Source organism: Micromys minutus, assembly GCF_963924665.1.
Source record: "Micromys minutus genome assembly, chromosome: 15".
NCBI lineage: Eukaryota > Metazoa > Chordata > Mammalia > Rodentia > Muridae > Micromys > Micromys minutus.
In genome coordinates, this window is record NC_137984.1 from 4,303,892 (window position 1) to 4,425,787 (window position 121,896).

Below are 121,896 nucleotides of genomic sequence, written 5' to 3' on the forward strand. Positions count from 1 at the left end.
AGTTCTTCAACTCCTAAGTTCAGCTCCAGGAAGATCAACCCAAATGCAAAAACTGCGGGAAGGCCCCAGCTAAGGAAGATCATCAGGAAAACAGCGGAGAGACTGATCTTGGCTTTGTATCTCAAAGGATCGCACACAGCATAGTAGCGGTCAATGGAAATGAAGGCTAGGTGGAAAATGGATGCCGAGCTCAGCATGATATCGGTGCTGGAGTGAACTTTACAAAAGGTTTCCCCAAAATACCAACAGTGCTCAACGGTTCTCACCATGCTATAGGGCATTACCAGACAGCCCAGCAGAAAGTCGACAAAGGCCATGGAATGAAGGAGCCAATTTGTGGGTGTGTGAAGTTGCTTGAAGTGGGTTATAGAAATCATTACTATGAAGTTGCCAACCAGAGTGGCCAGAATTATGAGAGACATTAAGCTGTACAGGGAAGCTCGGACATCCCTTGACAAGTTGCTGTTTGTGTGGGAAGTATTTGTGTTACCGTGGCAAAGGTGCATCACTGCAGAGGACTGTAACGGGCTGCTCTCTCCCTTTGGCTGCTGAGCAATACGTCTCCAGAACACAGTCAGGTTGGAATTCCACTTCCTTTCATTTTTATGGACACGTGTACCTGACCCTGAAACCTGAGAGGAGAGAAAAGAAGAGAAACAAGGAAGAAAGAAGTCAGCAACCAACTCAGTTGTTGGTACCATATTTCCACGTTCTTGGTGAAGAGTATCTGCTTTGGCAATTTTATTACGAGGTCAATGTTATGCTTCAGTTTAAAGCACGTTTAATACCTAGTTGGAGCTGGACATTGTGCTGCAATATAAAGCTCGGAATAAAATAAAGTCATCACATAAAACCTCCACGTTCATAAGCCAAAGAAACTCAAGTGACGATTATCCTGTATTTCCATCAAGGGGAACAGACTTTGTCTGAAGGAAGACAGAATCTAGTTGGAAGGCTGACATTTTACATGTCAGATTTACTTGGCAGAAGATAGATTTAAAGTAGCCTTTAGTATGTCCTGGGAGACATTCTGTATCAATACTCCATCAAAGTCATTCTTAGCTAACTTGCTACTAGATTACCAAACTCAGGGCTAAGCTTTCTGCCCACATTTTGTCTGGAATCTTGTTTTCTTTTCCTCTTCAGATAGACTCTTCCTCTGGCTCCTGAGTTAGGAGCCCTTACAAGTGTGGCATCTTGACAAGACGATGCTCTCCGTCACTGCTGCCTGCTGTCCTCCCCTCCTACAGGCTCTAGTTCTCTTCTTTCCTTCTTTTCAGGCAGTTTCTCATGAGCTTGTCTAAGCTACAAGCCAACAAGTCTCAATACGAGCATCTTCCCTCATCTTTCTCTCAACCCCAGAGTAGTTTCATGCTTGCTGAAAGACTGCATTCCTAATGCCTAGGGCTGGCGCTCTGCCTCTTTATCATTTGCCCAAGTCTTATTCTTTCTCTGTCCTGTGTGTCTTAGAATATGCGCTCCAGATTAAGAGTACTTGATCTCGACCCCAGATGAACGGATAAAAATGTTTATGCTGGCTGATGGTGCAATGAAGTAAAAGGAGAGAAAGACTCTCAAAGTTATCTTAACTGGACATGTTTTCCATCACACACACACACACACACACACACACACACACAGAGAGAGAGAGAGAGAGAGACACTGGGGGGGGGGGCTGAGACACAGAGACACATTTATGCCCGCACTAACAACAGCAACATCAATAATAATACAATAATAACATTCCTCAATCCAAAATCTTGATGAATTTCTTTTTTTTTTCCTCATGCTAAACATATTAGCTGATTTAAAAAAAAAAAAAAAAGATCTTGGCTTTTCACAGAAAATGCTTCTGAGACTAGACCATTTTTTTATTTCTATTGGTGGCCATTCTGGCCCAAGTCATTTGTCAGATGCTAATGACAATTTCCGCAGCTGGTTTCCATGCTATTTTCATTTTATCCTTACAAGAATACCAAGAAAGCAACATTATTATGAAAGAACTTGTGTGTTAATGTATATTTTCCCAGAATATTGATGTAATATATAAAGAATAATAACACAAAATATGTTCTCAGAACCAATGCTGTGACCCAAGTGGCCATGGACCCCACTCAGGGATTCAAGGCTGAGGAGAGCTGGACAGTGATGTCCGGTACCCGTTTTCTATTAAGACCATATTGATGGTGAACCGGGCCCCAGGAGTTGCTCTCATTCATGTGTGTGTGTGATGCATCCTATTGGTCAACTTCTTACTGAGTCATAGAACCGCTCCTTTCAGTTCCGAGTCCTAGTTTCATGTGGCTGGGCTACGCCTGACTTCCTGTGCTCAGAGGGAGAGCAACCAAGAGAACTACAAACAGGAACGTCTGTGGTTTATGCAACCCAGGTGCCTTTTTTTCATTACCATTCAAGAAATTTCACAGTCTTACAAGTGAAAGCTATGATAGATTTGTGGAATTTTTCACTAATCAGAGTACAAATAAAACTCCCCAAATCCAGGTGTGATGATTTGGGGGAGGATAATTCTGCTCATCCTTGGGATATCAGAGGCTGAAGGGAAAGCTTTCTTACCAAAGTGAACTTGCTTTTGGTTTATTCCTGATTCTTGATGTGAGCTTCTAAGCTAAGAAAGAGTGGGCTGGTTCCCTGTGCATCATCTTCTAATCATAGAAGGTGATGATTATAAAGCAACTATACAGAAGGCAGAGGTATGGTTAACAGAAGATATACAAAGGAGGATGTTGTCATCTTTGAAATCAAGTAGGAAAATTCATTATAAACGGTGCCTGGGAGAAAGCTCAGTGGTTAAAGCACAGCCTGGCATTCAAATCCCATAATACACTTTTGAGAGGTGATGAGACTTATTTTAAAATAATGTGGACCTAAAATTGCAGCTAAACTTTGCTTTAATGCAAATGCTATGGTGTTGTGATGATTTGTTAGTCTTAGATGAATTGTAAAGTTTTGTGGAACTACGAATAATAGACTAACTAGACAGATGTGGGGACCCTCATTAGCAGCTCATACAACCCAGAACTGGAGTTTTCAGTAGAGTAGATGCTGTTTGACATTTCTCCACAAATTTGCAGTCCGTAATTAATGTGTTTTCCCAGAGTCACATAACCTCAGGAATACTGAACCTTTTAGTTTATAAGAAACTACATAGAGAGGGCTGCCAGGAGCCAGTTTATAATAAGAGAATGTTGAATGTAAGAACATTGAACAAGGAAATGTCTTTGAGTGTGAGAGAGGTCTCTCAGATTCGAGGATTCACACCATACAACACCTGTGCATCCATTATGGCATAAAAATTAAGATGTCAAGAACTGGGTTCTAAAAAGACAAATATTTTAATTCTATGCAAAATCAAACAGAATCGAGTTCCAATGGCTGCAACAAATCCTGTTTTAAAACAGAAGTGCAATTAGTGGAGAGCTGTGTGTTTGAACAACCCAGTGTGCAGTGAGTCACAGTGAGCTTTGTCGGTGAAGGAAAGCTACTGACGAGACCCCGAAAGTGGAATCTTAAAGGATGCTCCAATTCCCACGCTCCTGAGATGTGCCACCAAGAAACATTAAGACACCATCAACAATGTGGAGTGACAGTGGACAGAAGCCAAGTCAACTAAGAGATGTGGATGGTCTAAGGAATGGTATGGAGCATTTTAACTTCTCCAGAAAAGTACAAAAGCGAACAATGAAATTGTGGCTAAACAGCACCCTAATCTGACGGATAGTGGGGGAAAATCTCACAAATGTACTAAGCATTGCAGGAGTGGAAATGTCATACCTATTTACAAACCAGCAACAATGAAGGCTGCTAAATGTCTGTAAGTGACAGGCATCCTAGAGAACCTGGTTCTCATACAGGTATCTGCCATGGAGTAAAATGGAGACAACCATGAGTCAGCACAAAATGATTGACACCAGCTATCTAGAGAACCCAAGGTAAACTGTGAGATACCCGTTGTGTCTCTTTTAGAATGACACACTTGAGTAGGTTTTACACGAATGTGGCCTTATAACAGGCCCCCAGACCTTACTAGAACCTGAGACTAGGAATCAACTCCATCAGTACCATTCAGGCTGTCAATCTCGGCACGTGACAGTGACACCTGCCAAGACCGAAACAAAGGCCACCAAAGTCTGGGGAAGTTTCCAAATAGATCGACCTTAATATTTGGCTTTTATAGTTCCACCTCTGGCTGACTGTTCTTGTTAACTGAAGGATGTCAACCCTGAGCCTGGTTTTTTGTGTGTAAAGGCTCAAAGAAAAGTCACAGGACTACACTGGGATCCCACACACCCCGTGCAGACGTGGACCTGCTCATAAAGACTTGGCCCCAGCTGTCTTCTATAGTGGCTACCCCACAACAGTCTTTGGGTCGGAGTCCTTTAGCCTTTGTCTTCACCAGCCTGTCCAGGAGCCTTTGTGCCTATAAATAAAATGTCTTATCTCCCTCCAACTACTGGCACTGTCTTCAACTTCCGGTCTCCTGAACTGTCTTCAACTTCCGGTCTTCTGTGTCCTCTCTTCCCAAATCTTAGGCCTCTCCTGAGTGAGCATCTGTGAGGCTCCGGGAGGCAGGGAGACTGAATTGAGAGAAAGAATGTCAGGTTGTGGCTAACAGAGCTACTCCCTCTATAGTTTGAGAAGCCAAAGAGCAGGAGGATAATTTTAAAAATCTAAGATAGATAATGCTCATCCAGCAAACCCACACTCAGCCAAAACAGTTTCTATGTGAAAGAAAAAGAAAATGCCTCCTCAAAGACTCCAGGGGGAAAAAATCAATATTAAAAACAAAACATTCCAATAAAAAATTAATTTTACAGAAGCATTTTAATGTCTAGGCAAGAAGAATAAAACCGATGATAGAGAGTAATATTTTCTGAACTAAGTTTGATTTTAAATAAACGAGGATTGCCAGGAACGGTGGTGCATGCCTCACCTCAGGAGGCAGAGGCAGGTGGATCTCTGTGAGTTGAAGGCCAGCCTGGAAAAGAATCCGAAGGCTGAAGGGAAGGCTCAGTGGGGCCAAGCTCCTGCCATGCTGACCTGAATTCAATCCCTGGAACCCAAGTTAAGGTGGAAGGAGAAAATAACTCTGCAAAGTGGCTTGCTGCTTTTCACACTAGCATCACAGCAAGTGCACAAACCAGAGACAACAGTATTTTAACTTAGAAAGCATTGTGTTTGCACAGCATGAGGATTTTTAACTGAAAAATAATTTTTTTGAAGCTTTGAAGCTATTGATGAAGCTTATTATTAAAAGCACTTACCTAACGTGTGACTTCAATTCTGAGCATCAAAAACTTTTAAATGTAGCTATTTCTTTTAGTCTAGTGATGCCTAAAATTGCAGTACTTAGGAAATGAAAGCCAAAGGATTTGACAAAAATCTTATTTTTATAGGAGGAAAGAAACACGAAGAAGAGGATGCAGCCTTTCCAGAGGCTGGAGTTATTATGCCTGAGAAGGAACATGACCAGAAGCAAGCTGCACATAACAGAACAGATGGCAAAACCCACTGGAGTCCTCACCATCACAGACCAACAGAAAAAGATGAAGAGCAATCCCCCTTACATTATATTGAACGAGTTTCTGCTAGTCTAACGCACATGAGGTACATAAATGGGAGTCAGCTGATACTTCTGTGGGGAAAAGATTTTTGAGTTAGTACACACACACACTTGAGGTAATTTGAAAATATGCCAACATTTTCTCTCAATATAATATTAGCATTATAAATACCTCAATTAGTGCTTCAATAATTCAGTTCCCTAGTTTAATATAGGGTGACAATAAGATACTAGACCTTAAATCATTAATAATCCAAGAGCTAAGATTATAGCCTTGTGGCAATTTTTGGTATTTAAAAATCTTTGTGTCTAATCTATACACACCAAGAAAACTGACTATTTCCATGTTACGTTTTGTTTTACATGTACTTTATGCTTATGGTAACTAGTTATATTTCAGTGCATACTATCAAACCTTAAAAAAAAATCAAGTACTGACAAAAATATATTCATATAGTTTTATGCCAAAATGCTTTTTAAAAATCTGTACATGTATCTCTGTCAGTTTTAAATAAAGTTGTGAGAAAAAATTGTTATGCTAAAAGAAAAAAAGATAATTTCAAAATGTCTAAAATAATCTGTGAACTCATCCAAATAAGTTCAAACTGGCAAAGCTATACTATGGAATGCACTTATTTACATGAGCTGCAAAAGTGGTTCAGTTCTAAGTTTCCCTGGCTTTCTGCACATGCAAAGTCCTGCATGAAGCACATTGTGGAACAATAAATTTTAAGCATTCTTCTTCTACCATTACATAACTAAATTATAAAAATCTTGTTTATCCATGCACTAGATAATGCCAAATCTTAGTTTCGGAGTAAGCACCAAGTCACTGATGCATCCCGTTACCTCTGTCACGCTCTCCACAAAGTATCTTCAGAACTCAAGAGGGTCCAGAACTGCTGCGTGTCTGCAGACCTTACCTCCTATGGAAAAGATGAGCCAACGGCAGAAACTCCGCCTTTGGGGCCAGGTTGCCTTTCTCTGCCTCTTGCCCTTGTGCTGCTGCAGAGAGCCACTACTGGTTTATGACACTGGATAACCAGCACACACTGAATGCCACAAATATTAACGCCGGAAGCAGATAAGCTGATAATAAATCTCTCTGAAACAAGGTACCTGTGAGCTATCAATAAAGCAGGAAGGCGCTTGAATTCTAAGCCACCATCCGGAAGTGTGCTGTGAGCAAGCCAAATGGCCAGGGTAAATATTACCACAACTTTAAAAATAATAAACCCCAGGGATGGGCCACCCACAATCACAGCCATCGGTGCTAACGGAATACAAATGAAAACACATATCCATTTTACCTGCCTTGGGTGTTGATTGATCTGAAAGCAAAGGACTTCTCTCTTTTACACACTGGTAAACAGGAAACAGCCAGTACTCAGAAGCCTATTCATTATTGGAGCAGGTGTTAGGCACATAAAATTAACTGAAACCTAAAATTTCCTATTGTTTAAAAATGCCACAATGATACAGTTCTTATGTAGCAGTAGTTGTAGTGTAGTAATAATTTTAAGCATTGACTTTAAAGCTAGAAAGAACATTTTTTTATATCCTCACTCAGGACAGATAAAGGGAAAAGTGAGGGAACATGGGGTTTTAGGAAAATGTCCCTGTTCTCTTTAACACTCTTTGGTGTTTGATGTTTTACTCACTTTGGGGTTTTGTTTGTTTCTTGGCTTGTTGGGGGGTGTCTTAGTTAAGGTTTCTATTGCTGCACAAACATCATGACCAAGAAGCAAGTTGGGGAGGAAAGGGTTAATTCAGCTTACACTTCCACATTGCTGTTTATCACCAAAGGAAGTCAGAACTGGAACTCAAGCAGGTCAGGAAGCAGGAGCTGATGCAGAGGCCATGGAGGGATGTGACTTACTGGCTTCCTTCCCCTGGCTTGCTCAGCCTGCTTTCTTATAGAACCCAGGTCTACCAGCCCAGGGATGGCACCACACACAATGGGCTGGGCCCTCCCCCCTTGATCACTAGTTGAGAAAATGCCTTACAGCTGGATCTCATGGAGGCATTTTTTCAACTGAGGCTCCTTTCTCTGTGATAACCACAGCTTGTGTCAAGTTGACACAAAACCAGCCGATTCCGGATACAGGGGAGGGTAGATGTTTGTTTGTTTGTTTTGAAACAGGGTTTCTCTGTATAGCTCTGGCTGTCATGGACTTTAGAGCAGGTTGGCCTCGAATTCATAGAGATTCACCTGCCTCCGCCTCCCCAGTACATGAACCACATGCCCTGCATTTTTTTTACGTAGTAGTAGTATCATAAGCCATATTTAGAGAGCAATCTTGTCCTTGTGGTATATGATCTCAAATATTTACCTATTTACCTATTTTCATCCTATATACACAATTCCCAAATGGATTGCTTTGTCTCTCATGGAGCTCCTGACTTGGCTGAAGCTAAATGGAGCAGCTACAAGCAGGGCTTCTCATCCATTCGAGGCTGTTACGTGGGAAGCATATGGCGCTAGAATCCACTGATTTGTATGCCCAGCTCTTTGAGCTCTTAAAATTCACACCTTACCTGTGCTTCATTGTGGGTGAAAGGTACCCCCTGTCCTTTGAGTTTGATGTTACCATATGTCTATGGGCATTTTGCCTACATGTATGTTTGTGTACCATATGTATGCAGCTCCTGAGCAAGCCAGAAGAGGGCGCTAGATCTCCAGAGACAAGGCTTATGTATAGGTGTGAGCCGCCTTGTTGGTGCTGGGAATCAAACTGGTCATCTGGAAGAGCCCAGTGCTTTAACCACTGACTCCAGTGCTCTTAACCACTGAGCCATCTCTCTATTCCTTACAACAGCCTTTGATTTTTTTTTTTTTTTTTTTTTTTTTTTTTTTTTGATCTTCACTATTTTATTTCTAGAATGTAGACAGAAATTGGGTTTGTTTTTTTTTTTTTTTTTTTTTTTTTTTTTGAAACCTAGCCCACAGGAATGCTTGTGTTTCTGGGTGTCTTCTATGTAATCACCCCAGCTTATCTACTGTCCAAAGAGGATCAGAGACATGTGGAAAAGATGGAGCCGAGAAGAGATACGGTTCATGGCAGAACCTCCCTACCAACCTCCAGACAAATATAAGTGTAAGTCGCTGCTTCTGATGGTTTGAATGAGAACAGTTTCCACAGTCACATGTTTGAATACTTGGTCCCCAGTTAATAGAACTATTTGGAAAGGATTGAGGTTGTGGCTTCATTAGAGGAGGAATATCATTGGGGAAGGGCTTTGAGGCTTCAAATGTTCATACCATTTCTGTTGCTTAAGATAAGACTAAAAGTTGCTGATTTGTCAGAGAAGTATTTAGTACACTTAGTGATGTCAGGAAACAGGTTTAGCTGTCACCCAAAGGGAGAGTGATGACCGCGTACGGGACGGGCTGAAGGTTACAGCTTCTCATGACCTGCTTCAAACGGGACCGAAGAAAGTGGTAGTCGGGCGAATAAATGTTTTGAACACGTGGCAAGGAAAGAAAGTGAGAACTGAAGTAGGAATAGGCAGGAGAAGGGGTTCAGAATATACAACGAACAGAAACAACTCAAGCATGGGAAGGTCTTAGGGGAAATGTGAATTCAGACTACTTTATGGTCCTATCTCACTCCAGGCAGGATAGAAATCACTAACAGAACAAGTGACAGCACTCACTGATGTCATCGAGCAGGGAGCCACTGAGATGATGCCCATCTAGAGACTTTAGACCCACTGACTAGTGTTCAGAGTGTTAGAAGGTTCTCCATATCAGGCGAGAAAGGCACTGATCAAAACCTGAGATCTACAACAGCAACCAGCCTGCAGGATACACTTCTACAAAATTGGCACAAAGGATATGGGAACCTACCCTGACCCAAACTCAACCCTAACCCAGGCTCTTTTAAAATAGGATGTAAGGCCAGTCCCACTGCATAGAACTCACACCTGACATTGTGAAAATAACCAAGAAACAGAGTAGACATCAAGGCCTGATCTATATGTGAAAATGCTAACTCCACACAAGAATATACAAATTCTATAAACTCTCAAAAAGATGGCGAGACATTTTCTCTGAATTTTTACACACTTCTCTTTGTGTATGAGCTCTTATTTTCAAAAAAGGACAATGATTGTCCAAGGCTCTGACTTTTCAGCAGATTAATGGAGATGATTGCGCCCAGGGTTATCTGCCATTAAAGAACATAAGAAAATCATAAAGTGTTCAATACTTGAGAAAATTCCCAGTCAGTATGGTCTTGGGCTGGTCAGAGAAAGGTTTTGGTTAACGGATTTCAATTCTGTGATACCACAGAGTTGAACCTGCACTGTCCACAGACAAACAGCTCCCTCAAATCCGACATGCACGTGTGGTCATTTCCAAACGAAACTGTGAAGAAACCCACCATGGTCTTCTGAAAAGTATCCCAGAGAAAGACAGAATCTCTTTGCTTTGATTTTAAAAGTAGCTTACCAAGTGGTAGATAGATACATTTTATTGGGTTTTTTCAAGTAACTTTATATCATGAAGCTATTGCTGTTTGGAAATACTATTCGTTTTTATCTTATGATGAGCCTATAAGGTAAAAAAACAAACAAACAAAAATATTCAAATTAATATTCAAAAATATCATTGAGTTTACCATTTGGATGTGGGGCCTGTCCTTAAGGGTGATTTGTATATACAGTGAGACTCCCATGGAGAAACTGTTTTCCTTTGCAAGCATTTTCAAGTGGAACTAGCTTCTGGGTTAGTGCTGAGGGGCTGTGTTCAAGTCTCCTCTCTGTGTCACTTCAGACCTGTGCAGTCCTGTCATGGTTTGAATATGCTTGGCCTAGGGAGTAGCACTATTTGGAGGTGTGGCCTTGTTGGAGTAGGTGTGTGACTGTGGGCAAGGATTTAAGACCCTTGTCCTGGCTGCCTGAAAGCGAGTCTTCTGCTATCAGACTTCAGATGAAGATGTAGCACTCTCAGCATCTCCTGTACCATGCCTGCCTGGATGCTGTCATATCCTTGCCTTGATGATACTGAATCAAACCTATAATCCAGACCCAATTAAATGTTGTCCTTTATAAGACTTGCCTTGGTCATGGTATCTGTTCATAGCAGTAAAACCCTAAGACAAGGACCTTCCACATGCTAGTACAGTCTCTGTGAGTTCATATGTTCATTGGTTCCACTGTGCTTAGAAGGCTTTGTTTCCTTGGTGTACTCCATCCCTTCTGGCTCTTACAATCTCCCTGCCTCATCTTCCACAGAGCTCCCTGACCACTGAGAGGGAGAGATTTGAGGGAGACCTCCCACTTAGGACTAAGTGTTCCAAGTCTTATCCTCTCTGAACAGTGCCCAGCTGTGGGTCTCCATATTTGATCAAATTGGAGATTCTTATGAACTAGATATTAACAGAAGATGAGATAAAATAATACAGTTTTCATTTCAAAATGGTACTCAAAAGTGTCCTAATCACTACATGTTGTAATATGTTTCCAGATCAATCTTTGAAGGCAATGTCACATTGTTCTGCTGTTACATGTTTTCTTGAACGCTAATTCCAGGCTATCAGGTTATTTTCTCATTTTAGTGAGTTTATAATTAATGTTTATAACCCTCCTTCCTAGTACTAAGTGCACAAACCAGCAGGAATTTTTATTCACTTCCACTTATGTTGTAACAGCAAATGAACCCTCAATTGATTGTTTTGGTTAAGAAAAAAAAGATAAAATTTTGCCATAGATGGGAAGAAAGACGTCATCTGGTTTACCACACATTTCATTAAATCAACACTTAATCTGTGATACTGATATTTCCATAGCTCAAGTCAAAGTTTAGCCAACTAACATGTCTACATGTACTTTGCCCAGACATTAACTAGGTATTAGATAATTTAGCACCACAGTGACAGGCAGGACCTCTTTGCTTTGGCATGGTATCAAAGTTTATAGAAAGTATTGATGTCTAAATAGCAGTTCAAGGTGCTACCCGTGTTTGCTATCCATGTGACTCTTCCACCAGAAAGAGCAGTTTCAGAACAGAAGATTAGAAGAGCGTGCTCTCACAGTGGGGACGGCTCTGCCCGCAATCTGCTACTCAAGCATGAGAGCCAATACACGCGAAGATCTGATGAGGACGCTATGTTCATGTGAAAAGCAAGGTGTGGTGGGGTATGCCTACAATCTCAGGGTAAAGGATTCAGCAAGCTGCTTGTTAGAGGAGATGCCTGTCTCACGAACAAGATGGAGAAGGATGGAGGAAGACAACTAACACTGATCTATGATCTGCTAGTAAGCAGGAACATTGAATATGCACACACATATGCACACGCACATGCACACGTGCACACACACATATACATGCATTCGTGTGCAAACACACAGATAGACACACGCACAGACACACACACACATACACGAGCACACACATGCAGGAGCACACACATGCACATGCTTGCACACACACATGCACACAGAGAGAGGCAGACAGACAGACACACACACACACACACACACACACACACAGAAACACACAGACACATGCTGTTTACTGACTGTCCATTGATCATTGTAAAATTACCTTTCAGACCTAAAATCTTTCCATTCTTCATGCTAACTTTTTTTCTCTGTATCTCAATTTCATTCTCTGTGACAAATCAACAGATATAATCAACTACTTTGATATTTACTCTAGGACATGTGTATGATGATATTGTGTACTTTTCTTTTATGCCGATGATGAGGAATGTAACTCATCCCTCTTACAAAGGCAAAGATGTAACTGTGCCATAGCATTAATATAGAATCTATAGTCTCCGGGTTATCCCCACTCGAGGTTATAGTTAACTAAAGCTTTAAGTTAGCCTGGGTGTGATGGCACTGTGATCAAGCTCAGGACTTCCAGTGACTCCTGAGTTGTCAGAGGCCATCTCTGCCCTTCCCAGGGTGTCCTATCACTTAAAGATAGAAGGTACTGATGTAATAGGAAGGCTCAAGGGAAAACCCCAAATGGTTACATCCAGGAAAACGCTGCCTATAATAAATCTAAGTAGCTGAGATTGCTTCAAACTTAGTGAAACTCTGTGAGGGGATCAACACTACAAACTTGGGGTTTGAAGTGCAGGATGACAGTCTGATGCCTCATATAAAGGTTATTTCCCTGGATTCATAGGGACAGCATATGTTTTAGGACTTCAGATACACAGTTGTGCTCGGCATGAAGACCACATTCCTTATGCACAATGAACTGAAAGAAAAAAGTACAGCTAAATACAGATGCTCACTGTTTACATGTATGAAATTGGACAAGAAATCAGTATCCTTTGGGTGGGGATGGTCCAGAGGATAAAGCACTGCTGTGTAAGCCTGATGGTCTATATTTAGAATTCTAGAACCCACATAAAAGCTGGAAACTGGATAGTGTGTTCCGTCACACCAATTCTCCGGTAGCTAGGTGGGGATAGAGACAGAATTCTCTAGAAGCTTAGTGGCTGCTCAGTCTTGTAATTTCCCAACAGTGGTTTACAAAGACTGACCCTCTTTCACACTAGGTGATAGGTAAGAATGAAACCCAAGTTTGCCCTCTGACCTTCACATATGCACATCCATTCCAAACAACAATGGGCAGGCACAAGCATTCCCTTGTGGCTTTCTTGTTTCCCAAGTCTAGGCAATTTTCAGTTACCTGGGGCTGTACCATCAATTCAGGAGCCATCTTCTCCCACAAGTCTGTTGGGGTTGGGGACAAGGCCTGGCTGGATACTCTACTTTAGATTTGAAAATGGGGACCAGGAGAGAACTGTGCCTCGGGATGTTGGAGGCCCAGAAGTTCGACGTGTTGGCAGGTTTGCTTTCTTCTGAGGCCCCTTTCCTTGTTGTAGATGGCAGTCTTTTTCTGTGTTCACATGGCCTTACTTGATTCCTGTCTTTGTCCTGGTTTCTTCTGAGGATATCAGTTGGATTAATGTACATCTAATGACACCACTTATGTCTTTATCTCCCAAGACATCAAGGTCACATTCTGAGGATGTGGGAAATAGGACTCGAACTTAAGAATTAAAGCTACAGGATTTGCCCCATAAAAGAATGTACATGTGTTGTTGAGATAAATGTTAACAGCCCAAATGAACAAGCACATTGGAAATTGTAAGCGTAACTAAGTAAGATGTGTAATAGTTTCAAGCCACTTGTAGATATATATTATGATATTTTGAAGTGCCTTTTAACTGTGATTTCTTCTGAAATCACATGTGACCTTCATTGGCCCTACATCTCAGTTCCAGGACAGACCAATGTTCCAAGTCTTACTAATCTTCCTGAAATGTATCTAGTGTGCATGTTTCTCTGAAGAAGCACTTTATTTGCTTACACCAAAGTCCACTGTTAGCAAACTTTTTTTTTCTGCAACCACCAATTTTAAATTTTCTAAAATAAAATAGAAAGTGTAAAAATTCTTCTATTAACACAAGTAATGTATAATGAGTGTCACAATCAGCATTATTATCAGTGAGTGTGCCATGAGGTCCGAGGAAGCGTTTGATGTCCGGTCCTTCCCATACAACCTCCCAAAGAGACTGACTGTTAACACAGGTCCAGATGTTGGCTTCAGACTAACCAGGCGCCCATCACTTAACACCTGATTGAAACACAGAAAGGTAACATAAGGTCAATGTAAGTTACAAAAACCCCACAATGCTTTTAATGAACAAAAGAAATGGCTTAACGTAATGGCCCAACTTTGTTCTTTGGATACTTAGAATGTCACAGGGTATAAGAAAATGTGACACAGATTCGTCTATTATTTAATGCATGTAATCCATGCCCGAGGATACACTTGTCTGAGGAAGCATTCCCATGAACTAAGAAGTAGGGAAAATCAGATGTGGGAGTTTGTTATTCAGTCCGTTCAGACCCTTGAAGACCACCACAAATAGTCAGTAGCAGAGGACCAAGTGGGGTTCAGACCACATCTATTACTCTGTCACTTGTTCCCCACTACCTCTAGTCTCCCATGGTGCACCCTCACCCCTGCAATCACTTGTATTAGGAACCTCCCATGGTGCACCCTCACCCCTGCAATCACTTGTATTAGGAACCTCCCATGGTGCACCCTCACCTCTGCAATAACTTCTATCAGAAACCTCCCATGGTGCACCCTCACCCCTGCAATCACTTCTATCAGAAACCTCCCATGGTGCACCCTCACCCCTGCAATCACTTCTATCAGAAACCTCCCATGGTGCACCCTCACCCCTGCAATCACTTCTATCAGAAACCTCCCATGGTGCAACCTCACCTCTGCAATAACTTCTATCAGAAACCTCCCATGGTATACCCTCACTCCTGCAATCACTTCTGTCAGGAACCTCCCATGGTGCAACCTCACCCCTGCAATTTCTTCTGTCAGGAACCTACCAAGGTATACCCTCACCTCTGCAACTACTTCTGTCAAGAACCTCCCATGGTGCACCCTCACCCCTGTAATCACTTCTGTCAGGAACCTCCCATGGTATACCCTCACCCCTGCAATCACTTCTGTCAGGAACCTCCCATGGTGCACCCTCATCCCCGAAATCACTTCTGTCAGAAAAGGAGACAGAGAGTGAGATTTTCACAGTCAAGGAAGAATGCTGCTGGGAAGACATATTGGGTTATGGTGCAAGCCATTATTTCTGGGATTTGGAGGTTTTCCTTCCTGTAAACAATAGTCACCAATGAATTCTCCCCTTCAGCTTTTCTTCCCTCCTTCTTTCCTGTAATCTTACTGGGCATTAAACCCAATGTTTGTAAGGGAATTCGCTGTTGAGTCTGGTCCTGAACCACCCAACTACCATTGAATCCTCTTCCTACTCAGTACACCTTGAGCAACCCAGACTCCATCATGGAGCGGTCCAATTAGCTTGCTTCATCGTTAAGAGCAAAAAAGGACATGCCGATCTTACTCATTTTCAGGTAAGAAATTCAGTCAGCTCAGTGTCTTTTATGATCTTCAGAGACAATGTTACCCTTTGGAAACGGGGATGCATATTTTTATTTGGGTTGACGTCAAAATGCCTCCTATACTACATGAATTGTCTATACCAAGCAAAGATTGTTACCTGAAACTCCCCAGGTGCAAGCTTGACCTCACTCAGCAATACCTCAGGGAAGACATACTGGGTTCCAAACGTGCCACTGAGGGAGAACATTTCAAACCTGGTAGAAGCTGTGTCCACTGAACTACCACAGGAGTGCAAATATGTAGTCTTACATTTCAGCAGGATGCAAATCTGGACAAGGAATGCAAGTGGAGACATTAGAGTAAAGACGAGTGTAGAACTCGCTTCACTGAATCACTCTGTAGGGTGGCCGTGCATCAAAATGCGATGCTGTGTGGTATACGCTAGACCTTAAAGGTGTGACAAGATGTTTTAATTCACTCATTCATTTGATGCTCTCTAAAGAAACCAGCCCTGAAGTCATCAGATAAGACCTGGTGATGTGTGTCTGTTTGTCTCAGTATCCAGAGACTGGCTGAAGAACCAAGAGTTCAAGACAAATCTGAACTCTAATCAGGGCCACATAAAATAACATTTTCACAACAACAAAGATAAAAGAAAAAGGAGGGAGGGAGGGAGGGAGGGCGGGAGGAAGGGAGAAAGTCAGTTGACATTCTCTGTTCTAGAAAACACCCTCTGCATCTTAGCTGGTAAAATGTTTCTTCCTTATTATAGTCGCCTGGTTTACTGCTACATTAACTGATACACTTAATTATAGATTACCACATTCCTCCTTGCTTCCTGGCATGAACAGAACAAAGAGCTGTAGACATTTAGACCTATGAAGGATACCGTCATACTCCCATTCTTCTCACCCGTATCAGTTCCAGAAATTTCCCTAGACGGGTACTAGATACTCTCCCAGCAAAACAGACACACAGGAAGACATTCTGTCACGTGTCACCCCTGCATAGCTACCCTCTGACGTCTCCCTATCCCACTAGGCACTGTGTTTCCAAAGACAGTGATGCACTCGCCTTCACATCATTAACACTGCTGTTCCCCATACTTAGTGCTCAGATGCTTGTGAAAAGGAGCAAGTATGGCTGCCACGTTCGCACAGTGCGCACAATGTTGCACAAGCAAGCACAGTTGTAGCACTGCAGAGCTCTGTGACTCGGGTGTGTGACTGTAATTGATTCTGCAATAGTATAAGGGATAGGACGCATATGGCAGACTGACAGCGGATAGCCCTGTCAGAACACTGTCACCGTTTGAGTGACATGGGCTGAAAGGCAGACTAAGGAGCCAAAACACAGGCCCTGTCTACACCTCCTTCTTAATGCTGATTGGGCGATGCCTGTACCTCAGCAGTAACTCATTCTGCTGAACAGTCTCGGGTGCAACTCCACCTATAAGCACTGAGTACATGCTTGGTGCTAAGGAAGCTCTTTGTAAAGGAAGAAAGGCATTGATGAGCGCACAGAAAATCCCTAGACCTCTCCACGTGGCATATGTCCGAGGTACTACACTGTCCTGTCTCTGAAATTTGAATAATTTTAATATTGGTGCTGCCTCTGCTCCAGCTCCTCTCTCCGGTTCCAGCCTGAACTCCTTGAGATGGGGTGTGCACCAATGTGGATGTGTAAGCAAAAAACCAAAACAAACAAAAGCAAAAATCAAAAGAAAACAAACCTTTCCTCCCTTGCTGTCTGAATAAGAATGCCCACACAAGCTCATGGATTTGAATACTTGGTCACCAGATAGCAACACTATTTGAAAGGATAAAAGGTGTGGCCTTTTTAGTTGTGTCACTGGGGGTGAGCTTTGAGGTTTCAACAGCCCAAGCCAGGCCCAGTGACTCTTTTCCTGCTGCCTGCAGATCCAGATGTAGAACTCTCGGTTACCTCTCCGACACCATGTCTGTCTGTGTGCCAACGGACCGAACCTCTGAAACTACAAAGGCCCAGGTAACACTTACTTATTGTCATCGTCACACTCTTCACAGCAAACGTGACCAAGGCATGTCCCAACTTGCTTTAGATCACAGCGTTTCATCTCAGCAATAGAACCCCTAACTAAAAGCGAGATGTATATATTCTATACTGAAAGTGATCTCCACTGATTATGACTGGCCTCCAGATGGGTTCAGCTCAGAGCGTTGGCTCCTCTTACGTTGACATTACCTGCAGATAATACTGCCCTTCCACGGTGTGCAACCCGTCGAACGCCCCAAGAGCATAAACCTCATCAGCTCGCTTCTCAGACATCTGGTAGCTTAGGTGGCAGCAGAGGTCGTTCTGGCAAACAGTGTAATTTCCTGTGATCCCTTTGAGCTCCACAAAGGTAAACTCGTCAAAAAAGATATCGCTCTGAAATTGCTGGGTTTCCGTTGGGGGTGCTTCTACCCTGCTGGCGTAGGACGTCCAGTTTACCCGCGAGTGACTTGGGTGGGAGTCCAGCTGCGCAAGAAGGAGCTTTCCTTCCTGTGTCTTCCGGTCGTAATGAAAAGCCCTTGGAGAATCGGGTGCGTAGATACCGCTTCCTGGAAATACAGTAGAAAACAGGAAAATAAAAAGATTTCATTAAAACCACTGGTATCTAAAACCCATTGTCCTTTTTTAAAAAGATGTATTTATTTGTATGAGTACACTGTTGCTATCTTCAGACACACCAGAAGAGGGAATTGGATCCTATTACAGAGGGTTGTGAGCCACCATGTGATTGCTGGGATTTGAACTCATGACCTCTGGAAGAGCAGTCAGAGCTCTTAACCACTGAGACATCTCTCCAGCCCCTAAAACTTATTGTCTTATTCCCACTGAGCAGAATATTTTACTAATTCCCTTCTGACCAAGAACAAAGACAAGGTGAAATCCAATAGGACATGACAATAAAGATATTTTTAATAAAGAACATTACATATATTGGAAAAGAATAGGTGTGCTTCTGAGTTGAGTAATATTAAAATAATTCTACCAAATGGGGACAATGTTTATTATTTTATTTCCTTTGGAGTTTTGTTTTGTTTTTTTTTTTTTTTTTCTTTTGAGACAGGGTCACTCTATGTGGTCCAGACTGGCCTCCAATTCACTATTTAGCCCAGGCTGGCTAAGAGACCTCCTTCTTTAGTCTTCTGAGTCCTGGGACTACAGCTGTGCACCTTCCCACACAGCTACAAGAATATCTTACCTGGAGATTGAGTGAACAGCATATCACCAACAAAATATTCAGAACTAGGAGTTGGGCCACAGAGATGGCTAAGTGTTGAAGAGCGCTGGCTGCTCCTCCACAGGGCCTAAGTTTGATTCCCAGCACTTTATTGTCTCTCAACTGTTGGTAACTCCAGTTCCAAGGAATCTGATGTGCTCAAAAGGTACTGCACACATGCACACACACATATATACACATATATGGGTATATTGGATTAATATATATATGTCTTTACTACATGATATATATATATATATATATATATATATATATATATATATATATATATATATATATTCATACATAGTTTAACCAATACTTTCTATTAAAAGATTACATAAGCTTTAAAAATTTAGGACTTGGCAAATAAAAGATGCACATACTAATTTTTTTAGATGCCCTTTCTGAGTGACGTTTACCTACCTGTCATTCTCCTCAAGGGATTATGTAGATTAGCTGCTAGGAAGTTGACCCCCATGCCCATGGCCCACGCTGAGTGGAATTCAATGGCTGCCAAATGAGGAAGAACATCCATCCAGGCTGTTGGAAACAGTATGGTGTCCACCTGAAACTCTGTCACCAGGGTGACAGCAGGGTCATGGAAGAGAATATCAAAACAGGTGAAGATGCCAAACTTTCCAAACGGCGTGTCAAAAGTCACGAACTCGGGCTCCATGGGGGCATTGAACTGACTTTCTCCCATGAAAAGGTTTTGCTGTAAATGAACAAACATTCAGGGAAATAAAAGTCTAGGAGGCTTCCAGAGACATTTCTGTACATGTAAAACATGCTCAGTCAACACCTCATGTATGACTACGTCTTTATGAAGAGCAACCCCTTAGGGACTCAGAGCTGCTTCAGTAGAACAGAGCCAGCGACTCCCTTCTCAGTATAGCCGGTGTGAGCCGGTGCACTGTCCTATACAGACCGGCTCAGATCTTAAAGTAACGGTGAAACAGACAACTGTTGACAAAACACCTCACCCTCATGGTGTGCAAAGAATTTCCTTCCCTCCTTTCTCGGGACAAAATGTGCTCCCTAAGGTCTTTTCAATTCACCTTTGACCCATTACCTCGGCAGAGTTTTAGAAGTCAAAGAAAGATGACAGAGTAGTTCAGTGAAGGTGGCTTCAAGTGACTGTCACCCACCTGCTGTGACCTGCTCCTGGCTTGCTGAACACACTGGGAATGCCTTGAGTCTCCTTATAGGAACTCATCACACCTAATTACTGCCCTCTTTGCTGTTCTCCCCTCTAAAGTACATTCATTATTGTAAACAATAGCTGTGCCCCTGCTCGCTTTTACTTGACTAATTAGCCAATATTAATTAACATTAATGGATATTGACTAATAAATATTAATTAATGTCAACTGGTATTAATATATTGACTAATATTTTATTAATCTCGATGAAAAGCAAATAAGATCAACATTGATAAATGTTAATTAATATTGACAAGTGCTAATTAATTGATTGATTAATTAACTTTACCTTATGGTATCGTGCAACCAGTTGACCGTGGGAATCAAACACCACATCAGTGTTGTACTGGAACCGGCCATCAGGCGGGCAGTGAGGATCGCTGGTGTTGCACGTCTTTTTGTCCCCCATGTTTGCCACGACATAGATTGAGTTGTTCTTGGCCAAGCAGCTGAGTCTCTCCTGCACCGGGGTAGAGCCAAATCTGGTATATATTTTCATTGGGAGAGAATTATTTTAAAATCTGGATTAGTTTTTAACAGAAGCCCATGGTTGGTGGGTATGATTAAAATAATAAAGACTCCAGACATCAACAGTGAGAATTTGGCCGTAGAAATTTATTCTGGGGTTAAGAATCCATCTGTACCTATTTTTGAATCATAATACGCATCAAATCAGTAATTACACATGCAGTTGCATGTTTGTTTTAGAATGTCCACAGCATACTCTGGATGTTGTAAGCAAATCCTTCTGTGGTCTGTTCATGAAACAAGACCTTACCCAAAAAAGAAAGAAAGGAAGAGGGGCTGGCAGGAAGAAAGAAAGAAAGAAAGAAAGAAAGAAAGAAAGAAAGAAAGAAAGAAAGAAAGAAAGAAAGACCTGGTGGAAGGCACACTAGGAAACACTAGGAAATAAATTCATGACTCAAAACTTCAGAACTGGAAGGAGGCTCGAAGAACTCAGAATATAGGACACCCCAGAATCTGCCTCCAGGACACAGCTGCACTGCAGAACCTGTCCTGACTAGTCAACAGTTCTGTAGTCCACTCAAAGGCCCATAAGGGAGTTAAATTCATCAGCTCTGCCGTTAGCAGTGGCTACCCACCTCCCAGCCCCAGCCCTACCAGGCTACCCTGTAGTGAGGCTGCTCCGCTCCCCATCGTGAAGTATGATGTTTTCCTAAGCCTAAGGCTTACGAAACCTCTGAGACTCTGAGTCTTTTTTGAAGTTGGTTATCTCCGCTATCCAGTGATAGAAGCGGAAATCTGGCTAACACAGGACCTGTTCAGTAACTTCAACTCTTGTCCCACGTGAAACAAGAAAAGGTTCCTAACTGAACTAGTCACAAGTTTGTTTGATTTTGTATCTTGGAGACTATCTTATATGTCTACAGTGAAATGTGATCATATCTGTCTGCTCTCCCCCACTTGCTACCCTCTGTATACTGTTATTTTACCTTTTTGGGTTATCACAGGGTATCCAGTTTGCTTGAGGGTCTGGGATATCCTCCAGGTATGGGTAGATAGTATCCCTGGTAAAATGTACACCATATATACCATCTTCCGGAGTCACAATAATGCGCGCACCCTGTTAGGAACAGAGTCAAGACCTTTCTCAGGCAGACAATCAGAGGTGGGTTGCAAGAGCTGAGAAACTTAGTGTCAGGATAGGCATGGTAGAGGACTTCAGCGAATCGAGGCTGGCCTAGAATACACAGACACTCCAGGACAGCCAAGATAAAGGCAGGGTGGGGGGAGATGGGTACTTTTTAATCTTAGTCTTCAGTTTTCTCTAACTTCCTTTTCCCAAACTGTATGCTTGTATTTTGTTTTGTTTTGTGGTGAAACAGGATCTCAAGTAGCCCAGCCTGGCCTCAAACTCACGAAATGGCACAGTCCTGATCCTCCTGCCTCTGCCTCTGCCTCCCACGTGCTGAGATTGCCTGTGTACATCTGCTTTTCCGAAACACTTTCATTTTTTAATCTGGTCATTAGCACACCAGAGAGTTTTTAATGCACACCAACAACTGTTTGTGCCATTTGGGCTCTTCAGTCCCCTGCTCCCCTTAACTATAAGCCTATTTCTTCCCCCCAAATCAACCCTCTTTGAACTTTTGGTCAGTTTTGCCTGGCTCAGTCTGGATTGAGTCACTCCTCCATTCCAGTTTAGTATCTCAGAATTCTTCTGCTCCTCAGGAGGAAGGAGACCAAATCCTGGTCACCTAGCCTATTCCTCAGTGGGCTTTTTGGAACTGAAGAGCCACCTTGAAGGTTGCTGTGGCCTTTAAAAAACCAGTTGAAATATCAACACGTAATATTTCAAATTTCAGTAGATATATTTTAGTTGCAGACTGGCTCTCATTGTGTATGTAACCCTGGTTAGGGGCTCACAGGTATCTACCTGCTTTGGGGGTCCTGGGGTGAGAAGGATGTACTACTGTACCCACCACACTGGTGTGTTTGCATTTGTTACTGCCTCCATACTCTACATGTCCCTGGTGTATAACCGACCTGTGAGTTCTTACTTAAACCTGCCCTGACCATGCTCACAATTGCAAAGTTTGCTCTAAACTTCACACTGCAGACATACTTCACACTAGGACTCAGGGGTGTTAGCAGTCATACTTCGAAAGTGCAATTAAAACGAATGCATACTTAGGGCATGAACCATGATACTTGGGGTAAGGAGTTGTAACCAGTTTAATTGTTTTGAGCCGTAAGCTGAATGTCTGTGGTCATACACTCTGAACTCCACAGATCTTGTCAAATTGCAAACTCACCCAAAAAAGTTATTGCAGTCGTTTTTTTAAAAAGCAACTGAAGGGGGCATGGCTGGAGAGATGGGTTAGTGATAGAGATCACTGGCTACCCTTCCAGAGGACCCAGATTCAAATCCCAGCACTCACATGGCTACTCACAACTGCCTGGAACAGTTCCAGGAGATCCAACACCTTCTTCTGACCTCAGTGGGTAGCAGGCACACATATGGTGTGTGCTCGCTGGCAAAATTCTCATACACATAAAATAACTTTTTTTTTTTTCAAAAAGAGACTAGCAAATGGTCCCTGCCATGTTTATGACGTTCCTTTTCTGTAGAGCAGAAAGAAAAAACCAAAATGCTGTCTATTTAGTTCCTGGGAGTCCTGCTTAAACAATGAGCTGAATTATCTCAAACTGTTCCCTCCCTTTGTTAGGGTTCTGTAACAGCCTGTTTAATAATTTTGAGGTGAAAGAATTCTAATTGTGAAACAAAGCACTTTGGCTGTGCTAGTGTAGTGGGCTGAACTGACCCTGACAGGAACTGGTTTCCTGAGAACCGTCCCGCAGCTACCTTAACACATCCCCTCCCCCATCCTCAGGAGTTAGTACTCTGGAGAGAAGAGACAGGATACCTGCTTCGCTGCTGATATGATCGCTCCTTCCAGAAGGTCCAGATTCTGGTTCATTAATGCCAGTGCCTCACTGCGAGACACAGGCACCGGGGTGTCTTTAGGTAGGATCACAGCATGCTCGTAAACAGCCGCGAGGAAAGTGTCCGGAGAGCTGGCTTTTAAGACACGGAAGACAGAAATCACCGCAGCACACGCCAGCCACTGAGACAGGTCCATACTGAAGTCGAAAGACTGCCGAAAGCCAAAAGGTGGCTTGCTATTTTTATAAACTCGGGCTCGAGTCACGTGGCTCCCAGACCTTGGTGTCTTCAAAAAAAAAAAAAAACTTAAAAGGTTAATTTTAAGAAAACTCTGTCCCTGAAAACAGCCCTTTCAGAAATGTCCTTGGTTCTCCTGTCAGGAATGTTGTACAGAAGAGGTTACTTATCTCTTCCTAAATGAGCCCACACCCATTGCCTGGAGGTCACTCGTGGGGGTGGGACAGGAGTCTAGTCACTGGAGAAAAGCTTTGGAACCTTATCTCTAGATGCACAGTTTCCCAGTGTCAGCTGCATGTCCAAACAGATTTTATGATTCTGCCCATCAGAGGGGAATATTTCAGGAGCTTTGATTAGGGCTCTGTAGAAGCTCAAAGTAGAAAGCGATTCCTTTCGCTGGATGGATACCTAACATGCCAAACTATCCAAGAGATAAGAGTTAATAATTCATCTGCGTGGGGAATGTCAATCACCTAGCCAAAGTGACGTCCCTCAGAGAGGTGGATTTACTTTTAGCCAAGCTCAAGACACTGGAAGAACAACCATCCCTTTAAAAAATATGCTGAGTGCATCCCCACCCCTGTTCCTGAGGGCAGTTACTCCAAAGCCATCTTAAGGTTCTGTTGACTCAGGTGTCCTTCCTCCCCTTTCCCCCGTCCCAGCCCCTCCCCCTCTCTTCTTTCCCTTTCCCCTTCCCCTCCCCCACTCTCCTCCTTTCCCTCTCCCCCCAACTCGCTTGTTTTGTTTTTTTTTCTTTCTTTTTCTTTTTCTTTTTTCATCTCTTGTTTCAGATGCCAGCCAAAGCCAATGTATGACCACCAAGCCTAAGTCAAACAGCACAGCTCTGTTGCTTTGTCTCTTCCTCCTCTGAGCCGCTTCTGACAGTTACAGTTTGCCTGCCTTGGAGTTTTCTTTAAACTCAAATAAAACTGTCTTCAAACGTTTGTTGTTGTTGTTGCTGCTGTTTGTTAATTAGTTTATTTGTTTGTTTTAGAAAGGCGAGAAACGTCGTAAAACTGAGTATGCTGATGCTGACCTTTAATCCCAGCACTCAGCTGTCACCCGCTGGCTGGCAGATGTCTGTGAGTTCAAGGCCAGCCCTGGCTACATAGCCAGTTTCTGGACAGCCAGAGCTACATGAGATCCTGTCTGCAAAACCAAAGGAGAAAGAAAGAAAACCTTGTGCCCTCACCTTATTCTAAGAGAACGATAGAGCGATAGAGCGTCTCTCTCAGATGAGGAACCCAGGAAGGACTGCTACCTGTCTACACTCCACAAGCAATATGAAGATGGTGGGTGTATTGTATTCTGGTAGCAAAGTGGACCTGTAGCCAAGGCTGTGAGAGGGGACATGCTCCTGTCTCTCTCTTTGGCATGTACCTGACAGCCTTCTTCCTGTGTTTCCAAGTGATAAGCATATGTGTGTTCAGAGTTCTTCTTTTCATAAACTCACTATGTAGTAGATGTGGTTCCCTCTCCACTCCTCTTAGCTAATCATATCCTCAATCCTATTTCTTTCTTTCTTTTTTTAGGCATTATAAAAGGGAGGCATGGAAATTATTTACATGATGAGATAGCTCAGAACATCAGTGGAATGGGCAGCTTCATGTGACACCATTTCAACGGTGATATCAGCCGACATGCTTTCCAAGAATGTCACAATCTCTAAATAAGAAATAATCCTTTTCGTCTAGAACTACTTTGGGGCCTCCATATTCTGGAAGAAAACTTTTAACTCCAACTTTCACATTGACAGGCTGAATCTCTCCAGCCTTTCCTTTCCTGCCTGATCCCAGAACCACCAGTGTTCCACTAAATACTTTTCCCCAGCCAAGACTTGCGCTGCCGCAGCTCCGGACTCTGCTCTCGGGCTGCTTGCTGCAAGGAGAGTCCAGCGGGCTGGCTGAATTCGATTTCTTAATAGAGCACATGGTCACATCTTGAGGAACTGGATTTCAACACAGAATTTTTTTGCAGCTCCTTTGTTTTGGAGTTTCAACATGTCGAACTAGTGTAACTAGCTTTATGATTTCAAAGTTATTAAAGTATCTCCATGGGAATACTTGAATGAATTTTGGTCACAGTTATTACAAGTAGTTGTTACATAAAAGTTTATGAATGGGCTCTCTGGAGTAATATTTGAAGCCAAGATGAGTCCTAGAACTACTAACCTTTTTAAACAAATGTACATTTTTTGAGGCACGATGTCACTATGTAGTGAGGGACCCTAAGGCCTTTTACAGTCTCACAGGCTCCTTACTGCTTCCCCTCCCACTGAGGATCTTAGAGCTCCCCTCTCCCACTAAGGGCTTTTGTAGTTCCGAACTCTCCAGGAAGGAGTGCTTCAACCTTATCTGGGCAGCCCCTAGAATGAAGAGGAGGAACCTTGATATATGTATGACTCAGGCAGGCTTCATAACAGTACTTCCCAGGGAGGAGTGTCTTCTCTGGGCGGCCCTGGAATGTAGGGCACAGGTCCTGAGATGCAACCTACATTGGCAGCAGCCAATCAATTTAAAAGTCAACTAAACCCACCAATGCTTGCCTGCCTGGTCACCATTGCTGTAGCCCACCCGTTACTAAGTGTATAAAAACCTGTACAAATGGATAGTGGCCACCCCAGTGCACTGGACTAATAAACTTCTTGCTTTTTCATCATTCCCCGATCTCTTGTCTCATTTATGGGAGCCTCAAACAGATAAAACTAAATTTGGATCTGTATTAGTCAAGGTTCTCTAGAGTCAGAGAACTTATGAATAGTCTCTATACAGCAAGGTATTTATTGGGGACTTGTGGTCTGTAGTCCAATTCCTTAACAATGACCGGCAGTAGCTGTGGAGTCCAAGGATCTAGCAGATGCTCAGTCCCACAGGGCAAGCAGGCAAAGTCCCAGAAAGAAGGCAGGCAGAGAGAGAGGGAGAGGGAGAGAGAGAGAACGAGAGAGAGAGAGAGAGAGAGAGAGAGAGAGAGAGAGAGAGAGAGCCTTTCTTGTTCCAATGTCCTTACGTAGGTCTCAAAATGCTTGTCCCAGATGACTTTGAGTTCAGTGATCTCCTTGCCTTAGTTTCCTAAGATTCTTAGCCTCTGTGCCTCAAGATCAAGATCAAAGGTGAGTCTCCCAATTCTGGATTGTGGTTCATTCCAGATATTGTCAAGTTGACAACCAGAAATAGCCACTACCGGATCTTACAGTAACAAGCCTTGGGTGGCCTGAAATTCACAGAAATCTACCTGCCTCTGCCTCCCTAGCATTATGATCAAAGGTTCGAGCCACACCACACCTAGCTTTAAAAAGACTCTCACATTGAACTTCTCGTCTAGAATGTACGATGTTTATACCAAAGAACTCACCACAAGAAAGAACTCCCTACATGTCTTGAGAATCCAAACATAGGACAGTCTGTAACCTTCTGAACTGGAGAGAAAGGCAAAGGAGACAAAAACTTAGCGGAGCAGAGCCAGACACTGGAGCTGGCCCTCCGAGAACAACACTGTCCAAGTCTGGTGAACAAGCAAAAGGGTTCTGTGGACCCTCTCATGAGTGAAAATTCTACAGGGACTGAAGGACTCTCATCCCTTCGTCAGTGTGAATCTTATCTTGAGGATCTCTACCAGGCTTTCATGACAAACAAATTTTTTAAACACCCTAAAGCTTCCTGCCCTAGGGTGCTGAGAAGTGAGAGTGTAATGACCTCATCTTCTAAAAGGCCCAGAACCTTCCATGTTTATTCTCCTTAGCTAAAACTTCAAGGCCTGGTGCGGTGGCATGCTCCGATAGGTTATTTCTCCACCAGTTAAAAAAAAAAAAAAAAAAAAAAAAAAACAATTCAAGCCAGAATAGAATATATTAAAGGCAGGTTTATTGGGAAGCTGCTCTTGGTCAACTTTACTGGCCTCAAGGAAGTCTCCATGAAGAGAATGAAACGAGGAGTGGGGAGGGAAGAAGGGAGGGAGAGGAGAAGAGGAGAAGGGAAATATCTAGATTATATAGAAAAGTGCCTCTGGGGGAAGGATAGCCCAGCCCATGGACTGGAAAGTTCAGGCTTGGGACTAGTGTATGACAGGTAGGGACTGAGGCATGCATGCTGGGAGAACTTGTGGGCCAGGTCTCCTCTGATATTTACCTCAGTTCCTTGTCCTGGGGTCCACAACCAAACCTTTAATCAAAGCACTTGGGAGCGGAGACAAACAGATCTCTGGGTCAGACCAGCCTTACAGACATCATAAGTTCTAGGACAGTCAGGGCTACCTAGTGTTTCACAAAAGCCTAAGCCATGTGGGAGAGAGGAAACAACTCCAGCTTCTCTGAACTTGACAAGGGGGAAACTGGCTCTCTTGGTTTTTGTCTTAGCAAGCAACAGAAGGAGAAATGGAGGCTCTATAGAGCATAGCAGACTGAGGAGAAACTTGGTGAAAGGCTGAGGCCCCACCACGGGACTAGAGAATGCTTCCCACAGCCATGTATGCCTCCAGCATATCACTCTGACATTCCTGGACAAGACCAAGATGTCAAAGGCTGCAGCTCTTGGATGTCATGAGCTGGGCTTGGCTATCAGAGGTGCCTGTAGCTTCTTTTGAACCTGTCTGCTGGGTCTGGTGGGTCTTCATATCTGCGATGCCTGGGATATCTCCTGGAATCTGTTTTCCTGTAGCCTGCTAAGCTATGTGGAGCAACATATAGGCACTCTGCTCTTGGAGACTATTCCAGGGGTGGTATCATAGTAAAGGGGCTCGAGATGTTGAGAAATGTTCATAGAAACCTTCAGACTTCACCAGACTGACCTGCAAGGATGGAGCACATTACTTTTTGAAGAGAAAATGGACATAACCCTCCCTAGAAAAGGGACAGGATCGCATTGGTCTGGGAGTGGCAGCTCACTGCAATCATCCAGGCATCTAGGCAGGAGGTGCAAAAGTTTGAGAAGTATGTGGTCAAACTCCACCCTGGAAAGGGGGGGAGGAAATGCACCTAACCTGGCAGAGAGCTGATGTTCACAAGTTGAAGAATGATGTAAAGTACATGGTCAAACTCCAGGCAGGGGGGTATGTGCCTACCCTGGCAGAGACTTGATGAATCAGGGTAGAGGAATACCCAGGGGGACTCCACCCTCTCAAAGGAGAAGGGAAGGAAAGATGGGGGGGAAGGATCTGATATAAGTAAATTAATTTTAAGAGAGGCAGAGAGATAGGGGGAGAGAGGGAGAGAGGGGTGAGGGAGAGAGAGAGAGAGAGAGAGAGAGAGAGAGAGAGAGAGAGAGAGAGAGACTTTGCAAACAAAACCATATACTAGGAGAAAGAAGTTGAGAACAAGAACCGAGTAAGTTAACACTGTCACTTGCAGTCTGAACTGAAAGCAATGTGTACAGGTTTGTGATGAAAGATTAGACATTAGTCTCCGTGTTACACACACACACACACACACACACACACACACACACACACATGTTAGTCATATTTTTTGAGCAATTCTGAGTAACTTTACTGTGGTCCATAAGTTGTCTGTCATGTAAGGATATATTTTTACCTTTGTAATGATGCTGTGCACCAAACCAGAGACTTGTGGATCTCCACAAGTCTTCTACCATTGAAGTGCTTCTCTGGCTACCCTTATAATTTTCAATATGTTTTTGTCACAGGACAAAATGACAATTTGGTTTAATGATCTTCCTTGGTTTTATTTTCAGCTCTAGGGCTAGTCAAAGCCTCATCGCATGAAACAACTTAGCTTCCTATGGGCTGAGCACACACACACACACGAGGTTGGGAGACTAATAAAAATGTCTTTTCTGTTTTGTTGTTTGTTGATTCACTTATTTATTTGATTATTTAGAGATACAGTTTCCTGTGTGGTTCTGGATACTCTGAAATTCCCTCTGTAAACCAGGCTGGCCTCAAACTCACAGAGATCCCCCTGTATCTGCCTCCTGAGTGCTGGGATTAGAGGTGTGTACCACCAGGCCTGGCTTTAATAAAAATTTTTCACATAGATTTAAGCATGAGGGTTAAGAGAGAAAGGGACATAGCCAAAAGCATGGGTAAAAGAGTCTTAGCCAAAATCCTGCGTTTTTTATTTATTATATATAAGTACACTATAGCTGTCTTCAGACACACAGACAGATCTCATTACAGATGGTTGTGAGCCGCCATGTGGTTGCTGGGAATTGAACTCAGTACCTCTGGAAGAGCAGTCAGTGCTCTTAACCACTCAGCCATCTCTCCAGCCCCAAAAATCTGCTCTTCTAAACAGAGAGAGGCTGATGGATGCGGGACCAGGACAAAAGTGACTCAATCCTTCTGAGTCACTTTTCCTCGTAAGGTGGGGGCAGGCACACATCAGCTTGGGAGAGAGAGGGCGTGGCTACATGGGATTGCTCCAGTTGACTTCTAGGACAAAGGGCGAAAGCCGAGGGCTGGTCACTGCTCAGTTGAAGGAGAAGCTGGCCCTCAGGGTCTCTGTGGTTGAATGAAAAGAGAAATTAAAAAGGGAAGCACACAACCGGCCCTAGGTAGGGTGGAGGAGAAGGTTTATTGTAGAAAATGTGGCAGATCACAGTCAGAGGATCCTCTAGAGTCCAGAGTGAGCATGCGTAGATTGGGCTGTGCTGTGAGCGGAGAGAAGAGCCGCCAACCAACGTGGGCAGCCTGGACCAAGAGATTGACCAAGAGAGTAGACCAAAAGACCAAGTAACCAAAATGGCTGGATTATAAAGGAGCACAGATAAGAGAAGGAGGCCCCGGAGCCTGGGCTGGAGACGTTTAGGGTAGAGGGCGGGGTGTACCAGCCATACCCTGTAACAGGTAGGGACTGTGGGGTGCAGGGAGATCCTGAAGGCCACTGTGAGAGTCAATGGGCACCTCGGCTGCTTTTCCTGGGTTTGACACGAAGCAGTGGTGTCTTCGTTAACTCTGATTTCTCAACGGGTCTGTAGGATGAGCTGCGGAGTTTGGGATTGGTGGCTTGAGTCTTGTTTCACTGGAGCCCAGAACAGAGAACCTGAGTCCAAAACAATCATTCCCTATGTTTTTTTATTCCCCATCTTGAACTGACTCGCATGAGGGAAAAATAAAAACTACCAACTAGCAACTTATGTTATGCAATATTGGAAATTATTAGATGGTGCCACAGATTCTGTTCTTCATGGAGTCTGGAAGAGAGAGAGGAAGGACTGTGTGAACAGAAGTTCTCAAAGCTCACCATTTGCACATAAACTGAGGACTGATGCTCCCTGGTACAGTTAATGGTACAGTTAAGAGTGTCTTAGTCAGGGTTTTATTACTTTGAAGAGACAGCATGACCACAGCAATTCTTATAAAGGAAGATATGCAACTGGGGCTGGCCTGTAGTTCAGAGGTTTATTCCTTTATCTTCTTGGCAGGAAACATGGAAGCGTGGCAGTGTGTAGACATGATGCTAGTGAGCTGGAAGTTCTACTTCTTAATCTACGTGCAGCAGAAGGACACTGTGCCACACTGGGCGTAGCTTGATCATATGATACCTCAAAGCCCCACCCACACCCCTGTGATACATTTCCTCTAACAAGGCCACAGCTACTCTAAGAAGGCTACCAAGGCCACACACACCCTATGGGCCATGCATTAAAACACAAGAGTCTATGGGGACCATTCCTACTCAAACCAGCACAAAGGGGAAGATTTCATTGTAGACATGAGAAAGGCAACAACCAGAGCATCTGGAAGAGTCCAGAGGAAAGAAAGATTGAATATGACCAGGGAGATCTGTGAGAGAAGGGAAAACAATATGAGATAGAGAACATGATGAGAGAGAGAGAGAGAGAGAGAGAGAGAGAGAGAGAGAGAGAGAGAGAGAGAGAGAGGAGGGGGGGGAGAGGGAGAGGGAGAGAGAGAGAGAGAGAGAGAGAGAGTAGCAGAACAAGATTATATGAAGAACGGGGAGGTGGGGGGAGGGAAGCTTCTGAGCTGGAGGGAGTGTAGAGTAAGGGAGGAGGTGAGAAACAGCAGGGAGTTTGAGATGAGTAACAGGTAGTTGAGATACTGAGGAAGCCTGGAGACCTGCATTATGTTCCGTATGCTAATAGGCACCAAAGGGAGCCATATGTCCCTTCTGCCAGAAATGAGGGTAGAGTGGAACCAGCTTCACAAGTTCCTGGGGGAATTCTGGCTTCTATCTCACCTCCAGGAATCCTCTGTACTCTCAGCTGAGCCCATTTCTGGATATTTGGACTGCCTTTCGGAGTTTGGGAAATTGGGGTTTTGTCTGGACAATTTGCTTTTCATTTGTTTTGTGGGCACAAGAGTGTGTGTGCATGTGCGTGAGTGCGTGTGTGCATGAGTGCGTGTGTGCGTGTATGTGTGTGTGGGTGTGTGTGAGTATATGTGTGGGGGTGTGTGTGCATGTGTGTGTGTGTGTGTGTGTGCATGCATGTGTGTGCGCGTATGTGGATAGGTGGGTAGAAATTCGGAAGTTAAAGATAATTAAAAGCGTGGGTTGTGCTTTTAGAAAAAGCATAAAAGGTCAAGGTAGTTTCCATACCTCAGTTGTTCTGTCATGATGAGCGAGAGCTGAGAAACAGGCAGGACACGGTGGTGCACACGTTTAATCCAGTGTTTGGGAGGCAGAGGTAGGCTGGTTTCTGTGAGTTCAAGGACGGGGTGGTCTACATAATGAGTTCCAAGCAATTTAGAGCTATGCAGGGAGACTTTGTTCCTAAAATAATCAATTGTCTTAGGCTTTCTATCATTGTGAAAAGACATCAGGACTATACAACTCTTACTTTTTATTAATTGATTTTTTATTAGTCATTCCATTCATTTACATCTCATGTGATACCCCACTTCCCAGTTACTTCCTCCAGCCACCCCCATCCACCCTCCACCCTCCCTTTTGCCTGTATGAGTGTGCCCCCCCATCCACCCACACTCTTATAGCTCCTGCAGAAAGAACAAAGAACCCTAGGCCTAGATATACAAAAAGCATTTTCCATTTCCCAGACTGTTGCTAACTTCCGGGTACTGCAGTAAGTTATAGTGGGTGAAAACAAACACTGAGAAAGTGGAGAAATCTCTGTCCCCTTCTGTAGGGATCAGAGGTGTCTCTGAGTTCAGTGAACCTCAGCTGTCATAGTATGTACAGCCCAGAGAGCTCACCTGATCTCAGTTGAGGGAAAAAAAAAAATCCAAAGTTAATCAATGATCAACCTGGAAAAGAATTCTCAGGACCAAGCAAACCAAGGTCACTAGGGGAAAGGTGAAGTGACCCTGAGGGAACTCTGGGCAATCGAAAGCCAATAAATGGACTGCTGCGGAGTAGCTACTGAGGATTCAGTAAATTTGGTCTACAGTAGCTTCAGAAAACAACAAAAGGGTTCCACAGGGGATAATTTGTTTCCTTATTACAAACTTATAGACTACAATAACAAGACACTGGAGCTATTTGCATAACCATAAAGTATTAGTAGTTACCTGATACACACCCTTGTTCTTTAAGGTCAATCAATGATTCTTCCTGTATATAAAACTCACCTTGAATATTTACCCATGATGTATATTAGTATTCTTGGAAGAAAGGAAGGAAGAGTAATTGTGGTGGTTTAAATTAAAATGGCTGGGGCTGGAGAGATGGCTCAGTGGTTAGAGCTCTGACTGCTCTTCCAGAGGTCCTGAGTTTAATGCCAGCAACCACATGGTGGCTCACAACCATCTGTAATGAGATCTGATGCCCTCTTCTGGTGCGTCTGAAGACAGCTATAGTGTGTTTACATATAAAATAAATAAATCTTTAAAAGAAAGAGAGAAAGAAAGAAGAAAAGAAAGAAACAAAGGAAATGGCTCACAGAGAGTGTCATTATTTCAGGTGTGGCCTTGTTGGAGGAAATGTGTCACTGGGGGCTTTGAGGTTTCAGAAGCTTAAGCCAGGTCCAGTGGTTCAGTCTCTCTTCCTGCTGCCCGTGACTAAAGATGTAGAACTCTCAGCAACTTCTCCAGCACTATTTATGCCTGGATGCTGCCATGCTTCCCACCATGGTGATAACAGACTGAACCTCTAAACTATAAGCCAGCCCTGGTTAAATGTTATTCTTTGTAAGAGTTGCCTTGGTCATGGTGTCTGTTCAGAGCAGTGGAAACCCTAATAAAGACAATAATTAGCCAAAAGGAGGGAAGAAAAGAGAATTGGAGTTAGTTATAAAATAGTAGCCCATACAATGATGACTACTGTGAAAGATCATGGTTACTGTCTACCAGCTGGAGACTATGAAGGACAAAGACATAGCCCGAAGACCTAACAACTGGAATGTCCATGGTGTTGACTTCAATCCAGATATAAAGGCCTGAGCACCAGCTTACACAGGCAGGAAAAGCTGTTTTCAACTCTTCTGCCTTCTGGGGCTGGGTGCCGGCTATTGATATGTGGTTTGCTGTCCCTTTGATCAATTTTACTTGTGCTCACTGTTTAGAGGCTGTCACAGCTGGGCAGACAAGGTTATCTGTCAGGAGGCAGGACTCTGAGGCCATTTCCTCACATTTCATCAGACAGGAAAGCTCAGGCTGTTCAGGCTAGAAATAGAGTGGGACTGTACTCCTCAGGTTCACCCATTTCCAACGTCCTATCTTAGAACCCAGTTATTTATGTCCTGTCTCCTAATGATGCCACAGCCACCCAAACACTGCCTCCTGCTGAGAACTGAGCTAAAACACACATGGTGGGGTGGGGTGCATTTTACACCCAAAACACAGCATCTACCTAAGGTCGACCCTTGCTTAACTCAGCCTGTCGGTTCTTCTTTGTTACTGTGTTTGAGACAAAGTTCCATAAGGGTATCTTCCTTGGAATGTGGCATTATACTTAGTTCCCAATCATTCCTGTCTTGACTCCCTCTTACCCAGTTCACTTGCTTTTCCTAGTTGGCCCCTCCTTCTGCCTTCTTTTTACAAGTCTCCAGTTTTCATCTCTCTCTCTCTCTCTCTCTCTCTCTCTCTCTCTCTCTCTCTCTCTCTCTCTCTCTTTCTCTCTCTCTCTCTCTCTCTCTCTCTCACACACACACACACACACACACACACACACGCACACGTTTTAAAGGTCTCTCTCCCCTTCCACAATCCCCTTTACAATTTTGTGACTGTACATGAACCCACAGACACTTTAATTTAGGACATGGGAATGTGTAGGTATAATGTTATTGTGCTCTGCGTAAGGATTACCCTTCTGTTATTCAAATGCTTATCTCTGCTCTATGTCTGGTTGCAATCCAGACATGGCGTTGTAATGCTTATTTTAGGAACGGCCACTTCTCACTGTTGTGTAAACCTTGTTCCCCATTTATTCCCCGATTCGTCAATAGAAGCTGATCAGCCAATGGCTGAGCAGAGAAGAGAATAGGACTGGACTTCCGATTCCAATCAGGAAGGAGAGGAAGAGAGGATCCGCCTTGAGGAGAGGATCCAGGAGAGCAGAGAAAGCCAGATCTACATTAACACTCAAGTATCTTGGGAACTGTGGCTGGGAGGTAGCCAGATTTGTTCAGATGATTGGGATAGATTAATAACTGTGTCTAAAGATATTGTGCCAAAAAGCTTGAGTAAATAAGTCTTATAGTCTCTGTCTCATTTATTTGGGAGCTAGCTGCAATAGAGAAAAAAGATCACTTTTAAAAGTGCACCAACACATGTGAAAGGAAATGTGGTGTTTGTCTTTCTGAGTTTGCCTAATTTTGCTCAAGATATGTGTCCAGAGATCCATCTGTTTCCCTGAAAATGCCGTGATCTTATTTTTCTTTATGACTGCATAAGACTCCTTTGACGTCCCAGCAAGCATGTGTCACCATTCTTACCTTTCAAGAAAGTTTTCATTTGTACTGAGGGCTAACCATGTACAGTACAGTGTCAGTGTATTGGCTGTCTGTGTTTCTCCTTCCGAGAGCTGTTTCTTCAGTTCATGAGCCTGTTTGTTGAATGGATAATCTGGGGGTTTGGGTATTTGACCTTTGTCATTCTTTATATATCCCTGATATTTACTTCCTGTCACATGCAGAGATTCTCTCTCCATTTTTGTATTATTTGCCCTTGTGACTTTGACTTTTGCTTTAGAGAATTCTTATAACTTTGTATGGCCCATTTTTTTTTCCACTATGAGGATAATTTCTTGTGCTATTATTGAATTCTCATAGAGAATGTTCTTATTTATTCTTACACCAATTCAAATAGGTTTGCTGCCTGTGAGCCTCTGGGATCTACCTTCACCCCACCCCCACTGTCATTAAAGTCACAGGCACACAGTGCCATGTGGGGCTTTCACTTGGGTGTTGGAGATGTGAAACCAGATTCTCACATTTTCTCTCCAGACCCAATCACTTATTTTTGAATATTGATTCTGTATCTACTACTTTGCAGGAAGTATTGATCAGGTTCGTGAGTTTTCTGGTGGAGTCCCTGCTTAGGTAGAGGAACATTCCATCTGTAAACAGGGATAATTCAATGTCTTCCTTGGCTATTTGTATCCCTTTTATTTATTTCTCTGTCATTATTGATGCAGTTAAGGCTGGAGTGCCACATGAAAGAACCGAGACAAGAGGAATATGTCTCGCTCCAGATTTTAGATCTACATGCCTCCGCCTCGCTAATGCTAGATTCAAAGGCATATAGCCATGCTAGGCTATGATAGTCAATTTTAAGAAGCCAATAAAGTAAACCAAGATACTAAGAAACGTAGAACAAGGAAATTTTTTTTTTTAAAAAAAGCTAAATCTAAGGCAAGGAAAAATACTGCCCAATAATGAGAAAATATATTAACACGATGATGTGACTGTTTGAAGGAAACATAACAAAAACAGAAAACATTTTAAAAACCACAATACAGTAAAAATCTTGGTGACCCAACCAAACCCTCCACAATTCCCGAGGACTAAAACACCAACTATTGAGCACACATGGAGAGACCCATGGCTCCAGGTGCACATGTAGCTGAAGATAGCGGTGTCTGGCATCAATGGGAAAAGAAGCCTTTGGTCCAGGGAGAGCACATTGTAGGGGAAGCCAAGGCAATGGGGTGGAGAGGGTGATTCGGAGGGAGTGCGCCTTCGTGAAGACAAGTGGAGGGGGAGGGGAGATAGAGGCAGGGAATGGAGGGGGATAACATTTCAGATGCAAATACAGAGAGCATCTAATAAAAAATTAAAACATAAAAACCCTGGTGACCTTGTAGAGAGCAGAAATGATAGTCACCGGGTTCTTTCCGGCTCCCTGAAAGCTGCACAGTGCCAGTCACTGGCAGAGGCAGGCAGGCTCAGCTGATACGTGCACTCTTGTTTTTCCTTTGGTTTATGCTGCTGCAGAGCAAATGTCTAAACCTTTCCGACACTGCGACCCCTTTAATACAGTTGACCCCACACACACCGTAAAGTTATTCTCGTTGCTACTTCAAAACTGTAACTTTACTACTGTTATGAATAGTAATGTAAATATCTGCTGTGCAGAATATCTAGAATAAGAAACCTCCAAAAAGGTTGAGACCCACAGGTTGGGAACTGCTGGTCTAACTTGGGCTATGGTCCTGTTTACGTCTTTGAATATTGGCGCCCTCTGCTGGCTCCATGTGGTTTTGCATTCTACAGTGTAGAAGATTGTCCAGGATCGGAGGCACCCACCCCCACGCTCTGCCCCTGAAACAATTGTTTTATAGTTAGGGGTGTCTTCCCAAGGGTGCCAGGAGATTGGGAAGCAACTGTAGCAAGCTCGCCCGTCGGAACAGGCAGAGTTCTTCTACCTTCATATGGTCAAGGCCTTCTGAGAACTTAACAACTGGAAGGAAGGATAGAGCTGTTGGTGTAATGCACGCGCTTGCAACTTCAGCATCCTTGGGCTCTAAAGTAGTGAGTAACTGAGAGCTCTGTGCATCTGCCAGGCTCAGGTGCAAAGCCATCACACTCCTGGTCTGTTTTCTGCCGATGAGATCTATTCTCAGCCACCAAAAGTAGGCACTCTTCTTAGGCATTTGCGGCTTCTCCCAGCTCTGCACTCTTGCCCCCTAAGTGTTTGGGCCTCCAGCAATCTGTCTCTGCCCCCTCTGGGCCCTTCCCTATCCAGTATCAACGCACCAACTTTTAAAAATGAATTAATTCATTTATTTATTTGTTGTCTGTGTGTGAGTGAGTTGGGTCCCCGGAACAGGAGTTACAAATGGTTATGACCTGCCATGTGGGTTCGGGGAATTGAACCTGGGTCCTTCGGAAGAACAGCCAGTGTTCCTAACCGTTGGGCCATCTCTCCAGCCCCAACCCACCAATTTTAATGCTACTATTTTTCAGGAACGTCCCCATCATATACTCAAAAATGTTTAATCAGCCAACTGAGCATCCAAGTCTAATCAAGATAACATGAAATTAACCTTCCCCTGATGGACTCACTGTTTGTATACAACAGAGTTCCTGCAAAAGAAATCCTCTTCTTAGACACACATTCCACGCTCTATATCCACGTATCCCTGCACACATTCGTGAACGCTGGATGCGGTTCCAATGGACAAGGTTATGCTCTCCCACGTACACTATGGTAGGCCGCTTCATTTGCTCACCCCACAGTATTGTATACTGAGCACATTATAAAGAAGAAAGATTGACTCGGGCTCGGGCTTTTCATTTGAAGACAAGGACCCGCTCTTATGCTAAAGAGGCTCCATTTTATGCTAGGCATCTATCTTGGTACCTGCCAGCCCTTTGTGACTCAAGTCCCTGGAAGATAAGTTCCCAGTAACCCTGATTCAGTGGCACCCCCCCACACACACAATGTACAACCATGGCCATCTACTTGTTATGATATGAGTAACTGCTTTTTTGCTTCTGTAGCTTGCGTACGCAGATAACCAAAGAGTGTTTTGAGTTGCCTAACCACGTAGCAGAACAGAACAGTTTTTGCTTGCTGGAATAGATATCGAAGGTCTTCATGTGGTTTTCCCTTTTAAAAGTCCTTCCCCAGGGTTGAGCGCCCTGAAGGGGACAGGGACTCCACAGGAAGACCTACAGAGTCAACTAACCTGGACCCTGGGAGGCTCTCAGTGACTGAACCACCAACCAGAGAACACACACAGGCTGGACCGAGGCCCCCGGCACATATGCAGCAGATGTGCAGCTTGGTCTTCGTGTAGGTCCCCGACAACTGGAGTGGGGACTGTCCCAAAAGCTGTTGCTTGTATGTGGGGCATGTTCTTGTAGCTGCGCTGCCTCGTCTGGCCTCAGTGGGGGAGGATGCACCTAGCTTTGCAAAGACTTGATGTGGCAGTGTCGGGGAGATGCCTGGGAGTGGGGTCCCCACTCTCTCGGAGGAGAAGGGGTGACCAGGAAGGCGAACAGTGATCAGGATGTAAAGTGAATAAATAAAAACAAATTTTAAAGGCTTTCCCCATACCCCTCCTTCAAGGCAATCTCATCCGGCTCAGAGATTGTTCACCCCTCCTGTCATCAGCAAATCAATAAATCTTTTTAAGCATATTGGATCATGTCTACTGTCTTTTCCCAGGGGTCACAAACTCTATAACACATACATCTGGTAATACAGATGTATCTTTTCTTAACAGTCTCCCAGAGTGGTGTTAGACAGCGCAAGGTAGAAACCGGTGCTGCTATGTGCCAGGCCCCGCCCCTTGTGACAGGCCCCGCCCCCATCCTAGGCTCCCAACAAACACACCTAACAGAGCCACAGTATTCAACTATGGATCTCCATCCTGATTATTGAAAGAATCACCTCTAAAGAATGTAGTTGAATTACGTGTCCTACTGCAAGGGTACCAGAGAAGATGGCTTGGACGTGGGTTTAAGCCAATGTTTAAATCTTTATTAGACAACCATCAACTACACTGGGTGTTTGGAATCCTAGTATAGGAACAAGCCTTTCTCAGAGTAAGCTTTTAAGCAGAAAAAAAAAAAAAGTCCTGGGTTTGCATACTTCAGTTAAGAACAATTAGGCAAAAGCCGAACTACAGGAGGTAAAAGGCAAAGGTTTTTTGTTTGTTTGAGACCTTCCCAGGACGTGTGGGCTTTGATGGACTAGGCCTTTGTTTCAGTTTTGGCAGGTGCGAGTGTTACAGCCTAAACCGGGCTTCCATCGCAGAGTCAGTTGTGCTAAGTTTTGGGTACCTACTACGGTCTGAGAACCTCAACCCATATGCACGTCATAGCTCCCCACTTGCTTTATTTTTCTTTAACTGTTTCGTTTCGTTTGATTTGTCCTTTCAGCAGCCTACGGTGCATCTTCTAATGGAACTCCGCAGATCCCCGTTCTCTCTCCTTTACAGCCCGGCTCCTGACAGTCCCCAATGAAGGGGATCATTGAACCTCCCAGGTCCCTGCCCTAAGCGCGGAGGGTCCCTCTCAAACACTCTTCCGTACAGGGCCATCACTAAGACAGGCAAAGGGGCACCACCTCGGCTCCTCAGGCGACCGTCTCTCGAGACCTGATGAAAGAAAGGCAGACGATAAATGGTTAACGCCAATGCAGCGCTCGGTTCCCGGTACCTCCTTTAGAACTATCCGGTCAAAAGCAGGACCGGGGGCATGTAGCTCACATGATTTGATGACGGAAGACTCGGCTTTATGACTTTGGTCTAATTATAGAAGGATCAGGGTAACATTTTAGCCAGTAATCTCTTTTAAGGGTAGTTGAGTGATGTACAAAAGATATTCTTTAAAGTTGTAAACCCCTGTAGAGCTGTTGGCGGCATCACAGCAGCTTCTCAACACTCCCACGGCGTAAACTCTGCAGCGCTCAGCACTTAACCCAAGGTTTTACTCGTGCTAGACAGTCTCTCCTCACGATCTATAATATATTCCTAACTCTTTAAAATGTACGCTTGCTTTTTCAGATTTATTTATTGGCCTCACGTGTATGAATATTTGATCACCATGAGCTCACCACACTCATGCTTGATGCCTCTGAGGACAGAGGAGGGCGCTGAACGCGAATTTACTAGAATTCGAGGTACCGATCTGCAAGAGCCACAGAGTAAATATTAAGATCCGAACCAAACAAGTGCTCGAAACTCTCCTTTCAGATTAGTTTTTATTTTATGTATATGAATGTGTGCACACAGGGTCCGAGGAAGCCAGAACGGGGCATCAGAGTCCCGAGACCAGGAGTTGTAATGCCTGTCATGTATGTGTATATATGTGCATTGGCGACCCGTGCCTGGGTCCTTTGCAAGACTAGGAAGTGCCCTTGACTGCTGAACCATTCCCTCAGCATGTGTGTGTGAGTGTGAGTGTGTGTGTGTGTGTGTGTGTGTGTGTGTGTGTTCTATTTGTTTGTTTGTTTATTGAGATAGACTCTCTACCCAGTCCTGACTGTCCTGGAACTAGCTATAGACCAGACTGGTCACAAGCTCACAGAGATCCACCCGCCTCTACCTTCATTGTGCTGGGATTAATTTTTAACATTTTTATTTTGAGACTAAGTCTCACCAACTTGTCAGTTTTGACTGGCCTTGGACTCACGTTGTACCCTGTGCAGGCCTTGAACTTCTGACTGTTTTAACCTCAACTGTCTGCGCAGCTTACATTACAAGTTGCTCCCCCAGCCGAGAGCTGCCCTGTGTGGTGGACTGTGTGGTGGTTTAACTTGAGATTCTCCACTATATGAAAGGTTAATAGTAACCCATATTCTAATTTTTAACTCTCCCAAGACGTCACAGTTTTGTAGAGCAATGCACCCAAATTTGTCTCACATGGGGTGAATGTGCATTTACAGCTCATTCTGTGTCAGGGCTAATGTGACCTGCAAACCATTTCCCATAGACTGGGCGACATTTCAGTATCTCTCCCTTTCTTTCCTTCCTTCCTTCCTTCCTTCCTTCCTTCCTTCCTTCCTTCCTTCCTTCCTTCTTTCTTTCTTTCTTTTCTTCCTTCCTTCCTTCCTTCCTTCCTTCTTTCTTTCTTTTCTTCCTTCCTTCCTTCCTTCCTTCTTTCTTTCTTTTCTTCCTTCCTTCTTTCCTTTTTTTCTTCCTTCTTTCCTTCTTTTTTGTTGTTTTATTTTGGGAGGGGGTTGTTTGGTTGTTTAGTTTGGTTTTGGTTTGGGGGTGGGTTTTTTGTTTGTTAGTTTGTTTAAGACAGAGTTTTCCCATGTGGTGCTGACTGTCCTAGAACCAGGCTGGCCTTGAACTCAGAGATCTGCCTGCCTCTGCCTCCCAAATGCTGGATTAAAGGCATGAACCACCACCTCCCAGACCTTTATTTCAAAGATCCTTATTATATTGGTCTACTTCATGTATTCAAAAGAGATGTATTCTTTTGAGGCCTCATACTTCATAATATTTTTCCAGGGCAAGTTGACTCCCACTTAGGACAATCTGTGGGAAAACATACTTCGTCCCAAAGGTGCCGCTGAGAGAGAATTCTTCAAACTTTGTAAAAGCTGACCCCACAGGTTCCCCACAAGTTCTCAAGTCGGTGGTCTGACACTTCAGCAACGTACATATCTATGTGAAAGGAGGGAAAGTAGTCGTAGCTCAGTTTCAAAGAATGGTTTCCATTTAATCAGTCAGAACTTATTAAATATTAAGACAGATTTAATGGGGCAAGATCCTTACACTTTTTGTTTGTTTGTTTGTTTTTGAGAAAGAATTTCTTTCACTCCGTAGACCTGGTTGACCTCAATTTCAGAGACCTTCCTGCCTTTGCCTCCCAAGCATTGAGATTAAAGGTACATGTGCCACTGACACTGGGCAATTATTACACTATCAATAAAGGAAAAATGAATAGAATTTTAAAAGTGAGTGTTCTGCATACCTTCTTTTTTAAGATTTATTTATTTATTTCTTATATATGTACACTGTAGCTGTTATAAGACACCAGAAGAGAGGATCAGATCTCATTACAGATGGTTGTGAGCCACCATATGGTTTCTGGATTTGAACTCAGGACCTCTGGAAAAGCAGTCAGTGCTCTTAGCCACTGAGCCCTCTCTCCAGACCTTCTGCATACCTTCTAATTTAGATTGTTTTATAAGGCATTTGCTTTAGTTACATTTCTTTTAATTCAGTCACGTATCCATGTGCCACACTGGGTTCCAAATTAATTTAGCCCACAGCTGAAAAGCCCTGAAAACACATCTTTAAAGTAACCAGAGGATGCTCAGAAGCTGCAGTGATTTAAACTTGAGTTTGCCTGCAGAGAGCTCCTCAGTCTGAGTCATGCTTTTCACTTTGTAGCCAAGAAAAAAACAATGTTCTGGCGAAAATGAAACAAGTTAAATGTTCTGGGACTGCAAATAAATCCATGATAAATGCAGCAGTATACCAATTAGCTGAATTTAGTTCACTATTTAAGAAACAGCTATGACGATTGTACTGATTATTTTATATTATACTTGGCAACTCCACACAGCTAGGGTCCTCTTGGAGGAGGACCGTCAATTGAGGAAATGCTTCCATCGGGTTGTAGGCAAGTCTGTGGGAGCATTTTCTTCATTAATGATTATTTATGTGGGAGGGCCCAGCCTACTATGGTGGGCTCTGTTGGGGCTTACCTTGAGTTCTTGCCCGACCGTCTCACCGTGGCATACTGTAAACCCTTCCCTTCTTAAGTTGCTTTTAGTCTTGGTCTTTCTTCACAGCAATAAAGAGCGGTGACTTAGAAGAAAATGTAGCGATAAGGTATCCAAGTATTCTACCTGTAGGTAGTACTGGCCTTCCACCGTATGGAGTCCGTCAAAGGCACCCAGGACGTACGCCTCGTCCAGTCGGCTCTCAGACATCCTGTAAGTCAGGTGACAGCACAGGTCCTTCTGGCAAACTGTGTAATTGCCAGCGCTTCCTGTAAGCTCGGTAAAGCTGAATTCATCAAAATAAATCGTCCCCTGGAAGTCTGCCCGCTGCGATGGGAACTTCACAAGCCTGGCATAAGCACTCCAGTCTGCCTCTGCAGGGGAGGCGAGCTGGCTGGGCCGGGCCCTCAGCTCGGATAGCAGCAGCTGGCCGCTCTCCGTCTCCATGTCATAGTGGTACACTCCGACGGCCTCCGGGCTGTAGATCCCGCTCCCTGTGGCCAACGGAGCGAAACGCAAATGTTGCTTCCAACGTTTTTTATGGCGTCAAAAGAGAACATTCTCGTGGGAAATGAAACGCAATTGGGCGTAATGTTTTTGAAGCACAATGACTTTTTAAAAAAATGTTGTTAATTCAATTTGACCCTACTTTCTGCATAAGGTACGGAAAGGATCATTTGAAGGTTGCATATTGGGGAGCTGGAGAGATGGCTCAGCAGTTAGAGCACTGACTGCTCTTCCAGAGGTCCTGAGTTCAATTCCTACCAAGAGTAAACTCTAAAACCAATTATACTTGTGAATTCTATCACCAGCTTAAAATTTAATTTTAATGCTATTAATAGATGTTGGCTGGAACATTCCTAGCATTGACTTTTTTTTCTTTAATGGCTAAGCCACCTCTCCACTCACCACCACCACATCTTTTTCATTACCTGACATCTTATAACTTCAGTTTCCCTCATGAAGCGTAGAGATATTTGCTTCTTTTCCTTATCATATTAAAGCTCTTTAAGCAGAAGCCTATGCTTCTAGCTAGGAATGGCAGGGAATGCCCATAATCCCAGCACTTGGGAGGCTGGGGCAGAAAGACCATAAACTCTAAGCCTGTCTGGGCTATGTACTAAGATCCAGTCTGAAAAACAAAGCAATTGATTGCCCGTCCCCAGAAAATAAACACAAAATTAAGTAAATTATATCAAAGCAGAAACTCGTAGTATTCCCGTAGTATTTACGGGAATGGGGTTAGTCATAGAGCCATGAAGGAAATGTTTGGCTTGAAAAATATCAATGGGGAGCTCTTTCCCAAGTCGGCCCCTTGCCACCTGATCGATGACTGGCCAGAGTTACCTGTCATGTGCATTCTGGTGTTGTGGGTGTTTGCAGCAAGCAGGTTGACCCCCATGGCTCTGGCCCACGCTGAATGGAATGGCACCGCTGAAAGCAAGGGCAGAGTATTGTACCACGCCGTGGGCAAGAGAACACTGTCAACCCCAGAGTCCTTCACAACCACCACAGCTGGATCATAAGAAAAAATGTCAAAGCAAGTGAAGACGCCAAACTTCCCGAAGGGAGTGTCAAAGGTCACCAGCTCTGAATCTTTGGGGAAATCAAACTGAATCTCTGGTTCAAAGAGATTGTACTGTCAAAGACAAGCAGAAAAGCAGAGAATTAGTGTGGAACACGTTTACCAGGAGATATGGTCCGTACCCTAAGTCTTATCTTCCATGTATGCTGACGTGCATATGGTTTCATGAAGATTTGCAAACACCATGCCTGTTACATAAGCTATGAGTTTCCATGCTATGACATTAACCAAACACGCATTGATGAACAAATGAAATCAAACAGCATCTAAGATGTTAATATTTATTTCTCTCTTTAAAACGGCAGAATGAAAACTCTTTTACATTATTTTTTATAATTGTATCTAATGTCCATGTGTAAGTATGTGCATGTGAGTGTGCACACAGAGGAGGGTTTCAGATCCTCTGGAACTGCAGTTACAGGCAGCTGTGGGTGGCCAACATGGCCTTGGAATTGAGCTAACATCCTCTGTAAAATCAGTATGTGCTCTTGCCCGGTGAGCCGTCTCTTAAGCCCACAGACAGGATGAAATCTTGAATCTTATAATTTTAAAACTGTTTCCAAAGCGTTCTTTAAGCATCAATGGTACCCCATGTGTGAGGTCTAACATGTGTTGATAAATTTTATCATGTTTACTGTGGCTTTTATATAAATTAAATGAAGTTGACTTAAAGTTAATTTCTACTATGGAATCATTAAGTATTGCTAATTACTAAGCTATATTTCTAGCCTGATTATTGGTTCTGTAGTGCATGTATTATATTGATGACAGCCATGAGGGGGCTGCGGTGATCTGAATGTAAATGTCCCACACAGGTTTTATAAGACAGGACACAATTAGGAGGAGTGACCTCATGGGAGGAAGTGTGTCACTGGTGTGGGCGTAAAGCTCTCAGATGCTGAAGCCAAGCCCAGTGTCTCACTGTCTCCTCCTGCTGCCTGCAGACCCAGATGAGGAACTCTTACCTCCTTTTCCTGCAACATGTCAGCCTGCAAGCTGCCATGCTTCCCACCACAAGAATGCCCTAAACCTCTGAGCTGTATGCCAGCCTGATTCACCGTTTTCCTTTAAAGGAATTGCTGTGGCCATGGGTTCTCTTCACAGCAATGGAACTCTAAGACGGGGAAAGGGATGCAGAAGGTTCCTGAAGTTTCACAGCACTTTGTCCTGAGCATTGGTCACAATGCCATTGTCCCTGCCAGGCAGCTGAGTGTGTCTTGCTCTCTCCTGAATCCTGACTGCTTCACCCAGACCGAAGCAGAATGCTCACTTGGCTGGGTTTGCACTCTGTGTGGTGTGTTCACTGGCACACACACACACACACACACACACACACACACACACACACATTGTCCCTCCACTCGCCTTTTTTGTGCACAGAACAGTGAATGGTTCGTTCAGGACAGACATGCGGCCTCTCTGGGATGAAGGAGTGAGGAAGCCATTTCCGGGTTTCCGAGTGACAGAAACACATCTCTCCGTGAACTTTGTTCATAAAGACAAGAACTTTGTGCTGTGCAGCCGGAGCCAAATGATGTCTAAACGGACAGTTACCCTGAGCAAAAGCTGCTAGTAAGACCTACAGGGGTGGACGGTATCTCTGAGAAATGGGCAGGCTGCTCCTGGAAAGCGACCCACTTTTGTGGAATTAGTATTCTTCCCAGACACACACACATGGATATTTTCCTCTTTTTAAAAGAACCAGTTTCTGTTGGGGTTTTGTTTCATATTAATCAAAACATCATGCTGAGGTAAATAGTATGTAGTATTTAATAATAACATATGGTGTACCCCCAGATCCTCTGATTTATTTAACTCAAGATGGAACAGCACTTCTCCTTTCCCAAAGGATATTTGATTGTTTTAAGCTATTATTCCGTCTGTTTTAACATTTTGCTACATTCTACTTTATGATTCATTCACACGGAGAATCCTTGACTGGTATATTGCCTTTCCAACTAGAAATGGTAATAGTTGTGAAATTTTATGTAATAGTTATAAATCTTCAGTATTTAACAAACAAAAATATATTTACATCACAAAGAACTAGGGGAAAAAACAAGTTTATTGAAGGCATGGATAATTCTTACCTTATGGTAGCGGGCTGTTAGCCTGCCCTCAGAATCGAAGACCACATTGGTATTGTATTGGTAACGGCCATCCCGGGGACACCGAGGATCAGTAGCATTGCATGGCTTCTTGTCCCCAATATTTGCCACAATATAGATAGAGTTCTCCTTGGCGAGGCAGCTGAGTCTCTCCTGGACTGGTGTGTGGCCGAACCTAATCCAACAGACGTTGCACCAAGCTGATGACATGATACTATGTTTTCACATTTCCTATAACACAACAGCTCCAGTTTGGGAATCAGCAGAAAAGGTTTTGGAACTCAGAAGCCAACTGGGGAGATTGTTCAATAAAGCACTTGCCTTGTAAGTTTGAGAACCTGACTTCAAATCCCAGAACCCACATAAATGCCAGGCACAGGACCATGCACCTTTAATCTCAGCATTAAGGGTATGGGAGTCAGAAACAGAACCCAGAAGCTTGGAGTCTGCTAGCCTGCCTTCTGTGACAGACTTTCAGGGTGACAAGAGACTCTACCTCAAACAGGAATGCCACACAGTGTTTGCCTTTGTGATTACTAACTAATGTCTTCTCCTGAGCCAGAGTCCAGGACAAAAGCCTAGAGAAGACTGAAGAGAAACTAATACTCTGTCTTGAAATGAGGAGAGAAGCCATGCAGGGACTTGAAATTTAGCAAACTCCTATAAGAAGGGCTGTCTACAACCATAGCTAGAACATCACAGTTTTACCACTGTAAATTGTGGTCAAAAACAAAGTAGCAAGTGGAAGAAAACAGTTCTTCCTTTGCAGGTCATTGTCTATGGGGAGCATTGCAGTGGGAATCTAAACAAATGTGCACAGGCCTGACTCAGTCTTCTTATCAAAACAAACCATGATAGGCAGTTTCCTTTCTTTTCTGGATCTCAGGGAGAAAAGTACACATTATGAATTCGTCTCTATATTTACTGCAGACTAAGAACCGAGTGCAGTGAGGTAACATGTGGCTTCGAATATTTGAACATCTCTCGTGTAAGAGATTTGTGTTGTGACTAAAACTGCACTCGGACAGACGGAAGGCCACCAATATAAGGAGGAAGATTCTGCAGAAAATCAGGTGACAGGTGACAGAAAGCATATTCGTGAATCAATAGGCTTCTTGGGTACTATAGTTTTCAGTAGAACATAATATAGTGGCAACAAGTCTATCCGGTCACCATGGTTTAATGCAAATGACAGTGTGATGTGTATGTGCAAGTATTTCATGGGTGCTCTTGGGGGCATGGCTTCGTAGGTGTTCGAGTATGAAATCAGATGACAGCCTCAGTGTCATTTCTCAGTCCCTTCCCTGTCCCGGCTGCCTCTCACACAGCACCTCTCATTGGCCCTGGACGTCACCAAATAAAGCTGGACTGACCGGCCAGCAAACACTAGGGATCTGATGTCTTCACCTCCCAACTGCCACTGCCAAGATTCCACGTGTGTTTCTGTTCCCAGTGGTTTACATGGGTTCCGGGGAGCAAACGCAGGAATCCACACTTTTAAAGCAAGTACTTTATGGACCAAGGCCTCTCCCCAGCCTTCACATGGCTTTAATTCCACTTTCCCTAACTACAAATTACACAGCCTCCCCCCCCCCCCTTCTCCCTTTCTTTTTATAGGTAATACACAAACAGTGACCCCTGCTGTTTTAAGTGAACAATTGGATACAACCAGCACACCAGATACAGCTGGAATTCAATGAAATCACAATGACTAGCTAACACGTCTATGGGGTTCCTGTAATTATGAGAAGACAACCAGGACAGCGATGGCACACGTGTGTACGCACATGTTTATATGTGTGTAAGTGTTCACCAGATGGAGGCTGAAAGGTGATGTGTCCTGACTACTCATTCTCACCTTGTTTATCAAAGACAAGGTCTTTCACTAAACAGTTTGCCAATTCCTGCATGTATGACTCACTAAACTTCCCTGAGAATCCCCCATCTATCCCTCCAAAGTACAAGACTACCGGTGACACACCTCTATGCCTGCCTGGCTTTTGTGTGGGTTCTGGGGACCCGAACTCCAGATATCACATTTAGTTGGCAAGTTCTTTTTCCACTGAGCCACCTTCCCAACAGTTTCATGTTGTTGTTGTTTTAAGTAGAGTCTCGCTGTGTAGCCCAGGTTGCCTTGGAGCTCAAGAAACAATTTCTCCCACGTGTTTTTCTGAGTGCTGGGATTACAGTCGTGAGACCCGATACCCAACCGATCTCCTCCTTTTTGTTCCACAGAGCTGAATGTTAGAATTGCACGAGCCACTTCCCAACTTAGTAGAATTCAAGTAAGCGTCAGATATACGGGCACCTCTCCTAGGAGTGATCTCATCGAGTGAGGATGTGTTAATCCTAGTGATAGAATGACAGCAGTAAGAACCGCCTTCTGTGCCGGGAAAGCTATCAGGAAGACACCGAGTCACTCTCCTCTGCTTCCTGTACACACAGATCCTGTAACATTTGGCAAATGTTTTCCCAAAGGTAGACGTCTCGAGGTGAGGCTTGACTCGACCAGCAGCGCTCAAGAACGGGAGCACTGTAGTTCCTTTCCTGCTGGCTTCGGGTGGTCAGAATTAGTTTTGAAATTTCCTCCTTGGAGTGGCACTTCTCAGCCTTCCTAACGCTGTGACCCTTTGATACAGTTCCTCATGTTGTGGTGACCCCCAACCATAACATTATTTTTCTTGCTACTGGTAGGAATCATGATGGAAATACGTGTGTTTTCTGGTGGCCGTAGGTGACCCCTATGAAAGGGCTTAACCCAAAGGGGTCGTGACCCACAGATTGAGAACTGCTGCCTTGAAGGTAATGCATATGAGTCTGAGCAGGAGAATTGAATATAAAAGTAGCAACTGAAAGCAGTTTTGAAAATTTCCCCACTTAAAAAATCACCTGCGAACATGCTAAAAGGTAAGTAGTTACACTTAAAATAATCTATTCGTCGTTTAAAATTATAAATATAATTACATAATTAAATATACATTTTATAAAACTTACGCCTAAACCACAGTTATTAATAACTTCCAAACTCTCTAGAAGGACAAGCGTTTGCGGTAGTTTACACTCGGCTGCTTCTATCAAGAAGAAGTTGTCATGGCCTGGGATGTTAAAGAAGACACTACAGGTGAGAGGGCCACACGCACCATGTCATCTGACATTCTTGTCTGTTCTAGAAGGGAAACGGAGATGGGCCTTGTTGCCCTCTGTTGTAGATAAAGAGGAAGAGAAGCATTTGTGGTCAGCTGGGAGGTGGTGAGATGAGGACTCAGGAAGCTTCCTGTTCCGAGACCCCTGCGACTGCCACGCACCCAGTGTGACGCCACAGAGATGACACTGTGTGAGGAACACAGGCTCTGGAACTGTTTGCACAGTTTTCCTCACATTGCCTGTGGGCTCCGCCCTGCAGATCCGCCCAGAAGCCTAGCCAGAGTCTTCTTGTAGACTGCCCAGGTGCTGTGCTACGTTTTATCTGAAAGCTGTTCTTAAATTCTCAACAGGCTCCCATAGGCCTTCCTTCAGCTGCAGTGTTTCCTCTTCTCTTCCCTCTCTCCCTCTCCCCCAACCCCGCCTGCCTGTCTTTGTCTCTGTTTCTCTGTCTCTGTCTTTCTCTGTCTCTGTGTCTCTCTGTTTCTATTGCTGTGTCTGTCTGTCTGTCTGTATACCTGTCTTTACAGCCAGTTCCATAAGTAGTTGTGTCAGTGTTTCTCTTGACCTTAGAAACAGTGATTTAAAAAACAAAAATGCAGGCTCATTAATATTTTTCTACCCTTGTGAAGGCTCCTGGGTAAACCCACTGACTCATACTTGAGGGCACTGGTTCCAGAAAAAACGTTCTCACTTGGGTGAGACTTAGTTAAACACACGTGTTGGAAACGATCCACAGGCTAGGTTTTAAAGAGAACTGTGGTTGGGATGAACCAAGCGTTCTGTGCAAAGATTCGCCAGATGACGGCACATTGAGTAGCAGACGCTGTGAAGCATTAGACCATTGGCTGTCTAGTCATCAGAAAAAGTAACACGTCGAGCCTGGTGACATCACCGCTCTGTCTCATCAGTCACTCTTTGGCATGATGTTACCTTTTAGGGTCTCTACAGGGAACCCAGTTCACTTCAGGGTCTGGTATATCTTCTAGGTAGGGGTAAATGGTCTCCCTGGTGAAGATCCAACCGTAGATTCCGTCTTCTGGGGTCACAATAATATGTGCGCCCTGCTCAAAAGAGGCATTTCAAAATGCATCGTTTTAAAATATGTGCATTCTTGCGTAGCTGCAAATCCATATCCCATCTCGGACATGAACAAAAGCGACTTACCTGTCTGGCTGCCAACTTGATTGCGTTCTCCAAGATGTCTATGTTCTTGTTCATCAGGAGCAAAGCCTCCTCTCTGGAAACAGGACTTTCTGTTTTGTTTGGCAATATAACCACATGCTCATATACAGCCGCAATATAAGTGTCCATTGCATCCACAGCCTGCACAAAGAGGACAAAACTCACTACACACCGAGGAAAATATAAGGAAACCATAATTCATGCAGTGAAGGCTCTTCCAGTGTGCGTCCGTGGAAGGGTGTTCAGACTGAGCCCCGACGACAGCCAGCTGCGTTTGCTGCCCTGTGAGTGTTGTGCAATATGGCCTTGAGGAACAGGGTTGTGCAAGGCTAGCAGGCGGAAGTGCACACTTATGTGCACATGGGTCTGAGGCAACTGTTGGCATTGCTCAGAGGCCAACTCATCGCTAAGAGGGGTGTTACTGAACCAACCAGTTCGCTCCATACAGAACACACCGGCCAACTTCTTATTTGGTGCATTTTTAAATGAAAGGTATTTTACTAGCGCATCAATATTCCCATTAGTAGGGTCAACACTGGGGTGTTCTGGAAGACAGCCATCACACCAATAATTTGTTGAGGATATATATTCGTGGCTGTAACAAGGAGCCCAAGAAAAGCCAGAGGGCTTTGTTTTAATTCTACTTGTTTTTTTTTACTATCCAAATATATGAATTTTGGCCTCAATGTATGTATGTATCTGTACTAGGTCCACGCCCAGTCAGGTCCGGCCAGGAAGATCAGAAGGAGATGTCAGACCCCTCTGGAATTGGAGTTTCAAGGAGTTATGAACCACCACAAGGATACTGAGAAACAAATCCAGGTCCACTGAAAGAACCTCCCTTTCTTCTTCTTTTAATCTTTTCTCATTTGAGAACTTTATACAGGTCTATCATGTGTTTCGTTCAAACCCACATATCCAACCCCCATTCTCACACCTCTTCACTCTCTCTCTGTATCTCTCTACTTATCTGTCTCTCTGTCTCTGTCTCTCTCTGACCCCCATCCCCAAATGAGTGTGCTTAGTGATACAGGAAAATGGCTAGCCTGTCAGGTTTTCCATACTTGATGGTGGGGGTGGGAGTCTCTAGGACTTGCCGGAGACCTGGGTGGGGGGAGCTCCAGGAAGTCTATGAGACTCCTAGCTGTGAGGACATGGCCACTTCCTGTAGCCAAGCAGGACTTCCAGTAAAGAAATAAGAACATCAACCCAACCATAAAACCTTCAACCTAAAATGTGTCCTGCCTACAAGATGTGCAGGGACAAAGATGTCACAGAGACTGAAGGCATGGCCAGCCAATGACTGTCCCAAATCAAAACCCATCCCATGGGCAAAATTCCATCCTTGACACCATTATTGATACTATGTTATGCTTTCAGACAGGAGCCTAGAAGCCAAGGGAAAGAGATGCAGAGACTCACAACCAAACATTAGATGGAGCTTAGGGAGTTTTACAGAGGAGTTGGGGAAAAGATTGAGGGACTGGAAGAGGATAGAAAAGCCACAACACCAACAAAGTCACTTAACCTGGACCCTTGGGGGTCCGCAAAGACTGAATCACCAGCTAAAGAGCAAGCATAGGCTGGACCGACCTAGGCCCCTGCACATATGTAGCAGATGGAAAACTTGGTCTTTTTGCAGGTTCTTCAACAGAAGAGGGGGCTGTCTCTAACTCTGTTGCCTGCCTGCGGATCCGTTTCCCTAAATGGCTGCCTTATCTGGCCTCAGAGGGAAAGCATGCACCTAGTCCTGAAGTTACTTGATGTGCAGGAGTCAGGGTGGGACTGGGGGTAGGCAATACCTAGAGGGGAACTCATCCTTCTCAAAAGAGGGAGGAATGGGGAGAGTATCTGCACGAGGGGGTATTGGGAGGAGGGGGGGGCTGATACTGGGATGTAAAGTGATTAAATAAATAAATTTAATAAAAAATAAAAAATAACTGACTAAAGAAAAAAAAAAAACAGAAAAAAAAAAAAAAAACCTGACCCTTCTTTCCCCAGAAACAACCAATTTTCACCTTCTGTGCTGGAGACCTCAGGGGACGTCTCCATCCATGACGGATTTAGGCAGCTTGATCTGGTGCACACAGTCTATAGGCTCTGAGTTTGTGCCTGCCATGGCCCTTTCATGTCCTTACTGTACATATTCACTTTGTATGGCTTTTACATTTGTCCCAGTCACTCTTCTACAGTCATCTCTGATCCTTGGCAGGAGAGTGGTTTAGATGTGTCACTTAAAGCTGAGCACTTCACTCCTTTCTTATTCTCTGCATGTTGTGAGTTTCTGTGTTAATCACGGTAGAAGGAGGAGGAGGAGACGGAGAAGGACAGGGTGAGGGAGAGGAAGAAGATTAGGGGGATGGGAGGCAGAGAGGGAGGGGAGGAAAAGGAAGAAGTAAAAGAAGAAAAAGATGAAGAAGGAGGAGGAGGAGGAGAAAGTGCTTCTCTGATGAAGGTTGAGAGAGGTACTAATCTACATGTATAAAGATAAGACCTCACTATGTCCATTTAGGAGAAGAATAGTATTAAATTCTTTCTCTAGGGTCTATGACATAGTCCATTATAGTGACTTGAATGAGAAAGCCCTCCCGTAAGCTCATGTTAGGGGTGGTCCCAGTTAGTGGTGGTATTTGAGTTTTTGAGGTATGGCCTTGTTGGAGGAAGTATGTCACTGGTAGTGGGCTTTAAGGGTAAAAGAGTCACACCATTTCTAGTTTGCTCTCTCTGCTTTGTGTTTAAAGGTCAAGATGTGAGCTCTCAGCAACCACCTCCTGCCACGATGCCTGTTTGTCACTATTCTTCTCTCGGGGGATGGACTTCCATCCCTCTGGTATCATGAGGTTTATAAACCAGCCCCTATTTTTATAAAATGCCTGGGTCAAAATATTTTGTCCCAGCAATAGAGAAATTACTATTGCATCAGATGTGGAATTTTTAACCCGGTTAACAGTATGGGGCATGAGTCCTGTCTTAAGCAGGCTTCAAATCCAACCCAGGAAGTGCTTGGTTGCTCTCATATCATTCGTGCCATTATCTTACCGATGGCAAACCTTGCCAAGCCGACCCTTGCCACAGTTCACAGCGGAGTAAGACTGTTAATACTTTTCTCTTTCTGTAGCCTAGTAGAACCTTCTGGCACAATGAAATCTAGCCAGTTAGAAGCAAAGCGGCTAGGATAGTGTCAGCCTAATTGCCTCTTGTCCCATGACTTAAACATGTGGTGTCTGCATCAAATAGGGGTCATACCATCGAGTTCTGGAAGGCAACCAAGAGCCACCCCGCTGGCTGACACTCACAAAGAGGTGATACATACTTAGAAATGGGCTTTCATTGGATTATCTATGCTGTCTGGGGAAAGCATTGTCCCCTATGATAGGGTAACCCCACTTAAAGTTCTTTTACATTCGAGATGCTCCAGTTTTGATTTAGAAAATGACAATAGAAAATGGTGACAACCTTGGCTCACACATATATAGAAAGGTTGGGCTCCTCCATTCATGAGAGATGCTGAGGAACAAACAGGCAAAGTTTCACATCGTTGGAAAACAATGGCTGTTTCTCTTAAAACATCTATGCAACAGTCTAAAATTTGAAATTTAGCAGGACATGGCATACATCTTAGGTTTTGGCACAGCCATTGATGACAAGTGTCCTTGGATCGAATGTCTAGGCATCTCTGGCACATGGCTCATTCTGAAGAAGTTACATGCAGAAAGCTGAAGATCCAGGACTTCTGGATCAAGTGGTGTCTTCATCGTTATAAAATCGGCTGGCTTTAGTAAAGGCCGCTTCTATTCCAGGACCTCAAAATCCACTTTCAGGATGTCATTTCTTTGTACCTTTAAACAAGAAACACTGTTTAAAACTATTATGTATGTAGGCTGGTAACAGCCTCATTTCAGCTATTGGCTTAGGCCACCACTGTGATCCTGCTGACCCCTATCCCTGCATCCGATTCTATTCATAACATCTCTCTAACATCCCCCCTGATTCGTTATGATGAGTCAATCATCAATCTCCCATTTCTCACTCTACACATATTACCAGAGAATTTTGCTCCAAAATACAGCTCCTATTATGCCACTCAGACTGCAGAAGCAGTTGTTATCTCTGTGACTTCAAGCACCAGTTCTACAGATGTGCCATTTCTTTGCGACGCTATCACCAAATTCTAAGGAGTTTATGACCAATAGAAATTTCTCTCTCATGGCTCTGGAGGCTAGGAAGTCTGAGATCAAGGTGGAAGAAGATCTTGATATATTATTTTTGGTTTGTTTGTTTAAATGAAAGATTTATTTTATGTATGAGTACATCGTCAACTGTCTTCAGACACACCAGAAGAGGGCATCAGATCCCATTAGAGATGGTTGTGAGCCACCACGTGGTTGCTGGGAATTGAACTCAGTACCTCTGGAAGAGCAGTCAGTGCCCTTAACCATTGAGCCATCTCTCCAGCCCAAGATCCTGATTTTTGTGGGACTCTGCTCACTGATTTTATAAACGCCATTGCCTTGCAGTGTGCTTGCCTGATAGAAGGGATCAAGGAACTCTCCAAGGTCTCTGTCATAAACACATCCATCCCCCTTATGAGAACTCCACCATAAGGCCCCACTCCACATGCAGTCACCTTGACTGAAGGAGCAGAAAGCGTTCAGTCCATTCCAGGCTCCATGACCCATGAGGAATGAGCAAGTTCGTACTTCAAGATATTCAGGTAAACATGTTTTTAAGTTACAAAATTATTGTCATGTTTTTTAGAAAGAAGTCTTATTAGTCTTTATGAAACTCACAGGCAGTGGGATTTAGAATGAGGGAACATCAGTGCTACCCGTCACTGTTAGGAAAATACTAAAGGCTACGGGGAATGACTTGGTGGATCAAGCTCCACACACTAGCATAAGGACTTGAGTTTCAATGTTCAAAACCTGTTGCAGCAAATAAAAAAAGAATGGGGTACCCTTTTGTCCTGCACTAGAGCTGGCACCATTAGTACCACATGGCCACGTGAGAACCTGTCTGCTAGCCTGTCACCCGGTCTGCAAGCCACCCTCTCCACGGTAGTTATCACGCCTGCCATACACACATGTCACTCAGCAGGCCCCCACGTGTCCTCACCCCGCGTGGGCAACAAAGCTGGATCCGCACACTCCAGCTGCCTCTCAGCCATTGCTTTCACACACCGTCCTCCCAGTAAATTAATGACTCAATAATCAATCGATCAGATTTATATGTTAAATCTTCAAGCCACAATATACCCACACAATAATCTTACAACCATTTGACAAAGATGTAAACCACCCACCTAGATAAAACAAACTGATCCATAGAAACCCTCAGAAATAATCATATCTTCCTAAGGCTACTCAGAGCCACATTGATGGAGATCATTCATTCTTTTTTTTTTTTTTTTTTAAACGACTTTATTTTGCAAAACAAAGATAAATGTATAGATTTTAAACATTTTTTGCTTAAAATTATACATTTTTGTCAGTACTGTTTTTTCAGACATTAAAATAAATTTTACATAAAACCATGTGAATATGTTTTTTAGTCAGTACTTGATTTTTTTTCAAGGGCTTGACAGTATGCATTGAAAACCTACTAGTTGCAATAAGCATAAAGTACATGCAACATGGAAATAGTCAAAGTCTTCTTGTTTTGTGAATATATGTATATTTTCTGTTTTCTTTATTTCTTGGACTTCATACAGTCTGTGAGTTGTTTCTGGGGGCAGTGCGAGCCTCTGGGGTTAGCATCCCACTATCAGTGACTGTATATTATGTCTGTTCTTTTGTGACTGGGTTATCTCACTCAGGATGATATTCTCTAGATGCAACCATTTTCTTAAGAATTTGGTTAAGTCATTGTTTCTGGTGGCTGAGTAGTATTCCATTGTGTAAATGTACCACAATTTTTCTATCCATTCGTCTTCTGAAGGACATCTGGGTTCCTTCCAGCTTCTGGCTATTATAAATAGAGCCGCTATGAACATTGTGGTGCATATATCTTTGTTGTGTATTAAAGTGTCTCTGGGGTATATGCCCAGAAGTGGAATAGCTGGGTCGAGATCATTCATTCTTGATTCTCCTTTAATTGTAGGCAACATTTCTGAACTCTTTTTTTTTTTTTCTAAAATATTTTTAAGAACATTATTTTTTATTTTCATGTATGCATATGTTTATTTATATTCCTTTGAACAGATATATAATGTGCTTGTGAAAGTCTGAGGAAAACTTTGTGGAGTTGGTTTTACCTGTTAACCTTAAGTAGGGTTTGGGTATTGAACTCAGGTTGCCAGATTTGTACTTAAATGCCTTTATCCTCGGAGTCACCTTGACAGCCCCTTCTGAACTCTTACAATATTTTTTTGTGTGGTTGGCTATCTTTCTGTGTTGTTCCTTGATGTTGGAATGACCTTAACTTAAGTCATATCCTGAAGCTTGTTTGTCAGAACATCATGTCTTCTCAAAGAGATCGAGGTAGGTGTGATGGTTTGCATATGCTTGGCCCAGGAAGTGGCACTATTAGAAGGTGTGGCCTTGTTGGAGGAAGTGTGTCACTCTGGGGATGGCTTGGCGACAATCCTCTTAGCTGCCTGAGGATGCTTAGTCTGTCCCTGGCTTCCTTTGGATGAAGATGTAGAACTTTCAGCTCCTCCTGCACCATGTCTGCCTGGATGCTGCCATACTCTTGTCTTGATGATAATGGACTGCACCTCTGAACCTGTGAGTCAGCCTCAATTAAATGTCGTTATTTATAAAACTTGCCTTGGTCATGGTGTCTGTTCACAGCAATAAAACCCTAACTAAGACAATAGGAAAATCTGAATATCTGTGTGCAGAAGAACAAACCTTGATTTGCTGTTGTCTATAATATGAACACCCTGTTCAACTGCCTAAGGCATGGTGACATTTGAGGGTTATACATATTTTAGAACATTCTTTCTCAAATGCAAATGTATTCTAACTTTCTCTGTGTACATTCTACAGTTTAAAACAGCAAGTTCAGCCAGATGTGGTGTTTCATGTTTGCAATTACAGTATTGACCCCATCATGGGTTACATAAAATCATGTCTTAGAAACAAACAGGGCCAGGAGATAGTTCAGTTGTAAAGCTGCCTACTTCCTAAGCAATTTGGGGGGTCCTGACTTCCTTCTCCAGAGCCCAGAGAAAAGTAGGAGACTTGGTAAACTTGTCCTTGGGCCTCCATGGTCTATGGTAACATTCACATACACAAAACTCTCTCTCTCTCTCTCTCTCTCTCTCCCTCTCTCTCTCTCTTTTTCTTTTTTCTTTCTCCCCCATATGGTCTGAATGGCACAGAAACTAAATGCTCTAGGATAGCCATACTCTGAGTTTTGAATTAATTTATTTATTAAGTATAGCAAGGAAAGATAAAAGAATAAATGTCAGATACAGAGAAGTAAGCGTTACACAGGGAAACATCATTAAATCAGGGTCTTACAAATGTTCAGCAGAAGCTGGAGTTCTGGATTGAGAGAGTCCCAGGCATAGTAGGATGTCCCCATGTGTGAAGCTCCCAAGTAAAGCAACAGATAAAAGCAACATCAGCAAATCAGCTGCTCACAACATCAAACTCTGAAGCAGTCAGGGGAGTTCCCAGCCAACTGAGCATTCTCTCCATGGATAAGCATCCCACAGCTGAAATTCTGGCTTCTCTTTCCACCACAGACATTCTCAGGGAGTGAACTAAGGATATCTCTGTCAGGAATGGTGCACCTTCTAACTCTTCCGACAGACGTTAACTTTGGAGCTATTTTCCTAACAGGATTTAGAGAATACTTTGAGTCAAACATATTTGGGTCTGTAATTGGGGTAGAGTCAATTCCATTTTTACAGCCAGCTGCTAAGTGAGATTAAAACAGCACATGCAGTTTTCCAATAAGATGTACATTACACTTGGTCCCTAAACTGTTCCTTTGCTGTAATAGCTCACTAAGAAGGTGGTTCTAGAAACCCAGCTACGCTAAAATTTCTGAAATAATTATCTGACTTTCAGTTTTTCTCCATGAGTGACAAGAAAAAAAAATTAAAGTCTGTGAGCAAGAAGTCACGGGTTCTCTATGTGTTATCATGCTAGAGCAATGACAAGTCCTAGCTTCAGAATTAGCTGCTATAAGTTATCAAGCCGGCCCATTGACCCTTGCAGAGAGGCCCTCACAGTTCTGCCCCTGAGAAATCTGAGTCTTTTTATTCTCTGCAACCTATATATGCCTTTTCTGGTTCACTTGCTGTGGTGGTGCACACTACATTAACTCCAGCACTCAGGAGAATGCAGATCTCTGTGAGTTCTAGGCCAGCCTGGTCTACAGAGTAAGGAAGTTCCAGATAGCCAGGACAACACAAAGAAACCTTGTCTTAAAAACCCAAAGCAAACCAACGAAAAGCTCAGGGCCAGATAGATTTAATGAAAAATTCTAGCAGAATTTCAAAGAAGAGATAATACCAATAGTCTGCAAATTATTACACAAAATAGAAACAGAAGGTACGTTGCCCACATAATTTTGTGAGGTCACAGTTACCCTGATACAAACCACATAAGACCCAACAAAGAAAAAGAATTATAGACCAATCTCCCTTGTGAATATAGATGCAAAATTTCTCAATAAAATACTGACTTCAGATTGCAAACCAAATCCAAGAGCAAGTCAAAAGGATCATCCACCACCGTCAAGTAGAAATGGTTCAACATAAGTAAATTGACAAATGTAAAATCTACCGTATAAACAAGTTGAAAGACAAAAATCACATGATTATCTGATTAAATTCAGAAAAGACCTTTGCCAAAATCCAATACGCCTTCCTAACAGAGTCCTGGAGAGATTAGGGATACAAGGGACATACCTCAAATAATTAAGGCAGTTTAGAGCATGACTACAGCCAATATCAACTTAAATGGGAAAAAAAAAAAAGACCGAAAGCAATTGAACTAAAATCAGGAAAAAGTCAAGGTTGTCTACTCTCCTCATATCTTAGCTACATGAGTAAGACAATTAAAGAAAACCAAAGAGACACGTATTGGAAAGAAAAAAGTAAAGTATTTTTATTTGCACATGATAAGATGGTATAGATAAGTAATATAAGTAATTCCACCAGGAAACTCCTACAACTGATAAAGACTTTCAGCAAAGTTAGCTGAATACAAAACTAACTCGAAAAAATAGGTAGTTCTCCTATATACAGATGACAATTGTGGACATATATTTTTTTTTACAGCCTATTTTATTAAAGGTTCAACCTACCCTCTAGCCTGCTAGAGTTAGTGGAAAAGGAAGGTTATCAGGATACAGAAGAAGTAGACCTGGTTAAAAATAGTGCTTTAGGGTGATTCCAATCTTCACTGTTCTCAGTCCAGTCTACTAGCAAACACCAAACATGAATCAATATCTCAGACCAGTCCATTTATCAGGGACCACACACAAATCAGCAACTGCAGTTCAATCCAGAAGAAACCACAAGGCCCACCAATAGGTCTGGATCTGTGGAAGCAGAAAGAAGCTGCAGTTACCTCATCTTTGGTGAGTTTCTCCCTATGAAGTCACCACAAGCAAAGCTCTGCAAAGTAATGCAACACAAACCAATACATGCGTGTTATCAGCAAGAAATAGTGAGGTGCAGCAAAGCTAACCAATGCTTGAGCTCCCAGTATTGTAGGGGTGTGTGTCATATTTCACATGCCTGCTATAACAAAACATCCTTTCACCTGTGTCTGTATACTGACTGATTTTCTGTCAGTCTGACACAGGCTGGAGTTATCACAGAGAAAGAAGCCTCAGTTGAGGAAAAGCCTCCATGAGATCCAGCTGTAAGGCATTTTCTCAACTAGTGATCAAGGGGGGAGGGCCCAGCCCATTGTGGGTGGAGCCATCCCTGGCCCAGCCCATTGTGGGTGGTGCTATCCCTGGCCCAGCCCATTGTGGGTGGAGCCATCCCTGGGCTGGTAGACCTGGGTTCTATAAGAAATCAGGCTGAACAAGCCAGGGGAAGCAAGCCAGTAAGTAACATCCCTCCATGGCCTGTGCATCAGCTCCTGCTTCCTGACTTGCTTGAGTTCCAGTCCTGACTTCCTTTGGTGATGAACAGCAGTGTGGAAGTGTAAGCTGTATAAACCCTTTCCTCTACAACTTGCTTCTCGGGCATTATGTTTTGTGTAGGAAGAGAAACCCTGACTAAGACAGTCTGCTTCTGGAAAACATTCTTTGACATGTTTACTTTAGCAAAACATCTCCAGCAAACCATTTTTTAATATAACTGACTTTCCAAAAACAAAACAGAACTTTGAGACGTTTCTTTGTCAAACTGTCTAAGAATGAACTATGGAAGTTACACCTTTCACAATAGTCTCAAATAATATAAAACATCTAGGGGTAATTCTAACCAAGCAAGTGGAAAACCTGTATAACAAGAACTTCAAGCCACTGAAGAAAGAAACTGAAAGAGATATCATCAGAAGATTGAAAGATCTCCCATGCTCACAGATCAATAGAATTAATATAGTAAAACTGGTCATCAGACCAAAAGTAATCTATAGATTCAATGCAATACTCATCAAAAGTTCAAGTCAATTCTTCACAGGCCTTAAAAAGACAATTTACAGACTGATATGAAAGCATATGCATAGGCATATGCATGCCACACACACACACAGACACACATAGACACACACACACATACACAGACACACACAGACACACACACACAGACATACACACACAGACATACACACACAGACACACACAAACAGATACACACATACACAAACACACACACACACACAGACATACACACACAGACACACACACACAGACACACAGAGACACACACACAGACACACACACACAAACAGATACACACACACAGACACACACACATACACACACACAGAGACACACACACACACAAACAGACACACACACATACACACACACAGACACACACACACACACACACACACACACACACACACACACACACACACATTCTAGCTAAAACTACCCTAAACAATAAAAGAACTGTTGGAGATATCATCATTCTTGATTTCAAGTTATACTAATAAGCTATAGTAATAAAAACAGCATGGTGTTTGCACAAAAACTAACACATCAATCAATGGAATTGAATTGAAGACCATACCTATGAACACCTGATATTTTTATAATGATGACAGAAATACACACTGAAAAAAAAAGACAACATCTTCAACAAATGGTGCAGGTCTAAGTGGATGTTGGCCTGTATACTATCATCTAGCACAAAACTCAACTCCAAACGGATCAAGGATCTTAACATAAGGCAAGATACACTGCACCTGATAGAGCAGAAAGTGTGGAAGAGCCTTGAGCTTGTTGGTACAAGAAAAGACTTTCTGCAGAGACACAGCATAGGAGCTAAGATCAACAATTAATTGATAAATGGGAACTAATGATGTTGAGATGTTCCTGCATAGCAAAGGACACCATCAATAGGACAAAGCAGCAACCTACAGAGTATTCCTACTAATGTGGCCACTTAAAGCATTTAAACTGCTTTCCTAATCCAATGTTCTAAAGTCTACATTTATCCAAAGAAAAGCATAGTCAGGTCTATCCCAGCAATGCCCAAGTCTCTGGTACCAATTTCTGTCTTCAGGGTTTATTGCTGTGAAGAGGTACCATGACCACAGCAACTCTTCTAAAGGAAAGCACTTCACTGGGGCTGTCTTACAGTTCAGAGATTCAGTCAATTATTGTCATGGCAGGAAGCATGGCAGCATGCATGCGGACATGGTGCTGGAGATGTTAAGAGTTCTATATTTGAATCAGCAGGCAGATCCAGAGAGACCTTACACCTCCACCCCTAAACACACCTACTCCAACAAGGAAGAAATTCTTAATAGCATCACTCCCTTTGTGTCATTTTCATTCCAACTACCACAGAAGGCAATCTAAATCAGATTGACAAAAACCAGGAGAGACAGAGTCCCAACCTGCCATCTCTTGTCATCAAGTAAAGTTGCAAGTACTAGAATTGGGTTACACTAATTGAGTTGTTGGCCAAAGGGGTCCCATGAAAATGCTCAAACAACCTATTGATGAGATGATATAGTTTGCTCTTTACAAACTGAAAACCAGGTCCCATTGCTGAAGACACAACCACACAACTCATTAAAGATGGAGCTACTGAAGTAGAGCTTACATAGAGTCCTCAGTCCTAGGTGCTGGTGTCCTTCGGTATGGGAACATACTCTGCAGCTCTGAAAAGAGAAATGTAAACACCAAGCCACAAACCCTTTGATCTTCAAGGGTGTCCTGCTTGCAAGATAGGCTGGGCAGTAGGGGTACATAGCTTGTGGGAATAACCATCTAATAACTGATTAGATGGTTATTAATAACTAAGACCTACTCTGCAAGATGGACCCCAAAGCCAACACTGGTTGAGTGACAAAGAACGTGAGACTAGACAGGACCTAGGGTAAAACCAAATAATTCAGGTCTAAAAAGAGAAATGTAAAGTAAAGGTAAAATTCCTCCAATGACATTCTTCTACATGCATGGGTCAGTGCCTTGCTCGGTCATCATCAGAGAAGCTTCCTTCTGCAGCAGATTGGGACAGATACTATGGAGACAGTGAGAGACTTTGGAATACTCATCGCTGAAGGGGATGTCTCCATAAACTCCCTCCCCTAAGATCTCAGGCAACAGCAAAAGATGAGGCAGAAATAGTTTAAGAGCCAGAGGGGATGGAGGACACCAAGAAAACAAAGCCTTCTAAGTCAACATATGCAACTCTCATATGAACTCAGAGACCGAGGCAGCAAGCCCAGGGCCTGCATGTGTCTGCACCAGGTCCTCTGTACATAACATGGCTTCCAGCTTAGAGATTTTATTGAACACCCTGAGTGTACAGATGAGTGGGTCTCTCATTCTTGTGCCTTCTCTTGAGCTCTTTTCCTCCTATTGATTGATCTCATCCAATTTCAATGTGATAATTTTTGTTTTATTTTGTGCTTTATTTTGTTAGATTGTTTTAAAGTAAATGAGTGAGTGAGTAAGTGAGTGAGTGAGTGAATAAAAACCTTAAGAACTGACCTGTCATTTATTCCTGCTGAGAGAGGGAAAATCCATTTTCTCCAATAGAATAACACCAGGTGTATCAATTGCTCTACAACAGGCCTCCTGTTCAAGAATAGTTGGCCAACATAAAATGGAAATGGACAGGCTTTTTAAATATACATTTGTTTGATTACAGTTTGGTGTTTTGTTTTGCTTTTATCTTTTTTAGTGTGTTTTTAGTTTGTTTTCTTGTCGCGAGTGTGTGTGTGTGTGTGTGTGTGTGTGTGTGTGTATGAGAGAGATAGAGCACATTATTGTATTGTATTTTTGTTTGTTTTTTTGAGAAAGAGCTTAAGGTTGGGTGGATAGAGAGGAATCTGGAAGGACTAAGAGGAGGGGAAGAATATGATCAAAATATATTTAAATTTTTAAATTTTAAAACTGTTTTAGACAATAAAAATATAATAGTAAAGACATTCATAAATGTGGAAGCAGAGATGGGGTGGAAGCCTATCAGTTTGGACTATCTCTTTTGATTCACTTGGACTCACTTTCAATTCAATGAGACTGTTAACAGGTTCACTTTCAGCAGAGATAAGGGTCTGTAGGAAGAGATTGCTCCAATTGTTCAGCTCTCCAAGGTAAGACCAACACAGTGTACTTAATCACAACCAAATCCAGAGCTACCAAAAAGGAGCAGCCAGCCAACTTCAGCTAAACTCACCACAACTAGGCAAACAGCCTTCCCATGGCCAGTCTAAACCACTATACCTCAAAAACCAAGGTTAAAAAAATGAGAGAAATTTAAAGTGTCTAAGTTATGAAGTTTACTGCACTTAATAAATACGCTTGCCAAGGCAACTCCCAGAGCCTGCTTTACTTGGATCCTGAAAACAGAGATAAATATCTCTCACCCTGAATGTCTTGGGGACAAATGAATTTGAGAAAGTCCCACTTCTGGGAAGACAAATGTATAGGGGAGGGAGGACATTTCAAATACGTAGTCATGTTCTCCATAGGTTGCCACAGTTGTCTGGCTAGCAACTTTTGCGTCCACCAGTGACACCTCCTCTTGCACACTATTCCTGTCAGGGACCTTATTCCAGAAAGGTTCTCGAATTTCTGATGGCCCCAGAGAGATCACCTTTACCACCACCTCAGTTGGCCCAGCAAAACTGTCCATTCAGAGCCTCTCAGCCCACTGTAGATCTCTGGAAGTTGAAAATATTTGACTCCATGGGAATCAGGGATCCTTTTCCAGTGGCCATGTGAGACCCAGGATCACAGTGTCCAAGGGGAGGAAGAGGAGACGAAGATGTCTGGACTTGGTGATTGACACGGACAGCCCAGGCAGCCTCAGGACATCTCAAAATTTTACACTATTTTTTTGTCACTTATCTTACATGGCAATGAAATGTTGAGTGAGGAAGAGGTAAAATGGCTTGATCTGAGGCACATGCTAAAAGCAGCTCATCAGGGCTGAGAATGAGGAAAGTTTTCATGAAAAGCATGAACCCTTTGCACTGACACTGGACTCTCAACCCTCAGTGGCTGGTAACCAGTACCAGGCAGCTGCTCTATTAGACTGTTGGGAACAAGCAAAAGGAACTTATTCTAAGTGCTACCATTTCATTTTTTAACATGAGAAACTAAATTCAAGGTCCCGGGCCCTAGGGGAGCTGCGGCCTCCCCTTTAGCTGAACAGCTTCTGTTGTAAACAGTTGTCTGAGTCCAGACATCTCAAGAACACCTTCTCCATCTTGCTGGTGGGGTTAAACAAGTTCAGGTTCCCAAGCCTAGGAATGAACAATTAGCCCATTTCTTCAAAAGTGTTTTTGTCTGTTAACCAGTAAAGAATATAGAACTTGCTGTTATCTAAACCAAGGTGCATAAGTTATAAAATATAACCAATTGCCTGGTGTGCCCTAATTAACTACATGCAGCTGATCTCTCCTTTGTCTCCTTATCATTCTGAGCCCCGGACCTGAGGTCTAGGAGAATAAATTAAGGACCTTAAAGATGGGTGTCCCGGATATGGCCCAGGTCTCCAACATGTTCTCCCTGGCTTAACCCATAATGGAAAAATACAACTGGATATCACTGGAGCCCCACCCCCCAGGTACCCACTCACTTTGTTTTCCCTTCCTTTGAAAATGTTCAGAACCCAAACTGAATGTCTCCCTGAGCTCTCACAAAACAAGGCTTTTATTTTAAAGCTTCCTACCTGAAGTGAGTTTTCTCAGCTTCCAGTCTGAACCCAACAATACCACTATTTTTTCTATTGAGTTCTTCTATTGAGTATCAGTACCAGCTACACATTCTTCATGTTCTTGCTCTCCTCCCACCGCTGTGTGTTGCATAAGGGTATCATTATGTCCCTGGTACCTATCTATGTAAGGTTGATCCTGAGAAAGAATTCAGAGGTAGTTCAGGGATTGTGCATGTAACCCAGTTGGTACAGTGCTTACCTTGAATGTACTAGGCCCAGGATTCAATATCCAGTACCCTGTGTACTGGTGCATACATGCTAATTCCAGGACTTGGGAAGTGAGAGGCAGAAGGATCGGGAATTCAAGGTTGTCTTCAGCTACATGATGAGTTCCAGGCCACCCGGAGATACTTGAGACTTTGTTTCAAAAGTGTTTTGAATGAAGACAAGAAATAGCTAAACCAAAATCATTTATTCTATTAGAAAGGAAATGTAGCTACTATGATAGGAAAACGAATTGGGAGGTACAAAGTTGACATTCTAACTTCAAGTGGCAGCAAGGATTTTCTTTGAGGTCAGAGGGAGTATTTCTCCAACATGGAGAGCAGGGCTCTCTCTTGGTTGGGCGGAGGCAGGTATTGTCCTGCGTCGTGACGGGACACCTGTCCCAGGAGTATGAGGAGTGGTGATCACAATAAGCCAACAAATTAAGGGACGAAAACAAAAACCCGCTAAGATCAGAAACAAACAACGTTATGCAAATGATGCATATAAGCGGGATCATGACCAGAAATATCACAAGACCCAAGTGGTCATTTTTCCTGGACCTGCCATGCAAACGCTTTAGAAAAACTAATTTCATGAAATTATTCGTTCTATTTTATATGTTCAATGCGAACTAAATAGCTTCATTTCTTTTTCCACTTAATCGACTTTAAGAGACACATTCACAGCATCTGTGAACTTGGAGTGAAAGGCGAGGACAAGAATAAGAAATCAAAGACGATCCATAAAAGCACCCCGACGGGCAAGGCTGGTCTTTTAGAAACACCGGCTTCTGTTGGTTCACCCTCTCTCATAGACGATCCGACAGGCTGCCTTGGCAAGCCAGCTTTTCAGAACTACGGAAGCACAGCCTGGCTCCAGGTCCTGTAAACGCCGCTTTACACTCTAGGGCGCGGCGCAAGGGCCGGAAGCACGGATCTCCAGCCTGTGCTGAGGGTCACGCGGTCAGTCTCCCCAATTCAGAGCTTGCAAGGCTAGGTGTCATTGGGCAGGAGAGCAGCTTGTTCCTCCTCGGTGCCAGGGATGTTCTGAGCTTTAGATCTACAGAGAAAACAACAGCACTGGTTTTCCTTAAGAAAACTGAACACAGCAGGAGGTGGTGGCTGTGGACAGGCCTTTAATCCCAGCACTCAGGAGGCAGAGCCCGAGATCTCTGAGCTCAAGGTCAGAGTTCAGGGCCAGCCTGGTCTACATTGTGTGTTCTAGGACAACCAAGGCTACACACAGAAACCCTGTCTCAACTCTCAGCTCTGCCCTAAAAGAAAACTAAACACTAAGTACCTACTTGACCCCCTGAAATCTAATAACATGCAGGATAGAAAATAATACTTCTTTTCTACTCTACTGAGCTAATTTCTTCTTAGAGGAAAAAAGTCTGGCAGTTGACCATACCTTCTCTTCGCTGAGTCCTCCCAGAGGTAAAACAAGGCCATCGCAACACCCTTTAAGGCAATGAAACACTGTCAAAGTCAGTCGTCCAAGGTGTGTCTCCGGAATGGAAGAAAACCCCACACATCCCTGGTTACTCACACTTAGCAGAGTCCACATGCCTTGTATACCTGCTGCCCACTCGAAACCGATTTTCTCACACAGAAATCCGCCCAGGATAGGTCCTGTGAAGGCACTAGCAATGGGAGAAGAATGTGTGAATAGCCAACAGTGCAAAAATGATGCAGAACACTTGGGCTAGAGATGTGCCTCAGCGGTTAGGAGCACTGACTGCTCCTTCAGAGGTCCTGAGTTCAAATCCCAGCAACCACATAGTGGCTCACAACCATCTGTAATGGGATCTGATGTCCTCTTCTGGTGTGTCTGAGACAGCTATAGGGTACTCACATATATAGGGTACTCTTTTTTAAAAAAAGATGCAGTCACTGGTCTTCCTTCAATTAGAACAACAAAGGTTGGACATAAACTAACCCTAGGCCTGGGTATGGCTCAGTATTAGAGCACTTGCCCACAGTTTGTAAGGTTCTCATTTGATCCCCAGATCCTGAGTAGGGGTGGGGGGAGGAGAGAGAGAGAATACTGATTATTAGACATTTGTAAAAGTGGAGTTGCTGCTGTGATGTTGGTGGGTGACGCTGGTCTGTTTTGGGGGTGGGGGTGCACTACACAGGACAGCACCCATAAGGTCTCTATCTTTATGTGGGTTCTCGGGACCGAGCTCAGTCTCCAGGCCTGTGTGGAGATCGCTTTACCTGCTCAGCCATGTCTCTGGCCCCTGTTCTCCCTACTCTTAACACCTGAGTGGGCTCAGTACACAGACTTTGTACTTTGCTACTATAGCGTGCAGTGCCGGGTCTGGTAGAAAGGAGAAATGAGCAAACACACAAGCTAGTGATCAGTAGAGGGTGTGCTTTCCGAGGTGACATGTGACTCTGCTACTTTACCCATCAGCCGACGCACCGTTCCTGAGGGTGTCTTGGTTCAGGGTGAAGTTTGCTGACACACTACACTTGGAGTCCAACAGTGTGAACTAGAATTCGTGCTCTGCCCGGGTGAGCTTTTGCTCTAGAGAGCAGCACGCCCCTTCTTGGTGGCTCTGGTTTCTGCTTTCCATCTGTCCCTGAGAAATGGCACTTTCTCAGGTGCAGACGCCATTCACTTACCCAACTGACCACATGGCACCGAAAAGACCAGACACGAGTCCCAGTGTACTTATTTTGTCTTCAAACCCATTTTCACTGTAGAGAGAAACAGACATAATTCATCGTGGAAAGGAAAACTGGAGAACTCGTATGGAAAGACTGACAGATCCATTGACGCAAACCAAGTATCATATGAAGGAACTAAAAATAAGAACATCCCATTCCCAGCCTGGGAGCTGGAGGAGTGACTCAGTGGTAGCTCTGAGCCTCCTAGCAGGCCCAAGGCTCTGCGCTCAGTTAGCAGCACAAAAGGGACATCAACCCACACAAAGAACATGAGCAGCTGAGGAAATCCGGGAGCAGGCGAGGTGGCTCTCCCCTGTTTGTCCAAGTGGTCATCTTTGAAGACATGCATACAAGCATCATAGATACATATGCACACAAATGCATGTCTGCGTGCAATGACAAGGAAAAGGGGGAACTAGGCTAGAGGAGAGGGGGATCTGGGAGGGATTGGAGAAAATACAGGGAAGGGTGAAATATGATGTTAGAATCTCAAAAATTAGCAAACAAAATATTCAAATCAAATCTGAAGGCATCTCCATAAGATAACTTAACTGCGTCTGTATAACACAGAGCCGTATCCTATCGCACTACAAGCTAAGAGTGTGTCTGAGAAACTCCTCAGGAGGATGAAGACAACAGAGGCTGCTCTGAGCAAGTGCAGAACCCACTCTTGCCAGCACAGTCAGACCTCAGTGTTCATGAACATGCCACCACACAAGGAACAATGGCCAGGGACAGACATCTGCTCACCCAGGGCTCTTGAATGGCTCTCCTCCAGTCAACAGGGGCAACAAAGAAACCTCTCCATTTGGCTCTGGATTTTTAAAATTATTCACACACACACACACATGCACACACAGATACACACACATGCAAACACACATACATGCACACCCACATACATGCACATAGGCATATACACACACATACATGCACATTGGCATACACACAGAGACACACACACAGGCACACAAACACATGCACACACATACATGCACACACATGCAAACACACATACATGCACACCCACATACATGCACACATACATACATGCACACATACATGCATGCACATTGGCATACACACAGACACACACACAGGCACACAAACAGATACACATACATGCAAACACACATGCATGCACACACACACACACACAGGCACACACATACACACCCCACCTGAGACACACAGCAAGCCAGGCATCTCCCTTTAAGCTACTCTGCCTTCCAGCACACTGTCACTAGGTTGTCACCAGTATGATCTCCTTATTACTTATCTGATTCTTATCACAGTATTTACAAGCTGTGAAACCACGAGGATTTACTGTTGGGCCAACACCTGGTGGGACAGAACAGCTGAGGTGCGACTGATGATCTGACCCCCAAGCCCGTCACACCGCAGCTCTTCAGACAACCGAGAAACTTACTATGCACAACTCAGCATCTCTGGGAAGGTCGGGATGATACTCATTCCTGCGGAGACGCCGTTTACAACTAACGCCAACACGAGAAGCCAGAGCTGACTGCAGAGAAACGTGGGGGGAACGAGGCATTAGCATTTTAAGACACAGAAACTTAAGTCCAAGAAGGGCAGAATCGCAAAATGGCTGGGCTTCTTCACCTTGCCCCTGGCACTCACGGAGAACTCACACTGGCGTCTTACACACTGCTGCAAATGCAGCTCGTGCAGTACCTGAAGTCACTTTTGGTCACACATTTCACATACATGTGGTTCATCGTACATACTGCATATCTGTAACCACCCGGCCAGCTCACAATGAAAAAAAGTCTGTACAACGCCAATACCGTTGCTCAACTCAAACTTTGATTAAACACAGGAAAGAAGGGAGGGGCAAAGAAAGACCAGAAACTGTTATTCTGTGCCAGGCTTTATCTAAGTACCTGACAGTCGTTATGCATTTAATCCTTGTCAGGTCTGTATTGATTAGCTTTAGTTCCTTTTTAAAAACTGTAATAGTGTTTCTTTATTTTGGAAGGGAGGTTGCCACAGTGTGTGTCGAGGTCAAAGGGCAACAAGCACGAGTCAGCAGTTCTGCCCTGTAACTCCTGGAGGGAAGTCCTGGAGAATTCATGCAAGTTCTCAGACTTTGCAGCAAGTATCTGAATACGCTGACCATGTTGCTGGTCCTGGTTGCTTTCTGTAGACAAGAAAGCTTAGGCTCTTGGAAGTTAAGTGATTTGTCAAGTTCTGCTACCAGCTGACAAAGCCAAAATTCAAATCCTGGTCCAGAAAGTTCCAAAATCACCCCTTCCAGTGGCAATGTGTTTCATCCTAGAAGGATGTGAAGAAGCCTAAGAGCCTCCCTTTGTTCTGACAAATTTTAATAAATAAATTATAACAATTACGCTTCAGTGAGCACCCACCACATGCCAAGAGTGACCAGGAAACAATAAAAGCCTCAGTTCCCCTCTCAGTGAGTGAGAAAATTAAAAAACAAAACAAAACAAAACAAAAAAAAAAAACCTGTATTCTCTAAAGTATCATGCAGAGGACATTAGCAATAAATGCTATTTTGAAATAATTCCAAAAAGCTGTGTCATTGAAACACAGGAGAAGGCAGAGACAGTGCAGGTTTATCATCTAGCACTTGTGGAGTCCTGAGAATCATAAGTTCAAAGTCAGGCTCAGCTAATAAAACACTTTACAGATAACACTTTAAGAACCAGCATTTTTCTCATTTAATAAAGATTTCATGTGTTAAGATTTGCTTACAGCACTGCCAACATCTAGTAAATAAGGCTCTGTTAGTCAGGCAAGCCCTAAGTCAAGGTCATGGTTGAAATAGCAATGCTCACAGTACCAAGCCATTTAAAAATAATTACTAGCACTCCAAAAACATGGAGGACAAGAAAAGTTACCTTTTAATGTGCAGAAGAGGTATAGGTCCTAAGAACATGTAGCACCCAGCTGTGATTAAGTTTCCAAAAACCAGAAGCCATTTCCGTAGATTCTGGTAAAGAAAAGGAATTTAAAGCTTAAACCAAAAGACCATCTGTTGTCACACAATTTAAAGAAAAAAAAATCATAGTAATAACATTCAAAACTCCCAATGCACTGAAACAAATGAAGTTAGACATTTAAGAGGAAATCCATACATGATAAACTTTAGGGCAGGGACGAGTGTGGAAGTCCTGTAGAGAGGAAGCATCCTACAGGATGCACGTCATGGGCTATGACAATCACGGGAAAACTTGCCTCTGTCTTCCTTCTTACAGCAAGGTCTTCGCAATATAGCCCTGGCTGGCATCGAACTAATAATCTCTTAGTCCTCTTGCCTCCCAGAAGCCGGGGTAACTGACATTTGCCCCTGTGATGTCTGGCTAAAGGTTATATCTTCACATGTAGCTCCGAAGGCTGTCTGAGAGGTGGTTAAAAGTTCTTTCAATATAGTTCCAAAACAAAGTCACTCTGGTTTTGGGTGTTTTTGTTTGCTTGTTTATTTTCTTTTTGTTTTTAAGTTTAGGTGTTGGGGGTGTGATTTTTCTTTTTTTTTTTTTTGAAGCAGCCCTCTGTGGCCCTGACTGTCCTGGAACTACTCTGTAGACCAGGCTAGCCTTGTACTCACAGAGATCCTCCTGCCTCAGCCTCCTGAGTGCTGAGATTAAAGGCACCCATCACCACCACCCGCCCAAAGTCATTGCTGCAACATTAATACACTACTAAAGCCTTATTAGTCCTCTTTAGGGGACTCTCCGCACCTCCGTCAGGTGGCCCACAGCTGCTGGAAGTTCAGTCCAGGAGAGCCAATGCCCGATTCTGGACTCCGGTCACCCATATACATATGGGGCACATGTGCACAGAGACAAACAAAAATGAAGGTAGGTCTTTTTTAAAAAATTTAGCCTTTTGAGACTTGGGTTACTAAGGCAATCCTCATAATATGCCTTGATAAATGTGTGTGCAAAGCTAAAGAGAAAAATGCAAAATCGGAGCAATAAGGCCTCAGCAGCAGCCATGGACACGCGAGGTCTGCTTCATGGTGTCTCTTCTGCTTATCAGTCATGTGGTTGGATGGCCAGACTGAGGCGGAGCAGAAGGGGCTCCTTTCCAGATGGCTACTGAGCAGTCGATGCATCTCTCACAGTCACTTTCAGACTAAGTCAGAATTTCCCTGTGACCGTTTCTCAGTCTGATCAAGTCCAAAACCTTCTAAGACTGTCTTCGTTATCGGGATTGGGGTTTTTGTTTTATTTTGTGTTGTTTGAGTCCTTCAGGAAGCTTTAGAAAGTATAACGTAAGCCAGGCTTGTCTTATCAATGACAGGCTGTGATTCTGGCTCAGGGAAGGTTGAGGAAAGGAAACTGAGTTCCAGAACAGTCTGGGCCATCCCATGAGGCCCTCTCAAAAAAAGAAAAAGGCAAGTAATTTCATAGTCTAACCATCATTCGCAGGAGGTTTAGCCTCAGACTCGTTTTCACTGAAATACTGAACTTGTGTCCGCTTATAGCAGTAACCGAGGGCGGGAAACACTGGATTCTCTCCGTCAGACCAGCTGAAGGTGTCGGCGTTAAGCAACAGAGCTTCAGAATTCTGGAGAAGTAGCTACAGATCTAAGCATGCAAAAGCAACTCCAGGATAAATCAGTGTACCTACAGGCATCTTATCACTGAGTAGACCAAACAGCGGCGAAGAAATGGCGTAGGTTAGAGACAGACCCAGGAAGACCAGTCCCACATATCCAGTTGATAAACTGAACTGGAAAAGAGAGGCCATGTTAAAGTTGAACAGTGCATCTGTCCTGTAAAACAAACATCCCCCTTTCCCGCCTCTGCCTGAGCTCTATTAACGGGAGTCTGTCAGTCACACGTAGTGTTTATACTATGTGGGTAGCCGTCCACGCTGTGCCTAGGGAGCAGTGTAAAGGGAGAGACTGTAACTCGTTCTGGGTCCCGGCATGGAGGATACCGGAGAGCACAGAACTCCGACAGCAGCCAGGAAGCGGCCTGTGCTCACCGGCTTTCTCCTCTGGGGTGATACGCCGACATTCAGGGCATCCCACCTGGCTGGTGCTGTCTGCAAGGAACCTCAAGCCTTCCCCAGAGATACACTGATTTCGAACTTTTCTATCTAATCAAGTTATCAGTCAAGACAACTAGGGTGGGGGCTATCCCAAAAGCAGTTGCCCGTACATGGGCTATCCTCTTCTAGCTGGGCTACCTTATCTGTCCTTAGTGGGAAAGGAAGTGCCCAGCCTCACAGAGACTTGAAGTGCCAGGATGGGGAGTATACCCAGGGGGTCCCCACCAGCTCAGAGGAGAAGGGAAGGAGGGAGGAGGGAAGTGTTGGGGGGGTGACAGAAGGGGGCAGTGAACAGAATGTAAAGTAAATAAATTAAAAAAATAAAATTTAATAAAAATAAAAAGAGAAAGAGGTGGGGAAAAGAACAATGAGAAAGGGTAGGGAGCTTTATATGGGGAAATATATTTAGTAATAGAATAAAGTATATGATATTTTTATATAAGAAACAAAAATTGTTTTTCATAATAAACAAAAATATTTGAGTTTTTTTTTTAAATGAGCTTTCATCAAATTCCCTTTGACTTTTTATTACTTTGTACATTGGTAAATACTTTTTCCTAAGGAGGAAAAAAAAAATTCCAACCACCTATCATAAATCCTAAAATTTTTGTTTTGTAGCATTTGACATTAAACATATCAATTGATTTCTATAAACTGTTACATTTTCATATACAGTACTTCACAAATTTTATGCATACAAAAAAAAGTCACACATAGAACTTCTTAAAGGATGCTCTTGGATCCTAGCCCTACATATGGTTTCTGGGGGCAGGGTCCCTGCAGGAGAGGGTGTGTCACTATGGAAAGCAAAATAGCTAATATGCATCCAGCATTTATGCTGCAGGGATGGAGACTCTTGGTTCCTTCCTCCTAGTCTATCGTAGAGGCCACTGTCATCTGACTATATATCAAAGAGCTAAAAGGAAAGTGGACCAGGGGACATTTGGGAGAGAAGGACAACTCACAGCAGAAGACCTAGTGACCTAGTGACCTAATGACATGGTGACCACTCCTAATGCCTCATTACAACACACAAGAAGAGAAAAGGTGTCCTGGTTAGGTAGCATGGAAGATGCGCATACAGATGGCACGGACCTGGAGCAATGTGAGCAAGGTCTTGGGTAGAAAGAGACAATGCACTGGACGATAGAGGACGATTCTTCTTCTTAATGGATCAGACCCCAGGTCACAGAACAACACTGAGGGAAGACAGTCTTCCCCGGAGTGCAGCTCCCTGTCTACCTCCTAAAGGCTAAAAATCTTCTCCTAAGGAGCCGGGGGGCACATAATCATGGCCACTGTTGCAGAGCAGAGTGCTTACCTTCTCCGTGACATAGAGGGACAGGGTTGGGGCGAGGAAGCCAAGGCAGGAGCTGAGTGAGATGATCACGAAGGCTAGAAGACCGATCTTGGGTAAGGTGACAAGTTTCCAGAAGGACTGACTCCCTGGATCGGACTCTTGAGGTTAAGATAAGAGCAGAGATATGTCATAGCAATTAACAGCTTAGCGTTATCTTTTCACTCACTGTAAGGGGCGAAGCCGGTAAGACTACCTAGTGTATAAAAGTGACCGCACTGATGAGCAGTCTGGGATTAACCGGTATCATCTGCATCAGCTTCTCAACTCTCCGTCGGTAGAATCCACGGTGGATTCTTCAAAGACTGACTTTGCCGGGCACGGCAGAGTATGCCCACCGTCTCAGGACTTGGGAGGCAGAAGTGGGAGGTTCAGAAATTCATTTCATCCTCAGCCACATAGTGAGTGGAGTCAGCTGGGCTATGTGAGACTCGTCTCAAAAGACAAACAAAACCAAACTCCCAAATAAGAAAATAATCCCCAGGTTTTCAAATACAAATAGACTCCACTGGGATCGGTGTGTTCAGGGAGGTCGTCCAGTTGCAATCTAGAAATAAGGCCTTTTGGATGGGACAGTGGAGGGAACAGCTGCAGGGAAGCACCATCCAAGTGTTAAGCTAGTGCACACACATGTGTACGTGTGTGTACATGTGTATGTGTGTTTGTGTGTGCATCTGTGTGTCTATGTGTGTTATGTGGGTAACTGTATATGTGTGTCTGTGTGTTGTTGTGTGTATGTGTGTTATGAATGTATTTGTGTGTCTGTGTGTGTGTCTCTGTGTATGTCTGTGTGTCTATGTGTGTTATGTGGGTAACTGTATATGTGTGTCTGTGTGTTGTTGTGTGTATGTGTGTTGTGAATGTGTTTGTGTGTCTGTGTGTGTATGTCTGTGTGTCTATGTGTGTTATGTGGGTAACTGTATATGTGTGTCTGTGTGTTGTTGTGTGTATGTGTGTTGTGAATGTGTTTGTGTGTCTGTGTGTGTATGTCTGTGTGTCTATGTGTGTTATGTGGGTAACTGTATATGTGTGTCTGTGTGTTGTTGTGTGTATGTGTGTTGTGAATGTGTTTGTGTGTCTGTGTGTGTATGTCTGTGTGTCTATGTGTGTTATGTGGGTAACTGTATATGTGTGTCTGTGTGTTGTTGTGTGTATGTGTGTTGTGAATGTGTTTGTGTGTCTGTGTGTGTATGTCTGTGTGTCTATGTGTGTTATGTGGGTAACTGTATATGTGTGTCTGTGTGTTGTTGTGTGTATGTGTGTTGTATATGTGTTTGTGTGTCTGTGTGTGTCTCTGGGTGTGTATGTCTGTGTGTGTTGTGTGTGTATGTGTGTCTGTGTGTGTATGTCTGTGTGTGTCTGTGTGTGTGTGTGTGTGTCTGTGTGTGTCTCTGTGTGTGTCTCTGTGTGTCTGTGTGTGTGGTTAAGGAGGGCTTTTCATTTGCTTTGTTAAACAAGACCAGGTTATTTTTATGAATGCAAAATAAACACTACACTGAGAGACTGGAAGTCCGAGTTACTGTGTAAACTACTTTTATTATTTAAGATCACTCCTCCCAGTCTCCTACCCCATGTTCGTGCCTATCTGAGTGTCAGGCATGGCTACCTAAAAGACCCCAGTCAGAGCTTTATTCTCTCTCTACTAAGTTCTCAACACTGAACTCAGTCCTGAGACAGCCAGCAAGTACTCTGAACCACACAGTTGTCTCTGAAGCCCCCCATATATTACTTAGAGACTCAGGAGAGGAAGCCCTGGAAAAGGATACATTGACTGTGGGAATCTCCTAAATTACACTAAGAAGCCTAGCGGGGACTTCAGCGTGAAGCTTGGACACTTGGTAAAGAGTTCTGTCACCTGTCTTTCAGGAGCTTGGTTAGAACTGATTGCTGTGAGCCAGGCAGTGGTGGCGCACACCTTTAATCCCAGCTCTCCTGACATGGAGGCTAGTGGATCTCCGAGTGTGGTCTAGAGAGCCAGTTCCAGGACGGATTGTCTCAAAAAATGAGAGAGAGGGTGGGGGAGGGAGGGAGAGCGCAAGAGAGAGGAAGAAGGGGGAAGGAAGTAGGGAAGGAGGTAGGGAAGGAGGGAGGGAGGTGGAGGGAGGGAGGTGGAGGGAGGGAGGGAGGGGGAGGGAGAGAAGAAAAAGAGTTGATTATTGTGGCCCTGGACAAAGACATCTCTAGCTGTGAACATGGAACCCCACTGAGGGACAGGATTATCCCTCAGAGCTTCCCCGGATGTTATCACACCTCACAATAACCGCATATATGCACTGTGTAAAACTTCAAAGAGGGTACAAACTTCTGCTATTTTAGGTAATATTCTCAGGGAAATTTTCAGACTACAGGGATAGACAGCCTTTTATTCAAACCATGCTATGTATTTTACTTTAGAGAGGGAATAGTGCCATCCTGTGGTCTAACCAGGTATTGCCAGCATGTAGTAGATCTGTAGTGGATTTTGAACTTATAATGAATTTGAATTGAAAAGTGCAAAAGATGGACTGGAGAGAAGGCTCGGCAATTAAGAGCAAGCACTCACTTCTCTTTAAAAGAAGCAGAGTTTTGTTTACTGTACCCACATCGGGGGCTCACAATCACCTGTAGCTCCAGCTCCAGAGGATTCAATGCCTCTGGGCTCTGCAGGAATCTGAACTCACTCACTCACACACACACACACACAATTAAAAATGGTAAAAATAACCAGGCATGAGGGCACATGCCTTTAATCCCAGCAATTGGGATAGAGAGGCTGTTGAAGTCTAAGTTTGAGGCCATCCTGGTTTACAAGAGAGAGTTGCAGGACACTGTAGGCCAGAAGAAGATGCTCTTTCCTGAGTCCTGAGTTACAGATGGTTGTGAACAGCCATGTGGGTGCTGGGACTTGAACTCTGGTCCCCTGAAAGAGCAGCCAGTGATCTTAACCCCTGAGCCACCACACAAGCCCCCTATTGCTAATCTCTTAACTGTGCCTAGTTTTAAATTAAATTTTATCATAGGCATGTGTGCACACATAAAAACATAGTATAAGTGGGCTTAGGGTGGGCTCTGGTGAGGAGCGCAGCTGCTGTAGCATGTGGCCCACAAAGGAGGTGGGACTATCACATGACCTTCTAGATCCTTCCATCACCATGGTGCAAAGCAGATCTCCTCGGGTTGAGGGTTTTAATGAGAGAAGTGTTACGCCCTCAGTGCTAACAACAGGGCATCAGGGGACAAATGGAGAGCAGGTACGGAGATGAGGGTGAAGGCACCTACCACCCAGCAGTGAGTATCGCTGTCTGCGCGGTGGGAGGAATGAACAGAGGGCAGAGAACACATGACTCTGTGTCAGGACAAAAGACAATGTAGTTACTGTCCTAGCTGTCTACATTAAGACTTTCAGTAACTGTAAGAGCACACTTAAATGGAAACACTCCAACCTGGTTTATAGCCTTAATGTTCTCATCCTGAAGGATCTGTTCTTAAATTCTAGTTTTAATTCATCTGTCTCAGCTGTCTTTTCTCATTTCCTAAGGTAATAAAGAGCTTTTTTTTTCTTCTGCTAATGGGAATCTAACCCCTTTCTTTTCTTTTAAGATTTTATTTTGTATATGTGACTACGCTGTAGCTGTCTTCAGACACACCAGAAGAGGGCATCAGATCCCATTACAGATGGTTGTGAGCCACCATGTGGTTGCTGGGAATTGAACTCAGGACCTCTGGAAGAGCAGTCAATGATCTTAACAGCTGAGCCATCTCTCCAGACCTATTATTTTTAATTAAACTTATTTATTGTATATGTGTGAGTGTTTTGCTTGCCTGTTTGTATACAGATCACATGCATGACTGATGTTCAAGGAGGTCAGAGGAGGGTGTAGATCCCCCGGAACTGGAGTTACAGATGATTGTGAGTTACCATGTGGTTGCTCAGAATTGAACCCAGGTCCTTTGCAAGAGCATCCAATGCTCTTCACCACGGACCCATCTCTCTAGATCTGTTGCTGACTGCTTTATAAATTATTAGTCAAATATCCATCATACCTGGACACAGCCCAGGATGCTAAACTAAGGGGGAAAAAAACAAAACAAAAAACACCGATTCCTACACTTGCAGAGAAGATAAGCACCACCTTGTGGCTCGTTGTGGTATTGCCTCTCTGGCTCTGTTCTGCCTGGTTCCCCAGCCCTCTTTCTGAACTCTCCACCTGTTACATAGTAACCTGGCAAGTGTACGAGTTGACTACCCTAGGAAGAAGCAATGCTTACAACGTGCATATCCACAGCTAAGTCCCCGATGACACAAAGTAATCTGTGCCCTTTAACTCCTATCAGTTAACCAGTGACCATGGGTCCCTGACAACATACAGATGCTTGTCACAGAGATTAATATAGATATGGAAACCTCGAACTCCAACTGACTGCATTACTGTGCCAGAGACCTGTTATCCTTGTAACTGTTACTGCTACTCAGACAGGCAGAGGCCCAAGGAAGAATTGGCCTTGCCCTCCTACATTGAATGCTCTAGTTTGTTTGAGGTGTATCTCAAAGACACTAACCCAGTGAGAAGCAAACATGTTACTTTGTGTCCAGGATGGCCTGGAACCCGAGTGCACAAAGCTGACCTAGAGCGGGAAACAACAGAGCAGAAGGCCTCTGTGAATGGAAGACCAAACAGCCTGTGAATTCCAGGACCGGCAGGGCGACAGAGTGAGACCTCATAAAAAAAACAAACAAAAGAACCTAAAAATAAAGCCAGCCCAGAACGTGTAAGGATCTCACCTTCTTTTACTGCTTTGTATATGTGTTGCCCATAGCAACTTCTGGTGAAAATTTAGTTCAGCCCAATTATAATGGCTTGTGAACAAAATTAAATATTTGTTTCTCCTAAAACCTGAAAATTTTTATGATATGCTTTTTTTTTTTTTTTTAGTTTTTTATTTTTTTAAGATAGGGCCTCATGCAACCCAGGCTGGCCACAGACTCACTCTGTATCTGAGGTGCTGGAAAGGTGATCATCACCATGGAACAGACCTAGGGCTTCCTGCACACTAGGTAAGTACTCTGCTAATTGTGCTATATCCCCAGTTCTTTGTAAGCAAGATTCTCATACTTGCCCAGATTTTAGGAAAGAGAACCACTTTTGAGGGTGTAGCAAAAGAACTATCATTGATTACATTAACTAAAAGCTAACATACCATATGTAACCTTTACAAAGACACAAAAATAAAACGAAAAGTCTAAAATGAGGATTGTTTGAACTTACCATAACTAGGCAAAATGCATAGGTTGAGTGGTATCAGCAGCAGAACTATGCACCCCAGAAAAATAAAGGGTACCTCGTAGCCAAAAGACTGATACAAAAGGCTACCCACAGGAGGTCCTGCCACCATCCCCAGTCCAGAAAAAATCTCAAGACTTCCCTAAAAGTAAAAAAGAGAGAGAATTTAGCTCATGGATTTTAGTAGAATTAGAAGGGTCAGGCATAATGACACAGGCCTTTCATTTCAGCACTTGGGAAACAGAGGCAGGGAGATATCTATGAGTCCCAGGACCGTAAAACCCCATCTCAAAATGCCTGGCACTATAAGCCTAGCTAACCGACCTGTGGCTGGTAAGGTCATGGGTGTGAGAACAGACCCGGTACCTGCCATTTTCCTAAACCAGTATTGTTTATAACCACATCTGAAATATTTATCCTTCTAGCCACAGTTTGGAAAGGCAGCTCCCACCTTCGTCAAAGAAGCTTCAGTTTGCCGCTGCTGAAGACCATTGCCAACATCTACAGCTGATCAAATGCAAAACACAACTGGTCACAGGTCTTCAATGCCAATTGAAACATATGCACCACACCCCGCATACCTCAGTCCCCCCTCGGGGAACGCCCAGGAACAGGGGCAGAAAGATGGTAAGAGCCATAGGCCCAGGACACCTGCTGTGAGAGAGTGTCCTCTACATATGACAGACAAGTTGCATCCATGAAATCTCAACCATACATTTACCTAAGGAAGACCAGCACAATGACTACACCATCTGACATGCCGCACGGAGGGGAGAAATCTCATAAAGCTTTACCCCAGATGAAACACTGCAGGCAATGAACTGCTGCTGGAAAGGGAGAGTTAGTTTTCTCCAGGGTGAGGCCCCTGATTGGTTATCTAACCCAATTGGCCAGTGCTGACCATGCAGACACATAAGCCACAAGCCGTATTTACACACACACACACCCAGTAAATGAAGAGAAGGGATGAGAGACACTTCTGGCCCAATGCCAGAGTCAGCCCAGTTTCATCAGGACTAGCGGCCTGCCCGAATATTGCTGGGACCCTGAGGACCCGCAGGAGCACTCTCACTCCTGAGCCCATGGGTGAGTCCACACTCCCTCTCCACTGACTATCCTGGGAGAGAGAAACTGCCCAGAACTCTCAGGGCCCAGGTAGTTTGGTGCTGCCTGGTAACGGACTGTTCAGGACCAAACCCAGAGCAGGCACACTGCCATCAGAACTCACAGCCTACCCAGAGAGCCAAACATCCAGAAGCAATCTCTCTCTGGAGCCCACAAGCCACAGACCCACAGTAGAGACAAGCTCCAGTCAGAGACAAGATCACCTAGCATCACCGATAACAAGATGGCAAGAGGCAAGTGTAAGAACCTAGGAAATGGTAACCAAGACAACCTGGCAACATCAGAACCCGGTTCTCCCACCACTGCAAATAGTGGAAAGCCCAGGTCATCAGAAAAACAGGATTTATGCTTAAAATCATACTTCATGATGATGATGGAGATCCTCGAGAAGCACATAGATACCATATTTAAAGAAGCACAGGAAAGCCAGGAGAACACACAAAAACATGTTGAAGCCCGTAGAGAGGAAACACAAAAGCTCATAGCTCCGAGTGCCTCCAAAAAGACACTGGAGAGAGCACACACTAGCAGCAACTTGACAGCACAGTTGAAAGCTCTAGAACAAAACGAAGCAATACACCCAAGAGGAGTAAACGGCAGGAAAGAATCAAACTCAGAGCAGAAATCAACCAAGAAGAAACAAAAAGTACTATACAAAGAATCAACAAAACCAGGAGCTGGTTCTTTGAGAAAATTAACAAGACCGATAAACCCTTAGCTAGATTAACTAGAGGGCACAGAGAGAGTGTCCTCTGTTAGGTGTCAAGAGAGGTGCTGTGGCAGAGTCCCGTGATCTCAGCACCCAGGCAGCAAAACCAGGAGCTCAGGGTCAACTTTCGAGAGTTCTAGCCAGCCTGGCCTACAGGAGGCCCTGTTCTAAACAAAGGAACAAAAAAATGCAAAGTCTATAAATACCCACCAGCATTTTACTTAAATAGGCGACATCTACGCAGTGTACTCAGTCAAGAGAGAGCATGCATGGGTTTGTAACTAGATAGAGTGGACCTCCAATGTGAATTCACCAGGATACTCAGTGAGGTGGCAAATGGTGTGAAGAGCATGTCATCATGTGTGTAAAGAAAAGAAGGGGAGAGAATCATGCTGCTAGTCGTATGCACATGTATGTGTGTGCATGGGTACTTGTATGGAGGCATAGATATGGGATCTTGGGAAGACACCCTCTTGGAGCAACTAGGGCACTGCGTGCCTGGATGTCAGATGTGTGTTTGAGGTCAGAACAGCAGTACTATGTGTCAAACATTTACTATATTCTGTGTTCCATTTTATAACTTCCCAATTTTATGCTGCGTAAAATTAACTAAAGGTGAAATAAAAAGGTAGCTCTGTGGCAAAGAAGCCTACTGTTGAGGAAACTGGACCATTCTGACTAAGTCAATCCAGTTTTCCAGGGGCTTTAAACACACCTATGACTTGTAAAAGGGAATTAAGCAGTCTATCTGCCTATATCAAAGACATGCAACCCATTTGTTTTATTTACAAGCTGTAAGCCTGGATTGGACAGATTCGGAACTATTCTAACTTATGTCTCAGCCATAATGTCCCTTATTACTGTTTTTCCTGGCCACGCACTCATGGTCCTTCTCCTCTCATGGCTGCCTCCTCCACCTCCATAACCCTTTTTCCGTCTTCTCCCCTCTGCCTGCAAGCCCCCCCCCCCCACTCGATCCTCAAGTCCTGCCCTCCTCCCTTTACCACCCAGGCCCAGGCTCTGGCCTTTCATCAATCAGTTAAGTTGGGGAGCAAGGTTTACGCAGCATCACTTGGTGTATCCATGAGGATCTGCTTGTTACGGGCAACCAGATCCTGAGCCAGTATTTAGCATTAGAACACAAGCAGCATCAGGCCAGCTTTCAAGTTTACAGTCAAGATCCCTAGAGTCCACACATAATTAGGTAGTGTGTGAAATGTGTTGACCCTGGTTGCGACTTTCCTTGGTAATTTGGGAGGGGGAGGGCAAGTCTACTTTCCCCTGCCAATCTCAAATGCCAGTCAATGGCGACTGCCATCACAGGAATCTCCTGCACAGCACATTCCACGGTGTTCTGCAGGACACCAGCTCTTTAAGAGGTCAACAGGTCTGATGCGGAAGAAGTTGACCCACGGATAAACTGACAGGTACAGTAGTCAGAAAAGGCAAAATTAGACAGGCGCTCCTCAGACAAGACAGAAGTGCTCTGAGAATTTCAACACGACCTGAGACCTTTTCCAAAAACCTGGGGAAAGTAGCATAAAGATTTTCTTGAGCTAAGTAAGCGTTTGCCGTGAGGGGATCTATCTTGCAGAATAGAGTAAAGCTATGGCATCTCTGCCAGGACCTACTCACAAGGAAACAGCAAAAAATTACTCAGATCTTAGAGAGAGAGAGAGAGAGAGAGAGAGAGAGAGAGAGAGAGAGAGAGACAGACAGACAGACAGACAGACAGAGAGAGAGAGAGAGAGAGAGAAAGGGAGGGAGAGAGAGACAGAGAGAGAGAGAGAGAGAGAGAGAGAGAGGAAGAAAGGAAGGAAGGAAGGAAGGAAGGAAGGAAGGAAGAAAAGAACGCAAGAAAAGAAATGGAGGTGGAAGGCGGGGGATGGGGGTTAGAAAGGTGGCTCAGTGGTTAAGATCATATGTTCTTGCAAAGGACCTGAGCTCCATTTCCAAAACCCATATGGTGGACCACAACCACTGCAACTCCAGTTCCAGGGTATCTGATACCCTCTTTTGATCTCTTGGTTTGCCGGGCACACATGTGGTAAACATGTATACATGCAGGTAAAACACCATATAGACAAAAAAAAAAAAAAAAAAAAAAAAAAAGAAAACAAATAAATGGTTTAAAATTATTTTAAGAGTAACTAAAAACAAATGTTGGGACTATGTTTACCCACCAAAATGCAGAGACCAGGAAGAACATTGGGAGCACTAGAGGTCACTGCCTCTTTGTTTTTTCCTTAGAATATAGGGTCTCACTCTGTAGCACTGGCTGGCCTGGCTGTGTGGGCCGGTCTGACCTAAGACTCAAAGTTCCTCCTGCCGCTGCCTCCTGGGACCTGGGATTAAAGGAGTGGCCCAGGTTTCGGCTTTTTAAACCCTTGTTTTCCAGACAGTGACCACAGGGTCACCCATGCTAGCCTCAAACTTTTGATGTTCCAGCCACCCAAGTAGTGAGTTACAGGAATGTGTCACCACACCAAGCAATGCTGTGTTTTCTATTTTTTCACTTGCTGTTGGAACTAGAAATCACAATGAAGGGGGCATATGGGGGGGGGGGACACAAGAGGGTGGGGGAAATGCATGTAAGAAGGAACCAAACATCTTTTGGCCATGTAAGACGGGAAATTAGAATAAGTTCAGATTACGTACCATGACTGTAGCCATATTCTCTGGGAAAGCCTTTGCAAGGATGGAAGACGACGCCGTTATGGCTGCACCAAAGCCTATGGCGTCCGCTATTCTCACCAGAAAACACATGGTAATAAATATCGGTCCTTCCGGAAGTTGATCCAAGACTCTGAAAAAAAGAATGCTACAATTATCAAATGTAAAACTTGTCTCAGCTTTTAAAAATTCACTATACTCCTTGAAGAGAGCCATGCTTTGCAAAGTTATTAGATAAAATCTAAATCTGCCTTCAGTCCCAGCATTCCAGAGGCAGAGGTAGGTGGGTCTCTGTGAGTTCAAGGCCAGCGTGGTATAGACAGGGGTTCCAGGACCGCAAGGACTTCACAGGGAAACCCTGGGGTGGGGAGGGGGGCTGGTGGTCACACTTTCAATAGGGAATTGCTGTTTTTAATTTCAAGTCATGACAGCTTAGCTGTCCCTTTTTTGTTGGTATAACTGGTTCCAAGACAGTAATTCTAAATAGGCTTCTTGGAAATACTGTGGCCCATAGAAGACTGTGACAGCAAAATCAGAGGGTGCTGACGTCCTCAACATCAACCGTACTGTCTGCTGTAACTGATGCTCACCTTACCAAATGCATCTCTATTTCGAATTTATTTACTTATTTGTTACAGTGCTGTGTTGAACCCAAGGCCTCACCCACAGTAGGCCGATACCACTGCAGAGCTATGCTTAAGTTGCTCACAATACTTAAGTTTCTTCCTGGACACCTTTGACACCTAGCACAGTGCAAATGCGATATAAGCGGTTGGTATCGTCATTACTATTGGAGAGTGGTGAAAAAAAGCAAGGTCACGCCTCTGTCTCAGCATTCAGAGGCACAGGAGTTCCACTCAGGGCTACAGTGATACCCTGTCTCCAATGCAACCACAAAAAAAAGAAGGAGTTGGAAGAGCTTGTCTAGGAACACTACACAGAGTAAAGAAGAGAGGGAAGCTAAGATGTCTGATGACGCTGTTTCAGCATCCACAGCCGGAGGGAGGGCTTTGAGATGATTCTGTAAGAAGTGGATTATCTTTTCTGTCTAAGCCAAACATTTCTATGACTCAGAAGATTAGTAAGTTTCCATCACGAATGGCCACAGGAGTCCCATTGGATGGAGCCACAGTTCCACTTTTTTCTATCGTTGTTTTAAGACAGGGTCTTCCTGTATAACACAGATTGACCTCAAAAGCGAGGTCCTCTTCCATTGCCTCTGGAGAACTGGAATTGCAGGTCTTGAGCACCACATCTGCTTCAGCAGGCAGTTAAGGGAGATCTTGGAAGACCCTCTTTAAGGTCAACAATGTCTCTATGTGCTTCCCACCAACCAACCTCCAGCATTCGTACAGGAAAATCGTCTGACAATAAACCGTGCTGATTGGCTTATACAGTTGTTAAAGGGTCAGTGAGATGGCTTAGCAGGTGAGGCGATTGCAGCACAAGCCTGGCAACCTGAGTTCAATCCCTGGGACCCATGTAAAGGTGGAGAAAAGGAAACAATGCCATCACACTGTCCTCTGCCTTCCCCGTGCACAGCACCCTCCCCATATACATATAACAATAAAACTTTAGGGGAACTTTCAAAGCCATTGACATTTTTCATAGATGGATATGAAATGTCATTCCCAAACATTAGAAAGTTACTTACCCGAAGAGAATTGTGACTCCTCCTGAGACAAACATCCCTGCTATGAACACAAATTTGGCTCCAATGTGTACAAGCTACAATAAAAGTCAAAGAGAAGTGATAAATGGATTGCTTTAGCAAGTCTACTGTTGGACTCGCATGGCCCAATGATGGGGTGTCCACTCCCACAGAGACTGAGACCGATGCAATAAGCAAGAGGTTTAATAAGTCCATTGCACTGGGGTCATTCTGCAAGTAGGACATAGACGACCCTGAGGTTTCAAAGTATACAATTTTTTATACAGTTCTGGGGGAAGATTCCAGCAACAGCATGGGGTGGTGACGTCGCATTGGTGGGTTACAGTGACCTTTGGATTTATTGGCCAAGCATATAGTATTTTGGCAATATGAGTCTGAGCTAAGCATGACATATGTCAGGCCCTATCATGGACTTTGGTTATGATCTTCTTTTGTTTCTTGGAACTTGGATTTGAGCATGAGCTAATCATGACATGAGTCAGGACGCTGTCTAGGGCTTCTTAGAGGGCCAGGTGGCTATCAGTCAGTATATTCTGGGTTTTTCTGAGAATTACTCTGGGCCATTGTTTTTATTTGTCAGGCACAGGCAGGGCTTGGTTTCTTCCAAGTACAACATTTATCTCTCAGCCTTGGGGTGACTGGAAAGTCCCTGAGTCTGACTTCAGCCATTTCTGTGTCTTTAGGACCCCACAGTACATGTACATAACCAAATCTAGTAGAACATATAACACTGCAGGAAATGTGTTTTAATATCACATCAAAATAATTGTTTAAAAGAATTGCAGCATCCACCGTCCAAAAGCGTAGACAACATTGACATCATCTGCAAAGATAGAACTGGTATAATGTGTAAAGATATAGTGGCATTGTTTCCACTTCTGCAGCAGTTCGGGATTAGTATGTTACGGAAACTCACCCCATGCATTTTTGAAGATTAAGGTATGCATCTGAGTGTTAACACTTACATATTTTCCAAACACCAAAGATGCCAGAAATTCAAATAACGCATAGCATCCAAAGATCATTCCAATCATGGTGTTGCTGGCTCCCTTCTTTTCTGCCTTAGAAGGAACAGAACGGGAACATGAGTTAAAAGACAGAACAGCGTTGCTGGGAAGACAGGACAAAGTCATAGCATCACCTTGTGACTTTCATATATGTATAGTAATTTCCAAGATGTGGGAGGTTGGCTTTTTGTAAAAATTAACTTACCAAGTAGCAGGTTCCTTGGAACATTTTCATACATACTTAGTTTGGTTTCCCTATCTCCTTTTTTATTTTAGTTTATTTTTTTAAAGATTTATCTATTTATTTCATATATATGAGTACACTGTTGCCATCTTCAGACACACCAAAAGAGGGCATCGGATCCAATTACAGATGGTTGTGAGCCACCACATAGTTGCTGGAAATTGAACTCAGGACCTCTGAAAGAGCAGTCAGGGCTCTTAACCACTGAGCCATCTCTCCAGACCCCTGCTCTATCTCCTGTTCAAACCTTTCCACTTCTGGTATTTAATAAAATATTTATTCTAAAATAAGTGAGGTAAGAAAAGATATAAGTTAAGATGGTAAAATCTAGACACTGACATGAAAATAATTCACTTAGCCCCCACAGAACTTCCTAGTCATGGTGCTGGAGAGATGGCTCAGCACTTAACAGCACTGACAGCTTCTCTGGAGGCCCTGAGTTCAATTCACAGCAAACACATGGTGGCTCACAACCATCTGTAATGGGATCTGATGCCATCTTCTGCTGTGCCTGAAGAGAGCAACACTGTACTCATGTACATAAAATAACTTAAAAAAAGGGAACTCCCAGTCAGGTGTGGTGGCACATGCCTTTAATCTGTTAGTGTGAGAACAAGCTTTTCTACAGAGTGAGTTCCAGAACAGCCAGGTAGTGAAACCCTAACTCAATATATCTTTATCTATCTATATCTATATCTATATATCTATATATCTATATATCTATATGTCTATATGTCTATATATCTATATCCATATCCATATCCATATCATCTATATCTATCTCTGTCTGTCTGTATGCACGTCTGTCTGTTTGTATGTATGTATATAAAATCTCTTTATCTGAGAAAAAGTCAGTATTACAGAATATAAAAAGCACAAAATCGTCGGGACGAGGCAACCTGAGCCTGCTTCTCAGTCCCAGGGCTGAGGAAGCAGCTGATGTAGACAGACTTCCTCTTCAGTTTCACTTCTCATTACAGAATTGCACTCCACCCAAAATAAACACAAAACATGAGCAAGCTGACAGTTCTAGAAGAAAATAAACAAAATTAAACAAAACAAAAAATCAAGGAGAGGAATGCCATGAAGTGACAAATGGGTCATAGAAAGGCCCAGTCAGTAGGCTCCCTGGCTTCTGCCCATGCTTAATTTGGAGAGATTTGTGTTTCCTGTGAGGAATGCAGATGAAGTACGTTCCCCACAGATTACATAATCTAGGACGCTCCCCACGGCTTACTCTCTGTAGACGGCATTATTAGAGCCTGGTCCAGCAGGGACGTCTGAACCTTGCTATTGACGGTGTAAACTACTCTGAGTCTACTTTGTGTATGCACCTGGGTATGTGTACATCCACCACAGGTGTGAGAGTCCTCGGAAGCGTGGCTTCCCTGGGACTGGAGTTACAAGCAGTTTCGAGTCACTGTGTGGGTGCTGGGAACTGAACTCATGCCCTTTGCAAGAACAGCAAGTGTTCTTAAGCACTGAGCCACCTCTTAAATCCCTAAGATCCCTTTCAAATTCTGCAAGTATGGTTGACCTGTGAGCCCCAGCGAGGCAGTGACCACAGAAACGGCTCTGGGCTACCACCTCTAGCAGCCTGAGTTCTTTTCAGAGACCTTTCAGCACAGCTGAGATTCTTTTATTATTATTCTTATTTTCTTCTGGCTTTTTGAGACAGTATGTAGTGTAACCAGGCTAGCCTAAGACTAACCATGTAGCTGAGGCTGGCTTTGAGTTCCTCCTGATCCTCCTGCCTCTGCCTCTGAGTGATGTACAGGAATATACCACCACACCTATTCATGTGATGCTGCAAATCAAATATAGGGCTTTGTGCTAAGCACCTCCCCACCCCCACCTGAGCTGCAACCTCAGCCTCAAAGCAATGCTCTTTTATTTCACAGAGAATTTCAAGACAAGTTAATGTGAAGCAACGCTGAAACTGATTATGAGGTACAGATGGGGGTTATTATATTGTAAATAGATTTAAACATCAACATTGGGGACAGAAAGAGGGGGGTGGGTCTTAGAGGTCAAGAGAGGCACTTATGGAAGGATAACACATCCCAACGTGGGTGTGCGCTTCTCAAGACAGGAGCACGCCAGAGTCTCTGCTATAGTCATACAGATGATTTTTCCTGTCTATCAGACCCTCACATTTAGTGTGTATCCATTAAAGGGTTAAAATATGCAGATCTTTAATGCCAGAAGCACTTGGGATGCTGAGGCAGTGGGATCTCTGTGAGTTTGAGGCCAGCCTGGTCTACAGAGCAATAACTAGACCATCCAGAGCTACACAGGGAGGCCCTGTATTAAAAAAAGAAAGACAGAAAAGAAAAGAAAAGGAAAAGAAAGGAAAGGAAAAATAAAAAGGAATGATTTTTTTAAGGATAAGCCGAAACTCCAAGTCGGCATGAAATGGAGTATGAAGCCTCACAGGGCTATCCTCTGAGAATCAGCAATTACCTTTTTCACGTTTTTTTCTGTGCCTGTCTGTGTGTTCTCCTCAATACTTACAGTCAACAGAGTGGTTTCGATTCATCCTTTCCCCAGAGCATCAAACAACTTTACGCAGACACGCACACACCTGAGAGCCTTCAGAATGCGTTCTCAGGCCTGGGGCAGATGGAGCGGCAGTCAAGAGCAGCTATTGCTCCTGCACGGCTCACAGCCATCAGTAATGTCCGCTCCAGGGGACCCACCTACCTTCTTCTGACCTCTGAGGGTACTGCATGTATGAGGTACACATACATACATGCCCACAATAAATCTTTAAAAATTAAAGCTAGATAGATATTTTAAAACTGTTTCTCTACAGTAGCCACAATTCCATCTCTTTTCCTGTTTTTTTTTTTCTTTTTTAAATTATTTATTTATTTTATAGATATGAGTACACTGTAGCTGTCTTCAGACAAACCAGAAGAGGGCATTGGATCCCATTACAGACGGTTGTGAGCCACCATGTGGTTGCTGGGACTTGAACTCGGGACCTCTGGAAGAACAGTCAGTGCTCTCAATCGGTGAGCCATCTCTCCAGCCCTCCTGTTTGTTTTTTTTTTTCAAACTACTGTTTGTGTGCACACGTGCGTGTGCATGCATGTATACACAGCATATGAATCAACAGGTGCGTTCAGGTAGAAAGAGGGGCAGAGCAGGACACTGGTGTCTTCTGCTATATCTGTCCTCATGGCCCTCAGACGGGGCTCCCTCACTAAACTGTTCCAGCCTGATGAAGCTGGCTAGTAAGCTCTTATGTTCTACCTGTCTCCACCCCTAATGTTGGGGTTACAGGCCACGTCAGCTATGTCTGGCTTTTTCCATGCAAGCCGGAGAATCAAACTTGGGTCCTCTTGCTTGCAGGGCATGAGTTCTTACCTAGTGAGCCATCTCTGCAGCTCCTACAACCATGATTTAAAAAAATAAATAAATAAATTCTCCATCCCTTCCTATGTGAACTATGTGAGAGCTATGACCAAGGAATGGGGACCCACAACAGACTATATTACTCTCTTACTGTAATGTTATGATACACATATTTTGTTCTTTAAATACTATCACTACACTTGTGTGGGTATGTTTTCGAGCATGCATGGACCATGGCTCACAAGTGCAAGTCAGAAGACAACGTGCAGAGCCAATTCTCCCACCATGTGGGTCTAGGAGAACGACCTTAGTACCTTTACCTACTGAGCCATCTGACCAGTGCATAGGTGTGTGTGTCTGTGTATGTCTGTCTGTGCCTATGTGTGTGTGTGTATCTGTCTGTCTGTCTGTGTGCCTGCACGTGTGCTTGTGTGTATGTATATCTGTATGTGTGTCTGTCTGTGTCTGTGTGTGTGCCTGTGTGTGAGTGTATGTATCTGTATGTATGCCTGTCTGTGTCTGTCTCTGTGTCTGTGTATATGTGTGAATGGCAGTTCCTGACTTGTAACTCCTATCTAGCCTGTCAGATAAGTTATAAGACCCTTCTCGTCCTTGATGGCTCCTGCCTCAAATTTTGGGGGTGAAAATATTACACAGAGAACAAAGAGAATCTGGACTGTCAGGCTGTCTGTGTCTCTACACCCAGTCTGAAAACTTCTATGCTATACAATGAGGTGTCTACAAACTTCAAAGGTACTGGGTTCAGACGGTTTCTATGTAGCTAAAAATGTGAGTGTTCCTGATCAGTGAGTGACATGTCATCCAATGCATTGGTTCGTGCGAGTTCTGTAACCAGGCCCTTAGGTGGTTCCCTGAGTTCTGTGGCCAATTAAGCAAATTAATTGAACCCAAGATCAGGGATGTATGAATCCTAACTTGTAGCCAGTTAGTTACAAGCTCCAGGCTACAGCTTGTGACTCAGGGATCTGCGACTGGCATTTGAGGGCAGGGGACAGTCCCAGGACAGACATATCTCCAGGTGACAAAGTCACAGTTGTCATGCATTAGAGGACTCTGCAATGTCTGCGGCTGAAGAGTTATTTGCTCACGAGAAAGAAAAAAGTAGCCCTGTGCCTTTGGGGGCCATAAAAGTGACCTGTGTTGTGAATGCGTAGCAGGAGAAAATGCACTTCAGTTGGTGTTTCCTTTGTCACTCTGACACAAGCTGGAGTCACTGGAGAAGAGGGAGCCTTGGTTGAGAAGATACCTCAATAAGATCAGGTTGTACACAAGCCTTCGGGGCATTTTCTTAACTGATGTTGATGGGGAAGGCCCAGCCCATGGTGGGTAGGACCACCTCTGGGCAGGTGGTTCTGAGTTCTATAAGAAAGCAGGGGAACCAAGCCACAAGGTGCAAGCCAGGATGCAGAACCTCTGTATCAGCTCCTGCCTTCAGGTTCCCGCCCTGTGTGAGTTCCTGTCCTAAATTCCTTCAGTGATGAACAGCGATAAGGAAATGTAAGCCAAACAAACCCTGTCCTCCCTAACTTGCTTTTTGTTTCTAGTGTTTCACTGCAGTAACACCCTCAGAGCAGGTGGCTCTCAACCTGTGGGTCTCCACTGCTCTGTGAGGGTCAAATGAGCGTCTTACATGGGTCACATCGGATATCTGCATTATGATTCATAGCAGGAGCAAAATTACAGTTATGAAGTAACACAGAGAATTCTATGGTTGGGTTTCACCACAGCATGAGGAACTGTACTGAGGGTCACAGCTCTAAGAAGGTTCAGTTAGAGCCTCCTATTGTTATTTTTCACAAAACCCTAATCTGACCAACCATTCTGACGCTCTCCCAGGCCAAGTCCTGGGCCTGCTTTCCGGTGTTCTCACGTTCCAGCTGCAGCTTGCCCCTCAGAGTCCCAGCCGTCTATCAAACTTAAGCCACAGTGAGCTGTCCCCCGTCCCTACGAATAAGGCGTCACTTTCTCCCCCCACCACATCTGCAATGATGCTACTCCTCTCTGCTATTTACCGGAGAAACCAAGCCACACCTTAGACTTGACAGAAGAAGTCTCAGGCAGTGGCGAACCCTTCTTAGCCGTGATCTACCAAGTGTTTGCCATTCCTCGGTCCTGAGTATCATCTCTTCTTGACATCTTGTTCCTTAAAGAATGCCCAAAGTCTGAACCAGTTCTCCTCCTCCTTCCTTCCTTCCTTTTCTCCTCTTTGTTGTTGTTTCTGGCACTTCCTGGCTTCTCCATACCTGAGCATACATTACCTATCGCTCAGTGCACCCTGGAGTGGAAACTCAGCCTTCCACTGGAATTGGACTGAACTGGGGAGAAGCCCTTCACTTCTGAGACTATAACGTTAAAAGAAAACATTGGGACCCTTGCTGTTCTCACTTCTTCTGTGATTGTTGGAGGTGTGTTGAAAACCAGTGAGTGCTCTGTGGGCTCAGAGACACTTCAGCACTTCAGCAGAGACACCCTGTCTGGTAGCACCCGGAATGAAGGACTGCAGGCTACCAAGGCTGTTTGAAAACTGAGAAGTTGCCAGTGCACCATGAACCTAAAACTTTGGCAAGATGCACAAAATAAACACTTGGGCATATTGTCTGAACTGGCCCTTCAATCCATATGGATTATTCAATCCATAAAAAAATCATATGGAATCTATACTCCAGGCTAACCTTTGTGCCACAGATAACAGTTCCAAGACTATGAGGAGGGCAAAGGTGAGAGGGAACCCAGCAACGTTAATCAGAATCTGTCCTTTGTGCGAACCTTTCTTCTGGAGCTCCTAACACATTCAGACTGAATTTCCTGGGCTACGCTATCTCCTCACCTCATCCCCACCCCGTTTGGAGACAACGTCTCACTTTATGGCCCTGGCTGCCTGGAATCTACCTATAGACCAGGCTGACCTCCCAACTCCTAGGAGCTCCCTGCTTGCCTCTACCTCCTGAGTGCTCTGAGTGAAAGCATGAGCCATCACACTCGGCTAACGCTACCTGAGTCATAGGTGCTCTACCCAGAAGACAGCATCGGCAGGTCACCTAGTGTTTATACCGCATAAAAATGTTTTACCTCCTTAGGGAAAAATGGTCCAAGGATGGAGTAGGTCATCATGCAACCCAAGTTCAAGGAAGCTGCTGATACCAGAACAAAGATCTGTTCTCGCGACAGTCGCCTGGGTCTCTCTCTTGTACCTCCTCCGTGGCCATCACCTTGAATCCAAACACATTGCTGTTACAGGGGTGTAAATGGGATTCTGGGTAAAAACACACCAGTGGATTTTACATAGAGTTAGTGGATTCTGAGAACACTTGTTGAGATAAAAGGCTATTCATAAATATAACAGTTATGGCCAAACAGAAAATAGACCTGGGATATCACTGCAGGTTTGAAACACTGTCACAGAGAGACTCTCCAGTTAGAATTTCCACATGGAAAATATTAACCCTTCTGATCGATCTTTTGACCGCTCTTTCAGAAACCCCTTCAGTGATGAGCACCACGGGGATTTGCCAAGGGCGATTTCTCAAGCTCCTAGCTCCATCTGCCACCCTGACTGAGTCAGGGCCTTCCCAGACGGAACTGGCCTTACCAGCTCTTTATCCTGTATTCTGTTGGTGAACTTAGCATTCTGGAAAGACAATACTCACAAATATGTGAACCTGGTTATTTTCTGCACTAATTAGTGGTCTTGTAAATCGACTCATTCCACATGTTTTTCCAGGTTTAAACTATCAAAGAACCAATCAATCACTGAGTTTCAAATATCCAGAGTCCTTAGCCATTTTTTAATTAAACGATTCTGAGGGGGAAAGGAGGAGAATTATTAATTTAATCTGTTTTCCCAGAAGTATCCATTAAAGGCCAGGTGGAAAAAAAGTCTATGCAAAATAGGAAAGCCGTAAGAATCCTTTAAAAAATGCCTGAGTTTGTATACTGGGCTGCCTCTATCCAGCCTTAATCTGAAGTTAGGTGCCCAGTCTTACTGCAACTTGTACACATACATATACATACAAGCATACACACACACACACACACACACACACACACGTACAAACATTATATATAAATATATGTATGTATGTATATATACCCGAGTTGAAGAAGGAAACAAGAGAAAGTTACAAGTAAGAGGAAAACCAGCTAATACCCCGAGGCCAAAGAATATTTTAGGCCTGATGACGTGGTATTATTATTAATTTGAAAGTATTCTGAAACCCCCTACTTAAAAAAGCAGAGATTTGGGAAGTACTCGTATTTGTTCTCCAAACCGGAGAAAAGAAATGCTGGCCCGGACCCCAGAGTCAGGCTAGACCCCACCCTGTTTGAAGGACTCAGAAACAACAACAACAGCACCAACAACAACAAAACAAGCTAACCCACTATATCCTAAAGACAGGCCTGAAACCCGCGACGCGCGACCCGCAGTCACCTTCTGTCCCCGCAGGAGCCGGGGAGCCCGCTGCGTCCATGAGCCGCTCTCCGTCCTCAGGCGCTCCGGGCTCAGCGGGCCGCATGCAGGGCCTTACGGTGAGCTGCGGGGATCCGAGTCCGCATTCCGGTCCAGACCTGGAGACCGGAGCCGACCAGAAAGCTCGCTGATCCCAGGAACCAGGGACCCACGGGAGTAGGGCGGGTCGGAGCGGAGCTGGGGTCCCCGCCCACGCCGATCCCTGACTCCAAATAATCGGGAGAGAGTCGCTGGGAAGCCTGGCTGTGGGAACCTCCTGCGGATGCAGGTGTCTGCGGCACAGCGAAGGTTTGCTCGCTCGCTGTACCTTTGAATGATAGGGTCCGTTTAGTTTTGTTTTTCCATACCCTCCGCTGGGTTTCTAAGGCTCGTACGACCTAGTTAGTCTGGTTGCGCGTGCCTTAGTGATAAGAGGCGTAAGCAAGTGCCCCCTTTCTCCCCGCTCGAAGCATCTGAGCACAAGCCTAGCTTTCAATTGGTCTTCTCCTTGATTATTATTTGGGAAAAGTTTAAATCTGGAAATCTAGGCCAAGGCGAAGGACTGGGTCACACTCCTGCAGTCGCTGTGATTTTAATATGAATGAATATTTTAATATGAATGAAACTCTTGTATGGCTGCCCGAGCATGCTGACCTAGAGGAGATTCATATCTTTCTATCATGCGTTGGGTTCTACAGTAGAGTTGTTGGGAAGGTGCTGTACTTTAGCGAAGTGAATCTTGCATAGTCCCAGTTATTGAGGGCCTTGAAGATTAGATAGAAATTACAGGCGGGCTAGAAGTAGTTCTGAGACAGAGAACGTGGGAAACTCCAAGCAAGGATTCTTCAGAGCTGTTCATGGAGTCTCTAGCCTCTACCCTCTTCAGCTTCAATCTCATTACAAACCTTTAAAAATAATTTTAAAAATCTGTGTGGATGTCAGTGCAGGTTCAAAAGGAGGCCGCCGGCTGTCCTGGGGGCGGGGCTGAAGGTGGCGTTTACCTATCAATCTCTTGTATGTAAAGTCCCTCTCTCGTTGCTCTGCCTGCTCTTTTTGTTTCTCTTTATCTGTTGGTTTTACCAGCTTACTTCTGTGCCCGGGGGAGCATTTTCTTACATTTTCTACAATGGTCACACTTTTTATTTTTCTAGTGTTGAAAAGTAGAAAGCCGCTCGTTCTCTTCCGGTCCCAGGTGCTGCGGGAGCCTCGGTTACCATGCCGACATGGCCAAGTCCAAGAACCACACACACACAACATCTTTTTTAAGATTTTATTTATTCCATGTATGTAAACACACTGTCGCTGTCTTCAGACACAGCAGAAGAGGGCATCAGATTCTATTACAGATGGTTGTGAGCCACCATGTGGTTGCTGGGATTTGAACTCAGGACCTCTGGAAGAGCAGTCAGTGCTTTTAGCCACTGAGCCATGTCTCCAGCCCTCTGCACATCTTTGTGTATAGTTTTGTACATGGTAAACGCATTTTAAGCCACCTGCCATTTAATCCTCACAGTACTACAGCATTAGCATCATCTTCGCTGAACTAATAGCACGTGAAAGACTGGCTAGAGCGGGCTGGGTTTCTCACTCCTCAGAGGGGTTGAGATGTAACATCGTTTGTGCACCTTAGCCTAGCTTCACCACTCTGCTCTACTTTCTTTTTCAATTTTTTAAAAATAGTTTACTACCATTTATTTTCTAGTGTTCTTGAGACAGGGTTTCTCTTTGTGGCCCTGGAACTCACTATGTAGACCAGGCTAGCCTTGAATTCATAGAGATGCTTCCTGAGTGTGCTGGTATTAAAGGTGTGCACCATACTGCTGTTTTTGTTGTTGTTGTTGATTTTTTAAAACTTATTTTTAACTTTAAAATTTATTTAGTTCTCTCTCTCCCCTCCTTCCTCCTCTCCCCCACCCTGTGTGTGTGTGTGTGTGTGTGTGTTCCAAATCAAAGATCCTCCTGCTTAATCTATTTTACAGCCCTTCCTTTTCTGACACTGTTAAAAAGTTGAACTGTGTATCTTACTTGGAGTTTCTATTGCTTTGACAAAACAAAAAACAAAATAAAAAAATCCGAAGAAACAAAAAAGACCAAACAAACAAACAAAAACAACAGCAAAACCCCCACCAAGGCCAAAAATCGATCAGGGAGGAAAAGGTTAATTCTGTTCACACTTCCAGATCATTGGAGGGGACCAGGTGAGGATCTGAAGCAGGGCAGAATGCTATGGAGGGATGCTGCTCACTGGCTTGCTCCCCATGGCTTGCTCAGCCTGCTTTCTTATAGAACCCAGGTCTACCAGCCCAGGGATGGCTCCACCCACAATGGGCTGGGCCAGGGATGGCTCCACCCACAATGGGCTGGGCCACTCCCCATTGATCATTAATTGAGAAAATGCCTTACAGCTGGATCTCCTGGAGGCAGTTTTTTCCCCACTGAGCCTCCTTCCTCTCTGGGGACTCTAGCTTCTGTCAGAGTAACACAAAACTGGTACAGTGTATTCTCTCGAAATTCACACTGAAAGCCCTAATCCTTGGCACGTCAGACAACCCATTATTTGAAATAGCACTTTACCCTTAGTTAAGATGAAGTCACCTGAAGCAAGATGAACCTCCTAATCCGACTGATATTTTTACAAAAAGAAACATTTTTGGATACAAAGATACTTAATGTCTCTCTCTCTCTCTCCCTCTCTCTGCCTCTACCACCCTCTTAACTCTCCCATGACCAGAAGAAGAAGAAGAAGAAGAAGAAGAAGAAGAAGAAGAAGAAGAAGAAGAAGAAGAAGAAGAAGAAGAAGAAGAAGAAGAAGAAGAAGAAGAAGAAGAAGAAGAATGTCATGTGAGAAGGATTGGACAAATGATGAGTAAGTCAAGGAACCAGACTCACAAAGTCAAGGAGCTGGGAATCGGGTGAAGCCTTAGAAGGTAGGTAGAGTATGAGGCAGTGCATTTCTGTGTCTTCAGACATTAAGTGTATGGTTTGGGGTTTTTTGTTATGCCTGCCATAGCAAACCACACCTATATTTAGATGATCCAGAAATCTTGATTTCTGCTGCTCTTTCCCAGCCTAATTGTAATAGTTGTCCCTCTATGCAAATCTTTAGCACAGGAGACAGGAGCAGTTGTATTACTATCAAACTGTGATCAGAAGAATGATCCTTGAATTCTCTATCCCTTCCCCCACACACATTTAGGTATAAACTGACTGCATTCAAAGCCAAAGCTTTGAAGTTCACTGTCATGCAAGGCCAGCTTCCAGTCTAACTGTGCCTGACCTTGGGAACAGACAAACTTTCTGCCTTGATTTCATTAAAACGAAAATATTCTTCTCCCTCTTCTTCTCCTACTTCTCTCCCCCTCCTCATTGTCATCATCGTTATCATACTATTTTTAGTTTTTGAGACAAGGTCTCATCAGTTAACCCAGGCTGACCTCAAATTCCCTGTGGTTAAAACTGGCCATCAACTCATGATTCTCCTGCCTCAGCATGTGTACTAGAATTACACACTGTGCCATGACACATTCATATTACTCAATAAAAGCCAGTACTGGTATTATCATGTAGGGTCCTGCTCAAGTTTCAATTCTGTTGCTGCGACACTCACCCTGAGTAAAAGCAGCTGATGGGAGAGAGGGCTTTGTGTGGTTTATAATGGCACACCCACACAATAGCACTGTTCACAGTTAGGAACAGAGAGACATGAACACACTCATGCTGGGTGCTTACCTCACCCAACTGTCTCCCACCTCATACAGCCCGGGAACCCGGCCCAGGGACCTGAGCTACCCACAGTGAGCTGGGTCTCCCCATGTCAGTTAACAACCAGGAAACTCTCCCCAAAGCCAACCTAACCTAGGCAGTTTGTCAATCAAGGCTTTCTTCTCGGGTGATTCTAAGCTGTCATACCTTAACATTTACAATTAAATGGGTCTCCAGAGGTAAGATGAGATGCTCACACATTAGGTGGCATTTAGGAAAGACTGCCATGTTCACTGTCGTCCTCCAATCCTGTTCGTATGAGTGCAGAGTGCACGAGTGTGTGCTGCTGGAGCCTGAACCAGGCCAGGCACACCCTCTGCCACTGGTCGGCGACAGTCCCCAGCCTGACTTTTTACTTTTTCTTTATTTATTCATTTATTTATCTTGTTATTAATTAATTAATTAATTAATTAATTATTGAGACATGGTTTCTCTGTGTAACAGTCCTGGATGTCCTGGAATTTGTAGACCAGTCTGACATTAAACTCACAGATATCTGCCTCCCAAGTGCTGGGATAAAAAGGCATGAGCTGCCATGCCCAGCTATTTTCTTTTTTTTAAAAGAAAACATTTATTCATTGATACTTTGGAAGAACTGTCATAAACTATTATAATTGAGTTTCTTCCATTTTTAGATCCTCAAAGCGAGGACCCCCACTCTCTGTCCTAGGAAAGGTTACACCCCAAATCACTCACGAGAAGTGGTCTTGATGCAAACTGCAAGAGGATTTTTATTCCAAGCGCACTGGGGCCCACAGTCATACACCACGCAGGGGTAGAGGACTGCAGACCCCGAGTGCAGGATCAGGACAGTTTTTATAGGGTTCATAAGGCCTGAGAATCACAAACCAATCATTTAAAATTATCTAAGCCCTCGCTCCATGGACCAATCAGTTCCCTAGTCTCGGAGGTCTGTATTTGGGCGGTCTCCGGGGTGGGGGTGACAATGGTATTCAGGATAAGTCACTAGGGTGAGGGGGTCTATGGTGCAAGCAGTTTGCAGAATCCAGATAAGCGGTTAAGTCAGCTTATCTCCTGTTAATTTACTAGGCCGGGCTCGAGTATCCAAGGGCCTGTCCTACGCCCTTTCACCCAGTTTCATACAGAAAGCAGGTTCCAGAACAGCAATGAGTGTGACCTTATATCTACTTACTGGCAGAGAGCAGGGTCTGGAATTTGAGGTATTTAGGGGTTCTTAGGTGCGGGAGTTAAGGCTTCTTTAGCTTGGAGTCTATGGAGGGGTTGGGCTGTATTTTTATCCTTTCACCGTCAGTAGTAACAGCTTATTTACATGGCTCTATGACACAGTCTTCCTCTGTACTCTCTGCTCAGTCCCCCTTCCCGTGACTTACACCATTTACCTTTTCGACATCAGTGGTAACTGGCTTTGTTTTGATTTCTGCTTCGAAGTGGATGTGGCTGGCTCTGTGAAGCATATACCTGGAGTTAGACCCTCCTATGCATTCCTGGTCACCATCTTGGGGATGGCAAGTAGCTGCTCAGGTGCAGCCATCTGCATGCACAGGGTAGGGCCCCACTGTTCTATATACACAGGGTCACATCCCACTGTTCTGCATGCACAGGGTCACACCCCACTGTTCTATATACACAGGGTCATACCCCACTGTTCTGCATGCACAGGGTCACACCCCACTGTTCTGCATGCACAGGGTCACACCCCACTGTTCTATATACACAGGGTCATACCCCACTGTTCTGCATGCACAGGGTCACACCCCACTGTTCTGCATGCACAGGGTCACACCCCACTGTTCTATATACACAGGGTCATACCCCACTGTTCTGCATGCACAGGGTCACACCCCACTGTTCTGCATGCACAGGGTCACACCCCACTGTTCTATATACACAGGGTCATACCCCACTGTTCTATATACACAGGGTCACACCCCACTGTTCTGCACGAACACTTTCTAGCCCATATTTGTATTTATTATGTGACTGCCAAAACGTGTTGGGTAAGAGTCACTAACCGGTATATGAATTTTCTGCCACCTTTGCCAATACCTAGAATTGAGAGGCTATTGTTAAAGTGTGTGAATTAGGAGAATCTATACCTAAAACAAAAATCTGGGTATTAAAATGATTACACCATCACGATTTAAGGGGGAGGGGCTCCAGTTGTTAAGAAGAAAGGCATTTATTAGAACTATTAGGACAAAGGGCTGACATTAAAGGTGTGGAGTGAAATCAAGTCTGAATTGGTTGCTACTGCCTTGGGAACAGCACTAAAACTCAGGCACGAAGTTAAAAGTACTCGGCTGTTTTTTTTTTTTTTTTTTTCCCTCTTAGTATTAGTTATTTTCTCCACTGACATTTTCCAGTTTAGTCTCTTCTTGGAGACTTTTCTTCCGGGAAAAGAAATCTAATATGCTTAACACATAAACCTTTGGCTTTGCTGTTTTAGACATGGTCTCTCTATTTAGTCCCTGGTGGCCTGGAACTCACAGCTGTCACCTACCTGCCTCTGCTTCTCCAGTGCTGGGATTGAAGGCTTGCACCTTCAGTATGCTTTGACACATTAACTTTTAATAGACGTATGCTAAGGAAGCTATTTAAACTCTACCTAACCACATTCTTTTCCGACTGTGTGATGTTTCAATATCACTTCCAAAACAGCCAAAGGCACGTGTCCTCTTTGCGCTCTCTTCCTGTCTGAATACTCTTCCTGTACTTAACCTTTCTGGAACGCTAGTTCAAGCCCCTTTAATGCTGCCACGAACTCCAAATCCTCTACGTTTCCACATCATCTCCACTCCGTAACACCGTGGCATTCTGGTATTTTAATCTTTGGCTAAAATACTAGCTTTATCTTTTAAAATTCAAGCATTGTAAGTGTCGGCAGTCTTTCATCTTTAAAGAAAACGCACAGCAGATACTGGCAGAAAATACGCCGGGAGAAACAAATCACCTATCATATACTGTTTTGAATTGCAGCGGCAAGGAAGGACGCGTGAGGCTTTAAAGGTGAAGCTCAAACGTTCATTCGAAAAGCTAAAAAGGAACTTCATCAACTTTCTGAAATCCTCATGAAATTAATGAGTCCGAAAATCCACCGAGTTTGCCATCCGAAGCTCGGACTGGCTTCGGGGTTGTTCTGAGAGAGGCGTTGTCTTCTGTATTTGCTTTGGAAGTAGAAGAGTGAGTGATTCCTTCAAAATTGAAATGCATTTGTCAGCGTAGGCGGGAACCAGTTTTAAGGTTCTGGAACTCCACTCCTGGTGGGAGTTCCAAATGCTAGGACTTCCCCTTAGTATAGACCCACAGTGAGAGTTTAACATGTACCTCAGGGATCCCAGTTTCTCCGAGGAACCAACTAGGGTCAAACTTAGTTGTTCATTGAGAACCGGTTGCACTCAGAACCAAAGGATCTGTCCTGGCTGGAAGGTCTGCTTAAACACGTTGCAAAGCAGTGGGGTTTGCGATCATAGACTAATCAGAGCCACTCGGAGCGGATCAAATGTGTCCTCCAGTGACGCTTAGCCTAATCGACCACTGTTGCCAAAAAGAAACTACTTGCCGAAAGGATAAGACACGGAAAGACTTTTAAAAAACGAACTGATTTTATAATGCGGAAAAGACGTAAGTAGTTTGGCTTCTCTCACGTTCCGTAGAAGCAGTTCGTGGGGCCTCCGCGGGCCACGCCCCCAGACAGAGGCTGTCTGCTGCAATGCCTGCTGAAAACCTAGCCGCGTTCTTATCACGGACGCTCCTGAGGGCGGAAGTGGAAACTCCTAAGGACTGGCACCATAGGAGCCACCTCTCTAGTGGGAGGAGTTGCACATGCGCAAAGGCGACTAGCGCAGTGCATAAATACCGTCATGCGGCCACCAGCGGCCTTTTCCCCTGCCGCCGCCAACTTGCGCGGAGGCGGAAGCTCGGGGTGAGTCTGAATTAAACGTGAACACCATGTATAGCTTGTCCTTTGGGCTTTGGTTCCAAATGTGGAGAAGTGTTTGGATCTAACAGGTGTTTTATTGGGGTTTTATCTTTCAGTGCGTTCAAGATTCGGCGTCACCCGTGATCCACCGCCATGGCCGAGGAAGGGTGAGCGGATGGGCCCTAGTTGGGGCGTGGGCCGCTCGCGGACGGCGCGGGTCTGGGCTTTTCGATAACCTGGTTATAATCTGGCCTCTAATGATTCTGTCTGCTTTTCAGCATAGCTGCTGGAGGTGTAATGGATGTCAACACTGCTCTACAAGAGGTGCTGAAGACCGCCCTCATCCATGATGGCCTAGCACGTGGCATACGCGAAGCTGCCAAAGCCTTAGACAAGTACGTGTCTCAGTCTCAATACTGTGGGGTGTTGCAGCCGGAGCATAAACTGCAGCCAAGGGAAGAGAGCGTGAAGTTCATGCTGTTAGCACAAAAGTTCTGATTGTCATCCGACCAGCAGGAAACATAGGAAAAGGTATCAACTCTAGCCCACTTAAGATGTGTGGGTTGCTGTGTGGATCGGGGCTGAGCAGTAGTTTGTGTGAAGCTACAGTGTTTGAGTGATGACTTGGATTGTCGGATACCCCTTCACCCCGCTCATGGGTGAGATTCAGCTAGTCTGACAGACCTGTAGCTCGTGGGGGATTATCAGTACTTTGGCTAAAAGGTAGAAAAGGGACATCATTCCGTAGTTTGCAGATTCAGCTTATGCAACTAAATGTCTAAAACATGTAGCTGTGTCCAGGATAATTGAATATGCTGGTTTATTAAGGCTTGAGGTAAAGTCAGGTGGTTTTGGGTATTTGGATTTCAAGTAAACGACTATGAATTATTTAACAGTTTTGCACAATACAGTTTTAAGTCATTTTCTAAGTAAAAAGTGCCTTGAAAGTAAGTGGTCATGGTTTACTATGGTTTTTTTTCAAGAAATATGTGGTATCTGGGGACCAAGGAAAAGGGATGGCTGACCTCCAGCTGTTTGCACACTGATGCGTGCTGCATAGTAAAGGTGCTTTGACCGGAAACACTGGTTTCACCTTGAGTTTTTGCATCTTAGGCGCCAAGCCCATCTCTGTGTGCTTGCATCCAACTGTGACGAGCCCATGTATGTCAAGCTGGTGGAGGCGCTGTGTGCCGAGCACCAGATCAACCTGATAAAGGTAAGGGAGGCCCACCTTTGATGATGGGCTGGGGCTAGAACTGGGCTGTGCATGATGACAACTGGCTCCCTCTACTGAGCTGCGGTGAGGAAATGCCATGTCACCCGTCTGACACAGCGCCTGGGGATTGGGTTTCAGTCCTTACTGCCTTTATTCCTTACTAGTAATGGCTTCTTGTCTTTGATAGGTTGACGACAACAAGAAACTTGGGGAATGGGTTGGCCTCTGTAAAATCGATCGAGAGGGGAAACCACGGAAAGTGGTTGGTTGCAGTTGTGTAGTGGTTAAGGTAAGTCTATCCTTTAAATGTTGGCTCTTTAATGGAAGTCTAAAAGCAGGCTTAAACATTACAGTTGGAAAGCCAGCCAGTTAATCTGCTTAATCTCAATGTTTTTGCAGAAGTTGAGAAAGGGCTGGCAATAGTGGTGCCATGTTACGAGCCTTAAGGACAGCTGAGGTCTTTAAGGTCCCTGAAAATGGCTACAGTATTAATGTTGGGGAGAACTTTTAAGACTGGATCAAGTTAAGAACTTAATACTGAAAAGTAATTTACATCTAATTTTTTTAAGGACTATGGCAAAGAATCTCAGGCCAAGGATGTCATCGAGGAATACTTCAAATGCAAGAAATGAATAAATAAAATTTTGGCTCATTTTTCTCCTTGTATGATTCTTTTGCTGCTATAAAATGTGATGTCCTTATTCAGGTGGTTGATTTCAGTTGTGGACTTGAGTACTTCTGACAAAGCTTTAAACTGGAGAACACAGGCTTCACAATCTGGCAGAACTCGGGGGAAGCCAGAACTGTACAGAATTGCTTCAGTTCTAGCACCATGCCATGAGAGGACATCAGGTTGGTATTGATGGGACAAAAGATCAGATTGGTAGGAAGAGCTTGTGAAGGGTTAGGTGTGGGATTCCCTGGGGCTAAATTAAACATTTCTGTCTTAAGCTTAATTTTCTGAGCCCTGTTTACACCCAAGTCAGCTTTTTCTAGGGCTTAGTAATAGAGGATTCTTCATCTGTGTTATGAGACAGTTTCCTTTATTATGGACTTGGTGATCTGTTTTCTTAAGCATTTAGTGGTGGTTATAAAAAGTTTTACTTTCAAAGTGTCTGGTTTGGGGAAATGTGTCAAGGAAAGTACTGCTAAGTCCCAACTATGTGAAGGACATTTGATAGCCTTGTGTGTTCATAGGCTGTTAGTCTTTAATCTTAGACGAAAATCTTAACCTTCAGAAATATTTAAACGAGACCAGCTGCAAGTGTATGTTAGCATGGGCTTATTAAGACTTGCAGTCAGAGCAATTTGGGAGACAGGCCATGCTAAGGCATCAAGCTCAGGCCAGATCTGAGTATGAGATAGGTAGTCAGCAGAGGGCAGGCTAAGGCTGGAACCACTGCACTAGAATGGATGGAGCTGCCCTGACCTGGAACTGAAGATTTGAGCCCCTGTGGAAGAAGTAATAGCTCTTTAATGTCTTGGAATAAGGCTAAGTAGGTCAAGGGTGAAGGGTGTGTGTCAATGCTAGAATGCTTTCCAGCCTGCCATGGATCAGGGTACTGGTGGGAAAAGGGAGTCTATTTTCTTTCAGAATTTATAAGTATTGAGGACTATCAACTAGAACAATTAAACATTTTCTATTTAATTGTACTGTGAGAGTCAGGAATTATGGACACATTCTTATTTTTGAGGCAGGGTCTCATAGCTGGCCTGGAATTTGTGCCTGAAATAAGTTCTCCAGAAGTGGGAAGCAGTTTGGCTTTACAAATATGTGATCTCATTTCCCCTTACCTGATCAATAAGAATGGCACTAGTTAGAACCTATGACCACTTGAGTGTTCATATCTGGAAGCATCCGCAAATTTAACACTTGAATTTTCTTTTAAACTGAAGTTCCCACACAGTCCTTCATCTGTTGTGTGCATTAGGAGGCCAAAAGGATGCTTAATCTTTAAGCCAGTTCCTTGCTGAACCTGGAACCGGGCTCCCTCCAGTACTCCCAGTACCTCCAGTACTCCACTGTAAGGGGTAGTGAGGATGCTTGCATGTTGAGCACCCGACCCCTAGTGATATCCTTGAGGACTTCCTGTCCTCATGTTTCAGCCTTTGTTGTGGTGGAAGGTGTGTTATTTGGCTTTTCTCTCATCTCTGTATTATGCTCCTGTTTCAATGTTGTATACCTTAGAGAAGGTTCCAGAGAAGCCCTGTTAAGGAATGATCAAGACTGGGTGTGCTTGGAGAGAGTATCATCACATTTGCTCTAATCCAGCATTAGCTGTTAGTCTCTGGTTCCAAGAATGATGCTTAAGATGGGAGGCACTTGGGCAAGTTTTTGTTAATTGGATGTAAAGGATGGGCTTGTAACTTTGTTTATGGCCTTTATTCTAAGACTGGATTGCTCAGCCTTTTTTTTGACCCTTGGTCATGTCCTGGCAACAAGTCCATCTCTGCTTGGGCCTCTTTCAGGCTAGTACAGTGCCAGGCTGTCTCAGTTTCTCTTCAACTCCACTCTAGAGAGCAGGACAAACAGCCTGTTACAATGTGGGGCGCATGGCTCTAGGAGTCTGAGACTCGGGAATAGCTGCTTCTACACTGCAATAATTTCTCTTTGAAGTGTGTTTATTGAGACATGAAACAACAGCACAAGATTGGGCGAGTGGCGTGAGAAACCATGACAGCATACTTGTCCTTTTACTTCCTGTCCCAGCTCAACCACCCTCCCCTGACATTTACAGATGGACATAAAAGTCCTGTTTGTACCTGGTTGGCTTGTTGGAGAAACACTAAGTAAAAGGCCTGTGATACTTTACATTGCTGTCACAGGTTGAAAGCAAAAGGTGTGTAAAAATTAGTGACAGGTCCAGAGAGAAACTGCTAACATAAGATGACAAGTTCTCACAAACTTGCTGGGTCAACAGGAATCCCAGGGCACATGGTTTGCTGAATGACATGCTGTGGCTCAGCAGCGTCCTTATCACACGTGGACATGAAGTCCTGTTAACACTTGACTGTTAAGGTCTGTCTTTTTTGTTTTTGTAGGTAAATTTTAGGTTTATTTTACTTTGTATGTATGGGTATTTTACCTGCATGTTGGTTTGCCATGTGCCTGCCTAGAGCTGGTGTAGAGGGCACTGGATTCCCTGGGACTGCAGTTACACATGGTTGTCAGTTGCCTTGTGGGTAATAAACCTAGGTCCTGTGCTCTTAACTGCTGACTAGTCTCCCCAGCTTTGAAATTTTTTATAATAAAACCAAATTTAAAAATTAATATTAAAAATTAGGAGAAAAGGGGAAGAAAAAATGTTCTGGGCATGTTCATTTCTTTGTTCCTTTTACTGATTATTCTCTCGTTTTGCTCCTGGAACACAAGTTGAAAGTATGTACCAGGAAACCAGGAGTATCAGACAGGTTTGCTTAAATGTTATTAAGTAGGACCCATATAGCTACTTTCTCCATTTTATTGAAGAAAATCAATCTCTAGCTCATACATGTATGTACGTATGTAAGTGTAGTTACTGTGTTAAGACCTTTTTCCAGGGCAACAAAATCCCTCCCTATATAACTGAACTCCCAAAGACTAGGTGTAGAGTCAGAAGCGGAACTGCTAAGCCAGTGCTTATACATGCTGATTCAGCTGAACCTTGGCTAGGCTTAGATGAAAACCTCATTAAATATCCAGCATTCATTACTAATCTTTGTCAATTAAAAACGAAGACAGCTTGTATGAAAAATGCTAGCTAACACTTTTAAGGAAGCCTGAATTATATACATTGATATTTATAATACTGTGGTGTTTTGAATGTGCTTGGCTCTGGTTTGGCACTATTAGGAGGTGTGGCCTGGTTGGAGGGTGTGTCATTGGGGTAGGCTCTGGGGATCCAGTGCTCACCTCTGCCTGGTGGGAAGAGGGCTTTCTCCTAGCTGCCTGCAAAGGATAGTTTCTTTCTCAGCCCCATCTCTGGCACCATATCTATCTGAAAGCTGCCATGAAGGTAATGTGCCAAACCTCTGCAGCTGTCACCAGCCACAGTTAAATGTCCTTTATAAGAGTTGCCCTGGTCATGGTGTCTCCTCACAGCAATGAAATACTAAAGCTGTATTTAAATTGGGGGAAGAAAGAAAACATGAGAAATGGAGATCCTCACTTCATATTAGCATTAGAGACAGTTTATTACAACTTCGTACACAGGCACTACCCCAGAAGGATAGGTGTGGCAATTTAGCACAGAGAACACGAACACAGAACACGGCCTTAAATGCTGCCAAGATCCCATTCTTCCCTGTGTAATTTACATTTGTTTTCCCGCAGTAGGAACCTTGACCACTTTTTTTTTTTTCGTTTACATCCTGTTCATTTCAAGGCTTATCTTACAGGTAAGCTTAACTCTTAGTAAGTTTTGACTGAATTTATGGTTTGGTGGGAGGGTGGCTTGGCTGAGGTTGGATGTGGAATAGCTAGATAGGCATTCTCAGGGGTCATGTTGGACCAGAGCTGGCTGGGGGTTCTTTAGAAAATGAACTACAAGATGGTATTTCTTACACTTTCTACACATGATACGGACTTCAAGTGCTTAGCAGTTGAGCAGGGGGTCTCTTTAACTTTGCTCTATGATTCTGAAATGTGGACTTTTTATTTTTTAATAACAGTAGCTAAATAATCAGGGCTGGGGGGAGTTTACATCTTTTATAACATTTTGCTAAGGAATTGCCATATTGCTCCCATGCTCAAGTTTAGTTTATTGAAGAGAGTATAGGAGAAAGGAGACTCATGCCGTTCTAGAATTTCCCCGGGCTAACCATGTGATAGAAGGTTACATCTATTGCACTGCCTCTCAGACTTGAAGCAAAATGACACAGATGGTAATCAATTAGAGCTACTATTATGGTAGTTCTTAAATTTCATCTGGTGGCCTTCAATACTGTCACATAAAGTCAGCCTGGAGTAGCACTAGCAGGAACTGTAGGCAGTTTCTCAAGGATGGCTGCCCTGCCTCTCCTGTCATTGCTTGGGTTATTTCCTGTAGGCAATTGCTGACCAAGCTTCAACATGCCCATTTCTCCTCTTGTATGACGTTGTAGGTCTAAGTTTTCCCATCACAGACTCTGCCTGCAGTTAGAACTCAGCCATTTTAAACACGTTTTTTCCATTTCATATTCAAAACACGATGATACTTATTTTCTGTTTTGTTTCTGAGATAGAATCTGGTTTCCCAAGTTGGTCTTGAACCAACAATCATCTGTTTCAGCCACTAGATTACAGGTGTATGGTACCACATCCAATCACCCTGGGTTTCAGTTTTCTTTTTTTCTTATTAAAGATTTAAAATGTATTGATTTAGTGTATACAGGGGAGTTGTACACATTCCATCTGCCTTGTGTGGTGGGCAGAGGTCAACCTAAGAAGTTGGTTTTCTGCTTTCACTGTGGATGCTGGGATTGAACCCAGCAGGCTTAGCTGCCGAGAGCATCTACCAGCTGGACCGTGTATTCACCTTGTTCTGAAAAAACTCTTCAAAGTGTTTCATTTCATCAATGTTTAGACCAGGAACAACTGGGTCATCCAGCTTTGCGTTGTCACTGTCACAGTTTTGTCTCGCGGATGTGCACAGTAGCTCACTATGTCAGCTCATTTGATTTGCTCAAAAGGTGTGTACAAATTTGGGAGAATGTTTTTGCAGAGATAAAGTGTAGACACAAACCTGTAGCCCACTTGTTTGAAATACTAGGCAGCATTCATGAGTTTACTCAGTACATACTGCCCCAGCCAGTAATAGTGGGCCAGAATAGTGAAGCCTCAAAGTTTAAAACCATAGCTAAAAATCATAAAGAACTACAATACAAGACGCGTGAGAACACCTGGCAACTTGAGGTGAGAGGCAGGGATCAGAAGTTCAAGGTTAATCTTGGCCATTAACAAGTTTTGGCTGCAGGGGCTACAGGAGGCCTGGTTTCAAAAGAGAAGCATCTAAGATTCAAGATTCACCTTGTTTGAGACAGTATGTTTCTATGTAGCCTCAGCTTGCCTGGTACTCACTGTAGACCAGGCTGGCTTCCAGCTCATAGAGATCTGCCTGCCCCTGCCTTCTGGGTGCTAGGATTCAAAGCTGACAGGAACCTGATAGCTGTCTACTGAGAGGCTCTGCCAGAGTTTGTCAAATACAGAGGTGGATGCTTGTTGCTAACCATCCTATAGAGCATGGGGATCTCAATAGAGGAGTTAGGGGAAGGCCCGGAGGAGCTTAAGGTATTTGCAACCCCATAGGAAGAACAAAAATATCAACCAAACAACTCCCTCGGACTATACCACCAACCAGAGCACACATGGAGAGATCCATGGGTCCAGCAGCACATGTAGCAGAGGATGACATTGTCGGGCATCAATGGGAGGGAGGCCCTTGGTCCCGTGAAGGCCTGACACCCCAGTGTAGGGGAATGCTAGGGCACTGAGGCGAGAATGGGTCGGGGCACTCATTGCAGGAGGGAAGGGGGTGGGATGAGGGTTTTCAGAGGGAAACTGGGAAGGGGGATAGCATTTGAAATGTAAGTGTATAACCAATAAAAACAGTGTCACCCTGTTCTTTGACAGTCTTTGCAACCGCGAGCCTCTGTAAAATCAATAGTTAAATGCAGCAGAACCTGTAGCACACAGTAAACATTCCCATTATAGAACTAAGAAGCAGGAGGCTGCCCAGGATAGACCAGGACTTCACTCACCAAGCCATTCTCAGACTAGCTCCCTGCTGAGCATCCAAGGGCTTTGGTGTTTCCATTAGGGCTTTTGGTAGCCCATACCTTCCAACTCCCCCTCATTTCTCCTGAAAACATCTCAAACATGAACAAATCTGCCCACATCCCCCACAGTCAATTCCCCGCTTTTTGGTATCCGTTCCTTTTTTGTAGCAGTAGTTGCCTTCGTTGTGACAAAGTATCTGACAGGAGTAAGCTAAGTAAACCTAACACAGTTTTCAAAGACATGACCCATCATGGTGGCCAAGGCTTGGTAGCCCAGGTTCTGCCTGCAGCGGTGAGACTGTAGCGCTGCTGTTACGTCCCAGCATGTTAGGAAGCAGAGATGGCTGAGAAATCGATCAGGACAGAACTTGGGAGACAAGACAACAGTGCCGTTTTTGCAGACAGGTTGCAAAAGTTATGGGGTCAGTGAGACTTGCATCAAGAAGGTCCCAGGGGGAAAGAAGACGGCCAATGAGACCAGGCAACGTGTGACAGTCATAGTCTCTGTGGAGCTCCTGTGTGGGCTCTGTGTGACACTATGAAAGCAGAACTGGCGCAGCAGGAAGCCCTGCGTGCCGCAGGCTACAGTGATCTTTGAATTGGGTTACAAAGGCCTGTTATGTACCTGGATGGTACCACTTCAAGCCCTGAATGATGTCTGTCCTGCTGGGTTTAAATAAAGAGTCTAAAACTTCTCTAAAATAACTACAGTTTCAAAGTATAAAATGTCAAGCAAACTTGTCATGGCATTGTCATACTTAATAATCATTTTGAAAGCTTTCCCATAATCCTTTTGAACATAGCTTTATTATATTCTATGAAGTGAACAGAAGATGGCAGTATTGCTTCAGCAGTTAAAAGGGTTTCCATTTCCCCCTTTGAAAAGGCAGGGGCAGGAGGACAGTCACCACAGCACGCGTGGAGCACCCGTGTTCCTGTGCTGGGTATGTAGAAGGAAACACAAGAGTGGGATTGCTCCATGCCTCTAAATACACGTATTTTCTGTGTAGTTTCCAGGGAAACAGGACCTTCCCTGTAAAACCGAAATGGGTCAGATGCTGAGCTTTTTATGAAATGTAGAAAGCAGTACGTGGCTCTATTGTTGCGGGGGTTTTAATCTCTTTTTATGGACTGGTCATTTTCTACGCGTAAGAGATGTTTGTCTTCTCAGAAGTTTTAGATGTTATGATTAGTGAGGACTTGGCGCTCAGGTAAGCAGACATGCCGGTACGGTGTGAAGGATCAGTGCACATTTGCTTTAACGGTAGTGCCAGGGAACAGCCACAGGCGAGGGAGTCACTGGCCTCGTTTTGGCACACACACACACACACACACACACACATCTCCATATTCAACATCACTCTATATCAGCAGTTCTCAACCTGTGGGTTGCAACCCCATATCAGACACCCTGCGTGTCAGATATCTGCATTGCAGTTCATAACACTAGCAAAATTACTGTTATAAAATATACCGAGATACATCGATCCTTGAGGGCTGTAGCAGTTGGATGTTCGAGAGCCACTGTTCTATGTATCCGTGGAAGTACTTTAAAAGTGCACATGTAAGTAAGCACATAGGTATTATGTGCAGAGATTATGTAGCCTTTCTTAGTGTATGTCATTGTTTGACCAGTTGTTGGATGAGTCTCTGGAAAATAAAATTTACTGACCAAGAAAGAGGTGAAAATGAAAGTCCACACAGATATTTTCTTGATGTCTGTATTAAAAAGGAGACAGGTATTAGATTAAGTTGGGAAGTCACCGTTATCTTCATTTTAAAGCTTTGTTTTCGGGCTTGTGAGAGACTCCATGGCTAATGATTGCCATGCCACCATCCCTGAGACTCACTCACATAGTGGCAGGAGGAACTCACCTAAGCAAATGCCATCCATCTCCTGTTAACTAACTAACTAATTAAATAAAGTCTGTTATTAGAGGACCACTGTGGGGCCTTGGGTTGTGAAAGACACCCTGGTTCCCAGTTGAGATGAGGCTTGAGACCCCAGTGACCCTGACAGGGACGTGGGAGTTGTGCTTTACTCCGGAAACCAGGCCCCTGTCAGTAGCCACAACTCTCCATAGATTCATGGCCATCAGTTATGTAAGGGCAACACCTTAAGCTCCTCCACAGGTGAGGATGTGTGTGACAGTCATATAGGCTGCAGACAGATCAGATCTTCATTATAATGAGGTACCTAAAGGCCTGGAGGCTTAGCCAATTGGCCTTTCTTCCCAGACAGTACTCCCTGCAAAAGTATTTAATCTCAGTCACACCCTGAGAAGTCGGGATATCGTTTTATTCATCCACTTTCCTCCATGACAATAAATGCCTTAGAACCATGGGCTGTCTCTTTCCATCCGGACCTACCATCAGTAGAGAAGCCCTTCGCTTACAGAGCAGCGGACTAATCTCCCACAGAAGGCCTCTCTGTGTTCCCAGCCACGGCTACCACTAAGCCCAAGCCTGCATCCTGCCACTTTAAAGACAAGAGGAGGACCAGCCAGAGCTCCCCCCACCGGCCCTGAGTGAAATCCAGCCCCTGGGTCCCAATCTGTTCTCAGCTCTTCCGTAGCGTCCCGCGGCACCAGGGTGTCCAAGAGCCTGAGAGCCAGATGACCTCAGTCAGTCACAGGTCTGGAACCCCCACTCACCCGGCTGTCTGTCCCCACCCCTGGAGCAGTGCCCTGTGGCCCCCTACAGCCCAACACCTGCCTGGCAGAGGCCCGGGTGAGCTCTGTCCATCTTCCCCTGCCTCCCTGACGTTATCTCGATCTTACAATGTGCTGTGAGGCTTCACTGGCATAAGTGCCTGGCTCAGTGTCTGGGGCATAAATGGTGATGGTTATTCTGATGATACAGAATCATTGTAGTGAATATGTATGTGTGTGTGTGTGTGTGTGTGTGTGTGTGTGTATGTATATATATATATATATATATATCTTAAAGTAATATCATTGGGCTATATTTTATTTGACAAAATATAACCTATATAAAGATAGTTTTCAGATCTGTTAAAACTCAGCCCCAGAGGAGTAGGTTACAACTATTATTTGCACAGTGCTTGAAATGATATATTTGTGTAACCTTCTTGGAAAAGGTTTATAAATAGCTTTCATAGGCATGGACTTTATTAGGGTTCTAGTCCTGAGGGGTCCATAGAATCTGGTCTAAAGATTGTTTGGGAAGATTAGGGAAAACTATTCTGCCTCATGAGAGTTTGTGCCTGTTCAGATCCGCACTCTTGGCTTCAGCTCTCAACTATGGCTTTGTGCCCCTGGAGCTAACATGCTTGTTAAGAGCTGACAGGGACCACCAAGAGCTCTGGTCATCTGCACAGCATCACACAGAACACTACGTACACCCTGCACTGCACAGTGCTTTACTTATCATTTCTGTAGGATTTTTTTTTCCTTTTTAACTGAGACTGATCTGAGTTCAATGCCTGGGACTCATATGCCCAAAGGAGAGAGCTGACCTCTGCAAGTTGTCCTCTGACCTCCACAGGCACCTTGGAGTATACACATCCTTGCTCTTTCACAGGTAAATAATTAACAAGAGAAGAGATGGTACTCACTCCACTGAAACGTTTGTAAGGTACAGATCCTCTTCAATCCGTTAGTGTTCAGTTGATACGTTTTGTTCCATCAGGACTTTATTTTTTGGGGGGGGGGCAATGAGCTCATCCCATATCCATACAGGCTGCGTATCTAGTGTGAAACATTCAATTCGCTCTTGCCTAGGGTCTGTGCTCTCTGCCTTTGTTCCGCCTCCAGCTGATCCAGACGTTACTTCAGCACGGTGACCTTTCTTGGATGTCTTCACACCGTCTCTCTGGCCTCTGCTGATTTATGTGGCGCAGCACCACATGGTCAATCATTGCTTCTCATGATTTATGTGGCGCAGCACCACATGGTCAATCATTGCTTCTCAACTTTCTTGAGAAGGTGCGCGGGACAGTGGACTGCTCCTACTTCCGTGGAGCACCTTTTCGTCTCACGTTTTAGGACACGCTAGTTTTCCCTCTGTTTGCTTTGTTTGTCGCTTTGTTGACGTCTTCCTCCACCACACTCTTGGCTCCCCCTGTTGCCTTTGACTTTAAGGAATAGTAAAAACACAGCGTTCTGTTTGTCTCACTTGTGTGTTTCCATCCTAGTCTGAATTCCTACCATTTTTTCACTTGGAAAACCACGGTAGCTCTCTACCCACTGTCTACCTTTGACCCTGAAAACTCACACTCAGCAGCCACAGCCGAATGTTGGCCTTGGCTGTTTACACCTCTGCTAAAATACTCTAGCCGATGGATTTCCCTTCTCTTTGGGAATAAAAGGTAGTTCCTGTGATAACCTTCCAGACCTTCCCTTCCCTGCTCCCTCTTCTCCCCAGCCTCCTTCCTCACTTCAGACTGCCAGGTTCCTGCTGCTCTTTAACAGTGGTGTGCAGCTGTGGTCCTCACTGCTTGATTCCTTCCCAGCCCACAGGGAATTAACTGGAGAGGGATTCAAGGCCTTCTGCAGAGGGCCAGCACTCTCCCACTGGGCTGCCACCCAGCCCTTCTCTTATTAATTAATTTGTCCCTGTAGTCATCAGCGTTTTACTCCCTACATTTAAATTACTTGCTGAGTACATGTATCTCTCTTTGTAAAAATGTAATTTACACTGTAAGCAATAAAGATAAGGAAGGTTTTCCCATAGAAATTATATTTAACAAAACAAAACAAAACATACAAACAAACAAACAAACAAACAAAAAACCTTTTTCTTGATCCTTTGTGAGTTTCACGTAAGGTACCCAGTCCCAAGAAAGAGAGAAGATTTCTTCATACCAGGAGAAATATGCGTATGCCAACCTCCTCCAGTGGGGGGTGAGGTCATGTTGGGAACAACAGAGTAACAAAGGCCTGCTGTTTTCAGACTAGACTCCCCAGCGGTGAGGGTCCCATGCTGGACTCACCGTGCTCATGGCCCTGAAGTGCTCCATGTTGGTCTCCCTGGTTTCCAGCTCAAAAGTGACATAATTTCACCCATTTCCTCCATCCAGCCAACTCTCGCCGGCCTCCCAAACTTCTCAGGGAAGCTGGAGCGAGTCAAGTGTGTTGGTGATCGTTTCTTATGTGATGCCCATGAGACATCCCAGCAGGGTTGGCAGAGGATGGAGCTAGAGTGCTTAGACCCAAGGTCTCTAGTCCAGCAGTGACATCTTCATGAGCTGCTTGTCCTTGGAACTCTGTAGTTTCCTTTGCAGTTTCTCTCAAGCCTGATTACTGTTTTATCATTGGCAATTTTTTAGCAAAGACTCTCCCTTGTTAGAGCTCAGACTGGTATTAGGACTCATGCCATTCTAGCTGAGTATTGTTTGAAGGAGTCAAAGACAGGAGAGGCTGTTGATCGTTTACAGGGTTCCCACAGAAGCAATGCAAACATTCAGCAGACAACATGCAAGCTCCTTGAAACAGGGCATCTGCAAGCAGTCAGAGAATAAAGTAGACTGGGTGTCAGGCCATCTACACTCACAGCTAATCCACAGTGATCTTGGAAATAACAATGCGAGTTAGGATACATTTGGGGGAAGTTTACAGACCGATGATGTCCTTTCTTTAATCTTAACCCAAACAGCGGTTCTCAAGGACTGAAAGGTAATGATGGTAACTCACTGGTTCTATCCCATTGGGATCAATACTTCAAGAGCTTCCTCAACATTAAATTCATTTATCATGTCCTGTAGTTCTTGTCTATAATTTATTTGTAAGATAGGATCAGCAAACAAGCAAGTGCCAGCTCACCTGTTTTAAAGAATTAACTCTGCAGAGAGAAAAAAAAGTCTGTGCAGAATAAATGAGAGGGTACTTATGCAGCCCAAGGAACCCAAAACAAGCAGGAAGAACAGAAAATAAACCTAAGATGCAACAGAGTTGGAGGAGTGACTTATACAACAATCCAGAAGAGCTGGGGGAGAAGCTGGACTCACCCTGAGCACAGTGTAGACTAGAGAGCAACAAGAAATCAGGGTCTCAGTCCCACAGCCAAGAACAATGGTGGGTGGACACTGTCATCTCCGTGTGCCAAGGAATAAGACTTTTAAAGGTTTGCTTACTTTAAGATGGCATGTTTATGTGTGGGCCTGTGTAACTGTAGGTGTATGTGGAGTCCAGCAAACGGCACTGGGCCCCTGGAGCTGGAGTTCCTGGTAGTTGTTCAGTCCACCAGCGTGGGTGCTGAGAACCGCACTCAGGTCCTCTGCACGGCAGCACATGCTTTTAACTGTTCAGCCATCTCTTTAGCCCATGGAATTGCCTTTTAAATAAAGTGATTAGAATTTTATCAGTGATGTGTATATAAAAAGGAAAAGATGATGTCCTGGGTTTCAGCACTAATGTTAGGAAGGAAATGAAGCAGGTGGGGGGGGGGGGGATATGGCCCATGGAGGTGTGGCAAGGTATGGGGGCAAGGGGGATGCCTTTGGAGGATCCATCTTTGGAATTTCTTCTTCTCCCTAAGGGACCAGCCACATGACGGTATAGTACAGAACAGAGTTTATTCAGGGCATGGGGGAAGTTAAGAGGGTGGTAGAGGCAGAGAGAGGAGAAGAGTAGAGAAGCAGAGGCCGGCCATGAGCATGTGGGGGGAATGGGGAGAGGAGGAGGAAAGGGGGTTGAGCAAGAGGCCAAGAGAGCTAGAGAAAGAGGAGAGGACAAGTAGACCCTTTTATAGTGTCAGGTCACTGGGGCGGAGCATAGCTGGCTGTTGCCAGGTAACTGAGGGGTGGGGTTTACAGAATCTCAACAATCAGTGTCTCTGTAATTGCACCATTGTGGTCATCAGGTTGGAGAGAAGATGAGAATGTTTAGGAAATATAATAGATTCATATGAAAACTCAGGTACAACTTTACATTTGAAATGAAAAAGCTAGATTCTTATAGAATCTTTACACACTGTATAAGACAGATACAGTGTCCAAAACTTCATACATCCCCATCAACCTCTGACTTTCTAAGCTCACTGTTTTCTCACTGATGTGTTTTGTGAGGCATTAGGGATCTTTATTTCACAAAGGTTTTGTTTGGTGTATAGCATTTGGGACAGTGATATTACTGCCCAGAGTACCTTACTGTTGCTGTCTAAAAAAGAAGGCATTGGTGGAATTTCCAAAGGAAGAGGTATGTGAGTTCTTTGTAAGCTATCAGGTTTGTTTCAGTCTCCAAACTGTAATATAAATAATTATATATTGTATAGAATGTAATTATACATAATATAGTATAAGGAATGCAGAAGGACTATAGTCAGAATGAAACATTTGGAAAGACATTTCTGTCAAGTGGGATTCTGAAAGGTGAGCATGAACATTCTGGGGTTTTTACTCTAGAGTTAATCAGGAAAAACATGGCAGACAACTACATACCCTTGTCTAGCAAGACTCCTCAAACTTCATCTCTTTTTGTTTTCCCTTAAATCATTTTCACTGGTTTTCCTTTTAATATTTACTCATACTTAAACTCCCAGTATGTAAACTTTGGATCAGAGCATCAAGACCTTTCACGTTCTTCCAATAGCCTTTATGAACTTCATACTGATCTCCTCTTAAGCACTTAGTAATAGTTAAGATTTAAAGATAGCTCCACGATCAGGTACCTGACATCACCAAGACACCTGATATCACACACCTGACATCACCAAGACACCTGACATCACACACCTGACATCACCAAGACACCTGACATCACCAAGACAACCAACTGTTTCCATTCTTATTCTGTTTTCGCAGTATGACATTACTGAGTATCTGAAGCTGGACAAACACAAAACAGGAAGTGCTGCAAATACACAACAGACAAAAGAAGGAGAACAGCACATTGACAATTTTATTTTGACTGTTAAAATGGTAGTATTTTTAACTTTAGGGCTGGAGAGAGATCTTAGCAGGTTAGAGCACTGGCTGCTCTTGCAGACAGAGGACCCAGATTCTACGTCCAGCATCCACATGGTGGCTCCCAACCCTCTGTAACTCTAGTTCCAGGGAACCTTACATCCTTTTCTGACCTCCACGGGCACCAAGCATGCACATTGTGTACACAGATAGATATGCAGCCAAAAGACTTGGATATAAAATAAAATCTGTTTTAAAAAGAGTCCCCATGCAGCTTGGAAAAAAAAAAAAAAAAAGAGAAAGTTCCTGATTAAGTCACAATCTTTTTGGGGAATAGACCTCCCCCCCCCAAAAAAAAAGAAAGAAGAAAGTTAAACTACTATTAAGAAATTTATCCTTTGAGATTTGGATGGGAGGAGCCAAGAGGAGGATCTGGGAGGAGATAGGGGAGGAAAAAGATATCCGAATATATTGTATGAAAAAAAATCTATTTTCAATAAAAAGTAGAAAAAGGTTTTTTAATATTTTGTTTTGTTTTGTTTTTTAATTTTTAAAAGAAGGAGGCTACTTCTAGGCATGGTGGCACTCAGGAGACAGAGGCAGGCGTATCTCTGAGTCTGAGGCCAACCTGGTCTGCAGATCAAATTCCAGGACAGGCAAGGGAAAAAACATAAAAGGATAAAAAGAAAAGAAAAAAATTATCAAAACAAAACCAGAAAGGACTGCTGAAACTGCGGCTTCCACTTGGACCTCCATTGCCTCTGACTAGGCAGTACTTCTCAGTGCCCACCCCACTCTCTCTTTCAGATTTATTCGACAACTTTTTTTTTTTTTTTTTTTTTTTTTTTTTTTTTTTTATCTGCTTCCTGGGCTCTACCCCAGACCTACCAAATCTCACTCCTGCACTTGAGTCTTAGGGATCTCAGCTTCTGTGAAGTTCTGGGATGACTGTGGTGTCACTTCTCCAGGCAGCTTGGGAGAATTCCTGCTCTGCCCACCCTTATTTATTATTCATTTATTTTTGCTACCCCACAGCAGCTCTTTGCTCTGAGATCCTGCTTGTTTCTTGCGGTGGCTAAAGATGGTAGCAGGCAAAACACAAGCAGGAAGTGTTCTCTGCTGGGCAAAGCAAGTTATTTCTTTTCTTGTCTAGTTACGTGTATTTTTCAAATTTGTGCTTCTTGGGCTGGAGAGATGGCTCAGTGGCTAAAAGCACTGACTGCTCTTCCAGAGGTCCTGAGTTCAATTCCCAGCAACCACATGGTGGCTCACAACCATCTGTAATGACATCTGATGCCCCCTTCTGGGGTGTCTGAAGACAGCAACAGTGTACTCATAAAATAAAATAAATACATCTTTATTTTAAAAAATTTCTTAAAATTTGTGCTTTTTGACCTTTTTGCTATTGAGATATTCTATCCACTGACCTGTGATATTTATTAAAAAAACTTTCACACTCTTAGTTTTTTGTTTTTGTTTTTTATTGGGAAAGCAAATTTTGGGCTGCATATGTTTTTAATATGAACACACTTTGCAGAATGGCTAGGAAAAGCTAATTCACATGTTTATTCTCTCATATTCTTACTTTTTTGTGCAAGAACACATAGTAAAAGATGATTAGCATATTGCTTTATATGCCTTTTTTGTAGTAGTAGTAGTTGTTGTTGTGAGAACACTTAAAGTCAACTCAGAGATTTTGTCGTATAGAGCATGTGATTTTGCTTTCACTTTAGTACACAGTGGATCTCTCGGGTTTCTTTTCTCTACCTAAAAGCAAGTCTGTACCAGCTGGTTCTGTGTCAACCTGACACAAGCTGGAGTTATCACAGAGAAAGGAGCCTCAGCTGAGGAAATGCCTCCATGAGATCAGTTGTAAAGCATTCTCTCAACTAGTGATCAAGGGGGGAGGGCCCAGCCCACAGCTGTAAGGCATTTTCTCAACTAGTGATCAAGGGGGGAAGGCCCAGCCCACTGTGGGTGGTACCATCTCTGGGCTGGTAGACCTGGGTTCTATAAGAAAGCAGGCTGAGCAAGCCAGGGGAAGCAAGCCAGTAAGTAACATCCTTCCATGGCCTGTGCATCAGCTCCTGCTTCCTGACCTGCTTGAGTTCCAGTCCTGACTTCCTTTGATGATGAACAGCAATGTGGAAGTGTAAGCTGAATTAACCCTTTCCTCCCCAACTT

At 43.9% G+C, this 121,896-nt stretch overlaps 5 protein-coding genes across 6 annotated transcripts in view; 1 reads left to right on the top strand and 4 right to left on the bottom strand.

Moving 5' to 3' along the window:
• The window catches only part of TAAR1 (trace amine associated receptor 1), a gene marked incomplete at both ends in the record, with an annotated part of 996 nt that extends 490 nt beyond the window's left edge, over positions 1–506 (bottom strand). The window contains one exon of the mRNA XM_080929347.1: positions 1–506. This exon is cut by the window's left edge and continues 490 nt beyond it. Within this exon, the coding sequence (XP_080785473.1) occupies positions 1–506 (506 nt within the window).
• Positions 507–14,009: 13,503 nt separating this feature from the next.
• On the bottom strand, positions 14,010–23,548 carry VNN1 (vanin 1; the record flags this gene model as incomplete). Its single annotated transcript, XM_080929575.1, has 7 exons — positions 14,010–14,186; positions 15,649–15,819; positions 17,715–18,073; positions 19,165–19,456; positions 20,233–20,425; positions 21,398–21,528; positions 23,333–23,548. The coding sequence occupies 7 exons, from the start codon at positions 23,546–23,548 to the stop codon at positions 14,010–14,012; spliced, it is 1,539 nt and encodes a 512-aa protein (XP_080785701.1).
• A 16,296-nt stretch (positions 23,549–39,844) lies between these two features.
• On the bottom strand, positions 39,845–51,306 carry LOC308430279 (vascular non-inflammatory molecule 3; the record flags this gene model as incomplete). The annotated part of the gene is made up of 7 exons (XM_080929436.1): positions 39,845–40,009; positions 41,852–42,025; positions 43,219–43,586; positions 44,440–44,731; positions 46,768–46,960; positions 50,860–50,990; positions 51,094–51,306. The coding sequence occupies 7 exons, from the start codon at positions 51,304–51,306 to the stop codon at positions 39,845–39,847; spliced, it is 1,536 nt and encodes a 511-aa protein (XP_080785562.1).
• Positions 51,307–66,871: 15,565 nt separating this feature from the next.
• Positions 66,872–96,387, bottom strand: SLC18B1 (solute carrier family 18 member B1). Of its 2 annotated transcripts, XM_080929222.1 has the most exons (14): positions 96,217–96,387; positions 94,857–94,996; positions 88,121–88,216; positions 87,138–87,211; positions 85,469–85,616; positions 80,962–81,118; positions 75,680–75,816; positions 73,933–74,034; positions 72,198–72,289; positions 70,745–70,840; positions 69,271–69,345; positions 68,189–68,282; positions 68,051–68,100; positions 66,872–67,699 (listed from the first exon to the last, which is right to left on the bottom strand). In XM_080929222.1, the coding sequence occupies exons 1-14, from the start codon at positions 96,299–96,301 to the stop codon at positions 67,633–67,635; spliced, it is 1,413 nt and encodes a 470-aa protein (XP_080785348.1). In that variant the 5' UTR covers positions 96,302–96,387; the 3' UTR covers positions 66,872–67,632. The 2 variants fall into 2 exon arrangements, with proteins under 2 accessions (XP_080785348.1, XP_080785349.1); XM_080929223.1 differs by lacking the exons at positions 87,138–87,211; positions 94,857–94,996; positions 96,217–96,387 and having other exon boundaries at positions 88,121–88,217.
• Positions 96,388–103,856: 7,469 nt separating this feature from the next.
• RPS12 (ribosomal protein S12) lies at positions 103,857–105,767 on the top strand. Its single transcript, XM_080929653.1, has 6 exons — positions 103,857–103,900; positions 104,014–104,064; positions 104,176–104,292; positions 105,011–105,113; positions 105,301–105,402; positions 105,683–105,767. Exons 2-6 carry the CDS (start codon positions 104,051–104,053, stop codon positions 105,743–105,745), a joined length of 399 nt encoding a protein of 132 aa, XP_080785779.1. The 5' UTR covers positions 103,857–103,900; positions 104,014–104,050; the 3' UTR covers positions 105,746–105,767.
• The last annotated feature ends 16,129 nt before the right edge of the window (positions 105,768–121,896 follow it).

Excerpts from the sequence above, each read along its gene's own strand:
- SLC18B1 (XM_080929222.1), bottom strand. The coding sequence starts at position 96,301 with ATGCGGCCCGCTGAGCCCGGAGCGCCTGAGGACGGAGAGCGGCTCATG. Across the intron at positions 88,217-94,856 it reads GACCATTTTTCCCTAAGGAG|GCAGAAAAGAAGGGAGCCAG; the intron begins GTAAAACATTTT and ends GTTCCTTCTAAG. Across the intron at positions 68,283-69,270 it reads GGTGCCATGTGGTCAGTTGG|TGCCTTCACAGGACCTATCC; the intron begins GTAAGTGAATGG and ends TCCCATTGCTAG.
- RPS12 (XM_080929653.1), top strand. Across the intron at positions 104,293-105,010 it reads GCTGCCAAAGCCTTAGACAA|GCGCCAAGCCCATCTCTGTG; the intron begins GTACGTGTCTCA and ends TTTGCATCTTAG. Across the intron at positions 105,403-105,682 it reads GCAGTTGTGTAGTGGTTAAG|GACTATGGCAAAGAATCTCA; the intron begins GTAAGTCTATCC and ends AATTTTTTTAAG.